Source organism: Lepisosteus oculatus, chromosome 28, assembly GCF_040954835.1.
Source record: "Lepisosteus oculatus isolate fLepOcu1 chromosome 28, fLepOcu1.hap2, whole genome shotgun sequence".
Taxonomy (NCBI): Eukaryota; Metazoa; Chordata; class Actinopteri; order Semionotiformes; family Lepisosteidae; genus Lepisosteus; species Lepisosteus oculatus.
Genome location: NC_090723.1, coordinates 8,048,247 through 8,168,749, shown reverse-complemented (window position 1 = coordinate 8,168,749; position 120,503 = coordinate 8,048,247). Strand labels below are relative to the sequence as shown.

At 41.1% G+C, this 120,503-nt stretch overlaps 1 protein-coding gene across 2 annotated transcripts; it reads left to right on the top strand.

Moving 5' to 3' along the window:
- Positions 1–28,090: 28,090 nt before the first annotated feature.
- Positions 28,091–117,196, top strand: crhr1 (corticotropin releasing hormone receptor 1). 2 transcript variants are annotated; one of them, XM_015362236.2, is made up of 14 exons: positions 28,091–28,179; positions 54,836–54,923; positions 67,561–67,602; positions 71,557–71,676; positions 82,325–82,410; positions 91,603–91,709; positions 105,554–105,674; positions 108,252–108,405; positions 109,286–109,346; positions 109,450–109,522; positions 110,777–110,862; positions 111,476–111,611; positions 112,481–112,522; positions 116,192–117,196. In XM_015362236.2, exons 1-14 carry the CDS (start codon positions 28,120–28,122, stop codon positions 116,330–116,332), a joined length of 1,317 nt encoding a protein of 438 aa, XP_015217722.1. In that variant the 5' UTR covers positions 28,091–28,119; the 3' UTR covers positions 116,333–117,196. The 2 variants fall into 2 exon arrangements, with proteins under 2 accessions (XP_015217722.1, XP_015217723.1); XM_015362237.2 differs by lacking the exon at positions 28,091–28,179 and adding an exon at positions 29,031–32,002.
- Positions 117,197–120,503: the final 3,307 nt, after the last annotated feature.

Here is a 120,503-nt window from a genome sequence, read left to right as displayed (position 1 = left end):
AAAACCTTGTCTTTCTTTAACCACCTTTACAAAAACAAAAGTATTAAGTTTAAAACCTTGGTAAATATGTTGGAAGGAAGTAGGCTTTGGGCACACACATTCATTAACAGCCGGTGTAATCTTTTACTCACTTGGTGCTGTGTTTCGCTTCTCATTTACCACTGCCCAGCACACAGTTCTGATACACTTAAGACAAGGAGAGCAGATCTTAACTGAAGGAGCGAGTCTCGGAATGAAAGTAGATGGAGGGGAAAAGCAGAAGCCGACACCATTATTGTCTGTCAAAGTGGGTGAGGAAGGAGATTTCCAGGCTCCAGAGCCAAAAGGAACAGATCTAAAATAGGATCTGAGTGAGGTAGTGGAGGCTCTCAAGCTGATACACTTCCCCTGGCTTCTGCAGCAAAACAAAAACTACCCCTCTCCTGCCATAAATCATACATCTCACAGATCTCTGTGACAAAAACCAACACGAAACCACCCTCCGGTCTGTAAAAAAAGCATGGCTCTCATCTCTAGGTTTGTGTCTGAGGCAGGGGAGGGGTGTCAACTCCTGAATAAAACTGCATGCCACCAACTTGTCATGCACAGAATGGAACGCTGCACATCTTGCAAATGCAAAGAATTAAAAAAAAATAATAATTTAGCAAGCAGTTGGTCTGTTAAGGAGCAAACTGAAAGATGCTTTATTTCTGTCCTCAGTCAAAATACACACGTACAAAAAAGTTTAACTTTGTCTGACAAACAGGGTCTTTTCCTTGACATTTACAGATGGTGTGTTGGCTGAGTTCTGCACAAAACCTTCAGCTCATATATAAAGAAATAATGGGCATGCCAGAAACTGAATTCACAGCGCAGGATGACTGTGGTGTGGAGCATTTTTTAGTCACGAAAGACTGGAGGAGGGGCAGGAACAAGTAGCTGTCTTTAAGCGCGTGGTGACTCTTGGACACAGAAATCAATAACGATATATGACAGACCGAGAGCGTGGTAGATGCAGAGGACGGAAATGAATTAAAAAAGCAACAACAAATAACCAATACAAACTGAAAGTGAAACATACTGATCCACATGATTGATAGATCTGTGGTGTGCTTTTCTTTCTTCCAGGCACCGAAGTACATTAAGTATTAATAAACATTATTAAAGCTAATCTGAGTGTCAATTGCTTGCATTTCATATTTTTAAATATGCATGAACTTGAACTCCCTCTGTAGAAGTGTACTCTGGAGAAGCCAAGTAGATTTTTTTGTTGTTGTTGAGAAATTGGCAAAAAGGAGAATTTTCTCATTCAGATTGAATGTCAAATTAGGAATGTTTTGTCAAAATAAAGCAGCTGGGATAATTACCTGGTTGCTCGTTTGTTTTATATTTCTAAGACGCTGCCATGAAGTCAGCGCCTCCGCAGTACATATTTTACTTAATGGACAACAGCTGGGAAAGAAGGTGCTCTGTCACCACAACATCATCAACATTCACAAGTGCACAGTGCAGTTGATCCTCAGACACGAGCAGAAGGTTTGGTGACCAAAGTTTTCTCTCTGCGGGTTTGCTGGAAACCCAGAAAAAATGGTTGGATTTCTCTTTTTTTCATCCGGAAGACATCGTCTATTTATTTATCTCTTCATGACTGATGAACATACTGGACTTTCTCCTTAAAAAGGATTGAAGTTGACTCCTGCTCGATCGCAGTGCTTGAAAGCCAGTAGCTGAACTACAAGGGTCTTATATGGGTTTCTGAAAGGCAGCTTTTAAGACATCTGCTGATAGTGTAAACCTTTCTGTGGTTTCTGTAGGTGTTCATCTCTTTCTGATACATTTCAGAACAAGTCATGTCTTTCCTTCCATTTCATATCTTAACTCATTTCAGATTCTTTGGTTCAAGGTGTGTCTCGAGCTGTTCTCTTCTTTAAGACCTTGTTTGCCATTCAGACTAAGAACTGTAGAAGAATTTCTGATCTCCAAAGAGCAACCACAAAGCAGGATCCGAGGAAACGCTGTGCAAATGATAAGGTTTCGCAGGCCGGATGTCACAGTTTGTTACTGAAGGGCACCAGCCCTATTACTGAAGAAATGCTTCCTTGCATTCAGCTCTGAGCTGTCTTGACACAATCCATTTGTCTGCGTTGAATATTTGGGAAGAGTGATAAAAGCAAAACAAAAAACACACAACAATAAACACATACATTTTCTAACTGCTTCATTCAGTTTTGCAGGGCTCAAGGGATGCTTTGAATCTACAGTATCTCAGGAAGCACCAAGGACGAGGTAGGGTACACTCTGGACAGGAAGCCAGTCCGTCACAGGGCAGGTACACCCACTCACACCAGCGCCGGTCTTCCCAGAAACCAATGAGTCTATCAGTAGGTCTTTGGATCATAGCACCAGGAGTAAACCCACATGAACGTGGGGAGAACATAGAATATCCACACCGTAGGTCTGGAATTGAACACAAGGCCCCAGCACTGCAAGGCAGCAATACTAATCTTCTGAGCCACCATGCCACCCACAACAATGAATCATTCAGTCAAAATTCAATGACAACAGTTCCCCTGAGTATTACAAATCTGCTGAACAAATTTGTTCTTCTGTAACTTTTGTGTCAATAAGAGAATGTCAGCAAACATTCTCCTCTTTTGGTTGCTTAACTTTGACACTTTTGTAGTATGCCACTGTAGGTCATTTTCTGAAGGTATGACCAATAATAATTACAACGACACAGGCATCTTCTTTAAAAGCACAAGTTAAAGTAGAACTGCAATGCTACTTTTATATTTTGGGATTAGATCTGGGGTCAGCATTGATGAGTGCATTTCAAACCACAATAAAAGTAAAATGAACTTGTAACACCTCCAATTTCTGCTGCATAACCTGTAATTCAACCTGTACTTATCCACTTGTACTGCTCATTACATTAGTCATTACAGGGACTAGTGAGCAGGAAGGGCCACATCACCTGTGGTGAGACCAGGGGCTTGAGACAACATGGCGGCTTACAGTACTTTCATAGAGTTCACAATGTTGTAGTTAATTCAAAATTTGTCAAATTTGTCTATAACGTCAATAAATTTATTTTGTTACTGAGATTTAATAACCGGACTGAGAAATTGGGACTGCAGTTCCCCTTTAAAATGTTAAAGTTAATTTCAGAATTCTGCTCATGTGTTTAGATAGGCACGATTTTGCACACTGTACGACTGGTGAAATTCCTTCAGCGCTGCAGTTAAATAATGGATAGAATAATACTCTTGGAAGCAGCTGTCCATTCCTGATTAACAGTATTGTGTGCTTAGCACATTGTGGAACTTTAAACTGTCCCAGAAGTGTAATATAGGATTAATGTCTGAAACAGAACAAATTGAGACTTCTGCAGGAGCTGATTATTCAACAGAAAATAATGCCTTTTTTTTAGTAGCACTGAAACACAACTGGGATAGCTAACTCTTCAAATACAGTATTCTCTGTTAAAAACCACAATGCAAACATGTTTTGGATTTTTATGAAGACATGTTCAAAGAGTTGGTATGCAGCACATTAGTTCGAATAACCCTGAGCATGTGCTCAAATGGAAAAGAATACCACTTCCAGAATGACCATTTACAAAAACTAAAGGCTTTGGAGGATTTAAGGTACAATTATATGATATTTAATATATAAAACATATTTACATACTGCATAATTCTAAATAAACATGTAAATTATGGCTGAGATCCAAGGGTTTAAACAAGCAGGAATTAAGTGAGATTGATATAGTAGAATATTATAAAGGAATAAGTAAAGTAAATCTATCTCAAAGTTAATCTTTAATTGACCTAACAGTTTCTAATAAAGTTCTGTCTCAAAGGGAGAACAACTATACAGGTATAGGAACAAGTAATAGGTTAATTCCATGCTGAAAAGAGAAGAAAGAAAACACAACGTTTCGGCCGTGGAACCATCTTCAGGTGTGACTGGGAACACCACACCTTAAGAAGGTTCCACAGCTGAAATGTTGTGTTTTTTTTCTTCTCTTTTCAGCATGGAATAAACCTGTTAATTGTTCCTTTGCAGCCTACGCATGCTGATGCAGCTACGCACCTGAACCTATACAGGTATAGGATGCCTGTTATAATTGGAAGTGATTTAATTAAGTATTCACAGTTCATTGAGGAGGACCTTGGTGTGTGTGTGTGCGTGTAGAACACTTATCCACACCAATTATAGCAATTAAGCTCCAGGATGACTTATTGTGCAACACAACCTCCATTATTCCACTGCACATATCGGTTTGCTACCAGCAGAGGAGAAGGGAAAGCCTGGTTATTAGAGAGAGGGTGATTTCATCAGGTAATGAGATCAATAAAGAACAAAGAGACAAAGAGAGGGGGCTGCAGTTCATGATGCATTGACAGTCCATGCTGGGAGACAGGAGCAGCCACATTGGACCGGGAGCAGCCCCAGACTTGACACGGAGCCCCTGAGGCATGCAGTTGCCCCTTGGAGCTCAGCTGGAGTTTCTGCATGGGAGCCCAAGGAACATACCAACACCGGGCAAGGGAGAAGCACGGAGTCTCCACCCCCTTTTCAAAACTTTCCCCACAGACAGAGCCTGAAGCAAGGCTGCCTTTTAACCACCTTCTCTAGTGCAGTATTCATGGCAGAGAAGGATACACAACAAAGGTCTAACCCTTAACCAACGCTAGATTTTATTTTTTATTTACGTCCAAGGCCCGAGCTTTTATTCCTGAACATGAGACTGGTGGGTGGTATATTGCTCCATTTAAGAAACGTTTGAACGTTTGAGATACCTGTAATCGGTGCTCCCACGTGTTGCTGCTTTCACTCTGGGGTCGCAGTGGGGTCAGGGAATGATCACCTGGGCAAAGATCTGCTCACCAGATCAGCAGCTCCCATTCCCTGGGACCAGGGGCAGTAAGCAGGACACTTATCTGCCTTCAGGCGTCTGTGCTCACTTGTGGATAGCAGCAGCTGGGCCTTTTTTTCTTGAATATTGAAGAAATAAACAGCACAAGAAAACAAATGAGGAAAAAACCTAATAAAAGAGGCAGCCAAACAGTTTGTTAGTCCCTTTATGCTAAGAAATCAGGCAGCTCCAGCAGACTGTACATCTCTGACTCTGACAGAGACAAGTTTAGCTGATTGAAAGATGGTGTGACATTCATACAGCTGGAAATTTGCTGTTTAGGTGTTTAGAAATATTCCTATACCATGTCTGTCCTTCTACAGTCTGTGTTTAAATAAATGTTGTTTCCTTTATTATCTTGCATTGCAAGAGGTTGACTGTTCATGGATTCTAAAAGGCCAGTGAAAATGACTGTATCCCAGAGCAGGAGTAGACATTGTGTCACGATCGTAATCCCTCCTCTTAAGGGCGCTCCAGACCTTTCGTATTTTAGTTGATTTCATGCACCTGCCCCCTGTTTTGTCTGTCTTTATTTAAGGCGGGGGCTCCCGCTATGCTGGGTTCTGCATTGGGAGATGGAGGCCCGGAAGCCTGCCTACCAGCGGGTCCAGGAGAGACCCGCCGGCTAGGCTCCATCACGGCGTCCTGACCTGCTGAGTCCGGGGCTTGGAGAGCCTGGCCGCGTTGCTGTTTTTATCCTCCTGGTTCCCTGTCCCTGTTCCTGTTCTGGTTTGAATCTTGTCTGTCTCGGATTGGATCTCCCGACTCCTGGACCCTGGACTGCGTCCCGGTTTCCCCTTTGTACTACCTTAGGACTTGTTCGCCTGAGCACCAGATCACAGCCGTCACGCCCCCCTGTCTGCCTTCCCGTCCTGCTCCTGCTGTGTCTCCCTTGAAGTCTTATTCCAGCCACTTCTGGATTATACCGTCTGCATGGGGTCCTGAACTACGCATTGTGACACATTGTGTGTATTCTGCTCTCTGGATGGCAATCTGAATTAATTTATATTAAAACCGCACCGCCACGTTTTGCGTCCCCCCAACGGCGGCTTTGGGCAAGAGTCTGTAGGCATTGTTGAAGGCTGTGACTTCTACCCTCTGCTATTTTCTCAGGCTCCAAAAAATGGCAGCTTTGGCTACAAGGAATCTGCCCACCAGGTTTCCTCCTTTTCCTCTGCCTCCTGGAAAAATACTTCCAGACACAAGAGAAAAACAGAATTCCTGCAGTGATACCAACACAGATGTTCCAAAGTGGGCCACTGGTGCGCAGTCTGTGCCACAGGCCTAGGGCAGCCTTAAGAGCAATCAAGCTGAAAGCACCACGACACTCCTAATCACGTTAGGCAAGCACTTTCACACTTGGGGGGTTTATGAGAGAGGGCAGTGGCCTAGGGCAGCAGAAATGTGCTGTTCTAATTGGTAAAACTGTTTGCAGAATTTGAATATAACTGAGACCTCAAAGCACAAAAAAATGCAAGGTCGAATTAGGACCGTAACTTTGAATTATGTCCCAGCCCATATTCAAAGATGCAAGATGAGTAAAAATTTTGGCACCAGTTCAGTTCGCCTCTGGTCTGATTTTAAATCAAATCTGGAAATGATTTAAAACTGGCCTGAATAACTGATTACCTTTGACCTCATTACACACTGCAGCCAAGGGCATGCCTGGCAGTGTTATTGAATTGAATGGCCTTTCTCCCTTCTTCTACAACAACGTATTTCAAACAAAAAACCTGGCTTTTGCCCATCATAAAAGGACCCACACAATTAGTGCCGGGCTTTCGTGTCTGAAATTCCAAACCATAAAAGAGCAGAATATTTAGATCAGACATAAAAAAAACAAATTGTGGTTACAGAGAAAAATTTACATTGATTTTGGTTCCAAAACTCTCAGGAAAAGGTTGCACCAGATAGATAAATTAGCTTTGTAAGCCTTTTTTCATGATTTAACATACATACTGTAGTACAGTCTTTATACATTTCCTGGCAGGGGGTCAAGAACACAATAATGTGCTTTACAAAGGGCAAAAAAGTGGTGGCACAGCTAATTGCAGCTTCTCTAACTGTAGGTTCCTCTGTTGTTTTCAGTGTGATGCGCATTTCCGACGTTCCTACAAAGTTGAAATGCGCTGAGATCCCTTCTCCCATTTAATTAAAACAATTAGATAATTTGGTGTAAAAAAGAAAGAGATCTCCGCCAGACAGCACTGGAAAAAGAATCGTCCCAGCAGGCTGGAGAATCTTTACAGGCCCGGTTCAGTCACATAGCATTCTGGCCTCAGGGGGTCTTGCCACTCTTTAAAACTCATCAGAGTGAGCAAAGTGCTGCTCTTTCACTGCAGGTAAACTCCCCGTTGATGCATTCTCTGCTCAGTCAAGAACAAAATTACTTTTTGGGTTTTTCATTATAACTGCTGTAATGAGCATATGAATATAATATGTCGCTACCAAGGTCTGATGAATGTTTACAGTACGTTATGAACATTAACAATAGGTTTGAGAAGAAAGACAGGTTTCTTTTGGATGACAAAGGGTCTCTAGAGTGGGTTGAATGCAAAACTGCCTGTTTATGTTGTAAAACTAGCTGTTTACGTTTACGTAGTAAATTTACTATGTGAACCTTAACCCCCAGTCTGTTTTCAATTGCTTTTTATGCATCCAAGCCCCGATGGTGAGATGTTCTTTGCCTGCACAAAGTGTACTGTTTTAGACAATAAATTACTATATAAAGGGCTTAAAGGGGAACTGCAGCCCCAGTTTCTTAGGTTATTAAATCTCAGTAACAAAATAAATTCATTGACGTTAAAGAAAGAAAAATACACATTTTGAATGAAGCACAAAATCATGACCTTTGTTAAAGTACTGTTAGTGGCCATGTCAGTTGGAAGGGATTTCCCACTGTGCACCACTAGAGGGCCCTCTAGCTGTCCACTCTCTAATTAGTCCCACCTGGGTCTTCATTAGAAACCCTATATTACATTCTCACGCAATCTCCATGTGTTGCCATCAATTGCAATGTGATGCAGCCCTACCTGCTCACTAGTCACTGTGATGACTAATGTAATGAGCGAATAAATACAGGTTATGCAGCAGACCTCTGAAATATTCCAACTTGATCTGCATGCAGATTTAACAAGTAAGTAGTATTTCTCGCAAAACTGTCTCTCAATTGAAAGCAATATTTCCATTGGATTAAAAGAGATGTATACCCAAGTCTGCTTGTTTACAATGTCACAGCACATCACAGGAAGTTGCCTTGATCTGGTTCGCAGAGCATGGTGCTGCGGACACTTGGAAATTTGGTCTATTTTGTGATGCAAGCTGGACGTTTCACAAGCTACTGTGTACAGATTACTTTCATTGTGGCTTGAAATGCACTCATCAATGCTGATTCTTTCCAGCTCTGAAATAGAAAGACGAAACTGTTTCCATTTCAGTCAGAGGTCATTTTTGTAGGCTGAGCCCTGTTGTCCAGACACTGACAAGTTGAGGTGGCACCGTAGCATTAGCAAGAACTGTCTGGGAGTTTCCTAGCAGTTATCTAGTTGGGGTTGTGTGGGCATCCTTGCCTTGTCATGTGTTAGAGGCCCTTGAGACTTTCAAGGCATCTGTGAGTTTGCAGTGTTGTCAGGGAGACCCACATCACTCCTCCCATGTGTCTGTGGGCACTATGGACTTTCCCTTGGAGCCAAAAAGTCCTCATAGCTCTCAGAGGTTCATAATTCCAGGGGGAAGCAGACACAGGAGGCCAAAGTGAGGCACAGTCACTGCGGTAATGGTGGAGGTGTTTCTGAAAAGAGCGGAAAATGAAAAGAAAACTAACGGGCGATTACAACTTAAAAAAAAAACAAACTAGAACGGTTTCTCAGCAGAGGCCTTTATAGGAAGAGGAAATGAGCTCGCAGCATTGCCTCACTTTTTCCTCTGGTTCCTGGGAAGGGAAATCCACAGGAGACACAGCGATCAAAGAAAACTCCGAAAAACAAAACCCACAGAAAACTCTCCGCGAGCTGGAAGCAGGCGGGGAGAAGATGTGGAACAGCAGCCAAAAATGATTTCCCATCATACACCGTCTTGTATTTTGCAATCGGTAAGGACACACAAAGAAACAAACCCACACAGGCCTTTCAAACAGTCCCGATTGGTTTGTGGATTTATTGAGCAGCTACTGTAAATCTCCTTCACCTGAACCTTATCTGAACTATTCTGGCATCGGTGCCGTAGCAGAGCTACACCAGGCTGTGCAGATTCATAGAGAAGGGGCCAGAGTGCTGCTTCTCAAGCGGTGTGCTGTTTGAGCTTTGTGAAGCTTCTGCAAATCTTGATAGAAAAACTACAGTGTACCGTACAAAAGAACACGATAAATGTATCAGACAAGAGGAGGTTTTTTGGTCTGTCCATTTAGTAGTTATTAGCCAATTGATCTGAGGATCTGATCCAGCTGTTCAGCTGGGTATCACTGTTCCACACTCCTACAGCCCTTTGCGTAAAGAAGTGCCTCCTGTTCTTGGTTTTAAATGAACTCCCACACAGTTGCAACTTGTGGTTCACTATTTATTCTGAGGAAATATGCTGGATTTACTTTGTTGATAAATAGATCTTGAACAGCAGGTGTGTCAGGTCTCATTGTAATCTTCTCTGTTCAAGACTAAAAAGGCACAGTTACTTGGAATGTAGGGCATTTTTTCTAATCCAGGGAAAGTATCTGGTTGTTATCATTCTCATGTCTTGCTGTGACCAATAGGAACTTCGGGTTGTCGTGAATGAGGAATACCATTTTGAATTATCATAAGTAGTCAATGCTAGTTACCACAGGCAGCTTGTGAACACAGATTTTCACAATTTGCTTTAGAATAACAGACACATCTTCTTGGGTTACGAGTAGCAAGTACAGCAGTGGTTTTCCCCTCTCATGGAAGTTGTATGATTCTGGGAGCAATGAATCTGAATTAATGGAAAACCAGACATTGAATGGTCCTGTAGTTTTGATAACAGTCCAAGTAAACCAGCACAGCTAAGAATAACCTGAAGAAATCATAAAAGAAAAAATATAGACTCAATAATCTGTATTTTTAAAAAAGGTTTTATTAATGTTTTTTATTATTAATACCTACTAATGTTTTATTAAACTTCCAACTTTCTGTCTGAACTGTGACCATCTGTCTTCTACTTTTATCACCGATTATTGGTCAGTGCTTTCCATTTATTAAAAACAGCTCTCCTATGCCAACAATCTCTTTTTTGGTTCCAGGCAAAACAGGCGCCTGTCTGTTGCTGACTGTATCATCTATTTTGAAAAGTCCTGATAAATAAAACATTGAACAAAATGAAAATCCACACAGACGTGTCACCAAAGCTTATCTGTATTCCATGGGAGGGAGCAAAATAGTTACTTATGAACTTTTTAAAGTTATTTTTTGCATTATTTTGGACCTTCTTAATATTAAGTGGCATTAAAGTAAGTAGTAAGTTACATTTTTTTAATGAACCGTTAAAATCAAAATACTTATAGTTTATATAAAGCCCAATTCTTCTTCTTAAATTGCAAAACAATGCATGCATTTATATTTCATTTTATTAATTTTAAGCATATAGCCATGGGTATTATTTCTTTGTGTGATCCTTTTCTCAACCTGAAACCTTTTCTTAAAGTCTTTGACAAGTCACTGCGCCACCATTCATAAAAATGTGTATGTACCTGATTAGTTTTTGTGAACGTCTATTACCTGCTCACAAGTGCTCTGATCCCAGTAATGAGTTCTTCTTGTTACACTGGCTGCTTTGAGTCCCCGTATCTCATGTCCTCAAATTGCTTTGGCTCTGTCACGTACACTAGCACCGAGACGCCACCTGTGCACTGCAGATGAACAAGAGAAAGTACTGTGGACTGTGCCGACACAACACAGCAGGAACAGCAGAGATTTACAGCTGATATTTACCTGCGAAGATTCCTATCTGGCACCAGCATGAGAGCCTGGAACCTAAGTGTCAGCAGCAGCATGCTTAATCTCTGCTAAAAACATATTGTATGAGAGGGAACTCAATTATATACACATTAGACTCCCACATTAGAACAATCATACAGCTGTATGCAGGTTGTTAATTTGAAATGATTGGCAGCTGGTCTTGACTTAATGTCATCTATCATATTTTTATTTTTGGCTCGTGCTGCATTTAGCCGCAACGCATACGTATCACTGTGCTGAATCCATGCACAGGACAATGAAGGAACATCCCTGATTGTTCCGATTTAGAAAATGAGTGATTATAGCCACAATTCTCTTGTCAAGCTTTTAGAAATGTAGCTGTCAATGTCACTGTTTAATTTTTCAGAGTGGAATGGTTCTCAAATCCACTTTTGTGTCTGAATAACTGAATTTTAACGTGTCAGTCCCAGAACGTCGGAGTGTTTCTTTACTCAGCTGTGTCATTGCTTGCAGCTCTGAGCTCTTAGAATAAAAATAATGTTATTTTTTTTTCTCTCTTTCATTCCACCATTCTGGTATATTAAACTTGAGTCTACAAGAAACCCTCTGTGCTAAAAGGTTATCTGTTCTATGCAATTTTGTATTATAGGTTCTAATATATCTTCTGAGGAATGTTCTTTGTGTTTTTGAAAGGTGTTAGACCTTTTTTTAACCATTTTCGGTTTTTCTCATTTGATACTCAGGACCCTCTGGCTCTCCCATCCACTCTTCAGTGATGCATTTTAAGCTCCACACGTGAGAGGATGGTTAGCGCCACCTGGTGGAGTGGTGCATATTGCACTGCAATTGCCCTGGAAGTATTTTTCAAAAAGAATTTCATATTGATGCATGCAGCAAGATCACAGTCTTAGAATGCAGTGAAACAAAGTTTTCAGAAAGGCTATCCCTCACCAAGGAAAGTACTTTCCCGACACTGTTCATCATCGGCGTCCAAATTTAATCAAGACGCACAAATTAATAGTTCTGCCATGCTGTCAGGCAACAGTATATTTTTTTCCCTAAATCATTTCTTTTAATCATCTTCATAGAAAGGAGGGCACGGCTTCATCTCACTTCACTGACATTTCAGGCATTTTAGAGTCAGCACAGTGCCTGGCACAAGTTCGTTAAGGCCTGTAAAATAATGCAACAGATTTTCCTTGAGGCAGAACCTCCTACAGACTCAAAAATTAATAAGCTGTATAATTTACTCAGGGGGGGAATCAGAATAACCTTCCGTCAAATAATGACCAAAATGGTAAGATATACTAAATTCGTTTTGGAATACAGCATTCTTACTCCATTGATTGAATTATTGAAATGGACTGATTCCAGATTTCTCCAGCAGGTTTCTTTCACTAGCACAGAAAGAAACTGCCACAGTTGCTCTGCTCCAATGACAGACAGGATGCAGGAACGAGGCGTGAAGTTAACACAAACCACCTGTGGTCTGCCCGCTCCATGTGAGCTGAGCAAGCCTATATTTTTAGCTTAACACCACATCTGGCTTCATTCGAAGCCTCGTCCGAAAGCCAGTCCCCAACATGCCCAGCGCCTAAAAAAACGGACAAGATCGAAACCACCTGACAGAGGCTTCACATAGTACAGTTCCTTTTTGGGACAAATAAACAACAGCTCAATGAAAGGAGAAATAATAATAATAAACTATGATTCAGAAAAGACAAGATAAGTCTGTTAAAACCTGTAAAGAGCCACTGGACTTTGGCTGTCAGTCTGTTCAGAGATATGTGGTGCTCAAAGTAGATAAGACTGTTTTAAACATTAGGGACAGTATCTAGGAATGTAATTCAGTATTTTTTTTTTTGCTTTGCAGCAGGGGGTAGAAAAGTTGTTCCACAGCTTGTGGGATCTAGGTGTGATTCTGGATGGCATGTACATTCTGTGTGGAGTTTGCATGTTCTCCCCCATGGCTGGGGGTTGTCTCAAGGTGCTCAAATCCCCCCACCCACACACATACACACTCTAAAAGCTATGTTTTCTGGGATATGTGGTGTCTCCAAATTGTACCCTGCATGTGTCTCCTGCAAAGGATTGGAGCCTCTCCCCTGGGTGCAGGCTTGAAAGAAGCCAGGGGAGCCAGCTTCAAGTCCACAGCTGGGTAGGTTGTTCCACACTCCTACAACCCTTTGGGTAAAGAAGTGCCTCCTCTCCTCAGTTTTAAATGCCCTTTAACGTAACTTCCACTTGTGCCCTCTGGTTCGTGTTTCACTGTTCACACTGGGCTGACTTTATCAGCATCTTTTAGGATTTTCAGCACTTAGTATCAGGTCTACTTGTTCAAGATGAAAACGTTCAGGACATTCCTTTTGGCTTCGGAATCTGGCTGCTCTTCTCTGGGTGGATTCCAGGGCAGCAATATATTTTTTCTAAAGTGATGACCTCTTTTTTTGTGTCACAACTTGTCTGATAAATGAATAAAAAAAGCAATCCCTTGCATTTACAGAGCACTTTTCCTTCCAAAGGATCCCATAGTACTTTGCACATACTGTACAGTGGGTGGGACCCACTTCATAAACCACGTGCCCATATGGAACAGCTGCACAGTGGACCAGGAGGAGGCGTGAGAAACAGAGCTTTAGCAAGGCTGGGTCTTACAAGCCCGCTGACCAATGATCACGTCACTGGAGTGACCTCAGTTAATAATTAAAATGATTAAAGTGTGGCTTTAGTAAAGTAAAAATGGAAAAAACATGAAGAAAAAAGCACTTAAAAATCATAATTCTTATGGAGGCTATAGGAGCCCATTAAAAAAATGAAGTTATTCTAAAAAAGTAACACAAAATAGAATAAAACAGAGTTTAGAATTAAACAGTAGTTGTATGAATATAATAAAACGCCTGTGCAAGGCAGCATCAGTGGAGTCACCACTTAATCACTACTCACTATGAACATCGGCAGTTCCCAGCTTCTAACCTCTAACCACTAACCACTGACTACTCAGCACTAACCTCCACCCTACAGACCTGGTCTGCTGGGTTAGGTTGGCCTCCCCTGATTTGTAACCTTGCTTATGTTCTTACAGATGTAAAAATATGGTCTTTTCTATTCCAGCATAGACAGACAAAGCTTGCAGCCCGCAGCACTATGTACTGTATGCACAGCTCAATACAGAAAGGAACATGATGATATAACTGCCAACCTACAGCAACATGTACAGTATAACAAGTCATTGACCTAGTTTCCACAAAGGGCTTGATAGTGTCTCTGCCAAACCATTTGCAAAGAAAGCCTCACATTGTTTCATTCATTTTCTAGCTCCACATATCGCACTTCTGTCACTAACGCTGAATATTTTCATGCTCAAGGTCCTTTTCGCATGTTCAACAATATACTATCTTTCAGATAGGTATTTCAAAATTAGTTGAATTTCATAAATAAAAAGATTTTGTTCAAAGGCTCTTATATGTAATTTGTAACGTCAGCTGGCATTCTGAGTACATCGGTACAATATTCAATTATATTCTTGTACGTCGGGGAGACTCAAGAGTCCAGGTGTCCAGAAATAAAACATTATGGCCTTGTCTACTTCTGATAGGCAGAGATTAACATCTCTGATGAATAGAACTCAAAGACTAGGAAGCAGATGATTATTAGATGTAAATATTATATTTTTAATGCACGGTACAGGTGGGTCATTTTATTTCAATAGTGACATTGATTTATTTTAAGAAGGCACTACTGAAATCTTTATGCATCTATATCTATATTTGGATGCAGGAAGCTGTCAGCACACAATTTCTGTTTATGTTTTCACCTGACAATCACAACATTTTCTTTTGAAACGTGATTTATTTTGCCAATTGAAAGATGCTCGTCACGCTGTAAGTAAAATTGACTGGCAATAGCACCAGCATTTTATTGAATGAGCAAAACATAACACTGTTTAAGCAACCAACCAAAGCCTTTGATACTTGTGGAAAATAAAGTTTAATAGCTGTCACAACACAAATCATAAATATAGCCTAGTTTATGTGCAAATTTAATTGGTTAAGCATAACCAAGAGACTTAAAATCAGGGTCACACAAAAAAGAGTATGAAGTGGCTTTGTCTTGCAGTCAGACTGAAAAGTTGTAACTATTCTCTTATTTTTCAAACCAAAGACTCAAAGTAAAGAAGGAGTCACCATTATAAACAAGTGATGTTGTGTAACCTAAAAGGCCACTTTCCTCCTTTGCAGAGAGATGCTGTCCCTCATTTAGAAAAGACAGAAGATCTTACAGATCTCAAAAAGTTCTAAGTTAGATCCATTACTTTCCTTCAGATGGGTTTTGAGAGCCCATGGATCAATACCCAGGCTCTGTTCACTGTGCATTTACTGCAGTATGTGGCTCAGGGGCTCATTTCAGCCCAGTAGAAGATAAAACACTTTTATGTTGATCCCCTTCCACAAACACTCCCTATCTGATTGAGATTAAAGGTTATGGTGCCTACATACAACATCAAAACACCCCAGCTCTGCCATAGCACACTATTGTCCTTATGGAAATCGGGGCACTCTCTGATACATTTATATAATAGTTTGCATTGGGCCAATATTTATAACCCTTTTGAGTAAACCCCTATTTACATAAAAAGCTCTCAAAATAAAATACTACACTTCCATAATGTAGCAGGATCAATAAGGCATGATAACTAAAAAAAAAACAGCTGAAAAGATGAATACACCATTCTGTATACTGAATGCATGTTTTACTAATTTGTATTGCTGGCAACAGCTCAACAGATTATGTTTTTGCAAATTAGTTTTGTACATGTGATCTTTTAGGGTTCAGCTAATTCTTTGTACTGGTGTCCTCAAAGGCACTTGTTAGTCTGATACACTTCAGATAATTCCATTATTCCATTTTACCACACAACATCAAGCACTTGTGACTGGATATCTAAGCAATGAAGCATTAGATATGGGCAAACTGGGACAGATTCAACTAGTGGGGCTTCACTCTGACTGAAGGTCCTGTTCTTCTAAGTGCATTGTTGTGGCACGGAGAAAATAAATGTCAGCACTGAGTGGAAGAACAGTTTTCTTGTTCTCAATGTCCTCCTGGACAAGACCCTTGCTTGCTTATCTGTGGTCCTGCTCGGATGCAGCGACCACCTCTGATCCATGTTTCTTCCAGCGTCCAACAGGTTTGGCACAAGATAAGAGCGATGCAAAACATTGCATGCTTTTTTTTTTACATCAAACGACAGTAGCAATTGTATTTGTCCTGCCTTTCATAACCATAACATGGCATCAGTTATGTATGACTGACAGCCAAGTATGTAAAACATAATGGACAACTTCAAGTCTCTCCTTGAAGAATAAAGCACAAGATGGGACAACTTCCTGGATAGGATGCCTGTCAGGAAGCGTCAATCAGGACCCTATGCAGACAGCAGAATCCGGAAGGGAGTGAAACAGACACGGGGAGGGAAGACTGGGATCGGGGCTGGTAGACGCACAGGGGGGCGTGACGACGGTGCGCTGGTGCTTGGGGGGGGAGTGGTCCAGGCGAACAGTCCAAAGGGATATCCAGGGTGAGCAAAAGTCCAGAAATGGGTGATCCATCCTCGACAGACACGACAAAAGTTAAAAACCGGAGTGGGATCCGCAGGGACAGGGAAATAAAAAGCCAGGAGCCAGGAAAGCTGTGGTGAAGCCGATGCCGTCAGGCCACTCCTGGACCCTCTGGTAGGTGGGCTTCCAGGCGTCCATCTTCCGGACTTGTAGGAGCGTCTGGCTATGATAGGGAGGAGCTGGATGGGAAGCAGGTGCACAAAATCCACTCAAACAAGGAAGAGCCGGAGCGCCCTTAAGAGGAGGGATTACGATCGTGACAATGCCAGGCTACTGCAGGGCACATCCACACAGAGGCTCAATTTAGCTGCATCAATTCACCTATACAGCACATCTCTGCAGGGTGCTAATTAAAACACTCCAACGCAGCCAAATCACGAGGAATCAAACTTGGGATCTAAGATCTGTGAATCCTGGGTTCAATACAGAAAAACACCGATAAACATTGGTGTTTGATCGGCAGCCCCCTACTGCAGTTCTAAGGGGGTTTTATAGAAATTCCCAGACCACCTGGTGCTAATCGCCCGGCTCAAAGCGAGGGAGGAAAGACCAGCACTATTAGAGCAAAGCGAACTAATTGCACGGTTTGCAATGGACGACAGTATTTGGATGGTGTTTCTTCCAGCCTCCTTTCTTAACCCAGGAGCTGTGTCGGCCTGGAGCCTTGCGAGAATTGGGTGAGGCACGCAGCCGGGGAGCCACCCCTCTCCTCCGAGGTGCAAGAAAAGAGGCTCAAAACAAGCAGTAAAAAAGTGTTTTACAGTCCAGCAGACAGCAGGATTACAACATCGGGCTGCATTCCAAAATGGAGACCTTTCTGAAAAAAAGTATGAAAAACGCCAAAGATATATGATATATGCCCCAAAAGGTAAGGTGAGAGAGAAGGAGGGGGATGGCTTTTATATTGGAAAGAACTTGTAAAAAAAATAGCTTTAGAGTCTGTTATAAAAGAAGATGACTCACACAATGTGCTTCTGATGGGAGCAGTGGTTCTATAATGGACTGTTTTCCAAATAAATACTATACACGTATGCAACTGTATTCTGACAGATGAAAGCCGAAGCTCTGCTCTTGAATCAGCAGGGTGTTTTGCGGATTGCAGATCCAAAACATCTGGATTCACTTGTGAATAAGCACAGGACTCAGCACGGGAGCTGAGCGCTGGACTGTGGTCCCATGCAATTACCTTGTGCGGGCTCCCAAGTGGCTCACAGCAGGTAGAGAGTGCCCAGGAGACATGAGTTTGAACCTGGGCCAGGTCACCTGCAAATTGTGACCAGAGTTTCCCTGAGTGGGACTTCCCAATTGTCTGCAAGTCACCTTCACTAGGATGGGAACTGGGTATTACAAATACCAGGGGAAAGAGGACAGTTTGCCCACCAATCCTGTTTGGTAGGTAGTAACTTATTCACCCAAGGCGAAAGAAGCCATGCCATTGACTTCAACAATATGGCTGAGTAGCTTGTTCCAGACTCCCACAACTCTTTTGGTAAAGCAGTGCCTCCTGTTATACATGCACTGCCATGTTATTTTTGCCCAGAAATTACTACAGAGATGGGCAAATGGTCTCCTGCCTGTCGCAAGTGTCAAAAGACAAATTCAGGAGCAGTGTGTGCAGCACTCTTCATTTCCCAGCCTCTGGTAGAGACCTCACCTGAGAGTATTAGTTTGGGCTTCTGGATGGGAGTCCACTCTGGTTTTGCTTTGCGAGAGTCATTGCGGATTTTCAAGCAGCGGTCCGGCCTTGATCCAGGTCTGCTCCTAGATTGAGGTCTTTGCCAGATCAGGAAACCCAAAGGCTACTGCGACCAATCAGGGAACACCGTTCAGGAAGCACATTATGTGAAACCACTGGCAGCTGCTGAAAATTAAACATACCCGAACCTCAGCTTGGTGGACAAGCTTTTAGCAATTAAAAAATCACTGTAATTTCTTTTTTGATAGGATTAAAATTCCTATACTGTATTCTAGTGCCTACAGTTCCTATAAAACGTGTTGTGCTTCTTCTTACAGTATCATCTGTCTTGTTAACATAGTTACCCATGACAAACATGTCCTACAACACAACACACCTCCCTCTGGAATAACAGCTCACACATTCATGGGACTCTCACAGCTGCGACTTACTCTGGTTTTGATACTGTCTGGTGAGCCGAGAGGACAAGGCATTCTCACGTTAATCCAACACAACCCCCTCCCCCAGGTCCCCTTTAAATGCCTGGCTTGACTGAAACAACAGTCACTGCCCCACATATGCAACCAATAGAGTTAATCGTGGACATGTATTGATTGGTTAGGATAGGGGAGACAGAGAGGTAAAGAATGAAGGCAGGGTTAGAAGACTTGCACTGCTCTGTTTGTCTATATTCTTCCACGCAAAATATTTTCCAGTAACTCCACCAAGAAAACAGACCCTGATGCAATGACGGCGCACTGTGCACAAAGCAGAGACCACCTGCTATTCTCAAAATCAACGCAACGGCAGAGCTTTAGTTAGCACTGTACCGAATGCAGCTGTAACCCGACACTGGGTTTAACCTGACATTGAGGCCTGAGGATTTATAGTCGGGCCTCCTCCCTCTCTGACTGTCTGGGCCAGGTGGGAGCGCCAAAATGAAGAAGGGCAGTGCAGTCACCTTGGACCATGTGTGGCAGGACACCGACAGTCTCTTGCAGGATGTTATATAGGGACCGTGGCACAGCAGACACTGCAATATCACTTCGGGTGAACACACTGGAAAGGCTCCACGCTGGGGGAGGTGTGCAGAAGGGACAGTGTTTACAGCACAAAGCAACACTGCACAAGGTTATGCGATAAGGCAAATCGGAGCTCAAAGGGGAATTCTCAGGGGCAGCCTTGCTGCACTCAGCATTGAGCTGTTTACTTGAAAGCAACGTTTTGATCACTGTGAGATGCTTCTTTCTGAAACGGCTAATCTCCTATTGGGATGCACATCAGCGCCGATCCTGACGCAGCGGCGAGAGAGCTGTTGGTTAAACATACAAAAGAGCCGCGCGGGGAATTGGTTTGCAAGGGAACACTTGAGCTAACTTGCAAATAAAACAAAAGCAAAAACAATGTTTGTTAGTTGTGCCGAATAACTTTCAAGCCATGCGGGGCTTTTTATTTATGGCTTTATTCAAGGGCCGTCAGTTTAAATGAACCAAGTTAGAAACCAGAGAAGCATGTGTTAACATACTGTACCGCTGTACAGCGTAAATACTTGAGCTGCATGGGGATGGTGACATTAAAAAAAATCCCACAAGTCTTCAAGATAACACTGAGCTGGCTTCAGCAATGGCTTTATTGCTTCAGAGAAGAGTTTTGTCAGTAGATCCTAAGCAGGCTGTTTCTATTTCCCTCTATCTGCTATCAGTAAGCTGCTTTCCTGGTGTGGGTTGCAGTAAGCCAGACTTGTCCTGGATGCAGGGGGCTCAAGGCAGGATGGAGGACCCCTACTACTCTCCCCCCAGGTTGGGACGCCACATGTCTCTGGACACTGGAACACAAAACACATGTGAGCACAAGGAGGGCATGTGGGCTCAGTGTCTTCCTGTTTATACTTGAGATTGTCATTTTATCACAGTGCAGTGGAGGTCAGGCTACAGTATGAGAATGAAGTATTTTGCAAAGTCTTAATTTGTGCACACTGAATCTTGCAACCCATAGATTAATATCTCATAAACATAAGTGATGGTGCCAGGAAAAAAAAAATATTCAGAGTGCCACAGCAGCCAAATCAGTTATGGAGAAATGGGCACTTGTATAACCAATTGCAATATTACATAGACAATATTACATCTACCAAAATATTAAGACAATTATAGTCTTTAGAAGTGATGAATCCTGTTAAAAGATTGTGAGAATGGCTCAGCCAAGTGTGTTTTCCTTTGTCAACTGTGTGAAAGAAGGCTGGTTTAAGTGAGCTCACAAGAGGTCTTATTGGTGGTGTGGGTTCTTGTGTTACAAGGATGAAGGTAATAACAGACCTGGCTAATGTGTCAATTCAAAATAAATAATCAATGCATTCACTTTTATGGGAAGAATTTTTCAAAAAGAATTTGGCCAGGCTTAGAAGAAGTAGAAGGTACCCTCATGTTAAGGAATGAACGCATGATGGAGTTTATTTGCTCATGAAACCATGGTAAAATGGAATTTCCACGATTTCAGACATGAAACAGGATAATGTAAGAACAAGATCAAATGTGATAAAAAGATGCTGGTGTACTTGACAAGGTTCTCCCAACAGTGATTACGGACCGAGATGGTATAGTCAGATTTTTGTAATGTGCAGTCCTTAATTCATGCATAAATGGTTCTGTTGAGCTTGTTGTTAAAAGTAATTCTGGCACTCAATAAGTTTTGTTTACCACCTTGATGAGCTTTGTTTTAGCGTGTTTAAAAGCGTCAGCCTTGTCCCTGTGCAATAGGAAAAAACATTCTCTGAGAAGCCAACTCAATTTAACTTATTAGAGTTTTAATACAGAGTTACTGGTGGTACATCACTTTTTTATCCACTGACAGAATCACTCAAAGCATTTTACCCCCTTGGAAAAAAAGGCTCCTTTTCTTCTTTCTTTAAAGAGTCGGATTTTAAATAGCAAAATAAGGATTTTTTCCAGTATGTTATTGTAAATCAAGACTTTCAAATTCCCCTTATTCCTCCCCAAATTGTAAATAGAGCATTATTATATGCACATCACTCTCACCTTATGTGACATCTGATTGGCTTAATATCTTGTAATATGTCATCTCTGTCTTGCACAAGAGATTCACTTGTCCAATAAATCTCTTCTGCTTGATTCGTGAATGAATCAAACTCAGAATGAGGTTTATGATGTGTTTTAATGCTCAGCTTCCCAGATCTTTCTAATTCTGAACACTTCAGCTTTCAAAGTCAAGCTCAATGGATACTGAGACACAGTTGATGTTTAAAGGATCATTAATGTCTGGGCAAGAAACTACTGTACAACCTCCCTACGTCTGACTATTTTGTGATGAATTTATTCAGGAAGTTCCAAAGCGACTGGTCTGTTTGTCCCTCACAAATAGGCAGCATGGGATTTATCAAAAGTGATATTGCCATGTTGCAAAAATTGCTTAATGCAATTCAAGTTACTTTAAAAAAGACAGGAGAAAAACAAGCGAAAAAAGAGACAGTGGTTGTTTTTCCTTTCTTTATCTTGTGCAGCGTTGTGATAGCAGAACACAAAAATCTTGCTTTTTCCAGCAGTGGCATGTTGAAGGGATCGCTGGGACATCTGATGAAAGGGGGTACAGAATAAAAGAAAGGAGACTTTCTGAAAAATGCTTCATGCCCTAATATTAAAGGGCAAATTAAAGTCAGGTTGTACATTCAGACACAAATCAGATTGCCTAATAATGAAAAGCTCCGTGCTTGGTCAGTGTCACTTTCTGGTAAGTGTCATCAATCCAGCACAATGATATTTCACTAAGCGCCTGAATATGCATGAATCCATTAGAAGACAAAGGCAGGGAGAGGATCGGGAATTCAAGTCTTGCAGGTCATTGAGTTAAAGCCAATGCAAGTCTGAAATAATTAATAATGAAGCTGCTAAATTCCCTGTTGAAGCAATATTAACGCAGAGCTTTCAATCATGGTGCTCGCTGCATATTCCTCTGCAACACAAAAAAGGGAGAGGGACAGTGACTCCACTCCCTCCAGATTGCCATGCTATCAAGTGCAAAACTATAAAAGGTTTTAATGGGCATATGTTTTCAAGCCAGCCCTCACTGAGCCCGGTCACTGCAGTCAAACACACACGAGTATGAATTATGTAACACTTGAAAAGAAACAAACTACGCTGCAAGTGTTCGCTTTGTGCAGCACACAGCATTTTAAGGTTCATGCACGTTAAAAAGCTCATTCCAGGCCTCTGGAGTGGCTCAAACAGAGGAGTTTGTTAGGAATGCATACTGAACCCTGGAGTGATTGACGCCTGGACTATACCTGAGATTCCTCAAGTGCCAGTGGACACCTGGGCACATACACCTTCACAGATTGGGTATCCTTGCCATGACACGTGAGCTTGAATGCTGTTGCTGAGAGAGAGCTGCATCATTCTCTCTACATCTCTCCTTCTGTTCTGCAGGCACTCGGTCATGTACAGAATAAACAACAGCTCAGCAGCCCTGACAAGTACTGTACACGCTCTGGAGAGACGCATGCAGGGTTAACACCCTCTCCCTGGCGAGAAAGCTGGAGAGTTCCAGTGGAAGGCTATAGAAAATCTTGCAAACTTTCAAGAAAGGAAAAAACGCCTATACCGCTGGCTGGCGTTACAGGGTGAGCAGCCCCAGCTATGGAGAGCCAGCAGGTTTTACAGATGAGCTAAATGACCGAAGAGTGGCTCTCCCAGACCAGGCCAGCCTATACTGGGCTCGTGCACAGGAGGCAATCAGTCAAAATGCAAAAGTCACTTTGCGCTTTGATCAACAGGATTACAGTACAAACCGAGGGGAGGCCAGATAGTTTCCCCTCGAATGCTCAAGGTTATTCGGGCACAGGCCCTGCTGGCTCCTGCATGTGAGTAACCCCCAAGAGCGAAGATGTCCTCCTTAGTTACTAGCCTGTTTGTGAAAGTGCTCGTGGGCTTTTTAAATGATCTTCACACTCTCTTAGTTAGTACTCAGAGTATTATCTGTACTGGCATCTCTTTGCACTGTTGACTCAAGACAGCCGCCAGTGGGAATATTTTAAAAAGGAACCAATAGAAGTCTATTTTTAAGTGGTCTGCCTGAATTTAGACACCTAGGGATGGATGATAAGATAGGGATAGGATGTTTGTTATGTGTCATGTTTATTGAAAGCTACTGTAGATGGTTTTGGAAAGTGCCGTACAAAGGGTGGGTGGAAAGCTGTATTTGTTTTATTCTGATTACACACACTGGGGTGATCGTTCTACATTGCTCAGACACTGGTCATTGCATTGCCCCAAATCCCGAAGCCATCAACAGAGCCAAGCCATCAGAGACTTGGATTCACAAGCATTTATTGCAAATGTATTGCATTGAAGAATCAGGTAGAGACATAACTTAAATCTTCACCAGACACTAAAATCAGTGTAGACCACTGACCAGAGATGAGTGTATGCATAGTATAATGCATAGTATAGTATCTTGTGAATTACCCAGGCTTTTGCATCAGTTAGATGAAATCTTTTAGTTAAGCACACATAAAAATCAGTTGTTCGTCTTTAGTACATATTCTGGCCAATCATGTGAAAGGCATATATAAACTCGTGCTGGAATGGCTGCAATGGTGAAATGCATTCATGCCTTTGTAAAGTTGATGCGAGCAGGAGACATTAAGGTGTTTTTAGGTTGGGGCTTCAAAACCCGGGTGAGACACCGCTGATCTGCCCCCAAAACTTACTCTCGTAAAATCACAACTGTATAAAGGAGTGCGAATCGTAGCTGCTTTACACTAATGAAGTGTGTAATTTGTACGAACAGATGGTGATCAATGCTGGATGAAAAAGCAACACGTGTGAAGTTGTGTACTACCAGCAGGCTAGACTGTCAAGTGGACTACTCTGTGCACTTTTTTCAACTGCCTGCTTGCTTTTCCCGTTATCCTCTTTCGGTAATTTAACTGCCTGCACCTACGAGCCCAGGGACTCGGTATTCTGCCTGCGTTGTCCTGAGGGCCGCAGTTCCACTGGAAAGGAAGATTTCTGGGCTGCCTGCCGGTGGGCGTTGCCTAAGGGCTCATTAAAAAATACATTACAAATAATAAGACGGGAAGTGAAGACCTCAAAAGCTCTTTTATAGGCTATGGATGTGGCGTGTGATTTGCGATTATGCTGGATGTTTGAAGAGTTTACACTGAAAGACCTGTTACCGTTGCTTTTCCTTACAGGCAGTGTGCTGGAAGTCGATTCCGTTGGTCCAAACCTGCCAGCTTCTTCCTGAAAGCTTTTGCACAACGAAGATACTGATGTTTTACTTGCATGACAGCGTGGATCATTTTAAAGTTTGAGAAGCAATGCAGCCTCATCAGATCGTTGCAGATACTGCTCTGCAAATTAATAGATGTGTGGGAAGAGATACCCTTAGAGCAGAATAAATACAAATTTCAATTTGAACAGGGTTTCTTCACCAGTCTGCTGAGCTGTTGAGCTCTCATGCACTGCATTTCAAAATACACACATGTGACCCAAAATTAATGCCGCCGTTGTGGCATATGCGAAAGAAATCCACATTCTGGTGAATCATCCAATAGACTCTCACTACATGATTGATTGATTGATTGATTGCTGAAGTATGACATCGATTACAAAAATTGTATGCACTTTTCTTTAAACAATTGGAAAATGCAAGGTGTTGTTTCAAACTATATGGTTTACAATAACTTCTTCCCCCTGGCAGAGCAAATCGTTAAATAGGAAAAAAAAACTTAGAACACTTCACGGCTCTCATCTCTCAGCTTAGCCAAGGCAATCACACTAGAGCGAGCCAGAAGAGTCTTTCATTTCAAAGACCTGGTCAAAGGCAACTTGAAGAAATGCATCAATATCCACCCCTGGGAGATTATGGCTCTTGTCCTAACCCAATGAAGCAAGAATATCTGGATAGGAAACCAGCACTTTGCGACTCAATGATGTCAGAGCGAGAACCCAGGAGGAAGCAGAGCCCTGAAGCGAGCTGCCATGAGTGTATTGCACAATACATGACCACGACTTCTGAGATGACACCTCCTCAAGCTGCCAGACAGTCTGCAGATCTGGCACCGGCCTCATCAATCACCTTCAGCTTCGTGGAAGACTGTCATCCTTGAACGTGAGGGATAATAAATGAATCAGTGACTTTTGTCTGGCAATATTTAGCAGAACTGTCATGACAGCTGGAAATGTGGGGTTACAGGAGTGTCAAATTTAGGCCTACTGGTACTGTGCATCGTGACGACACCTTTCCATTGCCGGTAACTGCCGATACGCTGACATCTCATCAGTCTCCTTTAGTAGACCTCTACGGCCAAGCTCAGGCTTCTGTCCAGGCCTTTCAGTACACTGCAGTCCAACAGCCTGCCTGACTCTTGGCAGGGTGGATGGCTAATTTATGTGAAGAATCTCTCCCGAAATGAACTATCCTTTTAACCCCATTTATGTCTGTAAGCTTGGATCTCTACGAAACGTATCCATTACCAACCTTGTAATTGTCTGCATTATCAAGATGCTGCATCTTATACCATTTTTTCTAAACAGTTTGGAATGTTGGGTTTCAGCTCATCTCCTTCAGAGATTCATTCAAATGATAAATGGTGGGATATATTGAAGGATCTGCTTTATTCCTTGGCATTATCCACTGAGACCGCCTGAAATAATCAAATATTAATAGGCTTATTAGGCTACATCTGGGTTACTACATCTGCAGACACTCTGCTCTCCAGGGGGTAATACACTGGGCTTTTCTAACCCCCATTACCTTGTAAAATGGTTGCTGGACTGGAACACAAATCAAAGTTTTTTTTCCCCTATCTGCTTTTTCATTTCACAGGTTAAAAGACAACAAACCACAATAAAACTTCTTGTCTGGTCTTGTGGATGGGTGACCCCTAGATTCATGGACAGAGACTATGTAGTATCGCACTTCACAACAATACGGGTCTGTAGCAGCCAGTATGCCAAATCTTTTCTCTCTCTCTCTGGACATCACAATAGAGGGCCAAGAGCATTGCACCTGAGCTCCCTTAAGCTCTTTTTTATTCAATCTTTGATCTGCTCTGCATAGAAATGGCAGTGCTGATGTGTCCTTTCCATAACTTTTCCCCCAACCCTCTTCCGCCCCAACTCCTAAAATCCGTGACTGAAATGAAACACGAGACATGAGACATGAGAGTGATGTGCAGGTCCTTACCTGCTAGGACCAAACCAGGATTTGTTTCTTATGCTGGAACCATCGGAATGTTGGTAAAAGTGGTGAGAGATCAAAAGACATCAAACCAGTAACAATGGTTTACCACAGAGCACCCTAAACCACATCCTTCTGATCCCAGCTTCTGCTGGCCTGTTTTCCAGCAGAGTCCTCAGACGCCCCTCGGTAAGCTGAAGTTTTCACATTACTTATTCATCATTGCACCCAACTTGGAATCTACAGTTTTACAGCCGAAAACGAATTTGCAAGAAAAAAGGTCTGTTTTTGGAAGAAACTCATTTCTGGATGTCCTTATTCAGCTCTTTGTCCCTGTCGTTGGTCACTTTTAACAGTTGGTTCACACCTTAAAGATGTGGTTAGACAGCAGGAGGCTTTAAACACTGGAACAACTGAATGAGGCTGAGCTCAATGAATCCGTGCAAAATATGTTTGCAGGACTGAGCACAGAACCCAGTTTAAATAGTTATTTTCAAGCAATTCTATTTCATATAAGGGGGTTAATAATGACGAGCTCAACTGGACCAGAAACAAGAGTCGTGTTTGTTTCAGCACCAGGGCTGAGATATTAAGGATACTTCCTTCCATTAATATAATGCTTTTCATCCTGAAGGAACCCAACTGCTGAGCTTCTAAAGCAAAGCAATCCCTGTCCTGGGGGGGCTGTAAGGTTTTAGGGTTATTCAAAGCAGCAGCAGCACCAGAGTGGTCCACTTTAGCCAATGATGAGCTGACTGGGTTCATTAAGAGCCGAGTTGCAATTAAAAACCTGCAGACACACGGGCCCTCCAGGACCACCACGATCACCCTCAGCCATGAGGAGTAAGAGTTGTGCTACATTATTCATTATTTAATTGATCTGCAAGAAGCTTAAGTACTGTACATAACTATAAAACCAGCCCGGCTGTATGCAAGGCCTGGAAGCTATTCTTTGACTTCCTTCATATACAGAGCCCTGCGTTACTGGGAAACTGAAGCAAACTCTTGTCATTACTTTATAGCATTGCAGTTCCTGAAGAGTCCCATGCCTTCGGACTGATGCAGTTGGAATACTTAGCTGATCAGTTACTAAAATGATGTCCCTAACTAGACCTACAGATCTAAGATAAGATCATGTTTATTTTCACAGCTGATCAGGGCTATAAAATTAAGAACTCAGAGGGCTGGTGTACATGCACAGTTTTGTTCCAGCTTTGCACTTAAGCGCCTAAGCAAACTCTGTATTGGCTTAATTGGACCAATTCAGTAGTTTCTCCAGCTCTTCAGGGTGCTAGTGCTGGATGTGCTAAGCAGGCAGGTACCCTGGGGTTGTAGCATTAGATATAGACACCAAAGGACACAATGACTGGAGGCCAGTCACAGTGCAAACAAAGCAGGGTTTCCATATCAGGATGTTTGCCCAGTATGGTTTAAGGAGAAGGCGCATCCCATGACGTTGTCATCTAATGGAAAAAAAACTGTCATCTAATATAGCCTGGAACTGTTTTAAACAAACGCCAGGACCCGAGCTTGCCTGGTACTCAGATTTATTATTTTTTTAAAAGGGGAAGAAAACACATACTGTAGAACAACAGAAGATTTCTGATAATTTTTTCTTTTACCCTTGAAACACTCGTGGTTTATTTAGAGCAAATAATGCAGCACATTTCCTAAATTCGCCACCACCGTAGTCTAATTAGGTATCGTGCTAACGCAGCACAAAGTGCAGAGGTGTTCACACCTGGGAACAGCCTTGTGCGATTTCTATCATTATTGCTCTTCAGCGCAGAGTAGCCGATAATGAGACGCTTTAAGAGTAAACAACTATCAAAGCATTTGTTTGAGCAAAAGGCACTGCAGGTAGGCATCAGCGATTTCCTTCATTTTCTAAAGTAGCACGATAGCAACATAATTTATATCAGCATGCCTCACGGGAACCGCAAGAGAATACTAAATGGCTTTTCGGGGTGAAACAGTTTGGCAGAACTCTATATCATCTGGGTAGTATATAGCTTGCTTTCCAATCCACACCATCTTACACACACGAAGCAATTTGCAGGTAGTCGGCTCCATACAAGAACTTAAAAGATATAGAGGCGTCCGCCTTCTTACAGACATCAGGTTATTCCAGAATTTCAACCACTGTCTCCTCCGGGGAAAACAAACTCTTTCGTTTTGCAATTTTCTCTCGGCCCGTTTGGTTTAATGTGCTCCTATGATCATTCCGAAGAGACTCCGATTGTACTTTTCTCCGTTTAGCGTGAAATTTGATGTTTCGTGTAAACGGAAAGCGAAGAGAACAGTACAGCATAGTTCGGCTTTGATAACCCACCCCAGGAAAATAGGCTAACCCCAAAACCGGTGTTGGTAAACGTAATTTAAAAAAAAACAACTATTACAAATCTATTATATTGGTATTAGTTATCTAATTATTTAAATAAATGACTATAATTGAGCTCAAACGCAACCGGTGGGTTAATCGGTAAATTTACAAATATTATTGTATTCGAAGTAAGCAATTAATGTAATGAATTGTAATCAGTTAATGATAACGTGCACTTCAGAAATGTTTTCAAGACCACGCAAAAAATGTCCATTCAACCAATATTCCGTCAGGTGGAAGACGTACAGCGTGTCTCCTGAAACACAAGACGATTTGAAAAATGATGTTGATGATGAGCAGAGAACTTTCTGAAAGAGATGGGATCGAAAATCCATAACCCTCGAATTGAAGGGGGATAATTAATGGAATGTCATAGGAGCTGCTTTCTGACTGAATGCCTTTTTTGCTGTACGACAGCTTCAGATGAGATACGAGCCGGCGGAGAACATGCCACAAGCGTCCGCACGTTCTTTTAACCGATTCGCTCTCCTAAAGCCTCTGAACGGTCTTTTTTTTTTTTAAAGTCGCTATTTAGATTCCGTTTTCAAGCTGAAGTACATGAAGAACAAGTCATAGGTTTAATTCCATGCTGAAAAGAGACGTTTCGGCTGTGGAGCCTTCTTCGGGTCTGAGGAAGACAGGGCAGGCAGCAAAGATGAAATAACACAGGAAAACAAAAGTTGGGAGAGGGGAGGAGGTGAAGAGAGGGGTAAAGTCGAAATCTGCATGTGAATAGAGAAGATTGCACGAAAACAAGTCTGACGTTGAGAGAAGGTGTGAACCAGGTTTCAGGATAATTTTTGTTTCTGATGTCTTTCTGCGGCGGGAGTTGAGAAACCCTTCATTGAGAACTCAGATGGAGAGATCAATGTGATCAGGGCCGTCAGAGGTGAAATGAGAAACTATGGGCTTGGAGAAATCTTTACTCTTCACAGCCCTGACATCGGTCTCATAGGCTCATAGGTGGCGTTCCCCGACACCAAGAAGACCTACTGCTCCGACGCCTTCGACGCTCCTAGTATATGAAGAATGCTTGTATACACTATATTGTACATTTACATTATAAATAAAATCGGCCAGCATCGGCCAAACGGAGTTTGGAAATAAAAGGAAAGACATCGACACCGCGTTTCTTTGTGCTGTGACAATTTCCCGGAGCCTAATTTCATAGTTTGTGGCGAAGGTAGGAAAATTACATCCCGCTGCGTGTTGCCGTAAATTCCGACACGACTCCCTCAACATGATGCAGTTCTGCGCAGCGAGGAATCGTGAAACGAACATGTTGAATGTTGGTTAATCGCTTACGGACTTCAAATTCTGGTACATCTCGTTAAACCGACAAGGGCCGGAGGGTTATTGATAGGTGAGAAACGAAACACCGGTTTGAAATCAGCGTCTGATTTATATTTGCAAATAGTCAATGTGTTTATTCTTATCCGTTTATTCAGATAAAAGTAAAACAACACGGTAACAGCAATTCCTGAGCTCCTGTCAGGTTTGCCGGCACCGAAATAGGTAGGAGATCCCCATGGTAACATATACTGTAGCTTGCCCCAGAATAAAGATAGGAGTGGTCTTATACGCGCTGCACAGCTCGACTGCTCTCAGTGCGCAGTAAGCTCCCGTATTGGCAGGAGGACGGGATAAAACTAGTTAAGAAACCAGACCTCTACTACAGACACAGAAACATGGACCGGGAGTGATATCTGCAACCGACTGAAACGCCGGGTGACACCAGCAATCGGGAACTGGTTAATACTGTACCCAAAGCGAACTGTACTGTAAACATCAAAACCCTTGTAGATCGCGACAGGGACATCCTTCAGAGTTTAAAAGACAGACATTAAGATGAAGAACATAAATTGGTTTAAGGGCGCAGTTCGACAGTGATAGTGGTGCAGGGGGTCTGGAGAAGCGCTCTCACTCTGCGGGAGCCCTGAAGTCGTACGGCGGGGCAAATGACCGCAGGCTGCGGCAGGAGTCGCCCCGGTCACCGGATTCCCAGCCAGGACGCCGGGCGCCCCCGCTGATACCCTCAGCCCCGAGGCAGCAGCGCAAGCGTGGCCCCCCTGGAGGACTCGCCGGGCGATGCTGTCTCCGGACGTGCCGGAGTTAGGAGCTATTCTGTGAAGGATCCCCGGCAGCTCGGAGCATCCGGACTGTTCCGAGCGTCAGCGACAAACTGCACAGGAGTTGGGCGGCAGAGCAGATAACGTCCCAGCAGGCACGGAAATCTTGCCGGCTGAACTGCCGAGTGCAGACACTTGCTCTGCTAAGAATTTGGCGACTGTGGCATTGCTTTAGTCTGAAAGAAGCGGAGGCTCGGATGGACAGGTCGCAGCCTTCAGTGAATCTATAAACAAGGGACAGGCAGCATAACGTTTCAGCGCGCTTTTTGGAAGGCTTGGACGAATGCATGTAGCGTGTGACCGATTACCATCCACAAACAACACAGGCTTTGATTGGAGGAATTCAATATTAATAAAAGCATGACTAATAATAAAAAGCAAACAGATACACCTAATACGATTGGGTATCATATTGGATTCATTAAACCCGATGAATTTGGGTTCACCGAAACAGATTAACTCGAGTTATGGAGCGCGTATTATCCAGAGAATTAGATAAAGCGCCTGTAGGTCAGCGATAGGATAAGAGGAGTTACAATAAGCAAGCACCTCGCTGGGATTTCGAGAGGAGACCGATTAATCTTATTTTGAATGTAAAACACTCCGGTATAACGCTCTAGAAATTAAACTGCTTGCGCTGAAGCTTTTGCTATGATCATGTAAAGTTGTTTTTTTATGTCCCATTTTTCCACGTATGAACTCTGAAACCAAGAAAAGGATTTTGAGATTGTTTTTCTTGTACGAAAACTGACTCCAATGCTTAGGATTAAAATCAGGTACATACTGTACACGATATGCACAGTAACATGACTGGGGATATTTCACGGCCGCGGACATTTTAAACTGGATACTTTTGTAGTCTACACGTTTTTTAGACGGAGCTATTAATGCATAAACACAGAAAAAGAAAAAAAAGCCATGCGATGATTATTACAAAGATGCGGAAATTAGCGGGACTCACTATGACCGCTGTGTTGGTGAGTTCAATACAACAGTAATTCCAGCACAGACTCTGAAACGTTGATCTTCTCCGGTCAGCCTAAGGAAGAAGGACTATCACTTCACCCAAAACATCTCTTTGTGTGAAGACAAGAGTTCTGTCATTTCTGCTAGACACATGTGCCACCTCAGTTACAATCCCAGAAAAATGCTTTGCGCCCAGATTCTGCAGGTGAGTGTGTGTACCGGTGGTTTCGGGTGTCCTATGCGGACAGGAGGGGCGAATGCGCTCGCTTATTCGTTGCGCTGATAGCAGAGGTTAACGGTCTGACCGGTGTTTTCCTGCTACTCAGGCAACGTTATCAACAGCACCTGGAGAATTTAATACAGAGACCGAGGGGTTTGGTACAGTATGTATCTTTAGAAATACAACTTCCATTCGAAAGCATCGTGATCGGCAACGTTTAGAATGAACTGACATCCAATAACACATACAGTATCTAATGGCACTTATATTTGCATGGGGGAGGTCTTTTTAAATGATGATTTTTAAGTTTTGCCAAAAAGCTGTACTGTATATTCTTTATATTTAAGTTTTGCGGAAAGATTCTGCGCAATACTACGGTAGTGTAGTGAAACCTCACTCCTATTCAAAGTTAAAAAGCTCCAGACATTTCACTAGTCTAGCTGATTCATGAAATTCGCCGTAGTGCCTTGGGGATAGTATGTCATTCATTTCTGAGCCGGTGCGACTTTGTGGTTCGTGGTTTAGCATTCATGGATGCTCGCTGTGAACACTCAAAACAAATACTGTAGGTCTGAAGAGGGGTTTAACAGCGTTTCCATAGTATTAAAACGTCCTGGAAAAAGTTAAATGTTAATGCTTGCTAAACACCGAGTACAATCATAAAACGATTATGCCCACTTTATTATGTAATAATGACCTTCCGAATCACTGTTAATGAGAATGGACAGCTGTACTCACGGCGACTCAACGAAAGTGGGGAAAAAAAACCGAGATCGATCAGTTACCATTGGAAAAGTTAATGACTAATGTTTAAGTGTTCCGATATTGCATGTCCCATTGGATAGGCTAGCTACGGAAAAAGACCATGGTGACGAAACAAATGTATATCCAAGCATCCGATACTTAACATAGGAACATAACACAATGCCCTGTGGTATCGACATGTACAATGTCTGTCCAATAAATACATGATGAAGGATTTTTCATTTACAGTTTGAATGCCAGTAATTATAGTAGGCCTAATTGAGGTTATTGTCAAATGAACATATACAGTAGCACAATGTACGAAATAGCAGAAGCAGCCGCAATGTCAGTGGTAACATGCAGCCTGGCCCCTAGCTCATTTGGACGCCGCGTTATTAGTTCAACACTCCTGCGACGGTACGCTTTAGGTCATATTTTCTTCGGCGTCAGGGGTCTGAGTTCAACATCTTTCCGGCGATGGCGTTTTCACTTTCACTCCGAGAGCGGCTCTGTCTGTGTCTGTGTCCGTGTGTGTGTGTGTACAGCGCCCCAGGGCGCAGGCGTGAGAGAGCCACTACATACTGTGCGCAAGTTCATTTAGTTAATCCGACAAGCAAGGCTTCTGAATTAAGATTTTTCAACATTTGAATGATCCTACAGGATTTACCAGGCTCTTTTTAACAACAAGGGAAAATGGTTGAAAACTGTTGAAGTGGACCCTGACAGCCAGTTCACCGGGAGTTATTTTAAAACCTGTACTTGGCATTTTGCGATGCAGTTTTGCAATGGATGTAACTGCAATAGGAGAGCGATTGTTCGGTTACCCGGGGGATAACAGACACAACGCCACCCCTAAAGCAATTAGGAATAGCACTTTGCATTCCTGCTTTCAATTTAGACATTACAAATGTGCATGGGGTCACTGGTAGTTCAGAGATGGGAACTAATGCCATTGTCACCTACTCATACCTAGATCGGGGTAGATAACCTGGGCTGTTCAACTGTGTGCCTCGTCTAGGACTTTGAACTTTGTGATGAATCAATTACTGGACTGACCCTAAACTGCTTAATTAATGCAAGAACTGAAGATTGCTTCAACAGCTAATCATTAGGTGGAGCAAAGAGTTGGCTGTAGGCTGGAATGGAGATGGATCTATTCTTGACCACCCACATACCAGTATACAGCTGGCTCTGATGTGCACCTCTCCACAGTCTTTCACTAACCTGCTGACCTCTCCGCGCAAGGTGTTGAAACTGCCCCCACACTCCTGTCAGGCGGGGACTGAGCTGGTTTTCATCGCCGTTTGTTTCTCCAAGATATGAATGTCCCAAAATAAGGTGGCAGTGACATTCCCAAAAGATTAGGTGTATTGTTTCCACTTGCACAGTCCGTTCAAAACAATCAAGGAAAAACATCACTCACAGGAGTTGCAAGTTGCCCTTAAATTTAATGTATTTGATTACACTCTACTTGTTTATCAGCTTTCCTCATTTTTAAGTGTGAGTTCCTGTCCAATCTCTGGCCTATTATTATTATTTTAAAGAGCTTCGTAGTCTTAAAGTTAGTTTGGGATTCATGACATACACAAGGGAGCATTTTTCAACATATCCGAACCCAGATCATATCAGAGCTTTTGCTCTGAAGCGGAGAAAACTCAGAACAGAGCAAAAAACAGAATAGCATTTTCAAGGCAGCTGAATGGCACGTCGTTCTGTGTGGACAAGCAAATAAAGCACTGCCATTAAAATAAGACGTAATGTGCAGATCTGTGAGAAAGGTGAAGTTTTCTTCTTTGCAGAACTACTGCAGCTGGGGGTTCCAGGGTAGCATTGAGCCAGTCAGGATAGAACATTCTTTTTTAGAGCAGGAATATATCTGACCACTCCTCTCTGGAGTGTTTTGAATTTTTTGTAATTTGGGGTTGTCCTCAATAATTTAAGAGGAGGTCTTACTAGTGCTTTGTACGATTTTAGCGTACCATCCCATCATGCAAATACACTTTTTACTATATCTGCTGTATCCAAACATTCCCGAAAACCCCTTTTAATTACTTCCTCACATTGTATAGATGATTATGAAGTGTCAGCTTAAATATCTAAGGTTTTCTTAATGGTTTTCTAAATGAAGGTTTTCCATCTTAAATATATACAGTAGGTGATGTCTCTAAACTTCTGGTTTATATGCATTTATTCATTCATCTTGAAGTCTGCTCCATTCTATGTGTTAATCATGCTGATTCGTCCAGAACTATATTATACTGTATATAGTTACACATACACATTTTTCAGTTAAAAAGAAAACAAACTGGCTTGAATGATAACCTTTTTCACCACTCTTTTTACAAGTCTGTATTGAATTGTGTATAAATGGCTCTGCATCAATTAGATATCTACTTGATTTTTTTTTAAATCCACCTAGATGGGCCCAATGCCCTTGTCTCATTTATAAATGTTCGTATATTGTTAGATATACCAATGCCATTTATCTGTCAAAATCGCTGTGTAATTAACACTTAGACCCAAGGAATATTCCTTTGAGATTCTTTACTTTTTGACTCAAGGTGTTCATTATTTAGAATTCATTTTTAGTTGATTTTTTTTTGGAATACATTACTTAGCATGAAAAATAATAAAGCAATAGCTGGTTGGTAAGTCTGTGGAGAATGTAATCACTTAATGCAGAGTTTTTTGTATCACAAAAAAGGTGAAAAAGTGTATAATAACACTTAAGAACAATTGACTGCTGAAGGAAGGATATTATGAAAAGATTGCCTGGAAATGAATGTACCTCTTCTGTGTCTCATGAATAGGTTGCCAATGTGAATCCCCTCTGAGTTCACCTATTGTTTAAACTGTTTAGTATCCCAGTCTCTGGAATCTCAAGTCAAGAAAGCATTCATCTTAGTTAAAACGATTAAATTGTTTTGTTTTTTTTTTACACCAGGGAACATGGTTAAATTACTTGCTGAAGATGACTGCCATAAAAAATAAACCTGTACATTAGTGCAGACAAGGACTTCTAAATCTGACAGATTGTGTGGAGTAACATTGTTGAAGTTACTATGCAGACAGAGTGCCTGTATCATCTTTCAGTTACTTCATCTTGTCCTAAAGCTTTCTTTGCTTGTTGTATTTCTTTTTTACATTTTAAAATGTGGTTTTGTTCAATTAAGAGAACATGAAACGGAGATATTTTATCTGGAGGAAAAGGCCCTATGATTTTGCCACTGGGTTTCTTTAAACTCTGTTATTGAATGTTTGAGTTTGGTATTTTAATTTTGAATACCACATTACAAATCTGTTCCTGCCTGCAGCTCCTTCTCTGTTAAAAAAGACCACAACCACTGTATGTGTATGTGTATCACACTAGCCTTCACTTCTTTAGCGGTGAATGACATTTTAATGATGTGTGGTATGGTTTTGGCCATGCGTGTTTGTCTCTGACATTTTGTGAAGTTTCAGCTGAATATTTTTAAACCTCTGGCTGGCCATAAATATCCTTGCAGTGACATTTATGGATATCTGTCCAGGCATTGCGCAACCTGGCTCCCTTGAGGTTTCTTTAAGAGACCTCGAGTCGGTCTCAAAGCCTTTATGCATTCAATGAACAAACCACATAAACAAATGTTCAAGCAATTGCCTGCCAACAAAAAAAAAAATTCAGAACCTCTACAGGTTCAAAAGGTAAGGCCTTCAGCTGGACAAAGGGATACAGCCTAATGGTGGCTCCAGAAGGAATAATTGATTAACAAGTCAAATCACTGCAAACAGACAAATCTTAAACAACGAATATATATTTAAATGAGACAATTCTGCGCCATGATTATGTCCTCACCAGCTTTTTGAACAGTGAAACCCAGAAGCTCCCTGCAGTTGCAGATCATTTAAGATTGCTCAGATATTCTTCATTTAAGTTTACTTAAGTATTTTTTCACCCCACTAAGTGGTTTCTACAAAGATGAAGTTGTAAGGGCTGCTCAACAAGGAGTCATTCTAAGCTTCCAAAATGGAGTGTTATAATAATTATTGCTTGCACTTATATAGGGCTTTTCTGGACACTCCACTCAAAGCCCTTTACAGGTAATGGGGATCCCCTCCACCACCACCAGTGTGCAGCCCCACCTGGATGATGCAAGTACCACAAATAAGCTATTAGTGGGAAGGAGAGCAGAGTAATGAAGACAATTCATAGATGGGGATTATTAGGAGACCATGATTGGTAAGGGCCAGTGGGAAATTTGGCCAGGATGCCAGGGTTACACCCCTACACTTTAAGAGAAACACCCTGGGAGTTTTAATGACTACAGAGAGTCAGGACCTCGCTTTTACGTCTCATCCCAAGGTGCCTTTTTACAGTATAGCGTCCCCATCAATATACTGGCGCATTAGGACCCACATAGACCGCAGGGTGAGCGCCCCCTGGTGGCCCTCTTCCAGCAGCAACCTTACCAGGAGGTCTCTCATTCAGGTACTGAGCAGGCTCACACCTGCTTAGCTTCAGTGGGCTACCAGTTGTGAGTTGCAACAACATAGTCTAGCAACTACCCCAATTAAATAAGAATGAACTGGCAGGAACAGAATTCTGTGGTGGATGTGAACTAGGTGGACTGCTCGGCTGTCAATGGCCTAAATCAAATTATTACCTAACTGGATCAAATACACACCTTCTTCTGGCATTTCAGGTGCTGTTACTTTAAAAAAAACAACAGAATATTATACATGCAGACCTTCCGGGACCAAGATTTGATAGTCTAGTTGATTCATAAATGAGTCAATTAACCTCTTTAAGAACCAGGGTGCCTGTAGATACCTTTGGAATCAGATAGTTAGGGAAAGTGGCAATGCACTAACAGAGAAGGTCATGAGAAAGGTTGTTCATGACTGAGGGTGTGTGAGGCCAGAGCTCAATATAACCCTCTTTCCACTGCAGGGACAACCCCACAGAGCATGACAGGTGACAAGCAGAAAGGGGAATAAATATAGTTGCAAGGGAAGAGCTGTGATCCTCTTGATCAGATGTACATCAGCTTAATGTACTTTTGAATTTGTATGGGTCTCCCCATCCAAAGTAAAAAAAAATGCAGAGCAGCTGATGGGATCTAATTAAAATTCAAGTCTCTTTCTTCAAGATCTATTTCTGTGTGAACGCATAACGTTCTGCTATTTTTTAATTTGGACGGCCGAGGAAGATGAATTCAGCTTTTGTAGCACATAAAAATGGAAAAGATTTGCAATCACTCCCTAGAAAGGGTAATTCATGTCACAGTTGTGTAAAAAACATCACCTCTGTCAATTTATCATTTTAAATTACACGCAATTATGTTGAGTTTTGTTTGCATTTTTTGTTATTTTCATTAAAAATGTCAAGACACCCTGGAGCAAATGGTCCATCAAGACATTTTCATCAATTTTCTAATTAATGAAGAGTAAATTGCAAGTGACTTTCTCGAGCATAAGAAGCATTTTGATTAATTGGGGGCTCTCAATTTTCTCCTAAAAACAGCAGTTTTCAGCCAATTGTTTCATCTGCTAGCAGAGCATGGAATCAGGGTTCAACACATTGTATAAACATATAAATCAGACCAAATGTCTGTGTGTTCATATTTTACTCACCATGCTATAAAAATGTTCGTTTCTTTACTGTGCTATGCCACAGTTAAAGAGATCTTGATTGTAGCAGTGAAGATATTCAGAACCTTACTCTAATGGCAGACTGTCATGTACTGTATATACCTGTTGATTTACTTATTATCATTAATTGCACAAATTCTTCTATGATTGCTTTCAGATTATCTTCTTTTGTAGTCTTTTTGAAGACCGTCACACTGCAGTCTTCATTTGCCTTGTATAATGGCATTCCTTTCTGACTTTTACAGCAGAGTAGAAAACCACACACCAGATGCTTGATAACCCCAGTGAGCTGACTATAAACACTGTCCTTCCCACGATGCCCTGGCATCTTGACAACTCGGAGCACAGAGCAACGCTCTTCAGGAAAGATACAGAGCTTCTGTTCGCAGCCTGCCTCTCTGCTTACAGTCGATCTTGTGCAAAATCTGTGAAAAAATATTACAAAAGAAAACTGAACCTGTCCATTGGAGCGAATAAGTGCTCAATGCAGCTTATCTGTATGAACTGACTTACACAATAGCTGTAGGCTTCCTTTTCGGACAATGAGCTACTGAGGTGATGGGAGGTTTATGCTGTTGCTCAGTCTATCTGACCATATGAAGATGTGCTTTAACAGCTTTCTAAAGGTCAGCTGCTCCCAATCTGTCAGACATCATGGTTCTGACATTCCTCTAATGTGAATCTGGAATACGGATCAGCTGTTTAGAATACTGAAGTTGGAGATTTGTGGGCTTAAAAGAAGAAATCACCTCTGATTCCCTGCCTGTTCTTATGTTTCCAAATGTCTTTAAAGTCTCTCGTGGAAGAAGGAGGGAGGGAAATATACAGCGCCAATTTTATCAGCACGAAAGCTGGAGAATGTTGGATTAACATGTAGACTCGAGACTACGTTGTGTGGCTTTGTGCAGGCAGATTGAACGCTATGCACTGATGTCAGAACACAAGAAACAAAAAGGTTTAGTACAGCTCCTTGTGTTTTATTCTTTGACGTCTCAAAGAAAAGTGGAGTATAAATTAAACATCTTGCAGGCAGCTTTTGGATTCTATTAATTTGCAGAGGTGTTTTCAGCTAAATGGAAAAAGGCAAAAAGTTTTCATTAGAAATATGCAAGACAAAACCGGGACAGGAATTTTGCATTGCTAAGTGTTTACAGCGTTTTATTACAACCTGTTTCATTTTAACAGGCCTGACCATCCCTGGATAATTAAATACAGAGGGAATTGCAGGCATTAAAAATGTAGTTCTCTTTTGTTCTTTGAACATCAAGCAGTATTGCTTTTATTTATCACAGCCCTATACTGTATATATCCCCATGTTAAAGAACAGCTGTAGTTATCAAGGTCAATTGTTATACTTCGGGGGAGGAAAAAAAACTAATTTTGGAATACAATGAAACAAAGGCAGAAAATGTCTGTCCCCTCATGCCAGTAGGTACTGAGACAAGAATCTGTTTCAAAGCACAGTGAAAGCAGGATGGGACTCAGTGGGTTCATGAGCAATACAGGGTAAAGCACAGGCAGGTACTGCACGACGAATCATGCTACTACAAACCACAAGAAATGAAGGGAAAACAAAGCACAGATTCATGGTATAAGTATTGTTGAAACATGGTAAAACCATCCCATTTGGTAATCAGAACTGATTCCTTCATCTTAGACCTTTGTGACCATCCTTAATGACTGGATGCATTTACAGGTTAAGACCTTTGCATCATTATTCACTGCACCATGAGACTTTTATAACAAACGCATTTTTTTGTCAGTTCTTGTTTTGCTGACAGCAGCACCAATCCAATGCGATTCCTCACACAGTTTTTCCAGCTGGCCTGGAATCGGGTTAGGAACGTTCTGCGTCTCGGCTGTCCTTTTAATTTCTCCTCTTCTCCCTTCATAAATAAAGTGTACTTCTTCGGGCAAGTGGGCAAGTGGAACAGTCCATTTTATGAAGATGAATGTAGAAGGTAGTTTATTTGTTTTCTGTTTATACCTAGCCAGAAACTGAGTTTTTTTGTTTTTTACATAGAAGTTTGTAATGGGACCTTTCTCTGTGTTCACATTTTTTAAAAAATAAGGTTTTGAGCTTTGATTTGAAAGGGTGACTCTCTGATATCCTTAGGTTTAGAGCTCCAGAGCTTTGGAACATAACAGGAGAAGGCCCTCTCACCCACAGAGTGTAGACGGGCTTGGGAGACAGACAGCAGCCCAGAATTAGAGGAGCAAAGGTTGCAAGGTGGGGAGTAGGATGATAGTAACTGAAACAGGTACTAAGGTGCCAAACCCTATGGAGCCTCATAAGTGAGCAAAGGATTTTGATGTCGACACAAAACCTAACAGGAAGCCAGTGCAAGGACTCCAGGATAGGAGTGATGTGATCACTTGCACTTGACCTGGTCAGGATTTTGGCTGCTGACCTCTGGACATTCTGTAGTTTGTTCAATGTGGATTTAGATACAGTACTCCAGCGTGTAGAGCCTTACAGTAGTCACCCCCAGGTTTTTCAATTTTGACTGAAGTAAACAGTACCACCAGTAGCATTATGTGTACCACTGAATTGCATTCTTCAAGTCAGGAGAAACAATGAGCAGTAAAGGTTCCTAAAAGATTAAAAAACAAGGCAAAAGCAAAAGATGCACCATGATGGAAGTTTCTTTAAAATCATTAGAATTCCCAGTGTATTGTCATAAAATGCAGGTACTTCTGAAAAGGCCAGGGTCCTATGAATTTAGTGTAAACGTGAATCTGAAATTCCACAGGATTCCCCGGAGTTAGTGCTGTGTTATATCCTGAATTTAAACATCATGATCTCTTTTTCTAAGTGGCGTCTCAGTGTCTGGTTCAGAATAATGGGTTTTCCTGAGCGCAGGTTCGGCCTGGGCTTCAAACAGGGATTTCCTGTCCCAGACAGGGAGTGCTGGTACACATTTTGGCCAAGTGCCCCAAAGACTGGGTGGGCTTCAGGCTACCGGCAGATCCTGGGTTTTTCATGCAGCTGTGACCCCTGTGACTAGTGAGCTGGCATGACCTGGTAATGGAACTGTCAGTGAGAGTGGCGTCAGTGCTCCAGCTGCAGCCAGCCAGCTGTGGGTGCTGTGGGTTGCAGTTAGGCTCCTAGGGTATAAAATATTGATACACTCTGATGGGTGCACGCTTCTGACAAAGGCTTGCAGGGTCGCCATCACCTCCATACTGGTTTGAGGGTGGGAGCTGTGAGTCAAGTGAAAACAGCTGGTGCTTCCAAATTGCAAGAGTCCAGATTCCAGATTTTTAAAGACATTTTTACAGCATTTATGGGCATGCCAAGAACAATCCCTGGCTTATTTTTGGAGAGTTGTTTTTCCAGTTTGTGTCTTGTTTTCCTGGTTTCAGCTCTCCGCAGCACAGTGGCCCCTGCTGTGTCCTGGATGCCTGCAGGCCTGCTGTGCTGTTGGTGAAGGAGTCGACTATTTCCCAGTTCGGGCAGGGCACGGTGAAAGGCGGTTTTGCCTGGGCAGTGTTAAGACACTAGCATCCTGAAGCTGGGGGGGGTTGGAGGCGCCAGACTTCACTTTCTCAGTCTCTCCCGTGTGCAGGGGGAAGGTTTGTAGCTGTGTCAGCCGAGACAAGAGAAAAACACTATTGTTTTTACCGTTTTAAATTGGTGGGCGTAAGTAAAAAGACAAAACAAAACACTGGCTAAAGACCGGTGCACGTCATTTGAATTTGTGTACTCTGATTCTGTTTCTGTTCTTCAGCTGTTACTGCCACTTTCCTGAGTTCTGTATTTTGCTCAGGTGTATCTGTGAGGACACACAGGCAATTAAGGACATTCTAATGGTTACAAACAGGAGGTGGCTATTCATTAATGGTTTGCAGAGTCTCATCCATTCCCATTTTGAAAGCACCTGTGGAGATTCAATGACAGGCCTGAGCAGTCTGAGCAGAGCACTTTTGTCTGGGGGTTCTTGTAAAGAAGTCATCAGAATCCTTGAAAGGTACACACAACGTCACCCCCAATGGACTTCTTCCGAATGAGCCATGAAACATGACCCAGAGAGTGATTTTAAAACCAAGGAGAGGCAGCACTTCTTTGCCCAAAGGGCTGTAGGAGTGTGGAACAGCAATACCATAAGCTGATGGTTTCCTTTAAAAAATGGAGGATAAGATCCTTGGATCAATTATTTACTAACAACCAATTCTAGATTGTCTGAATGATCTCTCATTTGTAACCATTTTTCAAGATCGTTGCTGAGCTTGAAGTGACACCTGAAAAATCTTCACACCTAGATGTCCATCTAGTTAAAGGTTTAGAATGGGTTGAAAAACAGAAATCCAAACTCAGAAAGTTCCTTCGTCTCTTGTCCTCGGGACTGTACTGTAAAACATTAGCAAGGACAAGACGCTAAGAAAGATTTTTTTTTCCAGTTTGAGATTCATGTGAGATGAGTGTAATTTTATTGCTATTTTTTTTCCCACAGTTCTGGTGTCATAACATCAGAGCTGAAAAAAAAAACATTAATCTCCAAAACAAAAAAAGCCTGGTAGCAAAGAGATTCACATTCTTCTTTGTTAGGGTCTGTTGTCAGGACAGTTTAGTGCATGTGTGCTTTACCAGACATCAAGTTCATTTTAGTTTTCTGAAAAACAAAACAAACCTATCATTTCATACATCAACTAGAAATGTTCTGCTTTCTAAAAGAGAGATAGTGGAATGGAATACAATAGCCTACTAATGTATTCATTTATATGATGCAAGTGTAAAGTAACCAAGGAAATCACAAGGAAAAGAAATCAACAATAAAAATGATGGTGAACTTGCTGGGTTTTTTTCTGGTGACATTTTAAACGTGATTCGTTTGAAATAACGTTTTTTTTTGTCCGTACACTTGATTATCAAAGGAGTGCAAAATTTTCCCTGGCGTTCACTAAGAGCCCACTAGCTTCACTGGCAGCCCACTGAAGCTCAGCAGGTGTGAGCCTGGTCTGTACCTGGATGGGAGACCTCCTGGGAAAAACTAAGGTTGCTGCTGGAAGAGGTGTTAGTCGGGCCAGCAGGGGGACGTAAAACCGAGGTCCTGACTCTCTGTGGTAATTAAAAATCCCAGGGTGTTTCTCGAAAAGAGTAGGGGTGTAACCCTGGTGTCTTGGCCAAATTTCCCATTGGCCCTTACCAATCATGGTCTCCTAATAATCCCCATCTATGAACTGGCTTCATTACTCTGCTCTCCTCCCCACTGAGAGCTGATGTGTGGGGAGCGTTCTGGTGCACTATGGCTGCCGTCGCATCATCCAGGTGGGGCTGCACACTGGTGGTGGTGGAGGGGAGTCCCCATTACCTGTAAAGCGCTTTGAGTGGAGTGTCCAGAAAAGTGCTAGAAAAGTGTAAGCTATTATTATTATTATTATTATTATTTATTATTATTAAGAGTAATTGCAGAAGCTCCTGGCTGTCGCAGGAAGGCTGGAAGTATCGCTAAGGATACCAATCATACAGGTTTCTCACTTTCCTCTCCCCTTTCCTCTGGTGAGTGTTATAGGAGCATAAAGGCACGAACTTTCAGATTCAGAGACAGACACTTGAATTCTACCTCTATCACTGACTCACACTAGTCAGACCTTTTTTTCTAGACTTTTTCACACTGCTTGTGCTGGCTTGTAGTTAAGTTGTATGTTATTTAACTTTGCTGTTGATGCTGCTGCTGTTCTGTGGTTTGGTGTTTCCTTAAGGCCTTTGCATTGGAGCACGGATGCAAATAAGCGTTTCATTGCACTTGTGCACATGACAAATAAACTGAACTGACCTCCTGCTTGTAACCAACAAGAGATGGCAGAAATTACATCAGGGAAATGTGGGATCAATATTCCAGCCCTGAGTATCACAGAGCTCTTCTAATTGAAATAAAATGAACAAATCTGGTGTCCTTGCTTGTCATTTGAACTCTCTTATAAGCCATCGTATAAACTCTTATACTGTATGTTGGGTAGGAATTCTATAATTCAATATATAGCAGAAAAAGTGCCTATTGCTGGTGTGAGTGATAAATTGTGAGGCCCTTAAGTGACAGTATTAATACTGATGACATTCTCAACATTGTTAACAGATATTGGATAGAGTGCTGGGGGTTTTCTGAGATTGTTTATAACTTTTATTTATTGTAAACTGGACCTGTTACCAACTCCAGCTTTCTTCTACTTTTAATGATCTCTCTCTCTCGGGGTAACCTTTTTTATTGTCCATCTCATGAATTATCTGTAATCTTTAGTATGGTAAGTGAACAGTCGGGAATCACTCAATCAATCGTCATTCAGGGTCCATTCAAAAACCAGCAATGGCTGAGCACTGATCTATGACGTGTTATTTTAGAAGCACTTTCTACAGTGATATGTCAGATAGGTTCTGCTCTTTGTTTGGTCACATGTCTCTGTGATGACACAGAGGAGTGATGACTATGCTCTACAGTAACGGGGGGAATCACAGGTGTACACTGGACACACAGTCTTAACTTTGTCAGAGTGGTCAGCCTGTTTGCAACTCTCCGAATGTTTTTAGCTTGTGTTCTACATCAATCAAGCTTTACCCTGGACACCCAGCTTGTATCATGCTTTACCATCACGTACCATCATTACCATCAGTGTTTATCACACTTGAACTATTTTCTCACTGATCCATACTGCACGCAGCCTTCAGAAGAGCCAGCTTCCCACCTCTCGACCCAAACTGCCCATAGAATTTGTTGGCATCCTGAAATCTACAGGCAAAGGCCGATCTGCTGTCACCCTATGCATTTCTGAAAGACTTACCAGGCTAAAAGCAGGCAAGCATGGTACCTCACCAGCACTGATAAATGACAACCCCCTCCCACAATCTCTCCTGTTCAAGTTTCTAGCTCTTAACTCCATCTGTTAGAAATCTTCTCTCGACTGAGCCAGTCGCCCATTAACGACTCTCAGCTGGAGGCATAATGTGCAAGTCCAGTACCAGTCGAGTTCTTCCCAAAGTGACCTGTTCTTCAAGCTTAAACGGTTGGCTTCACCACTTGAGATCGAAAAGAAAATGCCTACAGATGCTGCCAAACGGGAAACATATGGTAGAGGACCTTTCAGAGACCTTATCACTTAACTGATGCTCCACGTTGCTCATTCTTAATTACATTTTACAACACGTCAATGGTGGGAGGACAGCTCTGCCAAATACCATCTTTGCTTGACTACATTTTTCCAAAAATGAAGTTTATTTTTAATAACGTTATAGTAGCCCATATAACGTAATATAATGGACCCAACCCAATTTTAGGTTTAAGGCTGACATATGGTCCCAATACTTTGAACTGTTTAGTTGGAGGGAAGAGAAAACAACAATAATCCTTGTTCTTATAATAAGTAAAGCAGAACTGATGCAAGATTTCATGGCTTTTATTTCTTCTGTTCTCCTCTCTTGTTATTGGCCAATGTATATTCCAATTTAAAGATAATTTAATAAGTCTCTCTATCCGTTCTTTTAAAAATAGTACTCAGTTGCCATGTTTTACTGGTTAGGGGTTTCAACTTTCAATATTCCCCTTTGTGTAAATAAATACAATTTAAAACTAAATGGAACTGACGGGACACAAGCGTCAATACTTCTGTAGCATCTCCCGAGAAGGGATATGTTTCAGTGACTTCAAGATGTCAGGATTGGCCATTGGATTAGGGTGGAGTTGTGTACATGTGTTGTCAGAGTGAAGTCAGTTTGTACAGAAGAGTACACCAACAGGGGCTTTTGCTTCCATGTAAGCCAGCTGGAGTCCATAACTTAAGTTTGAAAGAAAGACAAGCTCCCACTTTTCTGCCAATTAGCCGTTCTGCAGTTCAGTCAAATTCTACTAATGACACAACAAGCCCACAGATATAAAGATGTTCAAGTAGGTACAGTAGCTTTGTCAGCATGCACAGGCTGCAAAGAAACAAGTAAAGCTTTATTCCATGCTGAAAGGACAAGAAAAGAGACAGATCATTTTGACTGTGGAGTCTTCTTCAGGTTTAAAGCTTTAGTGTGTATAATGCTTCAGCATCACCTCTCCTGGCTGAGGAAAGGATGGCACTGGCCGCAGATTAGCATACTCATAACCCCCCTCACTTATGAGGAATAAGTCATGGAGGGAGCTGCAATGGTGAAGTTGGGGAGGAGGGGCAACAGAAAATATACAGAATTGTGGGTGCTTGCGAGTGTTTAGCAGAAAATTTAGAGGGTTAGAATTGACCTCTTTCTGAAATTGTGTTACATTACGCCATTCATCAGACTGCTATAAATACAAATTTTTGTCCTTTATGAACACTGCTCAGCCAGTCTCATCCAACCTCCATTCCAGCTGTTCTTCAGGCTGAACACCTTGCCTTGCCTGTATAAACCCCCTTAGGCCAAGCAAACTAAAAACCTCTCACTTGAATTGGGCCAGTACCATCCAGTACAAATTACCAGCATACAGTATGTGATTTACCGAGTTTTCTGTACTGGGACTTCTTGTTCGTAACGGTTCATGGAACTACATGAATGACCTAATATCTCCACTGTTTACAATTTGTATCTTGTTATATATAAAACACATCTGAGTATAATTCTTGATGCACTATAATATGGTTGTGCTTTTTTATCCTGTATGTTAATGCATTGAGATGAGATAAGAAAAAAAATCCTGAGCTCTGTTCCCGTCCAATTACTTTGATGTTACAAATTTTGAGCCCGTCTTTGACCAAGTACGGGAATATTTTTTTCTTAGTTTGTAATGATACTGAATTGAAGTAAAGCAACTTTCTGTCTTTCTAATCTGTCGTGAAAGAGCTTCTCAGTTGTGTTGTTTTTACCAGGTTGTTTCCATCAAATATTTTAACAGCATTGTTTTTTTAGATTTGCAGAAGGGGGTACTGGAACTTATTCTGTATCCAGTTAATGCACTGAATTTACTTAATGAAGGACTTGGCTGCAGCTGCAGAATTAGTAACATTCTGTTACAACACAGTTAACATTATGCAGACATTTATATTCAAGGACTGTTGTGCTCTGATCCTCAGGTGTCATGTAAGACTCAGTATCAAGTATTAGTGAGTAGTTTTCCTTGGATTTTGGCTGTTCACTAATTAATAAACTGTAATGAATATTGAACCTAACTCCAAATGGGTTTAAACCCAGGAGTCTAGAGCTATGAGGAATCACTACCTCTATTTATTAGGTACCATTTTGTAATCTACTGTCTACATTGTGTGGTGTTGTCTGTTCTACTGTGTCGTGTGCTGTACTGTGCATGTCCTTAGAGATCAGTGTGAATAAGAATTCCAGTGCACATGTACATATGGCAATACACTACTCTAGTTTCTACAAATGGTGAATGCACAAAAATCATGTTTTTTTCCAACTGCAGTCAAGGTCCTTTTGCAGCTTTTGAATTTCCATGCACATTTTTTCTCCCAGGCATTCAAGCCCTGAGATCCCTGCCCTACTTTTTCCTGCTGTTTTAATAGGTAGCTTTCTAATGAGGCACGTGCAGTCTGTGTTGATTGCATCTGTGAAAGCAAGGCCAAGGTGCTCAGAGGGAGAGCTTTGGCTCATCGTGCTGGACCAAAAACCAAGCACTGTCTTAACAAGCCCAGACCTTTCTCGTGGTCGTCCACAAAAATAGGAAAATAAAAAAAAAAAACAGCCTGTAGCTAATCGTAACACACAATGAAACTGACAGCGACAGCTGGGTTTTTCTGGTTGTGATCAAATCCCGGTTCCATCTTGGGAACCACATTTCCAACAAGCCTAAGGACCCTCTTGGTGGGCCCTTACTAAGATGCAGGAGCCTTGGTCTCTGATGTGCGGTTTTGAGTTCCTTGTTTTTTGCTCCAGCACCTCTGCAAAGGCACAACAGGGAAGGAATATAATGTGATGTGGCATTCACTTCACTTTTCCCCCCCACTCTTCCTCATTTGGATTTGAACCAGGATCCATCCTGGGAGCAGATTGTTTCCAGATCAGAAACTATAATATTTCCCAGCTTTCTCAAACCTTTTTCAAACTTAGTCAGCAATGTGCTTTGTCCAATTATTTTTTTTTGACGTTTTTAATGTCCCAGTGGCCATTGTGCTCTTGACGTTTAATTGAAAATGACGTCCTTTGTTTTGTTAGGAAAGCTGAAATGATGGGCAAATCTGCCTCTGACCATGACTTCCTTGGTCACATAGGTAAGAGATTGCAGGAATCCCTGAAGAGTACAGGTATCGGACTACATTACACAGATATTTAACCATTACTTCACAACGCAAAGGGATTACCCAGAGATAAAGGACAGGTTTCCTTGTAATGCTGGTCCCAGACAGTAGTGCATAGCCGAATTGCCTACACCTTCAATTTCAAATGAACAGGTCTCAGGGAGGTTAAAAGAGATAAGAAATTGGTTTTTCAGACTACCATTTGCTATGTGCTCAGATGTTAATCTGTAATTACCCAACAGCAAATAGCAGTTCAAATCCACCAGGATTCCCTGGTGCTGTGAATCACAGTATTTTTATCCCTGTGTTTAAAACTACAGTATGTGTGCTTAGAGCACTGGATTTAAGATTTGCACAGCTGTTCTAATGTTCTAATAGTATGCACATATAGCTGAAAAAATTCATTTGTGAGTTGCACACCAAAAAAAACAATTGTTTCAGGACATTTCAGACTAAAACTCCCTCCTACTCTAAAAATATTTTCATAAACCGTACAGTATGCACGGTGCACTGATGTTTGAATATAAATATATATTTTTAATGACAGACATTTGCTTAACTGCTTCGTAAAATCCAACAGCTACATTTACAACTAAGTCAAGAAGCAAATGCTGCAAAGAGTGCTTGTCGGACTACGGTAGGAAAGCTTTCACAGTGGCTGGCTGGTTTACATTCGGCAAGATGTGCTGGAGATGTGAACATTTCGAGTTGTGTCTTTGAAAGCACGTTTTACCGTGTCCTGCAAAGAAGCTTTTATGTTTCTAATTTCATGCTCATCAACAACAACAAAAAGCTTTTTTAGGAAAGCGCAAATACAAATTCGTGGCAACCATGAGCATGGCTCTGTTTCTAGTTAGGAAAAAGTATGGCCCTGTGGCATTTCTCTCATATTGTCAAGGAAGCATTGTCTAGTGTCAATACCACAACTCAAAACACAAGCAGGATCTAGCAGGGGCTAGCATTGCTGCCCCACAGCGCTCAGGCTCAGGGGTCAATCCTGACCTGGGGTGCTGTCTGTGGGGAGTGTGTATGTTCTCCTTGTGTTCGTGTGGGTTTCCTCCCACAGTCTGCAAAACACCCTGGTAGGTTATTTGGCAAAACAGGCCCTGGTGTCTCTGCGTTTGCATCTGTCTGCCATGTGACAGAGTGGCCGTCTGTCCAGAGCCTATCCTGCTGTGCACATGTTGCTTGCTGGAACGAGCTCCTGCTCTCCTGTGACCCTGAATTGGAGGACGTGTTTAGAAAATGGCTGCGTGTGCTACAGTAGATGAATAAAACACAACTGACTGATTGAAGAATCTCATTGGTCTTTTGTAATGTTTTGGAGCAAAGTGCTTGGATAAAACTGGTGAAATATTGCAGGACACTCCCATCAGTCAGTTGGGTAGATGTTTGCCATGAAGCTAGATGTCAACAGAAGTATTTGTGCTTGATTAATATTCATTATATTTAATAAGTACGTATTAATATTAATAGCCTTCATCTTTACCTAGAAGGAAATGATGGCTTAGTATTGAATTATACATTGTTTTTGGATCTGGTTTGGCATCCTGATGTCCTGAAGAGTCCTAATGCAGCATCCAGAGAAATGACAGTGGACAAGTGAAAGGGGGAGTGGGTAGCTCTGTGAGCTGTGACTCTGTATCTTTGGCAGATGTGGTTGAATTCGCAAGCAGCCTACGGTATACTGATACTTTCTAGTCATGAACTGATACTACAACTATAACACTGATGACAGAAGCATCAGCAGAGCTGAGCAGAACCATTGTCAGAACCCTAATGGAAATTCACCTTAGTAATGTTCCTGTAGTTTTTTCCCCCACTTTTACCACTGTTGTTTCCTATAGCTATACTATGTCTTCGAGATGTGGTAGCTCAGACGGCAAGGGTGGCTAGCTCCTGACCGGAAGGTCCTGGGTTCAATCCCAGGAAGGGGCAAGTGATGTAATTTGCTCTAATTCCTTCCAGACAGCTCCCAGGTCCAATCAGCCTGGTTTCCAAGTCAGTTCCGGGGGGTTAATCCATCTGGAGGTAATAGGCCGGCCAGACCGTGATGCTGACCACATCACCTCCACCTCCAGTGTCGGATGGTCAAGAAAAATGGTGGCCCTTACCCCCCATTCCCCCATGGGTCTTTATGGCCTGAAAAGGGACCTACCTATAATATGCCTTCACTGTGCTCCACTGCACTGGCCCATGGGAAGACTTGAGCATATTAACTTAAACATGCATTTGAAAGAATTGTCTTGTGGCATAGCAGTGGGCAGTGAAGGCATGCAGAGACCATGGCAAAGCCACAGAAATCCTGCAACAAATGCTGCTACAAATTTGTGATCTATTTCCTTATGAACGTTTACAGCTGGAGTTTTGCAGAAGGCTGTAGCAGTTTTACTGCTTTACAACTTGTTGTCCACAACGCAGAAGGGAAAGTGCTCTCTGAATCTCATGGGCATTGAAGTGGAAGGGCTTCCCATATTCTCAGGCAGCCGTGCTCTCAGAAACTCTTGGAGAGCAATGGAAACGAAGGGAAAGTACATTAGGACTGAAAGCAGGAGGCACTTCTGGGAGTACGGAACAAGTTCATAAGCCCTGTTACTAAAGCTGATGCATTCTCTTCTTTCAAGAAATGGCTAGATGAGATCTTTTGGATCAAATAGCGACTTGCATTCTTTAGACAATCACATCACATTTTATGGAATGCAATAATCATGCCTCAAACCCATATCCCTCTTATATTGAGTTTGTTGTACTCACCACATGCTGACAGATATTCACATTTGTGCTGGTACTTACTGTATTTCCACTTGCCTCCAGGCTGTGCTAGCCTTATTGTCATTTGATAAATTGATTAAATATTTACTTTAACGTAGCAACTCGATTTCTTTCTCAGACTTGCACTTAATGTTGGCCTGTTGAGTTGCCAGTTGACGTGGATCAGAGCATTTGTCAAAGGAAATAAGCAAACAAAATAGATTCAGCCAAACAAACAGTACACTCTGTCCAAGCTCTTATAGTCCCAAAAGCACTAGCTAAGTGCAATGCAGAAGTATGCAACATGAATTCAGATCCCCAAATTAACAATAATGCTCAGCTTGTCTTCTGTGCAGTCTGCTGGATGGGATATGCTACAACACCTTACTATTACAACTAAAAATAATACTAATGAAGACGAAATAAGAGCTATAAAATCAGACAAATGCCAATTACGCATGGCCTGTAAAAAAGGTTAAGTGATCTTTAGTCACCATAGCTTCTTAATCACAATTACAGCGAAAGTTTCAGTTTTATCCAGGACAATCTGCCATTTTCTTGGGAATTCTGGAATTTTCATGTGTTTATCAAGCTTTCTTTGTCACACTGATCATGCTAAATGACTCCAGCTGAGGAGAAAATATTTTTTGTTTAAAGGCTGGAAATCATACAGAAAGAAACACATGTGGCTTTTCTACATAATATATTTTGTCAGGAGAAGGCACAATTCCCTCAAATATGTCCTAAAAATTGTTTGTGCGAATTTTGTCTACTGAAGTATAAGCAATAAGTAAGTAATTAAAGATTACTAGCTACCAGCCAGCAAAATAATTAAGATTGCTCATTCTGGATCGGAGAAACAAACACATTACACTGCACACCTCACCTGTTTATTCCTACATAATTCAGTGGGCGTCTGTTCTCAAATCAAAGAAAATGTGCATGAAAAATGTAGAACATATTCATTTACATTCAGCAGTTTTGGAGGAGAAAAAAAATTAATTTTCAGAAGAGCTCTAGTAAACAACAGTGCCCACCTGTAGAGAAGTTGCATATTATAACTGGTGACCGTAATGAAATTAGGATCTGTGTTTTGGAACATTTTCTGTTATGTAAATAATCACAGTCTACTTCTCTGAACTGGTATTGGAGCATTTAGAGGAATGGTCCATTTTTGGGATAGAACAGATTCCTAAATGGTTATGGTACTGTATACTGTAGTTTCTATATGGTACTTTGTGGATTAATTTCATGCACATCAGATTTTCACATCACCTACAGTCTCAACAAATAGGATCTCTACCCACAGTCCTAGAAAAGATCTTAAACACCTCTCCACTTTGAATACGCACTACCCTCATCCAAGAGACGCCTCTCTGCCCCACGTTATCAGGTATTTGACCTAGGAAATAATTTATTCTCCTTGGAATTTCACTTTTAAGACATAAAGTAAAGTCTGGTGTTGTGTTGGGTTCAGTTTGCCCTGGGAGATAGATTTGAACTGAAGTAGCTTCCAAACTCACAAGAAGTTTACAAAAGTCAACCCAGAGCAGTTTAATTAAATGCCATTAAAACAATGGATGAAATAGCAAGAACAAAACTGCCGTGGCTTTACAATGCTTTCATTCGGGAAAAAGTTAAAAGGGATATTTTATTCCTCTATTTTACCAGCTACGTCAACTGAGTGCAAAAATTGTCATTTACAATGACAACCAAGAGACCTGCTTATACAGTATACAGCAGGGCACTGCACTGGAGCAATACAAGTGAACCACCTTGCTTGAGAGAACAAGAGCTGTGTCCCATCTGGGATATGCACCCATAACCCTCCAGTCCTAGTCCTCTATCTTCACTGGTCCTTAAAGTGGAGTCATCATCTCTCGTCCTTCATTTTGAGGTGCAGCTGAACATGACCTGAGCCTAAGACTACTTGTGTGTCAGATTCAAACTGTAGCCTCAGTACATGATAGAAGATTTCTATTAGGTAGAGGGAAGAAGTTTCTTTTACATAAAAGGCCACGATCAGGAGATAATAATAATTACTAATAGACATCTTATTATTATTATTAGATAATAATAATAGACTAATATACTTATACTTCTGTAGCATTTTTCTGGAAAAACCATTCAAAGCGCTTTACAGGTAATGGGGATCCCCTCCACCACCACCAATGTGTAGCCCCACCTGGATGATGACATGGCAGCCACAGTGCGCCAGAACACTCCCCACACATCAGCTCTCAGTGTGGAGCAGAACAGACTCATGAAGCCAGTTCAGAGATGGGGATTATTAGGAGGCCATGATTGGTAAGGGCCAACAGGAAATTTGGCCAGGACAACAGGGTTACACCCCTGGACATTTATAATGACCCCTGGGATTTATAATGACCACAGAGAGTCAGGACCTCGGTTTTACGTCTCATCCGAAGGACGGTGCCCTTTTACAGTATAGTGTCCCCGTCAATATACTGGGGCATTAGGACCCACATAGACCGCAGGGTGAGCGCCCCCTGCTGGCCCTCTTCCAGCAGCAACCTTACCAGGAGTCTCTCATCCAGTTACTGGCCAGGCTCACACCTGCTGAGCTTCAGTGGGGCTGCCAGCTGTGCATTGCAGGGTGATATGGCTTCTGATTAGGGTTTCTTACCCAGGACAACTGCAGCCAACCTCACTTAAGCTGTCTTTGTTCACTGTGGTCAACTGCAAAGTATCCCAATGTTCTGGTTACGCATTCTGAGTACTTGTGTACTCGTGGCGTGGATGTGGGAGAATACCCTTTATAACAAATCTTCTGACCATTTGTAGAGTTTGTGTTACAGATGCAGGTATAAGCTGTGCAGAATTAGCAGAAAAAGAATGAAGCAGCTGTAGTAGATTTGATGAGAAAATACCAAGGACGGAATTGCTTTGCAGATAAAAATCAGAGACTCAAAACTCAATTAAATACAGTATATTAAAAACAGGCCTTCAGATGTTATTAGAAGTATTACAGAGGTATAGAGTGTATAGTTATATATATATATTATGGAAGTTTGAGTTGCTGTTGGGGTTTTAATACAGATCAATAAAATGATTTGTTGGATTTTTCCTTTAAAAAAACAATGGGTGAAGACAAATTATACTAAAACTATACTAAATGTAGGTTGCTTTTTTTCTCACCATGAACTGTTTTTTAACAACAATTCCATGTCTTGGAAATAGCTTCTTCAAGACCTTTTTTTTTTTCCCTAGAGCTTCAGCTCAGCGACCGAGTAACTTGGGAAGACATGGAAAATATGTATCCATTCCATAAATCTTCCAGATCTTGCATCGAAATACGGAGTGCCAGCTCAAAATCTTTACTGTACTAATAACATGTTTGCTTTTCATTTCTTTGGCAGGTGTCCTTCCAAAAACCTAATCTGAGCCAGTTTACCAGCTAGTCTCAAATCAAGACTAAAATTAAAAGTAAGAAAAGTAATAAGCTCTCTCTTTTTTGGGGGTCTGCAGGTGTTTATCCTTTGGATTACCTTGGTCTCGCACACCGTTGCAGAACTGTCCTGTGATGCTTTGCTCATCGTATCTGGAAACCTCACAGGTAGGTTAACTCTCTTTGTTAAAGGTACTCCTGACCATACAGCAAAAGCATTCTTTTTCACATGTTCAGTGTCTTGCTACAGCCAGCTTTTGAATGGCTCATACCCTGAAATATCCCAGCAATGGGCTGCCAATGCATTCACAATTATACCACTTGCTGGAACATCATCACTTGTTAGGAGGGATGAGAGTTCAATAACTCAAAGAGGTCTCTGATGAATGTGCATACACTGATGTACAAAACATTTACTCTTAAATTAAGAAAACATATTTAGTTTCAGAAGCATGGTGCTAATATTGATGCTTATAGTGGTTTATGAGGTGATCATCATATTTTTGTATTGCTGAACTTTCTCAGACTTCGCTGATAAAATGAATGAGCTTGATCATGGTTCTTATTGGAGTGAAATGTGTATTATAGCAGTGTGGCTCTGTGCTCAGTGTAGTGAAAAAAGCATTATTCCAATTTTCTTCCTATTAAAAATTGATTTTTTTAAAAACTGTTGCACCTTCACGTCTCACCGATACAGCCAGCCCAAATACGTTTTTGCATATGCCTGCACCATTTTGAAAAGTGCAGCTCTTTACTGTGTAAGGAATAAAGCGATACAGTATACATCAGAGTCACAGGAAAGCTAGTACTGGGATGAACAGTTCAAGGTGCTCTAATTATGCAGTGTATGGACTAAAAATACAGCTTACGTTTAAAATATAGAGATTGAATTTTCCTCCAACACGCCGAACAGTGACAGGGCTTTAGAACTTCATTAAAAAAATCAAAATAAATAAAGCAGCTTACGACTCAGGAGGGCAGATTCCATCTTGAGATTTTTTTTTTCCATTCTCTGCGCTCTCGATTCAGGCGTAAATCTGGCACCAGTTTTTGAAAATTGGATTAGACTTCACGTTATTCATAAAAGCCAGGCCTCCCAGATACGATTTAACCATTTTTCAAGCAATTGGTCTCAGATCATTACAAATGAGCCTTTCTGAGATGACCTTCAAGGCATTCTTATTGTGTTCTTTCTTGTCTTCATCTCCGATAGCAGAGACAAAGCACTAAAGGATCAACCGCCCCCCAAAAAAAGGTTCCAAGAATGAAAAATTAAAAAAGCATGCTATTGGCGTTGGTTTTTAAAGTCACTTTGGTCATTTGAGAGGTTTATTCTTTGATCATCATCCTTTAAATAATTTTCACCTGGGTCTCTCACATGCAAGCTCCTCTAATGTATCCCTTCAACAAACTTTTACAATTTTTATTGACAGATACTGAGGGGGCACAGGTTAGTCTGTTTGTCTTCTTATATGCCAGCAAACTAGGAAACTATTTTGAATCAGATGGGGTCTCTGCCTGCTCCCATGAATCGTAACATATCAATCAGTCCAAAACATTTGATCAATTCTTTGTCACCGTCAGATATTAATAACAAATCAAATTCGAATTGGATATTGTTAAGCAGGCTATCAAAAAGCTGGCTGTACACTATTCTGCATTGGTATGAGTTATTGGCAGGAAAGGATGGGCTATCCTTGTCAGCCATTAACATAATCAAGCACTTGGCTCACTAACGCTGTACTTCAGTGGTCCACAGATAATCAGAGAAGACGGTAGTGTGATGCATTATTCAGGTGTCTTGCAGAGAACTGCCATTTAGCTGATCTTCTAGGTATGCTTTGTTGTCTTCCTGCAGGCTTGGCTAGCTCAGCTGCTGTAACATAACTTCCCCAACCCATTGGGAAATGTTTCAGAGGCATTCAAACCTCCCCTTGTGAAGCTGCACCTCTGACCTCAGTCCAAACACACGTTAGAGCCCCAATGCCACAAATGCCAGTGCGGTGCAGTCTTGGTCACCCTGACCCTATCCCAGGTGCCTGGCATCACCCTAATACGGACATACACACTGTCAGCTCTTCTTTAGCTTTGCTCACTCCAGAAGCCCAATTCCAGAAGCCCGGTGAGTGGACCTGACACAGGCCCACTGACCGGCTTTCAGGATGATTGTGGACGTACAATGCAGTTCGGGTCATTTTCTCTGGTCTCCAATGCTATCCAACTGTGCGAGAAAATGGCATAGACAATCTATTTGAAGAATCTGGACATTTAATAGCATTAGTAATTATAGTCATTTTATTTAATATGGCATTCTAGGGAGGCTTTATAGTCATAAGGATCTCCAGGCTGGTTTTGATTTCCAATTTCGAATTCAATGTATGTATATATTCCCAAGCTCTCTTTATGGCAAATTGATTTTTAAAAGACTAGGTAAATCTGGACTTCAGGCTCTTGGGATCCATTACAATTAAATCTTGTTTCTTCAGTCTCCCGGATGTCTTGCATCACTGCAAATGAAAACAATCTGGAAGTGTGTCATAAATAATGGGGCTTGAGCAATAAACCATGGCAAATCACTTCAAACAGGCAGGATTGCGAGTTGCCCAATGTGGTTTGTATTAGACCCCCTGCTGTCAAAGACTGGAGGAGAAGAAGCGTTTGGTGCTTTTAAATCTCAATTTGAAAAAAGCAAAACAACGCCTATGATGAAATTGGATTTGGAGCTGCTGAGCAGTGTTAAGAGTAGTGATGTGAGGAGGTGTAATATTTAGAATTTGGTTAATAGGTTCCAGTTAGGATCCGTTAGGATGAATGTTCAGGTCAAGGTTAGAGTGAGGTTGGGAATCAGCTCTGGGTAATTGAAATAGAATTGTTGCAAGTGCTGGAATTGTGATTAGGATTACTGAGAGTCTTGGGGTTAGGTGAATGTTTTAGCTGGCATTAGGCGCTGGGATTGTGCATAGGCTTAGAGTGAGTTTTAAGGATTAGAGTTCATTTTAGCATGAGGGATTTGGGCACAGTTTGTGCGAGATTCACAGTGGGCCTCCTTGTTATCCTTGACGTGTACTGCACCATTAGCAAAAGGGTGCAGGTAAACTGATTCTGTGTCAGGGCGGCAGACAATCAAGACCACAGATTGCAGTGCCAGCTCTGCTCTGACTGCACAGCCAGAGTGCCGTGTAAGAACTGGGGCTGCACTGCTGGCCTACTTTATGCTACCCCAAGAGTCAGTCATCATATCGCATGGACAAGCTCATTTTGCATTGCTAGCTGAAGGGCCATGTCAAATAGAATAGATAGATACTGAAGATGATATTCAGTCTCCATTACATCTAATTTTCATAGTATTGAAACAAAACAAATCTAGATATTCTTCTCCTCTGTTCTATTCTCTCCTGCTTTCCAAGCTGACAGCTAAATCAGAACCAAAGTTTCCTGTTCTTCCTCTCCTGAATTTTGTCATGCTTTTCCGCACTGGAATCATCATATGCTTTTGTAAATCCAATGTTCTCATGAGCAAAACTCATTATTCTGGCCTTGAACCGGATAAGTAGATTTTTCAGTTTGGCATTCAGACTAAGGTATTACATATTCGTCTCTGTCTCATTAACAATGCCATTGACATGCCAATTAAAGGTTAATGAAAATTTTACGGATAGTCAGGCATGCTCTTGGAGCTAGGGGAATTATATTTTTTTAATAAGACCGGAAAGTGTTTCAAAGCTGTTAAAGCCTCAAAGACTTTGCTGGTCTGGCAAGCTAGTTTGATTTACTGTCCTTAGTGCTCACTGGCAGGTACTCATTAGAGTTGCGTCAATACAAGGACTGATCTGAGTTGTTTTCACAAGAACAGTGGTCATGTACTGTCCAACAGACAGAATCAATTGTCACTGGGTTAAATCCCTCTCTTCTAGGTCTGTCTGCCTCTTTTGTGTTGTGACAGAAGGAGCTGTTTTCTGCAGGAGGAGTGCTGGCTCCAGAAGGCATTTCCTCTATTTGCATGCCTTCATCCCTTTGAATTCCCTCTTACGGTGTTGGGAGAATTGCGGAATAAAGCAATTCCACTGGATCAATGTCTGAGACATCCTGAAATAATAATGCAATGTTTCTCCTTAATAATATTAAAATAATGATAATAATCATCAACATTTTACAGTCTTGTATAGCACAGTACAAGTCAGAGGAAAGTATCTTTAACTTTGAGATCACTATTGGAACTATCTTAGGGATCAAAGTAGATTAATAAAGCAGATGACACCACTCCAGCCAGACTCTCTGCCACGACTGCAGGTGTACATAAATCACAAATGTTGGAACCAAACGCAGGCTGGGTCATGTCAGATAACAAAAAAAATGTTGAAAAGCAGTTAAAAACTGCATATTAATAACAAATTAAAACTAAATTATATTCCCTGCTCCATGGACTGACAGCCTTCCCTTAATATTGCTTTGGTGCTATAAAGATTTAGCGTGTCTTTGTGTGCATTTGGTGTAGAGGAGTTGTACCGCACAGGGGGAATTCTAAAAACAATCAGAATTGATTCCTGTATAATCGGTAGGACTCAATTCAGCATTATAAACCACCCTGCAAAATACATGAGAACTGTAAGGAAATGCAGATGATAGGTGGAATGAAAAGACTCCCTTATAAGACACAGAAACCAAGTCTGTGAAGACATGCCTGGGAAACTAATAACAATTAAAGCTTTTGTAAAAATTCTATTTGGATGGTATAAAACGACATTGTGTCGTGGATCTTTTTGAATATACAAACTTGCTTACATAACTTTAATTAGAGCAATTGCAGCAAGAAACACTCTCCAGCCTTTGTCTTTATTTGCCAATCTGTGATATCACCATTGGACATCTCTGCATTAGTATAATTGTGAGTTTTCAGGGGTATTAGGTTTGCATCTTTGTGGCTCGGAAAATATTTTTGTTTTCTCTGCTAGGTTGCAGAGGTTTAGAACAGCTTTTATTCTTTAATCAATATGGATCTACAGTATCGTTTACAAAGACATTAAGTAATTCTCTCTGAAGAATTGGATAAACTCCCTGGCTATTATCTCTTCAGCAAGAGTCTGTCTATTAGTGGATTCATATTATAAAGATCATTGTGATTTATCTAAATTTATTTAAAAGGCCAGCAGATTAAAGCTGTTCTGTATAGTTTGCTCTATTACCCGTAAGTAGGATTTAGCAAAATATAATTATGCATGATTTGCTTGACCTTCAAAGACAAATTGCAGAAATCAGTGCTGCAATAGCAGTTGCAGATATAACTGCATTTTCAGAGTGAGCAAAATAAGGTATTTGGAAGGAAAACATGTGTAACACTGCAGAGAACGGATCCAAACGCCAGCCCTACGGTTTTGTTAACATTAAAGGCGTCGCTATCTTGACGGCTTCAATGCAGTACAAAGAAACTACTGCTGTGTGCAAAAAGCTAAGTGAAAGCGAAGTCCAGCGATATTTCTTATCACCACCGTTTAAGATCTCCATGCCTTCAGATTGCAAAGCTGTTGGAGCTAAAGCCGTGGCTCTTGCTGGATGTCGCTGGAGAATATGTTGCTGTTTGTGACCCATCCGATGGATCTGATTATCCTCGAGCCTCACTGTTGCCTCCACAAGCGTTGATTTGAACAAATGGCACAGCAAAAGTGCTGAAACGCATTCGAATTCCACTCAGTGTGACCACTCTCTACTAACATTCCCAAAAAATAACTAGAGAAACTACTCTGCTTTATATTTCTTTGAACTGGTGATCTCTGCTTTCCTTTTATTTCTTCCTTTCAGAGCCATCTCAGTCAATTGCCTCAGCCTACTGCTAGGATATGTGTAGCGTGCATTTCATACTGTATTTTGGGACACGTCCTGTGAATCCGTTTGTATTTTTCACAATAGATCGACCACAGCAGAATAGCACCAAGTGGAAGAATGATGCAGATCTAACTGATGCTACACAACAAGCTCATAGGTGCTCCAGCTCAGCCACAGGGGTCACTGTTGCTTAACGTGTGGAGCATATTTCCTCATTTGGGTTAACCTGAGGCCATGCAACACTAATTGTGCAGCTGTGCTGTGCAGTAATTGTACTACTGCTTTCCTGGGCAGTCCCAGTCCATGCTGAACAATGACATCGAGCAAGTTCTAGCAGTTAACGTCCTGAATGTAGGGCTAAGTATAGCCCTCCAGATATAATTTTTTTATTGGAGGAAGATATCATGAACCTCAGCAATGTATTTTGTTAAAGTGAGAAAGATGAGGTTTTCTTTCACTCACAAAGATTGCACCATGAGCGTGACCCCCTTTGCCCAAATGAGCAAAGCAGTTACCGCAGTTTCTTTGTTGAAAGCAAACTTTATCCTTCCAGGTCATAGAACGGTGATGAAATTGAAGACAAATTTGGGAAGTATACCGAGAGTAAATTTAAAGAGTCGCTATTTCCTCTGCCTGGATTTAATGCTTCTATGGTTGTATTTGCTTGGATCCCAAATGGATTGCCCTAACCTTTTGCCTTCAAGTAAATGTGGCCTTGAAATACCATGGGACCCAATTTGTTTCCGATCCATCAACTTAGATTTGTGCACTCTTAAACAACAGGACACAGCAGGGACAACATCTTTGGCACTGTAATCCCAGGCGGTTTAAATACGGGACAGTTAACCTCAACGTTTCTGCTACAGAGTCACTGGAAACACATGAATGTTAAAATGGTATCAGTTACTTCAGGTCAGCCTACTGAAATTACTGTTTCCTCCTTATTGCACTTTGCCTGCAATCAGTCAACTAGTAGGTCGATAAGCTTGCTCATTTGATTGTTCTGAACAAACCCCCACCAGTCTGGACAAGATAGCTGTCAGCCACTTTCAAATGTGAAATTGCACTGGAAGATTGAGTGTATATTCTAAATTATTTTGTATTGAGGAATACAGATTGTACAGAAGCTGGGTGCTGCTCACTGAGCAATGGTATCATTTTAAGGACCATTCTGCACTTGCAGTGTTTTTTAATCTCCTGAAAACTTTCCCGAATTTAAAATCTCCCAGGACTGTTGCTCTCTGTCCTGTACGAGGTCGGTGACTGACATGCTCTGTGGATTTAACTGCTGTTCGTGCCCTTAAGCCAAGAAAAGCAGTCATTCAAAAAATCGCAGGGGGATGTGGATGTTTAATGAAAACCATCAGAACATTTTTTTATCCAATGAAGTTATCAACATTCAACCATTCAGGAGCAGTGACTAAAAGTGTTACATCTTAACTCCTTCTTGAAATGTTAATGAAATTTCAGAAGCCATTATTTTTCTCAGTGCATTGCATCACTTCCTGTTCCTGTTTGTTTCTAACCTCAATGTTGCTATATTTTAACAGATGAATTCAGAGCTACAGACATTGGAGCACTGAATGAAATAAAACATTGAGCTGCCGGAGGATCAGGACACTTGAATTATTTTTGTCGCAACAATGTCCATTTTAACAGCCCAAAGATCTTATTTGATTTCTTTTTGTTCATTATCCAAAAACCTTTCTCGGATATACTAAGACCACAACTCCGTTTCTTCCAAATTCTCAACTTTAAAAAGTAGGTTTCAATTATTCAAGACGCGTGGTTCAGCTGACTGAAGAATTTTGGAGCTCACACAAAGCTCATGTGTTTACATGGATAATATCACAATATCTGTAATGGCAAAATGGAATTTTGAAGCCTCATTTCCATGGTCTTTCCTAGTTATGAATTTATTAATACAGGAATTAAGAGGAAACAATCAAGCTTTAATTAACATTGTGTTTCACCAGGCTTTCATCAATGCCTGGATTCTTATCAGAAGACTAAAAGTCATAATTGCTCCGGAAATATAATATGAGAAAGAGCTCCATAAAAGGGACTTGACTTTGTGCTGCAACCTTGCTCATTTTTCTCCTCTGACCTCATTTATTTTTTTCCAAAGTAGAACCTTTTCATGTTCTGCCCTGATCACCACACCAGTTGCCAATCTTCTTACAATGATGATTTGTTTCCGAAATCACTTGATTATAAGGTAGTAAACACTAAAGACCCATTTCTGTAGTTTCCCATCAGCGTTCTGAGGTTTCATTTGGATACAAAACTGCAGAGTTTGCAAGCTGGGAATACAAATACTAATCTGCCTTTGAACACCGTACGTTTTGCAAAACATTTATGTAGGTCCAGGATGTTGTTATGCAGAATTATTGATACACACTGTACCTGCAGTATACTATACATTAAAATTTTTAAACCATTGCCACACCATCAACGCAGGAATGTTGTTAGATATGTAAAGGATCAAGTACAATATTTTTCAGGTCTACAAAATCTTTGAAAGCTGAACTTGTTTTTCCAACTGAAATGAGATATTTTAAGGCTGAGTTCACATACATTGTGTACTAGATTAAATCATGGCAGAAATTTGATTACATTTTTAACAGTAGTGAAGAAAGAGCAGGGAGCACCTCAGTGGAACATCTCCAAATTAGCCACAGTGGGAAAAGAAAACATCTTGAGTGAATAACTGATAAATGATTGGACACACACACACACACACCCTCCAGCACAGAAATTTAAGTTCTCTGTGGCTCATAAACAAGAAATGCTTTCTAAGCTACCTCCACATTATAGAGCAAGTATACCAAGATGTCTGATGTTATGGTTCACCAGAACTGATTATTAGGAAACAGTTAAGGAAAGGGAGTTTAGTGAGTTGATAACTATCTGACTAATAGGAAATAATTTGTGACTCATAGTAGAATCAAATGACGACTGGACATTCCGGTCCTCGAATGGACCAACCCATCCACATAAACATCCTGCACAGCTCTTGCAAAAAGATTTCCATAGTATGTGAGGATCAAATTCTTATGGATTCTTGAGAACAACAGCAGCACTCCCCATGGACCCCTCCAGGGAAGAATCCATGCTGGACATCTCTCAAAGGAAAAATTAAGGAGTCCTGTTGGTGCTCGTGAGTCGTTTTGGTTCCCTTGCAGAAATCTCACAGTATGGTTGTATGGGGAGATTGGGGGGGGAGTGTTTATTATCGATTCTTGCCATAGCTACTTATGGCATGGTTATAAAAGCCCTTTTAATGCTACTAGAACGTTTGAAGGAAAACAAAGGGAGAAGTGGGTGTGTTGCATATTCTAAGTGTTGAGTTGGCCATTCAGGATCTGTCAGCCTGCAGAAAAGATAGTGAGCGATGAGATTAGTCCAAGGAAGCTTACTGCATGCAAAGAGGGGTACGCCTGCATTATTGTCAGCCCCCATGAAAAGTTGGATCTCCCTTGGGGTTTCTCATTATAGACAATGGCATTGTCAAAGACAGATTGTCAAAGCACAATAAGAGAGAGGCTTGGATAAGGAGGTGCTAGGGGGAAGCCCGATAACCCTTTATATTAACAACAGGGCTTGACAGTCAGTTGAACATCTCTATTGTTTTTATTTCCCACTGGACGGTGCAGTGATGAGCAAGGCGTTTTTGCGGACAAGCGAAGGCCGTCCTTGAATCTTTCATCTCCCGTTCCCCGCACCATCCGATCGTGGCCACAGAGCGGCCAACAGCTTTCTAATTAAAGAAGGGTCTGGAAATTCAAGGCACGGCAGAAGGTTTCACCGCCTGGTCCCATTGCAAACCTAATGAAATAATTATACTGCAAGCGCAGGCAGATGTGTCACTGAAGTGGTTTCACTCACTGTTTCGCAGCAGGAAAAAACCCCCGCAGAATTTGCTTTGGCAGGAACACTTGGAAATGGGTTTAATACACTTGGCAGGCACCTTAAAGGACTACTAAAGGAAATCAGCAAGATGAACTATTCGTCTCTATTTTAACAACTAAATTCTGGATGATGCAGATTAATGGGACCCCCAGTAGTGTGACTCACTGTAAGGCTTTTCTTTAAGATTCTTTACGGTTATCTCTTTGCTTGGAGTGCGTCGGCACTTCTTTACAGATGCGTACACAGCACTCAAAGGATTCCCATCTTTAATGATCTGTCTGGACGCTGACTTGCAGATTAATGCAGGGAAGCACTCAGTCTCATGGTGATATGCACTTGTCTCTCAGAGCATCTGGGGACTGACATTGATGTCTTTATAGATTAAGTCAAAGACATGAACCAAGAGTCTCTGCGGCCCTTCTGACCCCCACCAGACCAAATGAACCCCTCATTTCCAAAGTGTCAGTCCCCATGTAGAACAATATCCTACAGAAAGAAGAAGATATACTTTAGATCGTCAGTTCCTCATAAAATGTTCATTTTGGCTTTTATTTAAAACGCAATTCATGGGGTTTTGTTAACTGAACTAGTTTGGTTACAGGTGCACAATCATTGGAATCAGGTCACTTTCTGCAACTTTTTTCCCCCTTTCTAAAAGATTGAAAGAAAACACTCTGTACTTCTGTGTTCCAGGGAGAATAGCTCTTGTTTGCAAGATCCATTTGCCATTCTGTGATCAGGGCTCCATCTACTGTCTCAACACTTTTGATCTCCTTCCCAAAACATAACCTGTCGTGACATTTAATCTGATTCCTGGAGTGAAGGTGCCCTGTGCTTTATTAGAACCTTAAATGAATGTTAGATCACAAACAAAAAATTGTCACATGAGGGTCTGTCTTTTTGGCTTTTGTGCTCTTTGAGTTATACATGTGTACATCAAAGCCCTGGATGTGATATTCTTACAAATGGGGAGGGTTACAAAACTGGTGAAAATCAGGATTTGACCGAGTGGTTTAGTCAATAAGTAAAATAATTATTCTATCCCCAAACTTCTAAGTGATTTCTAGCAACATACCCAAGTAGCTGGTATAATTAGAGGCATGGGAATTCTTCGTTCTGTGGCCCAGCTTTGTTGAAAGGAGTAACAGTCCAGGCACACTTGGTTAAACAAATATTTATTACAATGACAAAACACAAACTATGCTACACACAACTTACAACACACAAGTTACTTTATGTACACTATTTACAAACAAGGCGTTTCAGAGGGCAAACATTCTGGTCACCCAGAAAACCCCAGACTGCTACTTAGCATTAAACTCTATATATTTAATACTGGGCGGTGTGGTGGCTCTGTGGCTAAGGATCTGTGCCTGTGGCTGGAAAATTGCCAGTTCGTATCCCGCGGCCGGTAGAGGAATCCTACTCTGTTGGGCCCCTGAGCAAGGCCCTTAACCCCAGCTGCTCCAGGTGTGCTTTATAAATGGGTGACCTTGCACTCTGTCCCCAAGTTTCTCTCCCTGTCTGTGTGTCTCATGGAGAGCAAGTGGGGGTCTGTGAAAAGACCAATTCCTAATACAAGAAATTGTATATGGCCAATAAAGTGATCTTATCTTATTTTATATGCCTACAGTACATAGGCCACACAAGAGATGAGCTGCCTTCTAACTAAATACAAAGCAACCTGCAGTTAAATCTCATTCTCTGCACCCCGGATGCCACAAAATAAGTGGGAGCCTATATCCCTGTCCATATAAAAGCACCCTAAGCAGGAAAGACGTTTCTAACCGAGGTATCTTTTACCCAGGAAACCCAAGTCTCCTAAAAACACAGAATAGCACTCTCTCTCTAGCGAAGTTCAAATGCTTAGCTGTAGTCAGGTTTGAATGACCACGAAGTAGGAGCTCTCGCCCAACACAAGCTTCAAGTCCCAACTCCTCCAGACTACTCTCTCTTCTCCTTCCCTGCCTCTTCTTTCTTCCTCTTCTCCTCTTGTGCTCTTAATGTCATCTTACTGTATATTGTATGTCTGCCCTGTTCCCTCCCAATCATTAATCCACAACTTACCTAAGTATACTAAGGTAAACTTTACAATGCTTCTGCTCAAGGGACCCACCAGACCTCAGGAAACATCCTCTCTGCTTTGAAGTGAGAAGTGTTTACTCCTCCCAGTGTCACAAACTTTATCTACAATCTAAGAGACACTTCTTAGTCACTAAAGCTGAGACAATATTGATTTTCAGCTAAGGTGCCTCCTACAAAAAGACATCAGATAGTACTTAATTCACAGTTGTTTTTTAAATGTACTTATATGATTTCACTGAAGTACATAATGGTTAAATCAATGAACTACTGTAGCGGAGCTTAAATAACTAGGCACTTTTGATTGTGTTGTACTTTATCTAAAAATACATCGTCATTCGTCTTTGCTTTTAACTCCTTGTCAAATTCCACATTGAGAGCCATCACTGAAAAGATTAGCTGGTTCTTGTACAACAGAACGTGTTTTTATTCCAGTTTCAAAGGGTTTGAACCTTTAGCCATCTGTGTGGCTTATTATTTCAGCTCAATGTTCACAAAGCTTCAATGGAGACTTTAAAAAAAAATTGAGTCCATTGTAGAAGTTAAGGAGGGATGATAACCAAGTCACTTGTGCTCCATCTGTTCAAAATGTAACATATACCTCCCTGAGTATAACAGGGATCTCAGCCACCCGGTTTGAGGGAGGTCGCCTTTATCTCAGCCGGCACATTCCCTGTTGCGTGATGCTGGAAAGCCGGGTTCGACCCCAGGCAGTGAGGGATGAACTGTCAGGGCAGGAGCAGTGAGGGCAAAAACTGTTGCCTAAATCATGATCACTCGCAACATAATTTCCTGAAAACTACTGTGCATACATCAGATGAAAACCTCTCTCATTGCATCAACCCTCCACCATCTCCTGCAGCTGCCCCCTGTTTCCCCGGGGGTCTCGGTCTACTTGTCCTGTGGCCAGGTTAAGCCCCCAATAACCATCTCATTCTTTGATGTCAATATGCCCTAATGGATTAAGGTTTCTTTTTTTGTTTGCTTGCAGCTCAGTCGTCGGCGTGGAATCAGACATCCAGTAATACCACAGGTAAGAACAGTCTTTGATTTTAGTTTTATTCTCTAAGTGCACCACATATCTCTTACGACTTTTGTAACGGATAAGACAGCGTTTTGTTCGGTTTTTTGTTTTGCACCAGCCATCTGCTGTGATGACTCAAAGCCCCAGCAAGAACTGTAAAGATGGAAATGAATAAAAATGCAGATTTAAAGATGTGGTTAGGTTTCAAATGTGCTTGGCTTGAGAAATGGACATGCAGATAAGGTCGTCATCAGGTCTCACTTATTTAGGGTCACAGTTTTAGTGCTTTGTGGGAATTCTTGAGCAAAGATCACTGGGATTGAAAGTCCCAAGTACTATATTTATACTTCAGTGAGCTCATAATTGGTAGGAGTTGGGGTTTGTATTTCTCCCAAGCATTTGTTATTAACTCTGTTACAGTGAAAGGAGACAAACGTGCTGGAGTCAGCATGAACCTGCACTGGAAATAAAAGAGCCATTTTGAAATTGAGCCAAAGAAATCATTTTGAATATCCATCTTCTGAAAAGGCCTGTCAATGGGCATTGTGTGGAGGTGGTGACTGGAGTGTGTAATAGGGCTCCTTTAACATTCTTCCTTTCCGTCTGCATCCCTTGTGGGTCTTGTAGACATTGACTGGACTTGATTTGTTTCTCAGATAAATGCATACAGTACAGTGGGTTCATGGACTTATCCCACAAAAATAATGAAAACAAGAAGAATCTAATCCATTTGAAATATAATGAAATCCTTACAACAGGCTCAGCTGGAACAAGCACAGAGGAGTTAAAACGGGCTCTGCATGTCAATTCCTCATCTATTGAATCTCCCAGACACTTTACTTTGTTATTTTATTATTTTTTTCAGATGCCACTTGCAAATACTTTTTGACTGAATGTAAATCCTTTCTAACACCAGAAAAGATGTTGCAGTAACCCTGGCATCCTGATATTCAGGCAGGCCTGCTAGCGTCTGTGAAAATGTTGCGGTGTGTTCTTGTGAGAGACTTTAGGAGCCAGTTTAAAGCCTATCGGATGAGTTCTGACATCCTTATGTTGATAACCTGCTGCGTTTTTTCACTTTGCCATTAAAAATTGATGCTAAGGTGTCTTGTCCCTCTTGAGCCTGTTTTGTGAAAACTGCTAAAGAATCTTTCACGGCCAGTTGCTCACCGAGATAACAGGAAATACCTTGACCGAAGGCAAAACTGTAATGGATGCCTTTGATTCTGACAAGAAAAAGCAACTCGCACTGAGTAGGGAGCATTTGTACACAAGAAGACTATTAACTTGTGTTCACAGTGACCTTACGTGATGGAACTGCCTGTTCGGTTTACTTTCACTTTCTTCTGAAAACCTCTTCCTTTACTGAGTAAACATTGAATAAGCACAGAATTTTCTTTGCTGTCTCAGGCTACCTTTCCATTCACTGCTCCACTCCTGCTCAGGAATCGCAGAATTGACAGTGTCCGAAGGGTTGCAAGAAAAACCAGAACAGCATTAGCTTTAACACATCGAACACGAAAAGCCATAACATTTCCAATTGCTGCTGGAACGCTGCGCAATATTTTTACAACACGTACTACAAGGGAACTACCATATCTGATCCTGTCACACATGTAGACAGTGTTGCAGCCACGTTACGGAAACAATACATTTATGGTGTACGCCTGTTGATGGAAGATTTTACTTGGGGATGTTTTAGACACGCTGCTAAGATGTTAGCATGTTACAAAATACCGAGCTGACGAGTGAACTGCACTGTGTTAAGGTTTCCTTTTGTCTATGACAAGATTGTAAAGAATGTTTCAGCTTCTCCTGGGTGTCCCCAGGCGCCCCTTTGCAACAGCACAATGTTCCGTACTGTGTTACTGCTTGTTAGGGAAGTTTCCACGGTGTTATTTGGGAGGCTGGATCCTGCCTGCCCAATGGGAGAAGCTGAAGCACGTGTCAGGATGGGTGAGATTGATCAGCAGGAGCCTTTCGGATGAGCTGTTCAGTACCCAGAATGGCACGAGAGGCTCCCTTAGTTTTCTCAAGCCAGCATTTAACACACTGCTGCACCTCCTGTAAGGGAGAACAGAAGCACGTTCTTGAGAAGTCTGATAAATTCAAGAACATACTTGATTATAAAACGTGTAAATAAATAGGGTACTAAATGGAGCTATAGGTTAAAAAAAACCCAGAGATAACTCCTGTATCTCAGAATCCATAACTACAAGTCACTGCTTCTTTGTTTACATTTATTCTCCATTCTGAAAGTTTATTAATCAATAGGTAAAGCAATCAATTAGCACTTGGAGGTGCTGTCTGAGCATGAACAATCCCCAGTGAGCTCCTGATTTTGTGCCTTATAAAGGAGATTTTCACAAGTGTAGCACACAGTGGGGTTGTTACTTTGCCTGCTAAAAAGGTCAGGAACCTTTCTGATCAGCTGTTCGGTATCCAGAATGGGAGGAGTGGCTCTCTTAATTATTTTTTGCCTGCTAATAAACAACAAAAACAATTGATCTCTTTGAAAGCTATGATTTATAAATCTCAGTGATCTGAGTTTGTCCCCCCACATAGAAGTCATCTCGCTGTCTTCTGCAGATAAACTCTTCACATTTTGTATAGTACTTAATCCATCCAACCATTTCATACAATTCAGAGCCAGAGCCAGAGCCTATCTCAGCAATCAATGGGTGCACAGCAGGGTACACTCTGGATGGGATGCCTGTCCATCGCAGGGCAGTATTTCTTCATATTCCTTAATCCAACCCCGGGTTTGATTCCTCACTGGGGTTCCTCCTGTGTGGAGTTGGTTCTGCAAGGGTGTAGACATCATGCTGGCTTGGTCAGGTGGCATCTCTGTGTCCTGTGAGGGACTGGAATGCCATCCAGAGTGTACTCTCACCTTCTGCGCTTTGCTTCCAGAATGGCCCCCAGGCTGTTGCGACCCCCCAGCAGGTTTAAGTGGTCTTCTGATAATGGATGGGTATTACAGCTCACAATAAATTATACTGATGGAAAAAAGAAACACAACACCTCCTCCTCCTCCACACTCTGGCTCTCCTGTCTGCATGGAGCAGGCTGAAGAGCGACTCATCTGTGAAGAGGACCTGATGCCACTGCTGACGAGTCCATCGCAGCCTCTGTCTGGCCCAAGCCAGTCGGGTGTGATGTCTTGGAAGTGTGAGCAGAGGGCCTGTGACAGGTCTTGCTCTAAGGCCAGCAGCATGGAGCCTCACTGTCCTGTCACTGGTGCGGGCATTGTGCCTGCCGGCAGTTTCAGCAGCAGTACAGGTGGCAGACCTGAAATGATCTCTCAGATGAACCAGTCTGTGTCGGTCCTGGTGTGGTCACTCGAGGGCGATCGGATCTTGGACGGTCATCTGTCCTGCTGGTCTGCTGAAACCTTCTCTGCAGTCGGGACACAGTGGAGCAGCTCACTCCATAGTGTCTGGCAACGCTGGCACATGACATGCCTGCCTGCAGCATACCAATGGCCCTCTCCCTTGCTTCTGGTGCCATTCGAGGCACAGAAAACTGACTAAGTGTGGCCTTTTTCTTACAGTGATTTAAGCTTTGAATTAAGGCCTTTTTAAAGTTGACCTGATCAGGCACTGTTCCACCTGGACCTCGTTGGGTAAAAGTGTACCCAACGAGCTTTTGTGTGATTGGCAAGTTGCAGTGCCTCATTGCACAAGCTGTATTGCTAGTCAGAGGACTTAAAACAAATTGACAACTTTTTGTGAAAGTACATAAGCTATATCTATAATATAATCATTCCAGAAAATGTTGTGTTTCTTTTTTCCATCAGTATATATTAAAATTATGGTGATAATAGAGTAGTTTACATACACTACTGATTAATTTGAAAATGAAGCTGATGATTAGAGTAGCTGATAACTTGATTCAAGATTTATACAAAGTAGAAACAAGGGACAGTCTCTTTAACCATTCTCTTCCGTTCTGTTTCTCCAGGTGTATTCTGCAATATGTCTATAGACGGAATAGGGACCTGCTGGCCAAAAAGCAGTGCAGGAGAAGTGGTTACCAGGCCTTGTCCAGAATACTTCTATGGAGTGAGATACAACACCACAAGTAAGAGCCCCAAGCAGGATATCTAGACAAAGGATGCTCTAAAGTTGTGCTGCAGCTGAGCAGCGTTGGTGAACAATTACAGGAACTGCACTTTAGCTGATACATGGAGTGAATGCAGCCCAGTAAACAAAACTATTTTCTTACACCTTTGCTATATTCTAGGGTATTCAGTCTGTCAGGGCTTGAACTTTCAGCTACTGTCCATTCCAGTGGATATTAAGGCTACTTAAGTCCCATAATTCTTTGTATCTAAAATGAAAACCTACTGTAGTTGTGCTATGTCAAAGGATTCTGATTTGATGATGCACTTTCTCTAAAAAAAATTATGGGATTATTGGACATGACTGGAAAATAAGTAAAATGAATTGACCTTATCTTCTAGTATAAATTAGATCTAATTTAATTTGTAAATCTTAAACTGTGACCTTTCCTATTGAAGCTGAGATGAAGTATCTTTTGCCGAATCAGCAGATCTGCCTGCAGCTGGATTAGACCAGTCCCTGCTTTTCTTTGGAAGTCTTGTGAGGACTTCAGCAAATTCGCCATCATCACCAGAAAGTGGATTTACATAAATGAAAAAAGCTACAGGAGAGGGTCTCACATTTTAAATTAGTTTTTTTTTACAGCAACGCAGCAGAGCAAGTGAGCCTCAGCTTCATGGTCTGTGCCAACAGTTAGTATATTCCCTTCTAAGAATATTTTCCTTAAAGATCCTTAAGGTTTTCCAGGGATCCCTGGTTGATCCCAGAGCCCATCAGTGAATTTGTCTTGCGCACGAAATGAAGAAATGCCATTTGCAAAGTGAACAAAACATTCGACAACCTGACAAAGCACTGACCTACTTCAACGGTTCAAAAACCGTTGAAGTAGGTCAGTGCTTTAAGTCTAAGATATATCTGAACTATAGGATGAAACAGAGAGAATGATCTTAATTTCATGGTAAAAGACTACAGGAAAACATTCCATACTTTGAGTTTACTTAAAATACCTATGTTTGATGGGACAAAGTAGTTTTCCTTACATGTCCCTGCTTAATTTGTGTTTTTAGTGATTTTCCTTCCAAAACAAAATCTGGCATATTTTGCGCCCCCAGAAAGAGTATCTCATACCTCCATGTGGTGCTTGCACCCCCAAGTTAAGAACTTTTATCCCGCAGAAGCCTATTTAACCCACAATAAAGCTTGAGAGTTGTGAACGCAGATCTATTTAAACCAAGTCCATGCCTGGCCTGCTAGGGTGCCTCTCTGTTCGCTGAATGCTTTATTACGTATAATATCACTTCAAAACATCTGGCTTTCCAGTTCCTTGATACAGGTGTGTCTCTGGCACTGATCTCACATGTATATCTACATTTAGATCAAATAGGAAGAACACACACTGCAAATAAGTAGCACACAGTGAACTACGCTGCCTTGGGTTTGTTCACATGTCCATCTTGGTGTTCATATGCACGCATTGTTAGAATACCTCTTGGAGCTTTGAGACTTTCTATGGATGTTCATAACGCAGGTAGTGTCTGTACCTTTTAAATCTCTGTGGTAGCTTGCTCCCTTACTGCAATGCCACGCCTTGTGTATGGATTCAGGAATACCTGGATCTCATTTGGTTCTTTAGCAGGTTAGAAACTGAATTGGTCATGCATACTGTATATATTTCTAGAATTCTGTACCAAGCCACTCTAACACTGGGGCATTTTATAGAGACACAAGAACAGTCACAGTCCACCCGCCTCATTTCCTTTCTTTGACAATGTGTTCAATTTTAAAAAGCTTAGTTTGATCAATCCAGGACGAATCAATCCAACACTTCTCCTGTCTGCCCCCTGTGGTTTCCCAATTCTTAAATTACTCCCCTGCTGTGTTGATTTTTTTCAGTCTCATTTTTCCCCAGTCACCTTTCAGTCAGAGGAAAATGGTGTGTGCAGAATAGTTTTGAGGAGTAGCATTTTGATCTGGACACTTTTTTCTTTATTTTGGTCTTTTTCCTTACAATATTTTAGCAACATGTCTGAAGTCTCAGAATGAAACAAATACTGAAATTGTCATAAATATTCAGCACAGTCAAACACCATCCCAGTCCGTAAATACAGCCATTAAAATATGTAGTGATCATAGATACATTAGCATTTGTGAAAGTGCTGTAATGTTTCAAAACAGTGTTAATGAATATTTATCACAGAGTGATTCACATCTTTCTCTGTACTTGGTGGCTGTTAGGAATGACAGTAAATGAACTGTAGATGGACATTTTTAAGCTGTTTGTGAGCTTCCGTTGGTAGTCTGAGAGATACAGATACACACTGCCTCTCAAAGGGGATGTGAATGTATTACATTCTTATAGGAGATTAGGTGATTGATGCTTGTAAAGCACGATTTCAGTCTCTTTCGAGTCTCATCCAGACTTATGTTTTGCAAATTCCGAGATGGGTTCAGTCGGAAATGGTAAATAGTAAAGCCTTTCCTATTTCTAATCATTTGTGCTTAGAAAAAGTGTGCTTCAAGCTGTGTGACAGGGTCTAATTTGATTTTGTCATATGACCTGTTTGTCATGAACCATACAATTTAGAATTAATGGGAAGCAACACAATACAATTGACGGGATATTTCCCATGCAATCCTGGCATCTTAACTTGACATTTAATGGTGATCAGGAGGATGATGCATTAAAACAATTAAAAAATAAATGATTACGTGTTTCCCCTGATCAATGGACTGGTGACTGAAGAGATTTCTTGATCTTGATGAATTCAGCTTCACCTTCATCTGTTACTCCCAGTAACAGCTCTTCTGTGTTAACTTTCCTTCTGGCTTCAATAAATCTTATTTAAAGACCCAGTGATTTAAACAAAGACTTCATTATTGACACTGGGAATGCCTGGCAACAAGAATGACTGATCTAATAGGTTTAAGCTCTCCTTCCTTGTTGGAAGCTCCTGCAGTTGCAGTCACAACCCTTGGAAAGTAACTGGAGATAAGAGCAACATCCTGCTCGTTGCTCTTAATTAAGCATGGCTTTGTTCCTTAAAAGCGCTGACAGCAAAGTCACGCAAGGTGTTACCCTACACATTCATCTCATCTTCTCTAAGACTTTTTCCTTTCCCTGTGAGCTTTTTGGCATGTACAGAAGCAGCAACTCATGAGGAATAACAGCACCCCTGAAATAAGGGTGCAACTGAAAATGTTTGTCGAGTGCGTACTGTAGGCATGAGATTTAGCTAAAATGGGCCTGTCTGAAGGACAAGACAAAATGCAAAACGCAAGATGACTACTTATGGTATACATAGATCGGGATGTTGAGAATGATACTGCTTTAGAGCAGCTGGGGTAAAAGTGACTAGGTATTACAAGACACGTGTGGACCCAGGAAACAAAACCACAGGAAAAGCTTAATGATATGAACTTTATGGCTCGTCCTGCCACTTGAGATGGGCTTTCCTAGCCTGGCTGACCCCTCTGCCACAGCCTTAGAAGATCCTGTGGGGATGTCACAGAAGATTAGTCTCAGACTGGAAAAAACCCAACAGGCAATATTGACCTTGCATTATATCAGAAGTGAACAGACACCACCTGACACGTGTTTATTTTTATCTGGTAGACATGCATTTAGCATTCAGTACATTGCATCCTTTGCATTGAGCAGATGATTTAAAAATACCACTTAAAACTTTATTTAGGCCTGTCAGTCTGGTCTGCTTAACCTCCCACCAGACCAAACTGCTTGTGCAACACTAGAGTTTTTTTTTTATAATACAGATTTACATCATTTTACAAGGATGTCAAAACAAGCACTGCACAAGGTGATGCATGAGTATCCTTTAGCCAATAGTTATATGTTACCGTCAGACACTGTAAGGAATTAGTCAAATCATTTCTTTAAATATATTTTCAGTTTAAACTCTCAGAAGCCTTATGTCACTGGCAGAGATGAGTTGCATTATCTTTCCCCAACCAAAGAGAAATAGCATTGAATAGTGTACCTTTCCCTGCAATGGGACATTACAATGAACAGTACTACTCTTGCAAGATTAGAACTTAATACTATAGATCCACTCAAGAAAGGCTTAATTAACAATTAAACTGCTTAAACAACTTAAACTGAGACTTGAAATTGAACTCCAGGGAGGTAGAGGGGCATGGATAACAAACCATGATGTTTAAAAAGTTACAGGTTTTGTATGCACCTATAGCAATTCTTCCTGAGATTTTCAATTATGCCAATACAGAATGCATTCTGTGATTGTACTGCTCTATTTTCCAGTAAGATTAGGTGTAAAATGGCTGCATGACATGACAGCTGAGCAATCAAATGACAGAAACAGTCTCTTACACACAAGGAGCTGAAGAAACAGGGCATATGAGGTGTGTGGTGTTGCTCATCTCATATGAGAAAAGAAAAAAATAATAAAGGAGGCTTTTCTTGAAGCATTAGACAAACGGTATTGTGTCGTATTGAGTTCATTTCTCACTAAGCACACAGAGAAGTGACAGAATCTGTACTGTATATAAAGATATACCTGCTTGCATTGTGATTTTAGACAGAAAACAATAATAACCTGCTACAGGAACATTTGAACAGGCACCTTACAAGTACACTCTCCAGCTTGATTTACTGTATATTTTGCTCCATTATTAAATCAGTCTAAGCCAGCTTCAAATGGCATCACATTTATAAAGGGAGATTATCTTCAACTACAATAGGTGTAAGAGCAAAACAATAATGGCAGTCTCAGACACGCAGGTACAAAGCTATGATTCATTTCTCCTTGTTTTATGATTATATTCTATCCTGTATTAAAAAAAGAGTCTATCCTCATGAAGTCATGTAAATCTGTGTTCCCTGTGACTGTGTACTCTCACATGGCATGCAACAACCCATTTGGACATGGTACATGCACATGGCTTAAAATGAAGCCAAAATAAAAATAGTACTCTTACCTGCAACCAGGTGACCTTCATGTCCAGATGCAAACAGCAAGGTGAAAGACTTGCACATATTTGTGAACGCATGTATCTCCAAGTTTGTATGTGGGTTTGGTTTGGTGAGGAGAGGAAGGAAGCACAGCAGAAGGCCAAAACCTTTGCTAAGGTCAAAGGTGACTTTTAAAGACAAAAGAAACAGTTACTAGGTGGCCACCTGTCTGATCTTTAAACACCTTGCTCCACAGCGCCATCTAGCAGTCAGGAGGGGAGCTAGTCTTGCCATCCTTATTCATACCAGTATGAAATCTATAGTCCCATGAAATAAATAATAGACATCCCAAATTAGGTTTCTGTTCATAGAGAAAATGAATTAAAAGAAAAAACAAATCTATATCCATCCATCCATTTTCTTACTGCTTCATCCAATACATTATAGGGGAGCCAGCAAGCATGAGTGCAAGGTAGGATACACCCTGGATGGGACACCAGTCCAGCACAGGACACACACTCACACCAGGGCCAATTTACCTAGAAGCCAATTAACCTACCAGTTTGTCTTTGGTATACAGTATAATGCTATTTCAAAGACGTTTTCTGTAAGCTATGTACTTTGTGAGTTTTGGGGGTGGCTTTTTGGGCATCTGAGCCTTGAAGAATTGCTTTGTTGTTAAATAGGAGGGGTTTTCAGAAGTAAAAGACTGACTCCGACTCTAGATACATCCACTTCAGTGACACAGCTCCAATGGGCAGAACTTCTGGATCCTTGGTGACAGCCTGCCCGTATTGATGCATTTAGAATTTGTTTATTCATCTACTGTGTTGTTTTTCTCTGTGGGTCTTGCGGTCCTCACCCGAGATTTTTATATTTTCCGAGAACAGTGCACTCCAAAATAAAAACAAAACAACCTTTTTAATTAGCTGCTGGGCTTGGAACTTGACTGTAGTTGGCCATCCAGCACTCCGGTTGATTTGAAGAGGAGCCCTATCAGGGATCTGAAATCCACAACACTCCTGGAACTGTGAGCTGTATGTGCAAATTGTGATATTCACACTTTAGTATAGAACTAGTTAATGTATTTGACCTTGTGGTTGCTTTACAACTAAAAAGATGCATCATTCAAAGGCAGCGTGTAATATGCATCTACAGTAACACTAGCAAAAAGCACAACTTTGTATCATGCCATTATGTCACTGTGGCTGGGCTACACTTTGGTGTCGTGCAAGAGCATTACTGTCACCTTATGTTTATGATGGTGCGTTTCTGTGTACCGTCAATATTAGCACAAACCTAAAAGTAGGAAACGGAGAAGAAATGAGAGAGAGTGCATATTGTGGGTTATCGCCAGTGATCTGTCTTGCTGGCCGTGTTCGCTTCTGCCAAAAATAGACGTGCCAAGTTCTATGTTTCCACTAGTGGGATTTAGCAACTGTCACAATGCTGTTCCTGCCTTTACACTTATTCAAAAATAACATCGATCCATTCCGGCAGCATGACCCTCACAATCCTCGAGTGCAAGGATTAAAGCCCTTTTTTTTGCCTCTGTGCTTGATCACGGTGACATCGGTCATCCAGAACAGCGTGGCCCCCAAGGCCCGGTGCTGATCGCGGGGCTCCCAAGGATGGGCAGAGCAGAGAAGGCTCTGGGCCGTACCGCGCCGCTGCCTGCCTCTCTGGGCTCGCTCTCCTGCGCCGAGGTCCTGCAATCCCCTTCTGTTCACCTCGCCGTCTGCCACAGCTGCTGCCACCAGGCATGCATGCTGTCACGACAGGAATGGGAGACACTTGCAGTGACCCCTAAAACCTTCCTTTTGCTCTGTCTATTTCCCTTTCCACTCACAAGTAAGAACCGAGTTATCTGATTAATTTGTAAAGGGGTGCTCCAAGCCTCCATAGCACGCTCTCAAAATAAATCAGGAGTGCCTTTCTCTTCCACGGTAGGTTTCACAGAAACCTCTTTTGATCTGGACATATGGCAAATGCTCGCATTAATATGCAGCTCTTTAAAATTCCATCTTGATTCTTAAAGCATGCTGTATCCTTTTAAACCGCCCTGTGGCCCCACTCTGATTTAGGTTTGGTTACAGATGCAATTGTAATGCACCAGGAGTTCGACTTACAAAGACACGGATTGCAGGAGGTGCAGCTAGCAGCTGTGTGGATGAGTAGCTGGGGGCTTCAGCCTCATAACTAGGAGGCGGTGCGTTCAAATCTCTGCTTAAATACCTTGGAGCAAGGTGCATGACCAAAATGATCCAGGAGGACGCACAAATGTATAAATGGCTAGAAATGGAAGTCGCGTACTGGAAAAAATATCAATCAGTCAAAATAAATCATAATTGAGGTGCCTTGCAGGCATATTGTAATAAATCACCTTTGCATGTACGGGAGTTATTAACCGATGTTTGGGAGGGATAACAACGACAAGTCAGTCATGCACAATTGTTCCTAAACACCACCATTAGCTCTATATATTGACTCCAGCATCGACTCTTGTTCAGCACTCCTTCACATTCGACTCCAGCATCCCTCCTGCAGCCCAACTCCACCTTGCTGATGCCCGCTCACACTGCATGGGGGGTGATCGTCCTTCTCCTATAGCCATTAGGCTACTCATTAACCAAGCAGATGAAGCCAAACCGATTTCACCAAGCAGTAATTGTCCCTAGTGAAGTAGCATCATCTCTCAATTCCCCTCACAAACATTATGTAAGGATAAAAAGAGTGTGACAGGTCTAGAGCAGTGCTCTTTCATAAAAGCCATTCCAGATCAAATACGGCATGGACCTCAGGCTTAAGAGTTTTTGTTTAATCTTAATTTGAAAATTATGGTTTAAGAACAGAAGACGCACACATCCAGCGAAATAAAGTGCCGAAAACTCAAGAGAGGTGCAGAGATTGGAAATCAGTCCCGGGAGTGTTTTTCCGACGCAGTCAAGCTTTCCCAGGAATGTCAGATGTGTCTGTCCCCCTTTACCGTCAGCTGTGTAGTGCTTTAAAGTGCCACTGAATGAAAAAAAAAACTTGTTAGTATTATATCTAAAAAAGTTCTATTTAATAATATTGAAGGGGTAAAGCGTATCGAATGCAAGTGTAATTTTCAAAAAAATTGCCCCTGATGCATTAATCAGGCTTATTTAATGCCCATTTGGTGAGCTTGATGGGAAGGCTGCCTGTGCCTAAAGATAACTGCCTCAAATTATTGCTTTTGGGCAATAAGGCTTGTCTGAAACCAGACATTAATCAAAGCCTTCAGTGTTCTGAAAGAGCATCAAGTGCTCCAGGTAACACTAGCTGTAGCTTTCTCAGGCTCAGCCTGTTTGGAGATTAGTCGATTTCTGAAGCGCCGAGCTTCCACAGTTAATCAGGACTTTTTCCAAAAAGAGTTGAGTGTTTTTCTTCTTTTGCCTTTTTTTTATCCATCCTGGCCCTGCCCGGTCTCTCGTCAGGGTCTCATTTATTGGAGTAGTGGATTAGAAATCAATAAGCTGTATGGGGGGACGTGTCTGTGTTTCTGCCACGAATGATTGAGTCATGCTCAAGGTCAGGTACAGGGAATGATGTGGTTTGCAGCCAAGTACCAGTCTGTTCTGTGCAAGCCCAGAAATATATCTTAGCAATGCTTTTTTGGAGGAAATACACTTAACTATCAAACTGGGAACCACTGGCACCCAAACGAGAGTAAGCCCATTGGCCCATATAGCCCCTTTGTTACTTAGTAGATAATTGATCCAAAGAACTATCCTTTCTTTAAAGGGGTCAGGATATTGGCTACATTAACTTTGGCTAAAGAGCTGTCCAGTAGTTGTGTAGGGAAAGGGTAAATGCTTAAGGTGTATGAAACAAGATACCCAGGCAGATGAAGTCCTACAAAGTCTTGTTACCCAGTAAGTTGACTGGTTGGCTTAAATCCCCATGACAGTCAATAAATTGCAGAGAACCAGCCAGCGTTCAATGCATAAAGAGTGTAATGACAATGTGCAATATAGACCTAAACCCCTGTCTAATTATAGTGATAGTTCTTTATTTGTATTGATCTCGGTTTAGCAGCCTCTGAAATAGCATCTAACATGTGAGCATTTGCTATTAATAATGCAATGCCACAGCACTGAGCAAACAGGTGATGTGATTAATAACCGCAGTGCAGCTTGTCACATATTAATGTAGTTCTTATTGACAATAAATTGAACATGCTGTGGGTGTTGATTGATGATGGTCTGCAGTAAATGTCACTGGCTCACCATCAACAGGAATAACAGAAGGACTGCTGCAGACCTGAGAACAATACAGGACCAGGTTCTGGAGTTTGAACTGCACTTGTTGTTAAATTAATCTGCAATATTGGTGGCTACAACTACCTGTTTATTCATCTTCACAAAGCCCAATGCATGCATTGGCACAGAGCAATGTTAACAAATAATTTATGCAATGTGATTTAAAAAAAACATAAAATCAATTCAGTCGTGCATTATCAAGAAACTGTTTTATCCTGGTGAGGTGTTATTGATCTGGAGCCGAGCCTGGAGGCACAGGGCACATCCTGTAACATCCTGGGCTGGAGGCATGAACAGAGTTATTTGTATTTGTACTGTGGGGTCATACTTTGTTAAATACAGCTCCTTGCAGACCATGAAAAGCCAACAGCTCCAAAGGGGTCGTACCATACAAAAGCGATTTGTGGTTTATCAAGACAGTCAAATCATGGTAAAACCTGGTAACATATACAAAAGCATGGTTACACATGATGCTTGTTAACGAAAATGCATGTAATCTGTACAAAAGCATGGCGAAGCTGTAGCAAAACTGGAAAAACTGAAAAAGCACTATACAGATTTGCCGTAGTAAATGTTCACAAAGGCAGTGCAATAGTTCCAAATCAGACTATCCATTTGTTTTCCAGTGACTATAAAACTAGCCAGCCTGGGCTGAAATGAAGTTCTTTTTCCGTCAGACACATACTGTATCTGTTTTGGGTTGAAAAATTATTGCATGTACTTTATGCAGGGCTAAGCTCCAGGGAAACAGCCTTTGTTTCTGTAACAGATATAGAAACATTAATACATCTCTGCATTAGCCAGTGAACTATTTTTATATCTTTTCTCTATGCTGAGAAAGCAAAGCTGGTGCAACAAATGAGAGCCTATAATAAGAATCTGGAGGGCACCTGAAAACGTCTGTTACCATCAATCAAGCATGCTGCGTTTGTTGTAGAATTAAAAAAAACATTTTATAATTGCTTTTTCAAAGGAGGGGGAGGTAAATTATTCCATCACGGACTGACACCCCTACTGGGGTAGAGTCCTGATTCCAGGAGTGGCTCTGTGCTGTCAAGAACAGGAGACTTCCTGATAATGGATGAATGGATGGGTTCTGAGATGTTTTTTTATCACCTCATGTACAGTGAAGCCTTTTGAAAATAAAATCTATGAAAAATCCACTTTCTGTAAAACCTAGCGCCTTAGAACGACTGTTGCATCACGTGGCCTACATATGTAATTTGTTTCCCTGTAAGGGGCAGGTGGATTTTAAAGAAGGGTGTGACAGCTGTCAGAATTGATGTAATGTATACGTGGGTTCAATGCCATGGCAGAATAAAACGAGCACCCGTACCATATACCATACAGTATGTATCACAGGGCATCTCCTGTATTTTAGCGTTTTGCACAGTTTGCTTACAGAATATTTGGTTGTATTCTGAGACACAATCACACCCGCCTTCTGTCTTTTGCAGATAATGTCTACAGAGAATGCCTATCGAACGGGACCTGGGCCATGAAGGGTAATTACTCCCAGTGCCAGGAGATACTAAACGAGGAGGTAAAGTATAAACACCCAGACAAACTGCACCCAGCTCACACAATTCCATCCCCCAGACGGCCTGATTTTCTGCTTTGGTACAATTTTCCCTGTCAGTTTTGAAGGCCCAGTTCTCCCTCTACACAAACACAAGTTTTGGACAGGCATTGCAATCAGTAATGAGCAGGGGGGAAATGATCAAAATGATATATGACAGTCAGCGTTTGACATTCACCCTTAAGTGGTTCAAACCTAGCAGGCAACAGTATATCAGTATATCAACATACTGTAGATCTGGAAAAGGTGAATTTAACCCATCATGATTTTTTCAAATGTTTTGAAAGTTTCTTGTTTTATGTTTAGGGGGAGGGGGGGAGTTTTATTTAAAATTGTGTCGTTCTGTCACTTCTGTAAGTTTGGAAGAAAAACAAACTTCTTTCTCAAAAAGAAATGCCACTGGTTAGACTGTGGCCGAATTAATTTACAGAGACGGACTTCATCAGTAGTTCCAAAACTGTCCCCTTTCACACTGAGCAATTGTTGCGAGCTTTTGGAGAATTGGCTTTTGTTCCTCAACGCTAAGTGAAGGAGGTTTGTTTTTTCCCCTGGCATTGTTTTTTTTTTAATGTGTCAGTTTCTGAGTTGTCACTCCTGTTCTTTTTGACAGAATTCAGATATAAGCCTCTAGAGTTTCAACCTAAAAGCCTGATGCACTAATCGGATCTCTGCTCAAGCAAAACCAAAGGTGTTAATGCAGTGGTTCTGCTCTTCCAATCATAACTGAAGCCTTCCATCCCTCTGTGTCTGAAAAACGGGTTGCAAGCAGCACCCATTTTCACAAACAAGCTTGTCTAAAGATGTGCCAGATACACTTACCTTCTAAATGTCTGATACAATATTTTGTTTTTGACTACATTTTTGTTCATCGAGGACCGGGACAGCTTTTTGGTTGCATCTGCTCTTATCCTGACGATGTGCCTTGTTTTGCATTACAAAAATATGGCATCCTGAGTGGAAACACTCAATGAGAGTTCAGGATGAGCCCTGTAGTCCAGACACCACTTATTCATTTTGGGTTGTGTCATTAGCTGACTGTAATAATTCCTCAAAAAGTGACACAAGTTTGCAAGGGCTTCCAGAGTGGTTTAACCTTGAATAGTCTAGGGTACCTCTGTCCCCACACACTGGTGACTGTGTGACTCAACAAGGGTCTGTAAGCTGACAGTGTTGTCAGTGAGAGTAGCGTCACTGTCAGTACCAACAGAGAGGACAGCAGTTTAAAACCTAACAGATAGCAGCTAAAAAAAGGATCCTCCCTTCTTCCTTTGAGTTTTGTTGTGTTTTCTTCTGTTGCTTGTGTTTTTTTTTTAAAAGTGCTCTTTCCCAAACAAAGGTCTTGGCAATTAGTTCACAATGATGTGGTTAATATATTTCATTTTTTTCTGGCTTTATAAGGCCATATCAATAAGTTAGATGCTGTGTATAAATTAGTTTTGTGGAGTGACCAGAGTATCATGTTGCACGTCTGGTGTACATACTGAGGCCATGCTCTAAGTTCTTCACATGGGAATCACGTGTGTTTACTGGAACAAAATAAACAGAGTGTCTGTGCAAGAGCTCTCAGTATTACAGGTTTCAATTAAATAGTTAATTGCAATCACCAAGGTCACAATGGTTACATATACACATGATTAAATATACAGTACACATATTAAGCTCAATTGCAATTTCTGTTTAAGAACATCTTTAATATTTTTTTAATATTTAACTTACTGTGGCATATAAAAAAATTACAAAAATCAATATAGTGTATATATATACAAACTCGGTTGGACATTGAAGTAGCATTGAAATGAGTTTTCTAAAATTTATAATAATGTGTTCAGGATTGTGATGTGTATATGGAGAGGTGGTTTTATATTCATGTAAGTGTGCTCTGTGATGGAAAAGACTGAGAAACACTGATCTAGAGGGAACAAATGTCTTATTTGTGAGCTTTCCTACATTGCAATGAGGTGACAAGAGTATTTGAGATGGGAACTGCAAATTGCACATGACACTGGAAACTGGAAGCAATAACTCCTATTGTTCTTACCTCTCCAGCCATTATCTTTATTTTATTACTCATCATTAAATTTTCAAATGGCTCCGTTTGCTGCAGAAATGAAACTGAGCTGTGGAACTGGAAGGCCAGGTAATACTTCAGAAAATCTCAGAAGGTATTTCACCCTCTCCAGGCCACAGCTGCTGCAGGATGCCTGCACACATTGCCATCTGTTTCTAAAAAAAATGAGACAAATTAATATCTCTGTTCCCGCAGCTGGGTCTGCACACAATGGGACATTAATTGTTTGGCGGGTGTAAGCCGACATGGCAAAATATAATTCTTTAGGCAGAACATTTATAATCCCCCCACTTTCTGGGAAATGGCAAGAAAGCTCGCCTCTCATGAAGTAAAGGCACACAGGAAGTGGTCGAGAAAAGATAGCGATGTATCAGCTATGAAGGGTCTTGGCAAGAAATACAAAGCAGACGCGAGCTGCAGAAGGGTTTTGTACAATCTAGAAAAGTAGAAGTATTCTCATTATTAACTGATTTGACTGGAGCAGACTGAGTGATGCACGTTGCACAAGAGTGCAACAGCAGTGCTCCACCTGAGCACTGAAGCCTACAATCTTCAAAATACGGGTCTCGACCCCTGACCACTACTCCCTTCGTCGGAGACTCTGAAGGGGATATTAGACAAAAATCTGACCCTTTACAAATGTATTAATCTACTAAGCTATTAATAACAGCTTTATGTCAGGGGATGTTCTACGAGTGCACCATTTTGGCCTTCCTGTGATGACAGTTTTTCAGTTTGTGACTGGAGATTGGGGTGAAGTTTTGTTTTAGTCCACACCATTGCAATACAATCGACAAATAATTGATTGATCGGATGTCAATATCCAAGTTACCAATTATAAAACCTAATGGGAGCCTGTGCAATACACAGGCTGTAAAGGTACATTTGAACCTGCAAATACTGAAATACTAAAGGAATAGTTTCAGACCGATTTGTACTATAGAAGATGTCATTAACATGCACTGTGTTAGACAAGGAATTCCGTCAATATTGGATAATTCTTTATCAATATTGGATATTCGTTTCTGTCATTATTGGGACAATGTAGAGAAGCAATAGAAAACCAAACAGAATGCTTGGTTATATACAGTAGCAAGAGGTGGGCAATTTAACAACACACCTGTATGACATCTTTTAGAAGAGTTCAGTTTTCATCTCCAATTCAGAAAACGAATGTAGAAGCTTTACAGTTTACAAAAGAACAAGAGGATTTAACAGGTGCATCCTGAAAATAAGAGGTAATCAGAAAAATTCAATTTTATTTTAGTCTAAGTAAAGCTCTAAATCTGACTGTTGAATATGCTTCCTACTTGAATCAAAACATAAGTGGCAGAAAAAGGACCTATTTGTACATCCAGTCCTTCAGTTATTGCTTTCTATTTCCATTTACAATTCAGAGGGGGAAAATACTATTCCTAATTTCTTCAAGACTCTCCGTTTGCTTCAATCAATTTCAGTTCCAAATAAAAGAGAGATGGTTAGTCTGCATTGGAGCAGACAGAGGAGTCTGATTGTGTTTCAGCGCCAGTGGCCTGAGATACATTCAGCACTGCGCTGTTATTTGACCTAAAGGGTCATCCTGTTCTACAGTTCTGAGAAAGGCACTCAATTATATTCTCATAAAACACCACTCTCTCAGATGAATATGATATCTGTAAAAAATCAATTTAATAGACTTAATGGAATGATATAATCAAGCAAACTTATGTAAAGCTCAATGTGATGAGAATATGATCCAGTTCTCCAAAATGTAATTTAGTTCTTTAATAGAAGCAGCTCTGTAAAACATTCTGGTAAAAGTCCTCTCTGTAAAAGATATAAGCATATTATGGATTCCATATAACTGAGTTTATTTTCTGAGGCATTGCAGTGTAATGTCTGCGTATGTATTCATTCAGTTATTCACTCCAACAACTGAACAGTGGTTCATTTATGGAAGTTCTTGCATTTTGTTCTACAGTTAAAAGTAATTAGCACTCTTTGTGTACCAACACAGGGAAGAGGACCCCATGCCAGCTGTTAGAGATTATGTCACTTCCTGCCTGGGTCCATATGAAGGGCTGGTACATTTACCATTCGTAATCATTAGAGAGATATTTGAGACTTCACTTCCTGTTTAAGTCTGTCTGAAAGTACCAAACTTTGATGTAACTGTCAGAGTGAATAATATTATGTAAATCAAGACTAGCAGCTCATAAACCAGAGGTAACCTTTTTAATGATACCACATAAACATCAGAGGCTTAATCACTGCCATTTGAAACCCTTTTCCTTTTGTCCCCAGCTTAGTGTCGAAGTTATTTATGACATAATTTATGGTGAGATTCTTTGAATTTTCTATCCTAGTGTATCCTTCGCTGTACAGGGTGTACCATAGTAAACACCTTCTATATTCTCGGTGGGGTATTAAAGTTCTTCACATTCTGATAAGACAATCAATCTAATTCATAGCTAAATACACACGAATGGTGTGTATGCTTAAATGGATCCCTGAAAGTAGATCATGTATGTTAAAATAGTCTATAAATGTACAATTCTCAGTTTCTGACAAGGGGAAAAGCTTACATCCCCTTAGGCTTAACACCTACTGCTTCACAGGTACTAGAATTAGAATATATAAACTGTGTAAGTCTATTTTCAGTGTATTGTATATACAGTATGTACTCCATAGAAAGGCCAGATGTAGAAGGAATGATGGGATTGAGGTGACATGCAATGTGACAGCCAGTTTGTGTTGCAAGCAGAGGAAGTGAGTCAGAGTCCTACCTCGAGGTTATTTCTTAATTAGAGGAGCACAGAAGAATTTTGGAAAACTGACACCAGAGACCAGAGATGGTCACAGCTGACGGTTTCTCGAACACAGGAGCGACTTGACAATCCCCGGATTTATAGAGGAGATGATTACCCTAGAAACCCAAGCCAAGTCTCACATGTTCAATTAAAAAGTTAAAGGTTATTTAAAAAAAACACAACCCACAGAATTAATTTCAACCATCTGAGGACAGGAAACTGGCCATGACTCCATAAATCCTTGCTAGAATTGCACATCAGTGACGGTGGGTGTTAATTTTTAGTTCTTTGTGCAGAAAAAGTAGATTGGATTTCTTTATCGAGCGCTGTTACCTGAGAAACAGAAGTGTGCATCGCAGGCAGTTCTAGTGTGGAGTCACTGCGACCCTATCCAATAGAAACAGGCAGGGAGAATGGGGAACTGAGTGTTTAACAAGCACTGAACCCACTTGTAATGGGAAAGAGAGATGTCAAAAGTTATCATAATTACCCCATTGGGGTGACATTGTGCTACTAAGGGAGAAGTTCCAGTCGGTTAGGGGAAAATAGATTTCCATCCTCTCTGTGGGCTTTACCGACCTCCACGCTAACAGCGAATCCAAGAGGAGCTGAAGCTTATTTTCTGACCTACTTTTCCTCAGGAGTCCTGTTTGTCTTCACACTGCATTGCAGGAATGAAACAGCCCCAGTGCCCACTTCGCAGTTCTGTACATGAAAAAGCACTTCACGCTGCGAAGCATTTTGCTAGATCCTGGCTCTTCTGGGGATGAAATTCACAATGTGTGCAACTCAGTTACACGTAGGTGTGAGCACTTAAATTTCTGTAAAAATTGTGTCACAAACAAAAGCACACAGGCAGCCTGAGCTTTATCGAAGCTTCATGTGCAATTATCATGACTACAGCATACTGGTCAAAAGATTTAAGTTACATGCTGTACTCCAGGAAAAAGATATCCTACAAGCTTCAGCACAGACACACTTCTCACTTAATCAATCTTTGTAGGGCGTGAAGTTGGATTCAGGATTCAAACTTCTGTCACAAACTTGCCTCTGAAAAAATCAATTGATTTACACTGAGACTTGTTACACATGCAGCTGAATTTTGTCCAGAAAGAGAAATTGCAGACAGAGTAAATTCCTTGGCAAACAGTACAGCCAGTTGGAAATACAGTAGCCATTCAGAAACAACTGAAGAACTTGGTTCCACTACTAGATTAGCAGGGCTTAATGACTAGCAGGCCAGAACTGTGCTTCTCATTTGGGAACAAACTTACAGGGAAAATGGAAATATTCCTCCTGTCCCCCTTTTTTTAAGAAAGCCTCTAGTAGTTTGAATGGCAAGGCTCAGTCATCTCTAGAAAACAATAGAAAACAAAAGAACTAACTGAAGGAAACAGCCCGAGGTACCCTGGATCTCTTTGCTACGTCGAATGTCATTGAAACAGGCCTTAAGTGCCTGTGACAATCCAGGCTTTCCAAAGATGGCTGGTGGAACTGAAGTCAGTATATCTGCAAGGTCGCTGTAGGAAGATATACTCGAACCTCCAAAGGGCATAACTAATAACAGGCTTGGACAACTTTATTGTCTTCCCAGGATATAAGCACTTTGAGTCTACCTCAAGGCTCAGTGCAGGAGTACATCCTGAAGATATTTTTGATATGATGCCCTGGTGGGCAAATTTACAAAGAGGTCAGGATACAGCGGTCTCAGAATGTATCCGATTTCAACTTCCTCACAGTCGGGCTATTTTTGCTCGTAGTTATTGTGCCACAAATGTTGTGATTTCTTCACTGCTGTATGACAAGAATTGTTTCCAGCTGGAGGACTCTTAAAACTCCCAGCTAGAGTAAGTGTTTGTTTCTGAAGTGAGGGTTTCTCTAGTGAGGTAAAGGACCCTTAGGCGGTCAGAGCTTTACTAAAACAGCATCAAGAGCACCTAGTTCTTGATGTTTTTACACACACTCCGTCCTCATCATTGAGATTGTAAGAGATTCTGTTCTTTCAACCAGGGCTACAGAACATTAGGTACAGATGCCGTTAGGAAGAATGAGTTACATGGCTTCCTGATGTCAAGTAATTGGTGCCCCTGATGCAACAAATACATCACTGATATGGACTAAACAAAATGTACATTCTGGACCATGTGGCTCGGTTCTCCGTCATTGCACAGGGGTCGCATTTAGCAATGTGGAAACATATCAGTTTCGACAGACATGGCCACTCACACAGAGGCAAACTAAGATCCTTCGGCACTGCATTGTTGGAACCCAGATTAATTCCAGAGTGGTTGTTAAACATTCATAGATGCCTCACAGAAAGGCAATCAAAACATCCGATGTTTTGGATGCTGTTTCTGTGACAAAAGGTTAAGGATGATGTCACACGGTCATTACCCCTCCGCTAATATGTGCTGGCAAGTGTGGAGACAGTACAGTATGTAAACTGATGCTCTGACGCAGACGGCAGTGAAGATGGTGTTTACTGAACTGAAGAGCTGTGTTGTTGAACATGTGTCCCACAGCCTTTCTACAGAAATCCAGCCATGTGACAGATTACGTAGGAGAGAAAGTAAAATCCAATCAGAGAAAAAGCCGAATGGATTGCTTGGTCCAGTGGCTTGTTTTCCCTATTAATTCCCTCCTTTTTTTGCTTCCCGCTTAAACATTCAAAACATACACTATATAAGCTAAAACGATCACAGCAAGAGTGGAAATGATGAGAAACCAAGCAAGATCACACAGCAGAGAGGTGCTACAGAGAAGTGCTTGGACCAGGACTGTTTCTGAATGTCTGACTTTAAGGAGGTCCAATGAATTGTGTGGAATTCATGCAGACTGGAATCAGACCCTAGGTTCTTGCCCTTGTTAAAATACTGTACTTGCTTTTAAGAATGTTATTTTTGTGAGGGGAACACATAGAGGTCAATACTCTGCAATGTTAACTGAGAAAGTCAACTACATCTTTAGCAGTAGAGCCTAATGATGCGCGAGAAATAAGCGAGAGGTAGTGCTGAATTATGCACAGAATGCTTAAAGTTACAGCTAAGTGGGGGGGGAAAATTCTGCTGTCAAATTAAATTAAACATCTTCCAAATCCCAGACATTGTTAAAAAAAGACTCTACACCCTTCCCTTCTTCTACATAGTGTTCCCTGAGCAGATCTTGAGTGAGTCTATGGGTACACAGAGAATCTGCATGAACCCCCCAGAAACTTACAACAAAGTATTTTCAGCTGCAACCCTGTCAGTCGCTGAGGCATGGTTTTTTCAGGACCTTAAGAGCTGCCAGACACCCAGAGGCTGTGGTGCTGTAGCAAGTGATCTTTTTTAAGACATGGGCCTCGGGAAAAGAAATGCAGCCATCGGGGACAAAACCAGTGCTTTTTATTTGCAGTATGAGGAATCAATGCAAAGCCACCACAAAACAAAAGCCTAAGGTCCTCTTTGAGCATCTTCCAAAGTCACTGACTCCAAAACTTCACAGATTCTATCCTGTACAGTCCATGCTGAGTATCTCCCTTCTCTCTCTGGTGAGATTGCACAACCGAAGATCTGCCCTCAAAACAACAACTTTCTGCTTCCTGGTTTTTAAGTCATCACCTGACCAGTTGTCGTCTCCCCAACGTATCAGGTGATGGCAGCTCTTTCAACGTGGCATTCAGGGGAATGTGATTCGGACATGATTCTCCATCTTTCTGGACCTACTTCTTTCGTACTCACCGAATGTATATTTACTTTACTTCATGGCTTTGGCCATAAAAATGAATGAAGCCATCTATTCAGACAATTCACATCCCTACAAATGCTTTATTCCTTCCGGTTCTGTTTAATAGCATTCAAGCTCCATTCAAACCTTTAAACTGGATCAAATTGAGTGGAGTTAGGCGTACTGATTCCTCACAGAAAAGTTAACAAAATGACTAAGCAAAATGTCACAAACGAGAGAAAGAAATGTAGCCCAAGTGGTTAAATTTCTCATAGTCCTATTGTATTGTATTAGTTGTACAGGGAACAATCTCACCCTCCCCCCCCAACTCATTATTGGAAATCCTCTTTAACTCCCATAAAAAAATGGTACTCAATCTATTTAGAGCAGCCAATCAAGCATAATATTTATGTTTCTGGGATTTGGGTGGAAACTAGGGCGACACGCAAGCTCCACACAGACAGGTGCTCCAGTCCAGAATCATACCTGGGAGCTGGAGCAGTGAGGCAGCAGAACAAAGTGATCATTCTGTCAATCTGCCCTGCCTCCACGCTGCCCAGCTTACCAGCCGCCTCGTCTTTGTTGTCTTTTCAGAAAAAGAGCAAGCTGCACTACCACATTGCGGTGATTGTCAACTACCTGGGACACTGCATCTCACTAGGAGCTCTGCTGGCAGCGTTTGTGCTTTTCATGCGGCTAAGGTAAGTCTCATTCTCCAGTATTTCTGCCTTCCTAATTTGATCAGACCAGACCTCCTTCCTCAGAATGCTTTCGATTCACAGCGAGTGGCTGTGTGCGCCCTCCGTAACGGCATCTGACAGCTGAATGGCAGTTTCAGGCGAGGTGTTGTCAGAGAGCTGCTGAGACTTTTTTTTAGACTCCCATGGAGGTTGAGAAGTTGAAAAAAGGTTGGATCATGGTGATGGGGAGAGGGAAGGAGGGGGGTTGGCTGATGATTCTCTAAAAGCTTTCCTGCTTCTGCATTGGGCTAGCCACTCAAAAGCGATAGGGATTTTTTGATGCATGAATGATTCCGCTGTATGATATGGCTGAGCTGTCTCTGTACAGTCAAAGTGTGTCACGTGAATGACATCAGCATGCTCGGTGATGGTATGGAAATGTGGACAGCTACACGGGTGAAGAATCCTGATGTTCTTCTGCACCCCAGTTTAAATATCTGACACTCAATATATTATAAGCGTGTCCCTTTTTACGGAATATTGCCTGTTTTACGATGTACCCAGACTTACCCTCTCTTGTCCCAGTCAAATGCTGAGAAACCAGTCCACTGCTTTGTTTTCTCCAGATCAGATTACTATAGACTTCAGTGCAGTCAAAATTCAGATGCTACAATTTTAATCATATACTATAAGCACATCACTCCTGTTTGAGCCTCCCTGCACTGGCTTCCTGTGACATTTAGGACTATTTTCAAAATCCTTCTCCCAGCTTTGAAAGCTCTACATATTCTGGCTTCTTGCTGCCTGAAAGACTTGCTGAGCCATAACAGAACACCCTGACAGCACAGCTTGTTGGAGTCTGGTTTGCTATGTGTTCTCATGAAAAAGTGCCATAATGTGGATGAACAGATCTTGAATATTTAGGTGCCCAAACTTTGCAATGCTCAGCCTGAGACTACTAGTCTTGTTTTTTTTAAATAAGATTTCCTGGTTTTTAATATAACTGTGCATACAGTACTTGTTTTCTTGTCTATGTTTATCTGTGTTATCATGGATTAATTGTGGTTTCTTTGTTCTACTAATTGGAAAGCTCTAAATTACCAACATTAAATGCATAATATAAAATACATATACAATTCAATTATTATGATCGCCTGTTTACACAACCCCTAATTCACTGAAAACTATTTTTTATGACAAGTAAACCTGGGTAGAAACTTATTTTTAAACAAGCTCATTGGACAATGTCCAATGTTGGAAATCTATAAACATCATGGAGCAAATATTGACTTTGACTTTGTGTTTCTTTATACAGGTCTTTATAAAATTAATTTAAAACAACTTGTCATGTGTAATCTTTATTTTAAGAAAGTCTGATGAGTATTCCCAAGGGCAACGTTTTAGACTATTAAGGAAAAACATGTATTTCAGAAACCTTTCTGTCAGATCCAAAAATCTGCTTGTAATTTTACAGTTTGATTTTAATTTAGTAGGTGCCTCCTGCAAAAGAATTGGTTTCCGTAACAATTCAGCCTTGTAGGTTAAAAGCAAGATTAAGAGAGCCATTGTGCATCAGCATAGTGGAGAATTAAGATGCAAAGATAGCAAATAAACAAAAGTTACACTCAGCGATTGCTGTTTTTTCTTTTAATTATTTATTCCCAACAATTCACTTATTTGCCTAATGATGATCTGCATTGACATTTCAGGATGGGAAAATAACATTTATTGTTAAAGCTCAAATGTTCACACTTCATATTAAAATTAACTCCTAGCGAATTCTCAAGTTCGTGCAGTGTTAGAAAAAAAGCTAAACATATAGATTTTTTATAGAGAATTAAAAATCCAACTTTGGTCATTCTTGGTTTTAGGCTTTTTTTGTTTTACAAATAAATATGTGTGAAACCTCCGCTGTCTGATTTGTAATATGAATCACTGGCCCACTGCTTAGTGCTTCTCATTTCAGTTAGACACTAAACCTCCTCTGGAATCATGTACAGTAAGTGACTTAATGTCACAACGTATAAGCACGTAAATTGATTTTCGCAGCTGCTGACAAGGAAAACGCATTCTCTAGCTAATCGAATATAGATACAAATTACAGTCACTTGACTGGGCAGTATGAGATTGTTTCATAGATGGCTTTTCATAGTGTGGTAAGCTTTTCAAGGACACCTGGCTACCACCCCACTGCCATAAAAAATTATTGTCACAAACAGCTGTTGTCTATTTAAGATATGTGTTTGAAAGCCTATGACAGTAAAGTACAGTACTTAACATAACTAACAGTGACTTGAGGAGATTGTGCTGCTATATTGGAAAGCACATTAGCTTTCATCTTATACAATAGGTCTTGTGGCTCTCATTTTCTCTATCACATCTCAATCCCATTAAAACATGGAAGAGCAGAGTTTGTGAATGGCTGTACGTCTTTCAGAAAGGTCAGACCAAATTAGGCTTTCTTTTCTACCTTTAACAGAGTTTACTGGGTCGCCTATGAGCAGGAGTACAGCAGGATGAATCAAATCTCTTTTTAAACCATTGTAAAGCACAGGAAGGTCGTGTTATGAAGCACTAAACCAACCCTGAGAACCACAGGAAAAACAAAGTGAAGCCAGGTGACCAGTGAAACACTGCTGAGCAGACATACCAGGGCATGGTAGGATTGATCCCAACACGACACATCTTGAGATGTAGGAACCGAATATGCTAAAAAGTAATTTACCGTAGAAAAACTGAAGCGTATATAGCTGAAACACGTCTCACACACTATGACAAAAAGGAACACAGCCTAGTCTGGACGGCCTGGTTGAAACCTTCTAGCAGGTTAAATCACGGGCATCTGAAATTCCTAATAACCTGGAATTCTAATCCAGCAGGTTAAATCACGGGTATCCGAAATTCCTAATCACCAGAAATTCCTGTGTAACAGGGCTCTGTAGGTATGGGTGGAGTATAAATCCTTGAGCTGGAAGGCATTGGAAACTGGGATGCAAGGCCAGTTTTCTGGCCTGTTGGGTTTGGTCTTCTGCCTGTTTGCCGTGTGGCTTTAGGGCCCTGGGAGGTACCTGAGAGAAGACAGCCCAGCATCTGTACATACTCGAGTCATCAGCGAAAAGGATTACACAGCCTGCTGCTGTCAGCCTTAGAGGTCTTTGCTTGGGTGTAAAACACCAAGTAAGATTAAAAAAGAACTCTTAACACACCCTCTCATCACTTCATTCAAATCGTTAAATAGGAATAGGCAGGAATGTGTTTTAGTACAATAGGTTTCCCTTTTGAGGTTATGAAGGCTAGAAAACAACTTTCCGTATATTAAACCTTGTGAAATAATGGACCTTGCACTCACTTCCCAATTGACGACTTTAATAAGACACTCCTTCATTATCAATGGGTTACAAATTAGTAGATTAGTCAATGGCCCTTTGACTGATAAACACAAGGGGCTCCACCACTGTTATATACTGTACGTTAAAAAATGAATTAATGCTAATCGTTATAACTGCCCCGAGAGGGGTGTATGTATATGTGAGTCAGAGAATTTAACACGACCTGTTTAAATAATAGGGTTTAAATAAACTGTGGAAGTGCATTTAAACCTCAGAACAAGAGGTCCTTCTTTACACAAAGAGTTGTGGGAGTCCTGGCTGTTTTCATCCTGGCATTGTGGCTACATGAGGTCCTTTGATCACTTAGCCCCCAAGAGCTGTTGACCTTTCTTATGCTCTGTGTTTTAAATCACCTTTGTATCTCATGTTTAAACAACCCAACAAGAGGTGCCGTTCACTCTGCTCTGCACTTTAGTGGCACAATTTCATCAGGGCACTCACAGAGCAGAGTGTTGTGGAAAGTAAATGGAATGGATATTAAAAAGCACAAGAAAGAGACATACAGTATATTACAGTAATAAGAACAGCCAAGAACTTTATCTAAGGATAATCTGCTACCGGAACTACTGTGACAGGACATTCCATTGAACTGTACTTTAAGTCGAGGAACCTCCTGAAAGACTGATGCTTGCGAGTTGTTTTTGAGGTTGTTTTTTTTAGCTGTGGGCTGTTGGGCCCTACTCCAAACAATGCAGTCTTCCATGACATCACCACTTCCTTTCCTTGAACTGTATCTCGTGGGCAGGACTATCACAAACTGCGTTCCTAGAAGCTAATATGAGGGCGCGTTAGACAGACAGGTGTGGCATGCAGAGAAAGCTCATAAAAATGTCATTCAGAAGCAGCTGCTTGTATAGTCACCACCTAAAACACCGCACCCCAGCATCGTTTTCAAGCTTTCCTACAAGCAATTCAAGTCTTACAGTATTGCTTAATCACCTTATCCCGTCTGTCCCACTTCTTATCCGGCAAGCTTACACAGGAAATATCTGGGCAAGAAATCCTCTTCGTGTACAAGGCAAATGACAAAAGTCTCAAATGCCATTTCGCGTGTTGTAATCATTTTGTCTGGGACTTTATAAGCTTCTTTGCAGGCATTAACCTTTCTGGGAAAACACAGGGCATAGATAGGATCCCTAGTTTTCCTTGCAGCCTGACAGCTGTGGTCCTGTTTTTATCATATTTGTGCTGGTGTTGCTTGTGTGGACTTGTTCTGTGGAGTGTAAGCTAAGTTCTGTCACACTTAATTTACCCATGCAAAAAGAAAAGCAAAAAAAGCATTTCAAATGCATTCTCTGCAGGCAGTTTGGGCCTTATTTAGAGAGCTGTTTTCCACGGCACACTGCATTGCAATGTGCCTTAATCAGGTTTAGAAACTGAAGAATAAGGGCGCTTCACCCTAGGACCACAAAATACCATTTAACAACATTCCCTGTAATGTGAAACTAAAGAGAAGCCAATATTTTTGTGCGTTTATTTCCTTCTTAGGTCTTTATAATAAAAGACACATCAGATTTATCTTCAGTGTAATACTTTATACACAAACAGAGACCTTTTGAGAAGGATTATATTACAATTCTGCGCATTTACCCTGATAATGATTTTCTGTGGTTCTGTGATACTCCCATACATACAGAATTGTTGCATATGTTGACTTTCATGGAATGTTTAAGGGAGCTCCAGTTAAAGCAAATATTGGTAAGGGGGATTAAAGATAAGTATTTAATCTACGTTTCATGAAAGCCCCCAATAACATTTACTGCTGCTATTGTACTTAGTCTTTTTTCCTGCAGTGTTACACATCTGCATTCCACTTGTCGACATGTTGCTTTATCACTTTATTCAAACATCTCATTGGTGATTCAGCGGTACCTTTCAGGCATAAATGACTATTCACTGTCTGTGCTTCAACACCGAAACCACCACCACAACAAAAAAAACAACGTAGTCTGTATTTTCAGTTTGCTGGCAATCATGACATGGATATACAAACACCCAATAAGATTCATGGTTGGTACAGGTCGGCTGCAACCTTCCGATTAGAGCTGTCAGCCTCTACTTCAATGCTGAACAGGACACCTCTTAAACAGACATAGGAGGTGCAGAAAAAAAATGCTGTTTTAATTAGGCATCAATCTCTGTCACACCGAACATTCATAAGTTGTTTTTATCTGTAGAAAAATTTAAATTAAAAGTCCATTCAAGGAAGGCCCTGTTTTATAGCGTTTGGATTGTCTTTGATGTTTAAACAGGATAAAGGCAAGTAGCACTAGCAGCCACATGGTCCTGTATGGAATAATGGGCAGAGGCCAACTCTCTGATGTCCTCCAGAGAGATTGACATATTGTGAAGTGTGAGCACATCAGTAGGCTGTTACAGCAAGAATTGAAAGCAAACTATTCCCACTGCCCTCATCGCAGTGTTCGCTGCTGGAGAGAATCAAGATATCAGTGCTGGTGTCTGAAGAGGCTCCAAGGCCATGCAGAGAGGCAGCGACTGAAACCTCTTCTCTGAACCCTCGCCTCCTACCCACCCACAGAGTTCTCTTCCTGTCGTGTGGCGTTCTGTGCCCCTTGCCTGCTCCATTCATGCGTTATTCTGTGCTCCGATCGTGCTCCATCTCCACACACGGCCCTCGTACTCTCGCAGTGGGCAATGAGAAAATTAGATGCTTGCTGTATTTTGAGTTCTCAAGATTTTAAATCCGATTTGCAATTTAGTCATAATAGACCCCGTGAGAGAGAAAAAGATTAAAAGCAAAAAATAACACAAAAACTGTTGCATCATTAAATACAGTATAAAATACTATTATGTTATATAATATTATATACATGATTATTTTCAGATTCACGCAAGACGGACTGAGGTTATCCTCTGCGGTTTGGCGATTCTGTACTAAAACTGGACGAGTGTTGCTGTGCAGTTGAATGGAGTAGGAGCATTAGCAAAGTCAGGTGAAAGGGGCCCCACAGGTCCTGCTTTTCAGAAGAGATTAACCAAGAAGAGGATAGCTTTCTATTTTAAGGTCACCCTGACCAAGAGGGCAGCGAGAGTTATGGGTCAGATTCCGAGGCAATTCATAAAGGAAAGAGGTGTTTAAGATTTAGCGTCTCCCCCCCAAAAAAAAAAAACTGCACGTTTTGTGGTTCTTTGCCAAAAGAACAGATTGCAATCATCAAGCAGGGTTTGTAGGGATGAAGCCTCGCTGGCGTCTGTTCTTCTCTGTTAGGTGTTTATGCCGTGCTTGGCGGTTTTCTGTGCATCTGCTGCTCTTTGCTTTGACCGTCGGAAGGATTTGTCTAACAGGAGCAGTGGTGTTGCTCAGATGAATCGAGGTCACGTGCCTCATTATCTCTAGTAGGGTCTGTAGCCAAGCAGCTCCTAATGAAGAATGTCTCAAGATGAAACAAGCTCTCCTTACCATGGGCACTGATGGCAAAAGGCACATGATTCTTATACCCTTCTGCTTATCTGTCTGCATTGCTTTCAGAGATTAGATAAGACTTTATTGATCCTGAAGGGAAACAGTGGCCCAGCCCAAGACAAGCAAGACAGACATCAGAATAGACTAAAATTAAAATGACTAAAATGTTATGCAACATATGCTAATAGTCACTGTCAAACTAAATAAAAGATGTGCAAAATGCACATATATATATACAGATTGAAAATACCTCAGTATAAACAGTATATTAATGCAGTGTCCATAGATAGATGAGCAGATGAAGGGCTAACAGGCCCAGCCTAGGGCAGTGTTATACAGTCTGACAGCCGCTGGGAGGAAGGACCTGCAAAAACATTCCCTTGAGCACTGTAGCTGGAGCAGTGTGTTACTAAAAGTGCTCCGCTGTCTAATAATAGTCCCATGTAGCGGATGAGAGGCGTTGTTCATGATGGCTGTGAGCTTGGCCAGCATTCTCCTCTCCGCCACCACCACCAGGGGGTCAAGGCTCATCCCCAACACAGTGCCAGGCTTCTTGATGAGCTTATTGAGTCTATTTACATCTCTTGCCATGATGCTGCTGCCCCAGCACACAACAGCGTAGAAGATGGTGCGCGTAGCAGTGTTCCACACACACCAAAGGACCTGAGCCTCCTAAGAAAATAGAGTTGGCTCTGACCTTTCTTGTACAGGGCGTCAGTGTTACCAGACCACTCCAGCTTATCATCCAGGTGTACCCCTAAGTACTTGTAGGACTGCACCTCACTATGTCCTCACCCTGGATGGAAACAGAGGTCAGCGGAGACTTATTCCTCCAAAGGTACATGACCATTTCTTTAGTCTTGCTGGTGTTGAGCTGGAGATGGTTAAGATGACACCACTCCACAAGGCTGGTAATCAGGCTCCTATATTCTAACGCCTATGTTTAAACGCCAGAGATTAACACATGGACTAACGCAGCACTACGGAGGGCTGCTGCTATCTGTGTTTCACTAAAAAATTGATTTTGTATTCCTGCAATCACCATTTCCCGCCTCCATTTAGGAACGACCTTGATTCATTCAGCGCTGCCAGCCTAGTCTGAGCACAGGAAAGGAAGAAAGCTCATGCACTTTTCCCCTAACTGTGCCCCACTGAGTCACTGGCCTTTTGTCACTGCGGACAGCCCGTGGCAGGTGTACTGTAGCTGTGTTGCTCTCAGCACTTGTGCTTCTCTTGCTAACACTGCATGCTCACAGGGTCAGACAAGCCAGTGGAAACTCAGTGGACAGCACTGCATGAGAGCTTGGGGAATGCAGGCAACAGCCAGCTACTGAAACAGACCTGGCTCCATCTGGCGATGTCTGGACTGTGGGGCTCCAAACGCTTTTCAGTGCAATACAGCAGCTCCAGCAAAATGGCCTCAAAGTGCCACTGCTGATTTTTCATGTTATAATGCATCGATTGTTTGATACAAACAGCAGGAGACTCCGGCGGCTGGGAATCCGCTGGAAATAGCGGCAGGGTTTTGTTTCGCAGCGAGAGGAACATGGGGGGGGAATGGAAACAATGTGGGAGCTGGACAGCTAACCGCTAATCCATGGGTGTACGGTCTGGCTGCCCTCCATCCTAATTCCAGCCCCGACGAGGTTGTGGCACCTCCACACAGCAGCAGACAAGCCCACCCCTTAATACAGACCCAGCAACAACCTGCTGCCTCGGTACTTCCAGGCAGAAGACATGAGAATCAAATGGAAAAAAACAATCAACCTGCCACATGAATATTTATGGCTATCATGTGGGAGAATTAACCATTCAGGCCATTAATCTACCCATGGGGAGACAGTACTTTTACGAGAGATGTCACCCCAGACACTGTGCAACCTCATTCACCGATTACAGAGCCATTAAACGTGTTCACTGTCGGGCCTCTCGTGAGCTCCAAAAAACACGCTAAAACATGCTTTTCCAGTAAGTATTTCCAGCTTTACAGATCAGAATCTACACCAGTGGTTTCCAATCCTCCTGGTGCACATAACCTTTGCTCAAAGACCGATTTAATTTTAGCACAAAAAAACGTTCACCCCCAAAATCATAATTTGTTGTGTCCTCTAGCTTTTGCAGGATCAATATTAGACTGCAGCACGTTTATAATTCAGACAATTCACAATCATACCAAAAATAGTCATTTAATGATAAGGTGTGATAACTGGCGTCTTCATAATATGCCTGAATTTAATTTCTTCTTTGATCTTTGTAGCCACAATTCACAAATCCCAGGCCTTCAGGACACTCAAAGGGAAAGGTGGGAATGTGGTGAGGTTTTGTTCCAAATCCAGATGGCCCAAGTATTAAGGTATCCAAAATGCAAGACACCTGTCATGCAGAAATTGACTCTTAAAGACCCCGAAGGCAATGGTTTAAGAAGGGGTTCCTGAATCAGTAAAATATGGAATAAAGAAGTGGGTGATAAAGAAGTTAGGCTCTCTCTTTCATTTTCTCATACCCTTAAACCACTTGCTCATCTCCTAGGCCTTTGTAAGAGCACCAGGTAGATAATTTTATTAAACAAGAGCCCCAGAGTCCAATTTCACCTGTGGGATCTTCTGGTCCTTCCTTTTCTTCCTGAGATTGTTTTATTGACTTATCTCAGCAAAGGTCCTTCTGAAACTTGGAACCTGACCAGGAGAGTGAGGGACTCTACTGATGCAATAGCCTGGCCTTGGTTAATTACAAAAATACTCCTGCTCTGCCCTTTTTGAACACAAATACTAGAGCACTAGGCATGGAACATGAAAAAAAACAGAATGTCTTTCCTGTAATGAATCCAAGGTTTTTAATTAGATGATGTTCAAAAAACATGTCCCTTAGTAAGTGGTGAATGCTGAGCTGTTAAAAGTTATGTGCACTGTATGCACCCTGGACTATAACAGCTATAGACTGTATATTTTCTGACTCCGCAGTCTTGTATGTGATGCAGGAAACCACAGATGCACTTAACGCAAAGTCCAGAGCTCCCTTTGAAGTTAATTAAGCTTCTGTCTGTGATTTCAAAGTTGTCAAGTTCTCCTTTTTCAGCTTGGACGTGTGATTTACCTTTGGATGAAAAAAACAGAAAAATAAGAAATGACAAAACTGAAGGGTTAAGTCTTGACCACTGTGAGACTCCACTTAATCCCTGTCATTTGGGGAAAGAAGATTTAAACTTCATGATAAGTTTGCTTTTTGACATTCAGAGCATTTACCTTACAGTCTGAGCAACAGCCAGCCGCCTTCAATACTAAGGTTTCATGCAAGGCAACTGAAAAGCAGCTCATGCCTGTGTGATTTTCAGACTCGCAGTTAAGTGGGCCGGAGTTGAGAAAGTCTGTTCTGCTCACTAACTCAGCTATCCTCATTGAACAAATGTTGACTCCCGCATGCCTATGTGAGCATTATTTGTGAGGGGAAATGTCAGTCAGTCAAAGAAGGTTTCACTAATGAAACAGGCGAGCTAGGAGGAGAAATTGAAACAGCAGCTGGGACTGAGCCTCAGCAGTGATTCTGGAGGAAACGCGACACAAGAGATGAGCACCGAATCTTCCAGCTACAGGATGTAAAAATGGACTGCTTCTCGCAAGAAATCATTCAAAGGCTCAAGCCCAAAAAATCAGCTGACAGGACAGGATATTGAATGAGTGAGCTTATAGCCTCACATTCTGCTTTTGATTAAAAGGAAAAAGAAAAACATGGAGCTCAAGCTTTGGACAAAACCATTGTTTGGAAAAAGGCTTAGATCATGTTAGAGTTCTGTTACAAGAAGGCAAAACCAATTCAATCCACGTGTCTCTCAAACATCAGTGGGGGCCATACCCCAGATGTTAAAAAATGTCAAGGGGAACTGAGCCAGGCTGGGGGTCTTTATGCTGTGAAGTAATTTGCAGGCCTGAGTGGGAGATCGCTTCCCCTGTGACATACTGTACAGAAACTGTTTCTCTGAAGAGAATTTTCAAGCACACCATCACTCCCAAGGATTGTGCTACAGCAAAGGTTCAAAAATAGAATGGTTAACTTTTAACAAGGGGTACCCAAGAATTTACAGAGGGGACTGCATCGGATAGGCACCTGTACCCCTGTTCCCCTCCGAGCTCAAGCCCTGACTATAAGTGGGCTGCTATTCATGAAGACACAGGCACAGATGAGGTAAATGTTTCCGTCTGGGTTGCACTCTGGCTTGTCCTTGGCAGAATAACGTGTACAAAACAAAGATTAACTCTGTGTACCGCAGAATAGGACACAGGAAATTTGCTTGGCACAATAGATGCCAATTCAGAGCAATATATATCATAGCTGTAAAGTTTTTTTCCTCAAACAAATTTCGGATAAGGTACAATTTCACTGCAGTTAAAAGGTCAACAGGACAGTTGAAAATTGAAAGCAGGGGATGATGGTAATCAGGGCCTAAAAACTGAGGAAGGGCTTGACTTGGGGTTGTTTTTTTTTTAATCTCTATGAGTCAGGCCAGGAGGTGTGGGGTTGCTCCAATGTTTTTACAGTGTCCCTATAGGAGCATCTGTCATTTTTTTTGGCCTCCTACTGCTTGTATTTGGCTACAGATAATGGCATCTAAGGCTCCCTAGTGTAAAGAATACAGCTCACCGCTGTGTGATTGTGCACCACAGCCAGCGATCTGAGTGCTGATGTTAACCGTAACTAAAGAACCACAGGGGGCAAAAACACCTCTGGTGAACATGACGATCTAACCTCTGCGTGCTGCCAGATACCCCGGAGAGACTTGGCTCTCTCCCGCTCAGAAGAGAAGTCATGCCTGATCATGTTGTCAATTCTGGAACAATTAGCATTACACCTGGGTAAACAGAAACGTGTCACCAGAGCATGTGCTTTCAATCTCTTATGGTGAAGAGGTCTGCTTGCAATGCAATTAAAAAGTGAATAAAAGAATTTGGAGGCAGAACACTCCAGTCAAACACTGCAATAGTACTGCCACCTCCCTGTCTGAAAATAAGGTCCCCGTTTTGAGATGTTGTGATTCTGGGGAGTTAGGAATTCAGCTGTTCTGCATACCTTTTGCTTTTCTTTTGAATCAAAATGGTTGTCATGTTCCATTTCCTCATCTGTGTTCATTCCTGTGTTCAAAAGGAAAAAAATAAATGGCTGTTTGCTCTGTTTCTGGCCAAGTCACGTCTACAACAATGCAACAGGAATGTGACTTTGGCCAATGTACAGTATAGAGCCATCTGTAAGTGGGAGACCGATCAGTTTAATAAATAAATGCACATATTTTTTTCACAAATTCACAAAAGAAACCACTTCAAAGAGTGTTGGGAATTTCCAAATGTTTTCATTTATAGAGACCTTTTCTTGGTGTTAAACAAGATTTTACCTACTGTAAGTACCTAGGATATGTTTTAGACACTCACTGTATATGCCTCAGGGGATAAAAGCCTTCTCTTGCTAGCAAAGTAATAGAATAATATATAATCTTAAAATGGAAAAAAACTCTTATGCTATGGTTTATTGTGTTTTCAATAGCCATTCTACTATTTCTGCAAGCGTTCTTATATGCCATTGCAGAAAAAACATAAATTGGAGAAATACTTAGGTCTTATCAGAATCATAGGCATGGACTTCTAGCTTTAAGTCCAAGACAAAATGATGACAAATAACTTTTTGTATAAAACATGAAGAGAAAGGGAAAAAAGCAAGAAGAGGTTACTTCCGCACTGAAAATCTGAAGGAAAGAGCTGAGAAAAACAACAGGTTTCCGTAGTGGAGCCTCTCTGGGTCATAGGAAGGGCTCTGCTCTTTTTACTGTGTTAAAGACTCCACAGTTGAAATGCGGTGTTTTTCTTTCACTTTCTCAGCATGGAACGAACCACTGCTTGTTCCTTTGCAGCTTTTAGTGTACGTTATACTCTGACAAGCTCCCCACTCAAAGCTCTATAAATACAATATGCACACAAAAACATGCACAGTCATAGAGAGGACTGCAGGCTTCTGAATGCTAAATAGAATTCCTGTGCAACAGCAAGATATGCAAGCTTACTGCCATCATGATACAGCATCTAATGGCAATATTCAGGACTGTTTTTCCAAACCCTCAATGAGTTCCAGCACTTTGACTGATCATTCAAAGAGAGACGTATTATTATCCGTGGTCATGGGATTGCCTTTAAGAATAGTGCATTTTAAACATTTAAAACGCGTTTTTCAAGAACAGGTCTAGTCCTGCCACCAAGGGGGCTTTTCAAAGTTTTTACAAATAACTGTAAACTTGAACCACACCGTGTCAAATAAATAATTGTAGTAATAATCTAGTCCAGAGTCAGCAATCAGCCTCAAGCCAAGCATATGAGCAGCAATGATATTTTTCATTTTAAAGCAAGAGGCAATAGAGCTGTGAATTGGCAGCAGTTCAATATTAATATTAATGGATTAAAACACTTATAAATGGATTACATACAATTTAAGAACTTTGTTTAAAAAGGACGAATATTAAGGAGATGTTTTGGAATGTTTTAGAAGCAAAGAGAATTTTAAAAAGTAAAGAAAATTAAATATTGACAACCAAATTTTACAGTAAACAGCATGGGTTTTACAAAGAGGAGATGTAAAGCAGGCTTTTAATACTTCCAGTTCATTGCTCTGTTCCGCTCAGATGAGGCATATAAAGAATTTGTTTTTTTGCCAATTGGCTGAATCACCTCAGTAGTTATAGACAGTACAAGAATTCAATATCAGTGCAGAAACGTACAGGACAAGCTGTTTCAGGGAGAACAAAACTTTTCTGAATTTTTGGCATGCTGTATTGATGTAACTTGTGATTCAATTTTCTCAGAAGAGAAAGATATGAAAGATCACGCTTTCTGCAGATACAGCACAAGCATGATGAATGAGATTGAACTTTTATTAGAATGCTTTGTGCTGTGCTCAGAGGAACAGACTCAGTGAGAATTTCTGGTCCTTAAAAAGTTACATCTTGCATGAAGTGCAAAGATCAGTATTAAAAAAAAACTATTTTCTTTTCCTTATTGATTCCTTCTGTTCCCAAATAGGAGCATCAGATGCCTGAGAAACATCATTCATTGGAACTTAATCAGTGCTTTTATTCTGCGCAACGCCACCTGGTTTGTAGTGCAACTCACCATGAATCCAGCAGTGCATGAGAGCAATGTGGTGAGTATGGGTTGTTGTGACTGAGAAACTCGATGCAATGTATTCACTGTATATTAATGAGCTCTTTATCCAATCTTAGTGTCATAGGATAAGAAACTGTCTTATAATTTCTCACTCCACCTTTTTGCTCAATTAAATCAAAATTAGCATCTGATGATAGCTGTTTTTCCCTTATCAGCCCTTATCAGAGTGACCAAGTCACAGGTATATTCACGTATCTTAGAAATAATACCCTTTCAAGTTAACTGATATTCATACTCATCCTTCACTGCTGCTTTTAACTCCTTAGTATCTTACAAAGGACACCATTTACTGTACATTTCCTGTGCTGTTTTAACAGCAAGTCCTAGGAGCAGTAGTTGACAAGGGTGCTCTAATATTTAAGCAGAAGAGGAAACTGCATTTGAGTTCTGAGTTTAAAATCAATTCCACCCTCAGCCTAATTTTCAACATTTACTGTTTTAGTCTCCAAAAGCCAACTTTGTACTTTTGTGCACAAGACTGAGCTCAGCATGGTACATCTGCTTTCACTGCATGGTTTTATAGTTCTGTTTGTCTTTTCATTCATTGTTTTTAAAACATTTAGGCACATATCTTGTTCAGCCAGATTATTTATACGTGTTTGTGAATGTCTGTGGCTCTGCTGTAGCCCCTATCAGTTGTATTAAGGCTCTTCATTCAGGAAAAGAACCAAAATTACTGTAAAGGAAATTGTGAGTCCCTTCCAAAGCCCTTTAGATGAAATGGATTTGGAGAGTATTTTTTAAAGCAGAAACATTAGTTAATGAACCTACAGTCATCTGTCTCTAGAGTTTAAAACACAGACAGAATAGAGAGATAGATTAAAAATGTGTTGTTAAGTGGTCTAACACCAAGCTGTCACATTTTTTCTGAACATTATGGAAAAGTTTCAAATTCTTGAAAATGGTCAAGACCTCTCTTGGTCTCTTAAATATAATTTGTTAAAAACCGTCCTTTTCATTCTTGGAAATAAGCAGTGGGAATTGCTCCATCTGTTGGAAATTATTCACGTTTATGTTTAGGAGGACAAGAGACTGCATAATCTACATGACTTGCACACAAATGTTAATTTGCAGTAGACCTCTGCAGCATGCATTTAAATATATTTAAATATCAGTTACTGTTTTCAAAAGCATAGTGTGTAATTTGGTTTAAGAAACACCTGCAAATCCAGATAATCTAATGCAATATAATATGCCATAAACACTACCAATTTCTACAGTTCAGTAATTAAAATCCATTAATATGATTCCCATAGCTACAGTACACTGCAATTCTCATGAATTGAGTAATAAATTGACAAATACAGATGTAACATGTGAGCAAATATTAATGGACTGTTTTTATTTTGTTTAAATAATGAGTTATTAAGTGTCTTACAAACTCCAGTGCTGTAGACTACCTTTGATGTCTAACAACAAGCCCATGACAAACAAAACCCATCACTGAAACATGTATTTTAACTGTATTTTTCTGAAGTTGAGGAACTCTATAATGATAAAAGAAAACATAAATGTAGTAATAAAACAAACATTATGTATTTTTTATATGGTAGCCTTCATGTAAAAAACAAATGTAAGGCTTGTTATGGTAAAACACTCATACCGTAAGATTTACACCTCCTTAGGTGATCACATATTTCTTATTGTAGCTAGATGAACAGTCCTTGAGGGATTCAGACTTTTGGGATTAATCACAGAACGCAGGGTTTTGCAGCTAAAATAGCTTTTGAACATGTCTCTTGTACATCCCTTGCGAGTTCCTGACCCACCTCATCAGTTCGGGCAACCCTTCGTGTCCTGCTCTTTCGATTAATTAAAACAGCGGAGGCCATTAACATGTTAATGAACTGTCACCCTGTCAGAACAACAGCGTTCAGGGTACATACTGTATCACGGAGCAGGGCAAACGTGAGCAGGATTCACAGAGCCAGAATAGTTAGTTGCAGACTTTCTCTGACCAGAGAAGGCTTTTAGTAAATTACGGCACATGGCAAAAAGCAGCATAATACTGTATCTCGAAGACAAGGGGTATTTCGGGCCATGGGTTAAGAACTCTGCTGCACACAGGGGGAAAAGATTTAATTAGACTCAATGCAAAGCTACAGACATCGTCACAGACAGTTCTGACCAGAAGTGGATGATCTGTTTTTCAAAACGCAATTGTGCTTAAAAAAAACCACACACACAGCTCCCGGTACAGAACACAACAAAGAAAAAAGAAGAGAGAAATCTGCATGAGATATCACAGGGTGGTATTAATGCATAAATTATTTTGTCTGCACATACATCTTGTAAAAGTGCCCAGTGTAGTAACTGTAACTGCCTTCCTATGGATATGCTCATTTGAAACCACCTTGTTGCTATAGCAAAGAGAAACATGCCTTTCTTCCAAATAGCATGGCTTTATAGATCTTCTTGTGTTATCTGAGGGTGTGTGCATGGTTATTTCTGTACCGTAGCAGATGTCTTTTTACAGTTTGAGATTTTGAGCAAAGGGGTGTGAAAAGAAAGAGGAACCTTCTCACACATCGCCTTTTCCTTGTATTTATTCCAGATTTGGTGTCGACTGGTCACGGCTGCGTACAATTATTTCCACGTGACAAACTTCTTCTGGATGTTCGGAGAGGGCTGTTATCTGCACACGGCTATCGTCCTCACCTATTCCACTGACAAACTGCGCAAATGGATGTTTATCTGTATTGGATGGTGTGAGTAAGACCACCTTTTTCTGAAGAAGTCACACACTCGATTTTCAGACAACCTTCTCTAATGTCCCGGATTACAGAAGAAGGCGGTGTTTCTGATATCAGCGCGGGTAAAATGGACGTTTCGCAAAATCTGAGGAAGAAGCATGCACTGCAAAATTGCTTCCAATATCTCTGCACAGACTGATAGCCAACGCGGAGCAATAGTGAATTAATTTGATTAAATACAGTATATATTAGCTTGGGCAGCATGGTGGGATTCACATTTCTGATTCACAGCTCTGGGCCCTGGGTTCAGCTCCTGCGGTGCTAACTGTATGGAGATGTATGTTCTCCCACAATCCAAAGACATAGGTTAATTGGCCCAGTGTGAGCTTGTGCATGTTTTTGCCTGTGTCTGCCCTGTGATAAACTGGTATCCCATCTAGAGGGTATCCTGCCTGTTGCTCCAACTCCCTCGTGACCCTGTATTGAGTGCTTTAAAAATTGAGTGGTGGATATATTAGGTCACAAAGTTATAGTTTGAGGATGTAGCTCATTCTCTTTGGGGTGTTTGTTAAACAATAAGGTCTTTGTAAACAAATTGCAAATGAAGCTTTAGTAAATGCACTTGCCATTGGGAGGAACCTCTTTCGAGATACAGCTGCCTTTCTGCACTCAGACAGATTTTTGCCAGCGATGTGGAGAACCGAGAAATCTTGATGGATGGAGTCAGGCTTTCAGATTGCAAACACTCCTTCTTTGACGGTTCGAAAAAGATTAATTCAGAGCCAGGCTCGCTTCGGCAAACGATAGAATTAATTAGGATCATCACCAATGTAATTACAATAGATGATGCTATTAAAAAAAGGGAGGGGAATTGATTTGGTTTTTGTGCTTACAGGCATCCCTTTTCCAATCATTGTTGCCTGGGCCATTGGGAAGCTGTATTATGATAATGAAAAGTAAGTTTGATTTTCTGTTCCTTTCTGAGAAGTGTTTGTCTGCTGTTGATTGCTCCTGCTGGTGAATGCTCTAATATCCTTGTGGTCTTTGCCATTCTTTCAGGTGCTGGTTTGGAAAGAGAGCTGGAGTTTACACGGATTATATCTATCAGGGACCCATGATTCTTGTTCTGCTGGTCAGACTAAGCACCTTTCCTATGTTTCTGTGTTTTTTTCTTTTTTGGCATCCATTCCATTTTACGGAAGCTTATTAGCGCCACAAGGAAAAAATCACGTATAGAAGAGATCATTTTCTTGTATAAACGTAATACTATCTCCTTTATATGCGATACTTTTTTTCACTTAAACGCAATACTATCTTGTTTCCATGAGAAAATTATTGCGTTAAAACCCAACAGTTAATTTGTGAACAATGTTGCCTACTGTTGTTAAAGTCAATGCTATTTTGCATGGGACAATATTACTGCATATACAGTACAATCAAATATGCAGTATTAATATAGTAGACAACATTGTACATAAATGAACTATTGCGTTTAAATGCAATCATTTTCTCGTATAAACAAGATACTTTTCTTGTATATAAACGCAATACAATCTCGTATAAACGAGATAAGTTGTTGTTTTTTTTCTCCATGGCGCTAATAAGCTCCCGTACCATTCAAAATGTTTCACCAAGCAAATTTTACTAGCAAAGAGTTCGGTCTTTCCATGTGAATGTTTTCCACAGACTGAAGGCTAATGCATTGACGGTTTTTAATGCATTGTTCAAACACTGATGAGTAATCCATTCCAATGGCCAAAAGACAGGCTTATCCTTAATTATTTGTTAAACCATCATTCTAGAGGAGGTAATGGAGAACATCACTTTTACAGTTACGTGTAAGGGATGTTACTGCTAAACTGACAAATTGTGGTTACAAAGATCTATGTAGACTCTATAGCTACTATGTAAAGTAATGCATTACCATTTAAAAACAATTATCCCTAACATTTTATTAAATTAAAAGTAATCCCTTACACAAGTAACTAAAATGCATTATTTTATAAAAGTAACTTTCCCCAACATTGGCTCAGAGCATACAATAACAATTGATAGCATTGATCACACACCGAAGTGAGATTTTAAAGGTAATGGGCATTTTATGTCTCTGTGGAATGTACATCCCTTTTAAATCATTATGATGCTGCAAGATTCTAGTATTAATATTTGTTGCCTCTAATAAAAGCCACATTAGATTTAAAAACATTCCACAAGGCGCTGTTGAAAGGATAAGGCTAATGTTGTCAGCTATAAGCCTGAGTTGTGTTTATGACCTTTCAAATATCAAAATTGTTGAGCTTATATTTCCTTTAAAAAGCGTTTTTTGAGTATGTAAATGCATGCATGCAGGATAATCATCTGCTTTGTTGCTTTTTTTCTTCTGCAGATCAATTTTATTTTCCTCTTCAACATTGTGAGGATTCTCATGACAAAGCTCCGGGCCTCCACCACATCCGAAACCATCCAGTACAGGTAGGAGAGAACCTGAGTCCATACTGCAGACACAATCTCATCTGATACCATACAGCACAGGTGGAGAGGCTAGCTCAGAATACACAGCATGAACAGCAGCAATGGCAGCAAAAATAGCTGAAAATAATGAATAGGTACAAGAACAGCTGAAAGTATAGAGCCTTATAAAAATACCTAATGCACAGCAAAGATTGATATGATGTCCCAACAAAAGAAGAAATGTAATGAAGAAAACAACCAAGTGGCTCTGCTGTCTGGGTTAGCATGGCCTAATAGCCTAATAGGCCAAGTCTGGAGTTAATTTATATATTTTCTAAATTTCTGAAATGTTATGTAAGCATACATGAGTACAAATGTGCATACACAAGCATTTACATGTTTTAAATATCATAATGGGAAAATTGGAAAAAAAAAACATTCTGCTTTGTGCCGGTGTGCTTTGTGATGGACTCTTTTAACACATCCAGTACAGTAACAGATGCAAGGAGGCCTTCAGTGTAGCAGTATGTCAGAGGAGCTGCGTTTTTAACTGGACCTCCGACTTCAGAGTTTTGCAGCTACAGTAGGTGCTTATAACACAAATTAGTTCCCTGCTCTTTCTATTCTTCAACAGGAAAGCTGTGAAGGCAACTCTGGTCTTGCTGCCTCTTCTTGGGATCACATACATGTTGTTCTTTGTCAATCCTGGAGAGGATGAGATTTCGCAGATTGTGTTTATATATTTCAACTCATTTTTGGAGTCATTTCAGGTACGTTACACAACACTTCCATGCTTGTTGTATTTCAGTGACAAACATAATCTAAAGCCTGCATTCATAAGGGTTGCAGGTTTAGATATCCAGAAACAGTATAGTTTTAAGAGATTCATATCCCCCAAAAAACTGCACCTGGTGAAAATTAAATGAAACAAACATGTTTCCCTAATACGTTAAGTATATTAAATTAAATTCCTAAAGATCTCTGACTTTCTCTTCTGTCAGGGTTGGACTGAATAAAGAGTTATGAGACCATGTTAAATTTAGGATGAAAACCATTTAATTTGAAAATTAATAAAATAGCTTGTTTTATTCATGCATGACTTCCAGATAGATCATATTACAACAGGGATACTTAAAGGCTGAGGTTTCATTTTGTGGTAGATTTCCCATTGAAAACATTCACCCTATTTATTAAATGACAAGCTATTAGAAACACACAATCAAGGACTACAATAGAGTGGGCAAGAACATACTGACAGATGGTCGTCTGTTTCATAATATTCCATTTATGGGAAGTTTAGGAACATACATTTTTTAAAACCCAAATCAATTTGTCACGGTTTTCCTGATCGGTCTTCTATGATGGGGAAAGAAATGCATTTGTGACCTCCTGAAGTAAAACAACGAGGGATATTGATGGAGTGTTGCTATCAGAAACAGAATTGCACAGAATCCGATGCCTTGTGCTCTGTTAATGAAGCATTCAGAAACTTGAGGCGTAAAGTAAAAAATGGCAATGCTAGCATGGAGAGTGAACAAATATGATAGCATGGAGATCAAAGTCCATATGTTTTCGACTGCCTTCTGTAATGTGTATTTCTAAACGATGCCTTTTTTTTCCTCTCCTCTCTAATTATCAGGGCTTCTTTGTCTCGGTGTTTTACTGCTTCTTGAACAGTGAGGTAAGCTGACCTTTATTGATCTAACACTGCTCAGCCCATAGTAAACAGGCCCTTTACTCCACTTCTGCAACTGTGTCATGGCTGCTCATCCTTTAATCTGTATTGCAAACGTCCACCCATCCTTTTCTTAACCACTTCTTCCAGAGTCATGGGGTGCCAGCACTATTCCAGCAGGTTGTGGGCCCAAGGTAGAGGACATCCTGGATGGGACACCAGTCCATCGCAGGCAGACACAAAGACACACAAACACGCACACTCACACCAGGGCTGTTTTCTTCCAGTAGCCAATAAACCCACCAGTATGTTTTTGGTCTGCGAGAGAAAACCCAGAGGAAACATAAAATGCAAAAGTATTGATTTAGTTGGCTGACAGGTCCATATAAAGCAATGAACATTTGTGCTTACTGTATTTATGCAGCGGGATATTTTACAGGAGCAAGTTGAGTAAAGCACCTCAAACGTAAAACAACCTAATTTGAACCTTGCGGTTGTGAGCCCAGAGCCCCAGCGCCTTTGCCACATCTTGACGGACAACCTCAGTGCAGAAGCAGCTACAAGGATAATTTCAATCAGAAATCAATTGGGTGACACTGAAGACTGGAAAGAAATGCCCTCATTCTCCAGGTCGTTACCAGCAAAAATGGCTTATAAAATATTCATGAAAGTTTCCAAAGTATCGCCTTTTGAAAAACAAAACCATCAGGATTATTTTTAGACCTGGAAAGTGCTTAGGTAATGATGTTTGCAGAAGATTTGTTGGGTCACCTAAAATATAAATCAACTATTCCAGTGAGCCATGTGCTTCTGTATCATTCGTATTGCATTTTTATAGTCATTTTTTTAAATAAAGGTATTATATCCTGCTTATGAATGTCTGTTTCACTAACATGACTTGGATAACATTTCAGACACTGTTTTAAGTGCTTATCAATGAGAGTCCTGTACAACAGACTTTGCGTCAATACAGCAGTCCCAGAAGGCTGAACTTTTCTTGTTTGGCCTCATTTTTTAAAAGAAATAAGTACAAACAAAATGGATCGCTGTTCTGTGATCCTGGCCTGTTTCTTGTTTTTCTTCCCTTAAGATTTCTTTTTAAATCAGGCTACCTGTCATTTTTACTCTTCAGTTTCTTCTGGGTGAGCCATGTGTTACAGAACATTATTCAGCAGAATTTGAGGGTAAAAGCTTTGTTCTCTGAAAATAAGCAGGACTGTAACAAGTTCTCCCTGAAGGCAGGTCATTTTGTAGATGTCTAAGCACACACAAAATTGTAACATAATGGTGACCAATTTAGGCTGTCTCGAAATGAAAGTAATTGGGTCTATTTCATATGTGTTCAGAATTTAAAGTTTAGAATCAGGTCTTTTCAGATTTTATTTGGGCTGCCCCATTAAAGAAGACAAAAAAAGACTTGGAAAAGCATTCATCCATCTCTAGTTCTAATTCTCCCCCCTTAAACAAAAAAACGTTCGGAAGGGACAATTCAGAATTGCTAATTCCCAGCTCTGCTGTTTTAAAGAATCTTTAACTGTCAATTGTTCCACAAGCCATGAACCATCGTTGCATCCATGATAAGGAAGATTCTTAGTGAATTCACTAATCAAAATTCAAATTTTAGGTCCCTTGTAACCAATTATACAGTCATTCACACAATAAATGTAGGAGTTAGTTCATACTTATTGATCTTTCTACAATAAAATGCACATTCAAAATCACTAAGGAATCACTTCAAACATCCCTACAATTTAAAAATGCATTCATAGAAAGTTTGTACAGGCCTCCATTTTTTTTAATTTCAGCATTTGGCATCATCTTTTATATCAATAGCCTTGTCCGCTGCCTCAGTAAAGCAATGCTGAATCAGAGTTTTAGGAACGCTGAGCCCGTTGGATCCCAGGTGTTGACAAAATGAAATCCAATGAAATAAATCAAACAGTTGTTCCTTCAATTACAGATTCATTAATTATTCAATTGCCTCAGTCTTTGTACAAATTGTCAGGCAGAGAGAAATTGGGGGGGACACAGACATGATATTCAGTCTTAAATGAGAAAAAGACGTTTCTACCAGATTTGAAAGCTGGGCGTTTACATAATTACTGTTCAATTAATTTAATTGATGAACGCTTTCTATCCAAAACAACTTGCAGGTGCTATGTAGCTTCCTACTGTTACATAGCAATCCATCAATCTCTCATCAGAAAGCTTATCTTTTATGGGATGACAGTTCACTGCAGAGCTCAAAAAATCAATTAACACTATCACACTGCGTGCTCTCCACCGCACTGATATTGTTCTCTCAGTAGATATTGATTTATTGTTATTGCAATAATGTTGTTGGGGTGTTTCCTCGAAATGTAAAAAGGAGCTATTGTAATGGGTCAATGGCAATGCAATTTGCTTTGAGGCCATCTAAAAGTACAGCATGTGCTTGTGGTTTTAAGGTTTCTGCCATTGAGGAGCTGCAAGCTTGCAAGAATTCACATTATTTGTAACAAGACCCCTCCCCCATTAAATATGATCCACGGGTGTACTTGCTAATATCTAGTTCATGTTTCCCCCCCCCTCATTACTAAACACTGTCAACCATGAAGGTTTTAGGCGTTCCAGAGCAGAGCTGTAGAAATGCAAAGATAAGCACTGGGGCTATCAGATTAAAGACTTTGCTCAGTTCTTGATGGAGTAAACCCCTGAAGTCAAGGCTCAGCTCTTACTAATAATCCTTGTATTTCACTAAGCCCCCTCCCCCCCAAAAAAAAACTATGAATTGCCCTTTTAGAAATGCTTTCATGTGAAGAAAATTCGTGTTCAAATATCTGAAGTAAGAAGTGGAAACAGAAGGCTTATAATTGAAAACATTTTTTAAAAAGTGTTGACGGCAAACTACACATTTTAACTGAGGGTTAATTTAATTAATAGTTTCGTAATTTCCCCCTCATTTTTACCTGTATTGATTACAGTATGTGACTGACAGGGTGGTTTCCAAAGCTTCTGAAAGCTGCCATTCTTCTGAACTGGCACTGGGATGATACAACTTTCTCCCTGGCGGGCAGACCAGTGTTTCAAACATGCAGGCTGGAGTCCGAATATATTTATAATAACTACTTCCCTTAATGTAGGGTTTTTCATTTCAATACACATCAGCCAGCACCGAACATATTGTAATGGGTACAATACATACGAAAGTATGTTCTTGTGGTTTTAAGGTATCGGAAATTGTTGAGTTTTCAGGAAATAAGCAAATTCACATTATTTGTAAGAGCACCTGATGATGCATGGCAGTCATTTTGCACTAGCAGCCCCAACACACATTAGATCAGGTGGAGGTGTGATAAAGTATCCTGCTGATTGAATTGATAATGCATTTTGTAACACTGGGAGCAGCACCATATTGTTTTGAACCGGCCTAGAGGCTCTTTGATGACTAAAGAGCTAGGACCTGGGTTTAGAGTCTCTTATATAAGACAGCACCTGCTAAACTGGGCCAGTGGCTGGGAAATTCTTATCCAGATGGAGGAGCGCCCCCTACTGGTCCACTAACGTCACTTGCACAGACCTCTTGGCTCTCCCGTCCCAGGAGCGGCCGAGCCCGGCCCTGCGTGGCCCCTGAGCCCCGCGACGTGGCTGCGAGGCGCTGACGCCGCCGGTCTGTGTTTCGCCCGTGTCCCGCAGGTGCGCTCGGCGGTGAGGAAGCGCTGGCACCGCTGGCAGGACAAGCATTCCATCCGAGCCCGGGTGGCGCGGGCCATGTCCATTCCCACCTCGCCCACGCGGGTCAGCTTCCACAGCATCAAGCAGTCCACCGCGGTGTGAGGAGACACCGGACACCGGACACCCCTGAGCCAGCCGGCCCTCCCCTGCCTGCCCCCCCCAGGAGCCAGGGAGCAATCAATGGTGCAAACAGGGTAGAACGTCCAGCATCACTGGCTGGAGATACAAAGGCAGGAAGGGAAACCAAGCATCCTTTCTGCTTCTGAGGAAAACGGGCCTCTCTCCTGGCTGACCACAGAGGTGGGTTGAACTAAAACCACCAAAGAAACCCTCACTGAGCACGTACAGGGAAAACAAGTGAAGTCCAAAACAATCCAGTGTCTATAGCTTTAAGAGAGGGTTCATTTTCCTTTGTTAACGGGTTTTTTTTTAAATCATATTTTTTAGCCAGTAAAATCGCCCATTGTGTTATTTTTTTAGGCCGATTTTAAGGCCATTTGGGGGTAAAAAAAATACATTGTTCGATTTGTCCTCAGATGGACTGTTGAGACCCTTGGTGTTTCTCAGCCGGGTGGAAAATTGTTCGATCACAGTGGGGGGGAGGTGTGAGTCTCTGGAAAGGTGTGAAGAACACTCCATGTGGACAGTGAGTGTCTTGAACAAGACTCATTCAATTCATTTTTATAAAGCGCCTTCCACAATAAGGTTGCCCCAAAGCAAGTGACTGTACATGTTGGGCCCTGTGGCTCACAAATATAACACCGATGTGTTCTTCTCTAACCTTTTTGCTTAGAGCACTACCAATTTCCCTCCATTTGACAGATCACATCAGCAGTGGACAATCACATCATTTATTTTGGCCTGCTGCCTGTTTAGAGAAATAAAACAAAAGTTTCTGCGATGGACTTGTATACAAAGAGAAATCTTGAAAACTTGAAAGTGTTATTAAAATAAACCAAAAGCACATGCAATTTCCCAGTAGATCCTCTCCACAACCTCAATGTCTTTTTTCAGCAGTTCAACAGGAGTACAGGGAGTAGAGAATTAGGCTCATGTTTTTCAGCGATGGCACAACCTCAGACATGTAGTTCCTAAGGGTGTGGTCAATACATCCCTTACCCACAACATGGAGCTGTTTGATTCACATGCCAGTTACCAATATGAGTCCTCTGGCAAAATAATTTTAAAATCAACTTTAAAAATAAAAGCAACCAGATGCATGACAGAACATGTCTCAAAATGAATTTGGAGAACATTATGTCTTCTGATACTTCTGGTGAGAGGCCAGTGCCTTTTTCCTTTCTTGTTTTTTTGCCACATAACACATAACATATAAAGAATTTGTGCATTTGTCACGCTTGTTACTTGTGAATTTAATGTTTTATTAAGACAGAAGTTCCAGTCTCTAGGAGAAAACAATGTGTCAATCAATCAGAACAATCAGTCAATTTTTATTGCATGGTATTATACACTTTTTCAAAAGGAATATTATTTCATCTGGATATTATATTATCTGTAAGATATTTCGTTGTTTTTACCTTGTTAAATTTTCAGAGGACATATAGACGTCTTAAGCTACATTATTTAGAAAGAGCCACAGCTCTTTGAAAGTCTCCTTTTAATTCTACCCAGCAGTTCTTCTACGTACTGTAGCCTTCACATGGTCCCGTATTTCTTGAAATCAATTAAATACAATATTAATGACATTCCATAAACCAATGAATAAATGTGCACTTTTTAATTGTGTAGTGCTGGAAATCTGTAAATGGGGAGGCATTGCACCACAAGACTCAATCATCCCAGCAGTTCCAAAAGAGTCCTGGAATTGAATGTGTAACAACACCCAGCAGATTATAGGACTGTACTTTTAAGAGTGTCTCTCACTCGCAGACGCCCTGGGATGTATTCACATTTCTGATTAGAAGTAACACAGGTGAGACCTGTTTCACGAATGCAGCCTGTATTCAGGAGAGCCAGTATGAAGGTGATTGCTCTAGCTTACTGTATAGATCAGCACATGCCACCCTGCAAGAGTGGATTAGCCCAAACTACAAGGTTTCTCTCTTTATATATGTTCAAAGATACAAACTCTTCACATTTTTGCATCACTTTTTACTGTGTACGTACAGTATATCTGCTCTTCGTTAGCAATGTGTTTATGTATGTTTGCATTCCTACTTTTAGTATTCCCCCATTAACCTGTTGCCTCACTGAACAGAATTCAGGACTTTACTTTGTGGCAGAATATGAATTGTGGCATTTCCCTAACACAAGAAATGTTACCAGCAAGAGGAGACCATTAGATCCCCCTGGCTCAGTTAGAGCTCGAAAGAACCCAGCATGTTCCCTATGCTAAAATGGCTGGGGAGCTTGTTCCAGACACCCACAACACTTTGTGCAAAGAAAAAGTGTGTCCTGTTTTTTAAAATGCTTTTCCTGTAGTTGCTACTATGTCCTCTGGTTTGTGTTTCTCCGAGATCAGTTTGTCATGCCTGGGGAGGATTCTGAACATGTGAATCGGCTTGTAGTTCATGTGTGCCTTTTAAGCAAGGTGAGACATAATGCGCTAAGTCCTTAAATTAGAAACCCTTGTGGTTGCGTCACAGGCCGTTTCATGAATTTAAGTTAATAATAATAAGCAGATGAAGGAATGTCAATCCTGGTATGGGTTCACAAAGAGAGTGTAGATGCTATAACCTCAGGGCAAGGAGAGCAGTAAGATGTGAGTAAACAAGATGTTTGTCGAGAAGTGCTGTCAGTTACAGCTTAGCCCTTTAGTGACTATTATAACACTCGGGCCCAGAGGATTCTGTCAATTGTGTGAAATATGGCTTTAAATCAGGTTAGCGGTTCCATACCAGAAAAAAAAAAACTTCAAAGGGCTGGGAAATGTTATAAAAAATTATGCTGAACAGCAGACAGCAGTTTCAGCTCCCAGCTCTCTCCCCGTTCGGAGATAAAAAGATTCTTGTCTTGACGTTTCTATTCACATGCCCTTAGGAGCCAAGAACTGATAAGGCCCCGTATTGTCTGAGCTGGTTGTGGCTTCCTGAAATTGTAAAGAAGCCTCTCATTGCTTATTACAAGTTCAACAAAGCTAATAGCACAGAACTATTGCTGGTTTAACATGGTTTTGCATTGGTATGCCCTACTTACAGTGCCCTTTGCAGTTTTCACAATTTATTGCTTTAAAGCTTGCAGTCATAACACTTTGAACTTACAGTTAATACTTGTCATACACACAACCCACTCCACACATTTTACACAAAAAAAGAAGGAAACAGATCATTAATATGAAATAAAAATAGGAAAGTTGCTAGTGCATAAGTATTCCAACTCTTTGCTGTGGCAAACTTCAATTAATTTAAGTGCACAACATCACCTTAACGAGCCAGACAATAAGTCGACTGGCCTCCGTCTGTATGCACTGACAGTGGTTCACATTATTTCAGATTGGACACACCCATCTCAGTAAAGTATCGCACAGTGAATTTCAAGCAAGGATTCGACCATGAAGAACTAGAAGCTATCAAAACAACTCAGGGATAAAGTATAAAAGGTACAGGAGAAGAGTGTGAATGGTGGTCTATCATTAAGAAGTGGAAAGCACCCAGACACTGCCTAGATCAGATTATCTGTCCAGACTCTATGGTCTGGACCCATCATGCTTTGCTCTACTTGTTTCTCTGGGATTGCATAGTGGTTTGCTACATTTTTCTTGTATTTACTGTGGCACACAACTGTGAACTTTCAGACAGGATGCTCATTAAAAACGTATACCTGTTGACCTTATCATCTACCGGCCAAGCCCATACAGAGAAAGACGTTTCCAGACAGCAGCAGTAATCTTGACCCTTGTGCTGCTCAAACTGGGTACTTTTCTTTAGGCATTGCATATGCAATGCTTTGATGTTTGTCTTTTGTGTGGATGCTAATTTCCTGCAATTAATCCATAGCACACAGTGCACAGGCCACTTAGAGTTGGACCAGTTACTGCTGAGGGATATCCTGGCCTGCTACCAAGTTGATTTTCGAGTCTGGTTTACAAGCTAAACCGTAATTTGTTTTTTCCCCCATAATGCTGCCTTTCAATCGGACCTAGAAGTAACACAGCAGGATTACATCAATCTGTGCTTCACTAGCCTAAAGCCTCCCGTGTTATGCAAAACCAAAGTTCAGTTGAAGCTCTTTACTGGTTTGCTTTTATTTTACAAAATAGAAAAATTCCTCCTTTTCTAGAAAAGAAATCGCAAAGCCATCTTGTTTAGTGTTT

Coding starts and splice junctions, on each gene's coding strand:
- crhr1 (XM_015362236.2), top strand. CDS start 28,120: ATGAGACGCTTTAAGAGTAAACAACTATCAAAGCATTTGTTTGAGCAA. Junction 105,675..108,251: donor CAGTGCATGAGAGCAATGTG/GTGAGTATGGGT, acceptor TATTTATTCCAG/ATTTGGTGTCGACTGGTCAC. Junction 110,863..111,475: donor TCCGAAACCATCCAGTACAG/GTAGGAGAGAAC, acceptor ATTCTTCAACAG/GAAAGCTGTGAAGGCAACTC.